Genomic DNA, 114,953 nt, shown 5'->3' on the forward strand with positions numbered 1-114,953 from the left:
TAGAATTACTCTGAATTTAAGGTTTATTCCTAAAAGAGTGATTCTTGTGATTTCCATGAGGAAAAGTCACCCAGAGATGTGTGTGTGACTACAGATGGAGTCTAACCTTTACTTACTGCTGTACCAGAGTCTTTATTGAGCGTCCAAAGTGTTGTAAGATGATGAATCACATAAACAGAACCTGAGCTCACACTTCTAACAACCTGAGGACTACCGCTGACTTTCCTCTTTACAAAGTTAAAACTGTGCTTGTATTCATGTCTAAAGACCAGAGCTGCAGCTGTGGGTGGAAGTAATTCACCTCCTCTGTGTGCGTGTGTGTGTGTGTGTGTATTGTTCAGGATGTTTATGATGAGATGGTGTGGTGCACAAAGTTCCTGAGAAAGAACACGGTAACTAAATGTATCTTTTCATTGCAGTGACCAGAGAAACATCTACGATCAGTGTGGACACAGTGACACTGAGTCTCCAGCTGTGGCCCTGGAAGGTGTAATTAGTCACAGTGTGTGGGTGTAATTGTGTGCATGTCTTTTATGGAGCAGCAGAGTGAAGGATGGAAACCTTTCAAACGACCTTGGTCTGATTATTGAGGAGAGTGACCAATAGTAGAAACGAGTTCAGAATGCAACATGTTTAAGGTGAAAACACACAAACTCAACACAAAAAAGCAGTGACATCAATACCTGGGCGGAGTTTAAGATTCTTGCCAGGGGAAGGGGGGGCAAAAGAAAAAAGATAGAATTAAATATATAGACCGTCTGGAGATTCACACCAACCACTATGTGTGTAACGTGTACAATAATGCAAAAATGATTAGTAACGTTGAATTACCTTTGAAACAATATATCACAGGACTATGTTCCCATAAATTTGGAAATTACCGGAAGTGGGGGGCGGGTCCCCTGGCCTCAAATTGAAAATCGGGCTCAGAGCGTCGATGCGTACACAACCATTGATTATAGCTACCAAATTTACCAGTGACCGAGAGATGTCGGCTGTAGCCTTGAAAGGAAGACTCAAAATAACTTATATTTTATATATATATATATAATGGCACTTAAAGTATTTGTATATTATGTACATTATATCAAGAATTTATTTATTTTTTCGACCAAATCCAGCTCCCTGGTTGGTTATAGTATTTTTTTTAAAGCCTGGAATTCTTTCTCTGCCTTCTTTTTAGCGTATAAGACTTAATAATAATATTAGAGCAATATTTCCATCTATTAGTGTTAATAGTAACACTTTTTACTTCACTACTAAAGTGTATTTGCACACAACTTAGCTGAATTTGAGTCCGAGCTTACGACTACGTTCCTCTCACTGATATCTAACTTGTGTTCCAACAGTTTTCAGTATCTCAGCTCGTTCTCCAGCCAAGGTTCCCAAAGTGGGGTACGGGTACCCGCAGGGGTACGCAAATTATCATAGGGGGTACATTGAATAAAAAATAAAAATTGGAAACTAGAATATAAATGGACCAGCAGTCAGGAGCCTCCATGCACTGCCACAAATTGCACATTAGCCGATGTAAGAGTAACCATGGTTACAGGTTATTTTTTTTTCTTAATTATTATTACAAGGTTGAAAAACCCTGCATTTCATTATTATGTTTTTTTTTTTTAAATTTGCAGGAGCAGAGGCTACATGGCTTAAGATTAAACGTCTGGAGGGGTACGAACTGTGAAAAGTTTGGGAACCCCTGTTCTAGAGGAATATAGGGACTTTTGACCTTTAGGTAGAGTTTGCATGTTCTCCCCGTTCAAAGTAAAAACACGTCTGTTGTGTTCGTAGGATTCTCTATTTTGCCCACGTGTTGTGTGAAGGTGTTTATCTCCTTCTTTTGTCTCAGTGACAGACTTAAACGTCTGTAATTAACCAGCTTATACATCATGATGAAAATCATTGTCTGTTTGTCACACTCACACACTGAGCATAAACTAGGGATTAGTGGGAGCGTACTGGAACATTCCTTCAGCTGTAGATCTCCTCACAATGAGTCTTTTTCTATACAAATCATTTCAATGCAACAGTTTGTTCCCAAAGACACTGATTGCTCTGATTGTCTTGGTCAACATTGCTTGTTGAAGCAATAAATCTATTTAAAAAAATGTGTATTTTTCAGCTAAATACTGACTCCCAGTGGTTAGACCCTCAAATAACAAAAAGAAACTCCAAAAAAGACACATTTCTGTTTTATTGACAATGTTTTCTTATTCTTTGCTGTTGTTTATTCTAAAGATAAGTTTCTATTATTTATCCACTGAACTGCTCGTTTGTCTTTAAAAGACACAAATCTCTTCAAACCTTATTAACCAGATAGATCATTACCCCTCCATTCCTCCCCAGCCTTTGTAACCAAGTTTCTTTTTTTAAATGACCACAAATGGATCAATTCCTGAGCTTCTGCTGCTGCTGACGCAGAGATCAGGATCAATGGAATAAAGTGGATCAGTCAGCATCCTCACACTGAACTCTATGGCTGGATTGAATGGACCAGGATTAATGAGGGGGGGGGGGGGGGGGGGGGGCTTGTTAAAAAGCAATGAATCTGAACAGAATAAAATGTTTCAGATCTTTAGTTTGAGCAAGAAGGTGTTTGATCATCTTCAAAAGTACTGTACATCCACGTGTAGGAGGGATGACAACTCAACCTCTGACACAGTCTTTCTAAACCTTTTCAGCCCACGACCCCCAAAATAAAGGTGCCAGAGAATGTGGACACTGTGTATTATTCACATTAAAATCAAACTATTATTAAAAAAAGCCCACAGAGATGATGGTTGAGATTATTAGGGATGAGTTAATGAACCCGATGATGAACTTGTTTTACTTTTACATTAAGGACTACACAAATGTCAAAAAATTCAATAATTTTCTGATCAACGTAGATCAGAATTATTGACCAGGTAAATTATTGGACAGTGACTCATGTGACTTAGTAAAGAAATAAGTCTTCAAGGTCTTGTTATACACATACAATATTTTAAAAAAGAATTATTCTCACCATTAAATATATTCTCACATAATAATCTTTCTCCCCTTAAAAAGAACAAAAAATATATATATAATCAGGGTACATTAAAATCATGTCACAGCGCCCTCTAGTGCAGCAATAATCAATGTGACAACCATCCCTGATCTTTTATCCAGAAACATTGTTTATTTTTATTTCATTTTCAACCCATCCAAGTTCAGGGCATGTTTATGTGCAGCAAATATACTTCCTTTATTAATCTTTTCAAACCTCAAGACCAGTCACTATAATGCAAATATATATTTTTAAAGTATCTTTTAACAGCTCTGAATAAAACAAATAGTATAAAACACAGTTAACTTTTATTATTGATACACGTTAATCAAACAAGTCTGTGAAGGTTCTGATGATTCTGGTTTATTAGTCCAAGATATTGGACTAGAAGTTCAGTTCAAAGATGTTTTACCTTAAATACAAGATACTCGTCCATTATAAACTCACTAATGGGAGGTTAATAATGTTGAGTTGATTAACTTTGATTAGGATTACAAACAGGTGGGACGTAAAAACGTAAATATTAGGAATATTAAAAAAAAAAAAAAAAAAACCTTTTGTGGGAATTATCTATTGGAAATAACTGGAAATTGTAAGAATTTCAACTAACTCTGGGATCTAAACATAAATATTATCATCCATTCAATATAATACATACAATTTTTAAAAAAAAACAGCAAAATTTCAACTAGGGTTACAAAATTAAAGTTGGGAACATTCCAGAATTAACGGAAAACTTCCAAAGTTGAAGTTTGACCCTTGACGAAAATGTTAAATATAGTTGGAAAATAGATTTCACCATCATCTTAAACATCAAGTTCACATTTTTGAAATATTCCGTGGAACTGTTGTGGAAGTTTTCCACCCTTTTGCAACCCTAGCCTTGATTAACCCAGTGAGTCACAAAGAACTTTAATTTATGTGATTGCACTGCATTATGTTTTTTAAAAAAAACATATTTACCTTTTTCAATAAAGGTTAGGTCAATGTTTTTACCCATTTTGTTGAAAATGTGATGAACTCATTGTGTAGCTCATTAGCATCCAAAGGGTTCCTGGTATCAGATGATGACTCAGGTTGTTGTTAAGTCGTCTGGGGACTGAAGAGATGATGGAATAATAGACATTGGAGACATTGTGTTTTTACGCTCCTGATCTGTTGAAGGATGGCTTCTTTTGTTCTTTTCTAAAACACCTGTCTTCTTTGACACCCCCATGCACTAACTATTAAACGACAACCACACAGTAAGTGACAATAGTTGGATAGTTGTTTTTTTATTGAAATATAATGCAGCCCTGAGGCTAGATGTGAAGGCCACAGTCTGCTTGTGCCTCGTCTAGCTCTGAAACCGCTCGTTCCAACACTAAGCACGTTACACAAAATGACGTGAAAACTCTTCTTCTCTTAGTTTTTTTCTTCTTTCTATTCAAAACATTAAAAAGTTCTTACAGCCCTTCACAGAATGACAAAGTTAGAAATGTCACTGATCCATTACTCCAACCACAAAAGCAGGAAGGAAAGTCGCTGCCTCCGTGAAACTGAAGTGCTCACATTGGCTTTCATATTCCACATTAATGTCAGATTCTGGATGATGGTCGTTTACTCTTTCCTTGAGTTTTGGTCGGTCTGAGTTTTCTCTGAGCTTAGTTTGGACACAAAAAGATGATTTCAGCCGCTCCAGAGGAGCTCAGAATCTTACGGAAGTGGATTAGGGCCAATTTCAAATCACGAATATGAGAATTAAATGTTGGGATTGTAGTCGAAATGTCGAGATTAAATTCGAAATGTAGAGATTAAAAACAAGAATAAAGTCAAAACATCAAAATTTAAGTCAAAATGTCGAGATTGAAGTTGAAACGTCGAGAGTAAAATCGGAATGTTGAGATTAAAGTCGGAATACAGAGATTAAAATCAAGATTGAAGTCGAAATGTCGAGATTAAAGTCGAAATGTCGAGATTAAAGTCAAGAATAAAGTCGAAACATCGAGATTGAAGTTGAAACGTCGAGATTGAATTCGAAATGTAAAGATTGAAGTTGAAACGTTGAGCGTAAAGTAAAAATGTCGAGGTTAAACTTGAATTGTCGAATAAAGTCGAAGTGTTGAGAATAAAATTTAAATATAATGTTGAGATTAAAGTTGAAACTTCAAGAATTAAACTCAAAATACAATATCGTGATAAAAGTCATGTTGTCCTATGGTGAATTGGCCCTAGTCAGCTTCTGTAGATTTGACTTTATTTGAAAACCTTCAACTTTAATCTCGTCTTTTCAACTTTAATCTTGATTTGCCCAAAAATATTTTCTCCATCAAAATTGGCCCTAATCTGCTTCCATAAAAATGGGAAAGCTTTGATTTTCACAAACCCCATGTTCACTTTTCCTTTTCCAGTCAGGATTAAATAAACATTCCATTTTAACATTTGTACAGTAAAAGCAACAAGAACCTGAAAAGGGGAAGTCGAGCCTTTGATTGAGCACTTATTTTTCCTTCCTTTGTTTCCACAAATCTTCATTTTTGAACACATAACGTACAACTTTATCTTGGTCCTTTCAAAATAAAATCTAACGTGTTTTTTGTCCAAGTCTGGGACACGCCGAGGTAACAGGCAGCAATAAATTATTCCATTTTTTTTTTAAACCACACATTTCAAGAATCATCAATAATACAAAATGGTATCAAACATACATGAAGTGACAGTTTTCTTCAACTGTTCAGTCGGTTTAGTCAGTTTTTTTTTTTTCTCACAGAAGAAACGATTAAATAACGAAGATGCCAACGTCGTCCATCTTCTGTATCATTTCATTTTTTCCCGATCTTCTTGACGTAAAATGTACAAAAATGTAGATTTCTTTTCCCCATCGATGAGTCCTAATTGATTCCCGATGTGTCATCACCGTGGCAACAAGCATCCTCTCTTTATCTTTACATTCGCGTTTCCTTCATTTTCCACTTTTCGTCTTTGTTTTTGCAGAAAGTTTAACGAACAAAGAAAAGTCCATCATGCCAATGGAGGGGTGAAAACAAAATAAAAGTCACACTCAAAGTGCAAAAACAGACACTCGTCTTTCAATACTCACCCATTAACAGTACAAGCCATTACATTGGTTATTGTTGCAGAGTCAAACTCCGCCCCCTCCCCTCTGACACGCCTACACTCTGAGTGTGTGGCTTGGTTTACAGGCTTTGAACCACTTGCGTCCTCACAGAGCTGTGGGTCGACCCTGGTCCATGAATTCAGAGGCGGAGCCTGAACTCAAGAGGCGGAGCCTGAATTCCGGACCTGATAATAAAGTGACGACGTTAGTGGACAAAGTGCAAATCAGCCCCTTTTTTTAGCCCGTTTCAGGCCACGTTTCCCCCCAATCCATCTGTTTCAGTCCGAAGTTTTAACACACCTTAGTTTATACATTCTCTTATTTTGAAAAACCAGCAGTGAACGTGATATGTTTGTGTCTTTTGGCTGTTTGTTGATTTTCATCACATTTCAATAAGGGAAAAAAAATAAGCAAAAATAACTCTGGTTCTTAAACTCCAGTGTTAATTTTGATTTAGTTTTAGTCGTAGTCTTGTGACTAAAATGGAACTTAATTGTCATCAATTTTTAGTCATCAGGACCATTTCATTTATAGTCTAATTTTTTAGTCCAAGAAATCTATTATATCTATATAGTTGACAAACATATAAAGCATAAAAGTGTATTTTATTTTGAAAAACCAGCAGTGAATGTGACATTTAGAGGTTTGTTCAGTGATATGTTTATGTCTGTTGGCTGCTTGTTGATTTTTATCACATTTATATAAGAGAAAAGTTAAGAGAAATCAACTCTGGATGCATCAGATGTTCTTAAACTCCAGTTTTTTGACTAAAATGCAACTTAGTCCTGATGATTAGATTTAATTTTAACCAAAACTATTTCATTTATTGTCGACTAGAGCAGTTACAGATATAGTCGACTAAAATTTAAGCTAAATAAAGCTTTAATTACTATTTATCAAACTGATATGGGTTTTATTAAGGTTTGTCCCGCCTTTCACGTAACAAAATAGATTTTATTGGATACTTTTTTCAAAAATAAACTGTGATTGGATATTTGTTTAGTTTTTATTAGTTGACGAAAAAATACATTTTGATTTAGTTTTCGTTCTTTATTTAATTTTTAAAAAATTAATCATAGTTTAGTTATTGTCACTTAAAAATATATACCGTATTCAATGATTGAAAACCATTAATCAACTAAATTAACATTGTTATAAAGCATTGGAAAGTCATGTAATGCTGTGAACGCAGTGTCAGCGCATGTTTTTGTTTTTTAATCCCAAAATTTAAAAATGAATTGTTAAAATTCCCTTAAAAATATATAAGAATGTAAATGTACAATATTATCGGCCATATTAGCCATTAAATGTATTATCTGTTTACAGAGGTATTGGTTTTCCACAGATATTGATAAACTCATATGTGCTGTTGTTTGAGAAAATGTAATAAAAATAAATATGGCACTTTGAATTATCAGTGTTGGTGGATTTAAAAATATTTAGTCAATGATTGAAAACCTTTAGTCGACTAAATGAACACTGTTACAGAGCTTTGGAAAGTCACACAATGCTGTGAATGCAGTGTCAGCGCATGCTTTTGTTATTTTTATCCAAAATTATTAAAAAACAAATAGCTAAAAATAATTTAAAATATATAAGAATGTAATGTACAATAATGTTTGACTTTATTGTGTGGGATTTTTATGTTTCTTAAAATTCAAACGTGTTATTTAACGTTTAATAGACTGTGATTAGGAATGGGCGATATTATTGGTCATATTATCCATAAAATGTAATATCTGTATACAACAGTATTGGTTTTTCCACAGATGTTGATGTATGGCACTTTTTCCATTGCTGAAGTTGAACAACTATCGGTATTGGTGGACGATATCGGATAAAAAGCTAATATCGAACATCCCTATTATGAGATTTTTTCTCTTACCTCAGTACAAGTTCTCGACTTCTCGTAGAATTATTTTATCCTACCAAAGGGAACTTGTAAGAAAACAATAGTGAATTCCCAAAAATCAATGGCTACTAAAAGATTATTTTCTTCTTCTTCTTCGTTCTGAGGCTTCTTGCACAAGGTCCAATGAGTCCAGAAGCTTCCAAACCCACAGCTTGTTTCCTGTTTCGTGCACTCAGAGGAGAGCAGTGGCAGAGTAAGTGTGAACATGTCAGAAAAATACTCTTGAGTAACAGCGTCTGTAAACAAATCAGTGTACGTATGTCATATCAAAGTCCATCGCTTCCTCACCCCGGGTTACACCCTCCCTTCAGATCTCAATCTGACATCTGACATGCACTTGTTTCATGTGTTTTTTCCCTTTTGGGTTTGATTTTCACCTTCAGAAATGACCGCGTAGGGACCTTTAGTCTTTAGTCCAGGTTTCACACACTGACTTCACCCCCGTCATCCCTTCGTGCACCAGTAGTTAAATCACCACCGGTGGGAGTTTCCCTGAAATCCAAAAGGTGTGTCAATGTACGAGCAGGTGGTGTGTGTGCACGTGATCGTCTGCGATGACGAGGAGTGATGTCACAAGATGGAGCAGTGGAACCTGTGGGAACCAGTGGAACGCTCTGCTCTCCACTTCATCTTCTTTTTCTTCTTCTGGTTTCTCTCTGGGACTTGTTGCCTGTAAATGTGGGAGCAGAAACGTCTGTGTTAAAATAAGCATTTAACGACTGATGTCTTTACTGCGATAAGTTGATTTACAAACGTTTGTACATTACTATTATAATGGTTAGTGTGGAGGGAAAATCAGACGAGGTTCGCTGGTAAAAGTGTTGTAGAGGGGTCCAGAAAATTTAGTGGGAGGTTGAAGCTGCTATCTGGAGTTTCTGAGAAACGTCTCGATGTCCCGCCCTAAACAGCTCCACTTCCTCCCACTGCCTCTGCCAATCTACCAGAAGCCACACCTCTACTTTTCTGCATGCGCATCGCGGAACATAACAAGGTCGCATCAGGTCGCATTAACATAGATCTATGGGTCAGGTAAGAGCCAAAATCATATTTACCTGTTTGCTGTCGTGACGCACGGCCTTGTTTCCGTGCACAGTTCTACATTCACTTTGATTGACAGACTCAAAAACAGAAAGTTGAAGCCTGAAGCATGAAGTAGAAAAGTAGTGACAAACACTTTGACACTGAAATGGACCCGCTGGAGGTCCAGGAAGCCAGGAGGTGGGGCATAGGGATGGGCTCTCCAGTGATTGCCTGGTGTGCACGTGTCTGTGGTGGCTCGCGAAATTTGTAAAGTATTTATGAAATATATAACGGTATCAGTGCAGTCCAAACAAATCCGACGTTGTACACCATTGAACCAAGCAGCAGCCATGTTGAAATTCTCAGGTCAGTCTGATCCTGATACGCAAAGAAATTTGAGGAACACACACACACGCACGCACACACACGCACACGCACAGACAGACAGACAGACAGACAAAGATTCCTTGCTTTTATTGAGGGATGACGAGCAGCTTCATGTGTTGCAACATGCTACGTCTGTAGGATGCACGCCGGCAAAATCGGGGCAGCAAAGTGGCTAAGACCTCGGAATCCTCCGGTGAAGACGGGAGCATTCGAGCAAATCGCCTGTATTAAATAGACGGTGCGGCTGATGTTTGTGTTTCTCGGTTACACAGATTAAACAGAGAGTCAAGACAACCCGTGCACACCTGGAAGTCCCTTTATTCTCCAAGTGTGGAATAATTATTACAACGGTACTGATTAAAAAAAGGAGAAAACAACAGAAAAGCCCCTACACTAAACAGCGCTGGTGAGAACCCTGATTACATAGCAAAATATTTATGACACCTGTCCACAGAAGGCTTTTAAAAGTTGAGGATTTAGAATGGATGGATGTGTTCTCTGGGGAAAATAAATCATTTTTAATATTATATTTTTCAAGAATCCTGTTCTGACCACCAGAGGGCACTGTTAGCATAAGAATCATCTTCAAATAGTTCAACATGAACAAAAAGCTTAAGAAAAGCCATGTGTAGAATGTGAGATTTTCAAAGCCTGACATTCATCAGAGGGAATGTTTCAGTTTGAGTCAGAGCTACATAACTTCATGTTGCCTTTTTGATCTCTTCAACGAGACTTGAAAACAGGAAGTGATCACATGGACGCCACCGAATTCTTCTGAAATGACATGCGTGAACTGTCGGGACAGGAAATAGCTCAAGAATTTTTATGGCCTTTTCCACTTGGCTCCACACAGCAGTACTATAGCGTATTACAGTGTACTAGGTAACAGAGGTCAGTGGTGTGAAGGAGCTGTGCTACAATAGAATAGATTTACTATTAAATGCTCCTTTGACTCATCTATTCATTATTTTCCATTTGGTTTTTTTTGTTTTGTTTTTTATTTAATCCATGAGTTTAGCATTATTGTTGTTATTCATCACTTTTGATTATATATTTTAAGAATGAAGTAATTATCATCTTCAGCAGCTTTAACTCTAGTTCTTCATATTTACTATAGGTTTCACTTTGATCTCATAGCTTAGATTGATTTTTAAAACACTTCCCTATGAAACAATTCACCATAACTTGCTGTGGTAAGGATGTAATAAGGGATAAGTATCAGAATTAAGGGTGTACAAAAAAATTGATTCAGCGATACAGTATATTGTGATATTTCACCTCGCGATTATCGTATCGATGCAAAAAAATATCCTGTTTTTTAAAGAAAAAAAAAACATTTAACTGCATAACACGTAAACCTCACTCCTCAATGCATCTTTGTTTTTGTTAGATGATTTCACTTTATTTTCATACAACATACTGGGTTCTTTTATAGATGTATGTGGTTACTTTTTTTCTTTTTTTTTTTTAATTTAAGAACTTAGAATCTGCTTGTTTTTGGAAAAATGTAATTTGACAGTTTGATAAACACCATTTGTTTTTTTTTATATTGGCGCTTGAATAACAGTTAGTTACCAGTTACTTGTTTTCGCAAGTTTAAAAAAAAAAAATTGTATTTCACACCATTGTATACTTGTAAAGATGACATTTTTAATTATTGAAATTGCAATGTATATCGTATTGTGACATGAAAATTGTGAATTGAATGGTATCGTCAGATTCATGGCAATAAATACCCCTAATCAGAATACTTTCCATTTTTACAGAAAATATGCCTTTTTCAACCCAACTGAGCCTCTTTAGTCCTGTTTGTTTACTTTATGTCCTGTGTGTTGTCTGATACATGGAGAAAATGCCTGAACTTACCGTAAATATACAGTAAATGAAACTAGTTTTTTTTACATGTTTACACAGTTGTGATTATCTTACCTGATGACGCGGACCAACTCGTGAAAGGCTTTGTCCACATTCATTGGTGGATCCTTGGCACTGGTTTCTATATAAGTGATCTGTAAAACACAATTAACTAATTCAGTTTATCCATAGTACCCTTAACAGTAGACGTGCACCAATCAGGGTTTTTAGGGTCCACACCATGACCAATCACATGATGGATAATCTATCACGCTTTTAATCAACTACTGCAGACATTATAACCAAATATTAAACCACTACAGCAGGCATGGGACATTGACAGCCCAAGTGTCACATGCAGCCCTTTGTCTAATTTGTGCGGCCCCCAAAAGTAAATGCACAAGATGACAAAAATAACAGGAAATTATACAACACAACGACATCACACTAAATGAGGAAAAAATACAAAATTATATCAAGAAGCACATAACACAAAAATACACATTACTGGAAAAATAACAGGAAAAACAGACAAGATCACTACAAAAATACACTAAATACAGAACAAAAAAATACACAAAATGGAAAATCACAAGAAAAACTCACAAATTGACTGCAAAAATTCACAAAAATAACAGTTATTACCCAGGGACTACATTTGGAAATTACAAGCATTTTTGCTATAACCTGGTACAATGCATCTTTCCTTTTGTTCAGTGTTAAATTGCGCACTGTCCCTGTCCCCACACTACTAAATGATGAAAATATACTAAATGATACCAAGAACACATAAATGCAAAAAAATGACAGGAAAAACACATAAAATTACCACAAAAATTCAGAACACAAAAACAACCCACTAAATGATGAAAATACACTAAATAATACAAAGAAACACAACAAAATGATTGGAAAAACCCACAAAATAACTACAAAAATTCACAAAAAAACCTGAAAATTAAACAACCCGACAACAACACACTGAATGAGGAAAATATACTTAATGATACTAAGAAACACAACACAAAAAAACACAAATTAACAGGAAAAACACACACGATAACTACAAAAAATGCATAAATTGTGACATTTATAGGCTGTGAGTCTGTGGGAGAGCTTGTGAGTGCTGGTGACAAGAGGAAGTTGATGTGTGTGTGTGTGCGCGTGTGTGTGGTGTTTCTGGGTTCACCTGCGGTGGCGTTGGGGGGAGGGCATTGTATGCTCAGTTGGAACTAGTTTAAGTCTGTGGTTTGTGTACCGTGCAAAATATTACGACACCTGGTAAAATAAAAAAATATGCTGCGTCTCTGTCCCTGATCAACAGGAGACACACAAAGAAACTAACGCTTATGAATGCACCGTGTTCATCCCTCCACAATAAATCTAAACATTTAGTGCTGATTATTTTAAAAACAGATCTTAAAACAGATCTTTCCACCCTTTGCGTTACTTACATTATGTTTAGCAGCCATCTCTTGGCCCTGCTCAGATGTGATTTTTCTCAAATGGACCAAATCAACTTTGTTTGCTACCAGCACCATGGGGAAGGCGTCCCTGTAAACACACACACACACATACATGTGTCAAAGCATAGTGTACGTATCAATACATGGCTAATATCCACAATATCATAAACAAACAGAGCTTCATTAAACATATCCTCCACTGTTTTTACAAGTTTGGCCTAAAATCCTTGAAATGAAGAAGATCTAAACCTAACAAAACACATTATTATTATTATTATTATTATTATTATTATTATTATTATTATTATGCTTTCTCTGTTTAGGGAAATCAGTTTCAAACTGGCAGTTTTTTTCCCCCTCACCCCTCCTGTTGTTGATCCCTTTTTCACCTAAATATGTGGGCGCCGCAAATGGCTGCTCCGGTGTGTTGATGTGTCTTCTTTCACTGCAACTACCAAGTCAAATTCCTCGTATTGTTCTAAACTGTACCTGGTCAATAAAGCTCTTCTGATTCTGATGCTGATATTCATATTATTAACTTTTAAAAAGGGGACTGCTTTACAGTTTTAGAGCCTGTGTTCCTCCAACTTGAAATCAAGTGATTGATGATGTCACACGGCCTCACTGCCTGTAAACATCCCCTTATTTTCTATTGGAGTGAAGCATTCAGCCTGATTTTTAGATCATTTAACAGATTTTCAGATCATTTAACAGATTTTTAGATCATTTAGCAGCTTTTTCAGTCAAAATGAGAACTTGTGCTGCCTTTAGTTGCTCTAAATAATCAGGAAAAGTTAAAGATGTCGATGTAAACATCTGTTGTTTATCAAAAAAGAATAATAACAGCTGTGATCCAAAGAAATCTGTGACCGCAGGGGATTCCAACTCTGCTGTTTCGTAGTAGACAATGAAGCAGAGAAGAAGAGCTCTCCCTTAAATAGTGCACTGAAATGCTTTTGTGGCTGAGGATAGAAGTCCTTTTAGGTGGGAGTAACTTCAACAGTCCATGATTTACTCGATAACTTCAGCCACAAAAGCGTGTCAGCACACTGTTTAAGGGAATGTAAAGGTCCCTTTAGAGAGCTTCTCTTCTCTGCTTCACTGTCTACTACAAAACAGCAGAGGTGGAACTGTCGCCCCATGCAGGTGCAGATATTTTTCAAGTCACAACTTTTATTCTCTTTTGGTAAACAAAAAAGTTTTACATCGGCATCTTTAACTTTTCCTGATTATGTGATTAAGTACGTGATGGCACTACAGAGGGCACTTTAGAGAGAGAACGAAAAATTAACAAATAAAAGCATGAAAAATATGGGGTTTATAATGTTTACTTTTAGCGAAAAATTATAATCATAATAATGATGATGGAAATGATTTTGATTAGAACATGAACTGAAAATACAAGGGTCAGTCTTGGTTCCACACCAGGGGGGAGATGACGGGAAAGGATTAAAAACTGGAAATAAATCTATTTAGAAGACACTAAATACTGTTTCATTTCACTAATTTACAAAGTTACATTCTTCAAAATGTCTATTAATACGCTGTAATTCCACCATTATTCTCTATAGTTGAGCTGAGAAAAATAATGTGTTTTGTCAGGCGTAGATCTTCTAATAAATTTCAAAGATTTTAGGCCAAACTTGTGAAAAATAGTGGAAGATCCCTTTAAGAACATGAACCTTGGTCGTTTTAAAGCGGAGCAGCCCACCTGTCTTTGACCCGTAGGATGAGTTGATGGAATCGGTCGACGTGTTCAAAGCTGGCTTTGTCCGTCACTGAGAAGACGATGAGGAATCCGTCTCCCGTCCTCATGTACTGCTCCCTCATAGCGCTGAACTCCTCCTGACCGGCTGTGTCCAGCACTGACAACAACAAACAAACAAAGACGGAGAGACACGGGATCAGGTTACACTAGTGCTAGAGAATAGCATGTTTATCACTTCCCCAGGTGCTCACCATCCAGTATGGCCCACTGTCCGTCTATCTCGGTGTGTTTCAGGTAAGAATCCTCGATAGTGGGGTCATAGTCGGGCACGAAGATCTTCTGGAAAAACTGTATGGTGAGGGCGCTCTTCCCCACGCCGCCGTCCCCCACCACCACCAGCTTGTAGGTTGGCAGGTTGTCGCTGGGCACGGCGCTGGTTGCCATGGCGACCTCAGCAGGGAGGTGAAAGTGTGGTTTGTGGTCGACTGAGGAGAGAAAATGAATGTTTTTTAAAAAGGCTGTGAAGACACAGACGTGTCACTTTCTGATCTGTTTACTGTTCTCAACATTGGGGTCGTGAGACACTGAGAGGGGGTTGCCAGATGCCTTTTAAGAATATTTTTTTTAAACAATTTGAGCCAATTTTTGCTTTTTTTTTTTAAAAAAAAATCTGCAACTACACCATATCTTGCCATATCTTAACCTGTTTTATCACTTCTTCTTGGCATATTTTTGCTCCTTTTAATGCATTTTTGCTACATTACTTCCATTTCTGCCACTTCTCCAACACATTTAAATGCATTTTCTACACATTCTTTCCTTTTTCAAGACATTTTCTGCACTTATAAACCTGTCCACCACTTGTCCCACCTAATGTCACATATGTTGATCCATTATTGTCACTTTTAACCCATAATTCCTGTTTATTTTTGCAAATTTAAACACATTCACAATTTGTCATGCCCATTATTTGCCAGTTTAAACTAATTGTTCCAATACTGACATTTTGAACCCTTTTTACCACTTTTTCTGTGGTTTTTGAAATCCCATTTCACCACCAAAATAAACTTCCTGGATAACAGTGGATATTATTCAGATAAATAAATAAATGTGGTTATCACAGATTCATGTACAGTGGGGGAGGGGACCCTGGTCTCTGGCACCTTTATTTTGGGGGTCATGGGCTGAAAAGGTGGAGAACCCCTGGTTTATACAGTAGCACCTATTGCCTTTGTTTAGGGCTTAACTGTTGCTGCGTTTGAAAAATGAATGTCACAGATGATCGATAATAGTGGATAACAAACAAAAGAAGACTCATTGTTAAAGCCAGAACCATTAAGACTAGCTTATTAATACAGTCTGGGACCAAAGCACAATAACAGGGAGCTGAGATGGTGGTAGTTTATTGGAACAATGAATGATTAGAAAAACAATGCCTCGTCTAATGAGACTCTCCTTCACTCTTTATAATCACATTCCAGGGTGAACATTGAAAGGAACGGCTGAGTGTTAACGATTCCAGCTGCTGCAGGAGCAAACACGTCATTTTCTCTGAATATATCTGAAATGTGTGCGGTTGCAGCTGCTTCGGCCTCTATTACATAGTTATACCGCTGTTATTTTCGGACAGCGACTTTAATTTCAGTCTTAATTGTAGTCTTTGGACAAAAAAAGTCTATATTCATCAGAAATCCCTTTAGTTTCAGTGGAATACATTCAAAATATTTTAGTCAATCTATGTTTGCCTACTTGCTTTAAATCATGGGCGTCAAACTCGTTTTAGTTCAGGGGCCACATATTATAGGCAGGAAAACCAGACGTTTCAACGATATGCCCTACTTTGCACTTTCACCTTTAAATGATATGAAAACCAACAATATCCAAGCAATAAGTGACAGATACCAGTCCCTGCAGGATCACCACCTTAATTTACTTGATTTTGTGATCAATTTGTATTTAATTTACGGAAATGTAGTGGATTAATTTTAGGAAAATTGCAGGATTTAGGGGGAAACAATTTGCTTTTAAAAATGATTGCCATCATGTGATATGAACATGAGAAAACTGTGAGCACTGGCTAATATAATATTTTTAAGGAACTATCTATAACCAAATTAGTCATACTTCACACATTTATTCTTCATGTTTTTTCACTTTCTCCTGCAGGCCAAATTTGATGCTCTAAAGGGCCGGAATTGGATCCCGGGTCTTGAGTTTGACACACGTGGGCATAATAATCGGTTCTCATTTTGACTGAAAAAGCTGCCAAAATATCTAAAAAGCTGTTAAATGATCTAAAAATCAGGCTGAATGTTTCATTCCAATAGAAAACAATGGGATGTTTACAGTCAGCGGGGCCGTGTGACATCATCAATCATGTGATTTCAAGATGGCGGAACGCAGGCTCTAAAACTGCTAAGTAGTCCCATTTCTTTCTAAAAGGCAATTAAATGAATATGGTCCATAATAATGTTTTGTTAGGCATGGGTCTTCTTATTAGAGCTGCAGCTAACAATTATTTTCATAATCGATTACCTGTAATCGGTCAATAAATTAATCGATTAATGAGATTTTTTTTTTAAACAGTTTATCCATAAAGCACATTTAAACCTTGCTTAAACTGATTCAACTGAAAGAAAAGCGTCTCACACACAAACCAACACGCGCGCACGCAAGTCACACACAAACACTGGCGCGTGCACACTCGTGCGCGCACATAAACTAATAGTTGTGCTCGGGATGGCCGATTTTGCCTAAAAAAAATTCTCCGATTTTTTTAAAAGAAAAATTCGAGTTTCGATTTTTTTTAATGCACTTAAAAATGACTGCAGACATCAGATATATTGTCAAAAGTCCAACTTTATTGCTGTGATTGTCCTCAAGGGTTAAAATGCATAGAAAAATCCCAAAATAAAAAGTAAATGAGGCTCTGTCATTCAACTATTTCAAGCTTTAAGCAGGTTTAAGCAAAAGTGCAACAGCAACTTCACAGTAGCTTCAATTTTCTGATTAAAAAATCAGATTACTACATATTTTAAAACATTACAATTAAAATATAACAAACTCTTCCATTAGCATCTCAGCAGTGTGAATAAAAAATTAAACATGCCTGTGGCACACATATAGCTTACTCAAAGGGTAAACAAATGTAAACACAGAGGGGGCGGGCTCACTTTGGAACGCGAAAAACTCCAAAAAAACTGTGGTGGGAAAATTTATTTTTCGAGGTGCACACACGAATAACTCGTGGCGCGCGCGAACACACAAAACTCTGCAGATGAATCGAACGGCTCTGAATCCCACGACGCAACAAATCGATAATGAAATTTGTTGCCAAAGCTTTTAATTGTCGATTTTATCGATTTGTTGTTGCAGCCTTTTCTACTAATAAGCACATTTTAAAGATTTTAAGCCAAACTTGTAAAAACAGTGGCGGATCCCTTTAAATAATGATATTTGGTAACCTTCTTTCTAAAGTATTTCATGTAACGCACCACTGAAATAATGAAAGTTGGAAATGTATGCATTGATTATAATAGTTTAATGAAAGAATGACGATGCATTGATTATTTCTTCTCTATCTTAAAGTTGGAAACACAACTGTGTTATTATGTGTTCATAAATTACCTTTAAAACCAACAAATCCACAATATGTCCCTTCAAAAGGCCAGATACAGGCTCTCAAAGGAATCTGATTTAAAAAAAAATTTATTTTTTTTAAAGGCTTGTAATCGATGGTTTTCTAAGAAATCTCTCCCAGACCCTGATGACTGTAATGTAATTCTAAGCACTAACCATTCCTGGATCAAATAATACAGTTGTTTTCTTGTGCATCGTTTCCTGGAAAGATAAACCAAGACGTGTCACTCCACCAGGGGGCGGGCAACAGTTTGACAGTCTGTGAATTAATAAAAAGGCTTTTCTGTGGCTGGAAAACTAAAAAAAAAAAAAAAAAAAAAACGACTTCTTTTATAAGGCAGCTACAGGAAATGAATCAGCATTTGTCACTGAGGTCGGTCTTATCGTTACAAAGAGTTGGACTTCCCATTGCTAAGTAGCATTTTTGCAGCGTGTCATGTTTCATATGGCAGAGAAAAGAAAAGCAAGATTAGGCAATGATAAATCTGTTAAATAAGTCATATCTGTGGTTTTCATGCATAATGAAATGTTTACTTGCATCACATACAACAACATCACTCACTACGTTAAAAAGAAAAAAACTAGCCCAACCATTTCACTACGAGCCGTCATCACAGGGGAACTGAATGTCCTGTGCTCTCTCCAATATAACTCATTACTTTATAGACGTGGATTACATGAAAACGGTCATGGGTTCGGTGATGAAGGAAAGCAATGCTAATAGCTACTAGCGTGGTACAAACTCCTCTAAGATGCTGCACAGGGACGGACTAACGAAGAAAACCATTGTTTTACTTTTTAAACGAGACCTTCATGCTTGCGTGCAAACATCGAGTGTTTTTGTGATTCCTCTTATGGGATCTAACAATATTTCCCATGCAGTCTCCGTGTGTTTATGGATAATGGTTCACACCACAACTGGCAGAGAACGAAGCTACAACACAAAAAAAGGCACAAGACATGGCAGTGAAGCTAGTGAGAAAAGGAGGAGAAATGAAAAACAGCAGAGGCAGTGAGGCAGGGGCATGTGAGGATAAACCTCAGAAGAGCTACAACACATGATTCAGCTCCTCTACAGCCTGACACGCTTATTTAGGGAATATTTACCAAATGTACTCTTTTACTATTAGCCATGACAGGATTTGTCAATTAAACCGAATAAACCGATTAAGTAGGGGTGGAAGGATACACTCAACAAACGATTCAAAACGATAAAAAAAATAATAATAATTAAAAAAACTCAAATCATAAATTGGGATGTAATGATGCACTTTACTCTACATTTGAATACATAAAAATCATAGGTTGGAGAAAAAAAAACAGATTAGTCAAAATACAGATTCTTATTCTTTTATTTGAATTGTGAAGAATTTTATTTTTGACCTTCTTACAAAACGTTTAAACTCATAAACCAAAAGTGAAAAAAGTTCAGGCTTAAAGACATTGGCTTCATTGGGGTCGAACGCTTTCGGGCGGGGTCTTCTTTTATTGGGACCCCATTTGCGCACGCCACATGCCTTTAAGAAAATAAGTATTTTTTTTGAAGAATTTTAGCCAATTTTTGCTTATTTTTACTCTTTCTGCAATTACACCACATTTTCACTATTTTAACCTATTTTCATCACTTTTTTTGCAATTTTTGCTCCTTTTAATTCATTTTTGCTACATTATTCCCGTTTCTGCCGCTTCTCCATCACATTTAAATGCCTTTTCTGCACGTTTCCACTTTCAAGACATTATCAGCACTTATAAACCCTTTCCACCACTTTTTGACCCAATGTCACATATGTTGAACCATTATTGCCACTTTAAACCTCTTCACCATATTTCCGGCTTATTCTTGCAAATTTAACCACATTCATGATTTGTCATCAGATAAGAATCAGAATCAGAAGTACTTTATTTATCCCAGGGGAAAATTACTTGTGTTACAGCCCCTCAGAAAAACATTTTTTTTTAAAAAAACACTAAACAGAGACAGAAAGAAAGAGAAATAGAAACGTACATAATGAAGTAAAAGACTGTTATTTAAATAAGGATTAAATACAAGTGCACACATTAGAGTAGTAAAAAATTAAATACAATAAAATAAGATTAATAATACAAATATAATACAGATACATACAACAATCCAAGCTGTGAGGTTACAGAGCTGAATTCTACAGTCATTGTCATTATCATGCCCATTATTTGCCCATTTAAACAAATTCTTCCTACTTTTTAAATGGCCTTCCCCCCATTTCTGCCACTTTTAAGCCAATATTAACATTTTCAACCCTTTTTACCACTTTGTTAGTTTTTTCCCACTCTAATTTGAAACTTTTAACCAATTTATATGATTTTTAAAATCCCATTTCACCACCTTTTCCACCATTTTTGGTGACTATTAACACATTTTATTTCTGATTAAAACAAGGATTTACATCTTTAAGGTGACTATATACTATGGCCCAAATAATAATACTAAACTCCTGGATAGCAGTGGATATCATTCAGATCAATAACTAAATGTGGTTGTCATAGTTTCATAGAACAATGGACCTTCTTTATTATATTATCTTAGTTAACAACACACACTACTACTTGTATGGGCTCAACAATGCAGACTAAAGAGCTGCATTTCTCTTTAGCAACACCTAAACAGCCACCACCCACCCACCCATTCCTTCCACCATCCACCACCAACCAGCTGCTGTCAGCTGGCTCCACTCCAGTTATTCCTGCACAACACAATGGGAGGAAGGAAGGAAGATGTTTCTTTTCACTCCAAAGCTATAGCCAGGTTGACGAAAGAATGTTGGAGCCCAATCACTGACAAATGGGGGTGAAAAACATCTCCCCAATAGTAGTAACTCAGTTATCTGGTGTTCTGCACCATCATAGAGACATTTAAGAACCACACCAGACTTTAAGGGTTTAAGATGTTTGGAAATATGCATGAGTCATGTGAGTGAGGGTGACCTACTGTGCACCTGAAGCTGAGTCAGGTCACAACCTTGGAGGGTGTGTCAGGATTTCCCTCTGCACGTCTGTCTGTCTGGTGGGACCAACAAAAGTGACATAAATAATGAGTTATAATGCTTATTTTTATACTACAAAGCTGGATAAATATATCCAGGATATCTCTGTTAGCTTCACTTAACCAGTCATTTTTCGTCACAGAACAGCTGCACTACGAAGCTGGATATCAACATGTTCACTTAACCCAGAGTTGAATCAGTGTGCGCTCACATAAAACGGGCAGAGTTTGGAGCGTCTGACCTATCACAAACATGGACATTGGAGATGGTCGTTCCATATAATTTTTAACAAAATTTAACATGTTACGTGCTTCAGTCTCAAAAAATTCTGAAAATTTTACCAATTGTTCCTTGGTAATCTTATAGTCACAATGTACATTTTTAGTGTTGGGGGTGCCAGCATACCAGCTCCTCAAAAATTAAAAAAAAAGTGAGGGCGTGTTTGGGTCTGGAACATGTTTGGGTCTTCAGTAAACAACTTAGCATATGCCTCAGCTCCCTGTAATGTGATCAGCTTAGAGCTATGAACATATACTGTTTACATCACTAATGATTAGTCACATGTATGCATTGAACCTTGGGTGACACGCTCTGGAGTTCTGAAAAAACACTTTTTTTTTTTTTTTTTTACAATTTTATTTGGCCCATAACTACATGTGGAAATGTAAGAAAAATTTGATCTGTTTTAATTTATAGTATAAAGATTACTCTTTCTTTTGATATAAAACCATTTTTCTTAATGTGATTTTCTCATTTTTATTTTGAATTCCCCCAGAGTTACAAGATTTGTCAATTTCAACTCCTTCTGCACATCATTCCATGTAGACGGGACAGAAAATGTAAAGGTCAGTTCAGTACTGACTCTTGGAACCTGTCTTAAGACTTTATTGAGTAAAAAAATAACAAGATTCATATCGTACATTTCTATTTTGAGGTATTTCAAATATTGAGGTATGAGTTTTGGTCCATATCGCACAGCCCTAGTTGAAACCCTAGTTAACGACCAAGTATAGAAGACTGACATTATCAACCCAGCTCTACTACATATAGTTATTAAAGATGATTTCCCCCCATTGTGTGTTAGTGAATGATCTCATCTGTGATTTTGTACATGAATATTCTCTGTTCTCACTAGGAGTGTGACGATATCTCGATACGGCAATGTATCGCGTTATTTTTCCGCACAAAGTATCGATTTTTTTTCCTGCTTTTTCATTAAAATGTGCAGGTACGTCTTCACAGAAATGTTGTCACTGTTTGTTGAAGGAACCAATATATTGTTTACTGCAATATTGCACTATAATGGTGTCACTGGTGGGAAAGACCCTATTTTTTGTTTACATAAAGCACTATTGGAGATACTTATTCATTTACATTGCTATGCTGACACTTATTTACAGATATGTTGCACTAAATTAGTGTCACTGTTCATAGGACACTTTTTCAATTTATTGTCTTTCAGAGATGTAAAATAAAAATTGTATTTTTTCACTCAATCCTTTTTTTTCTTATGTCAAATTATTGTAGATTGATTTCTGACCAATATATAGATAATCACAGTATCGTCATATCGTGAGATAATCATTATAGTGAGCTTTGTATTGCGTATCGTATCGTGAGGTACCCAGAGGTTCCCACCCCTAGTTCTCACCACAATAGTAAGTAATACATTGCTTATGAAAGTAAACGGTTGGTTCTGTTGTAGATGTGTTGTTACGCACCGAGCCGAGGCCCATAGTAGTAATATTTTGAGAATAAAGTCAAAATATTATGAGAATAAAATTAAAATACAAACAGGATGTTGTCTGTGTTGCGATCATTCCTGCGTTATGGAGCACTGAGTGAGATTATATTTGTCTTTAGGTTTCACACATGGTGAAATACTGAGACTTTTGCAGACGTTTGTGTTTGTTCCAACAACAGAACCAGACTGATTTAGAGCAAATAGAATCTTTTATTGTGGAGGAGGAAGTGGATGGAAGTGGTCGATCGCTTAGTTTTATTAACTTCAATAGGAAATTCTGGGCGCCATAGCTTTATGAACTTTTTACAGATATTAATTTATTCCCATTATGACTGTCTCTATTATCGAAATATAACCACTTTAATCATTAAATATTACGACCATATTATCATAAATTTATGACTTTATTTTGAAAATATAACAACTTTAATCTTGAAATATTACGACTTTATTATAATAAAATTACGACTTTTTTTTTTTTTTTTTAAATATAATGACTTTAATCTCTAATTATTACGACTTTAATAAAATTATGACTTATTTTCAAAATAAAATGAATTTAATCTCTAAATATTACGAATTTAATCTAATAAAAATACAACTTCTTTCCAAAATATAATGACTTTAATCTCTAAATATTACGACTTTAATCTAATGAAATTATGACTTTATTATCATAAAATTTCAACACAATTCTAAAAATAACGACTTTAATCTTGAAAATATTACAACTTTAATCTAATAAAATTATGACTTCATTATCATAAAATTTCAACTTTATTCTCAAAATATAACGACTTTAATACAATTAGGAGTTTATTCGCATAAAATTACGACTCTAATCTCGTAGTGTTCAGATTTATTTTTATTTTAATGTGTCCCTACACCATCGTAATTATCGACCCAGCTCTCCTACATATAGTTATCAAATATGATTTCCTTCCCTCATTGTGTGTGTGTTTGTGTGTCTGAATGATCTCATCTGTGATTTTGTACACGATTAATCTCTGTTCTCACCACAGCAGCAGTAATACACTGCTTATAAAACGTAAACGGTTTTTTTTTAATTTAATTTATTATTATTATTGTATATGTTACACACCGAATCGAATCGAACCGAGGCCCGTGTGTGAGAGAGCGAAAAACAGATCGTTACCGCCCCTTGAACACCACACAGAGCTTCTTTCATCCATCTCTTCAAGTTGGCACCAAAAACAACGGAAACGCTACAAAGCAGATAGCATCGCCCCGATGCTAAAGCAGCACTAGCTTAAACACACAACTGTCCACTTCACTGCCATTAGTTACAAGTCATTTCTCGTCTGTTGGCTGCTGTCGGTCCTTCGGAACACTTCGGCTTTTTACGTAAATAGCAGCTTTTTTTTTTAAAGACAGAATCATAAACCGTTGGTTTTTCTGAGTTGTTTTTTTTTTTTTACTCACTGAAATGAGACGAAAACACGTCCTCAGTCCCTCCGATGTCCCCCGGTCCTCCTCTACAACCACCGCCGCCCTTCCTCCTCCTCAGACCGGACTGTTTCTGCCCACATCTGCCGAACAATACGGAGAACCAGCTAATCTTTGTATTGCAACAGCTGATGCTATTAATAGAAAAACCCAAAAGGGGGGACGAATTCAATTTTTTTCAAATACAAACACAGCCTGAATACTGTTTTTTTCCCACATTTCTATTTATATATTTACAAATACACATAATATATGACAATTTAATTTTCAATCATACGTTATAAGCTGAATATTATATCCAGATTTAGTGAACACATTTATGACTCCCCCTTTTTCGGATTTAATGGACTCTTCCAGTGTGGCTGACTACTTTAAAGAAGTCATCTTGTCAAATTAGCCAATCTCTATTAAGACACAGACAAGTAGATTAATTAGTATTAGAGGGAGGAAGGGAGAGGTTCAGCTGTTTTTAGGACAGAGTCTGCAGATATATATTAATTACTCATATATTACACTCTCGGATGGATGGATAGTAGAGGTGGGACAATGTACGATATACTGGGCTCACAATATTTTATAAAGGAAGGAAAAAATACAAAATGCGGTTTGAAAAATAACTATACTCATATAATGGGTATGACCTTTTTACAGAAGCAGATTAGGGCTAATTTTGATGGATAAAATAATTTTGGGCAAATAAAGATTAAAGTTGGAATGTTGAGATTAAAGTTGGAATTTCAAGCACAAAGTTGAATTATAATGTTGAGATTAAAGTGGAAATTTTGCAAATAAACTCAAAATACAATATCGTGATAAAAGTCGTGGGTTTGTTAATAAAGTCAAATCTATGAAAGCGGAATAGGGCCACTGCATTAATGAGGATGTTGACAAGTGAATATCACATCGGACATCATTTACAGTAAAAAAAAAAAAAAAAAGACAATAAAAAACTTTATATATATCTACATATATAGTAATGTATAATTATACATTACTATTGCATTAATTCATAATTAAGATATATATTTAGAGCACAATATTTCCTGTTAGTTATTGAAGTTTCCATTGTTCACACTTGGGTTTTTGTGCTTAATGGAAGTAGAAGAGTTATGCTTTTCTGGTGTTATAGGATTTACCAAGTTTTAGCATAAAAAAAAAAAAAAAGAAAATTAGTAATTAATTGCATTTATTGAATTTAATGAGTGGTCACTTGACTCACATTTTCAGTAAGTTCCACAGTATTCACACGATTGTCCCTCACGTATTACAGTCATTCAGTGTTATTTGGATCATCAAACGCTTGTGACGTGTGTGTGTGTGTGTGTGTGTGTCAGCTGAGATGCACACATGGATAATGTAATGTAATGCATATCTGTATAGCTTCTTTTTTCAAACACAAATACACACACGTACATTTGAAATGCTTCATCACACACAGACTGAGGTGTGTAGTTTACTCTACAACAGTCTTGTATTTGTGTCCTTTCACATTATATAATTGTAACTACCCTGTTGTGTTAGGAGTATTTATCTAATCAAGTACAAATGCAGTGTGTAAACGCTCAGTAGAATAAATAAAAAAGAGCAGTATTGGACTCTTTCTCATGAAACACTTTGGATACACACTCACAAAGACTCTCACTTGCATTGCCTCTTTTCTGTTTCCATGGAGACGGTAGTAACCTCATCACAACATTTACAGTCACACACACACACACACACACACACACACACACGCACACACACACACATACAGGCCTACACGGCTGCATACAACCTAAATACAAGAAAAAAATGGACCTGTAATTCAACTGTAATTCAAATAAGTTGGAAGAAATATGAAATTCAATAGCAATACATCAAAAAACAACAAGAACACACAAAATAATGGCAAAGAAAAACCAAACAACCACTTTAATACACAAAATTACCAAAAAACAATGCATAAAACAACCATTTAAACACACAAAATGACTACAAAAACACACAAAGCCAGAACACATACACAAAATGACTCCATAGACACAAAATATTGATAAATTTAAAAACTGTCAGAAAAATATGCAAAGCAACCACTTCAAATACACAAAGTGACAAAAAATATACGCAAAACAACAATTTAAACACACAAAATGATTATGAAAAACACACAAAGCCATAACACATACACAAAATGACCCAAAGACACGTAAAATATCAATAAAATTGCACAAACTGACGGCAAAAATACAGACAATGATTCCAATAACGTACAAATTGACAACAAAAATTCATAAAAATGACAAAAAATACACAAAATTACTAAGAACACGGAAAATAATAACAAAAACACCCATGAAAACGGGGAAAACAGTAATAAATAATAATAAAATTAACAAAATACGAAAAATACACAATTTTCTTTGTTTTGAGGTTGGTGAAATAATAATTTCACATCCATAAAACAGATCAGAATGCTGTAGAATAAATTATTCTTTAGATTTTTCCATTATTTCAATTAATTAATCACGAAAAATGCTCTCTTAAGAAGAATCTTTGGAGTGTCGCAAACCTGCCGTAAAACGTTTTCACGTCAGTTGCAGCAGCTTTACGGCTACTGTCTGTCTGTCATGTAACCGGTGCTGGAGGTGTTTGTCCTTGTTAGCATGTGCACAACAGGTAAGTTTACAGCTTTATAGAGTAAAAGATTATAATTATAATTATCAGTGGCTATGTGAGAGCTAATTCTGCATTTCCAGAATGTTTTTTTGTCTCTGTGGCGCACTTTAGTTGCGTTTTACAGTAAGAGGAAACATTGCAGCGGCTTTTTACATTCATGCATCGAGTTTTCATTGTTTTTAACTCAACATTATATTACTGTAATTGTCTGATCTTAGTGTCACATTATTAACATTCATATCAGCATTTAGAATAATAACCAGCTCTGAGCATTAATACAGGAAACAACAAAGGGTTTTTGTGTTTTTAAGAGTCATTTTCCATTTTTCTCTCAATTTGTTTGTATTTGTTTTGTGTTTTTGATTATTTTTTAATCATCGTTTGTTTTGTATATTTAAATTATTTTGTACGTGTTTCATCTTTTGTTGTAGTCAGTTTGTTTTAGTTTACATTTTCTGTTTTTGGAGCCATTTTGTCTATTTTTTGTTGTTGTATTATGTACTGTAGTTTTGTGTATTTTGCGAGCAAGTTTGTGCATTTTTTGTGTTTATGGAATCATTTGTTTCAAATATTTTGTTGTAATATGTATTTTTGAAACCATTTTGTGTATTTTTACTATTGTTTTGTGTATTTTTCTGCCATTTTGGGTATTTTACAAGCAAGTTTGTGCATGTATTGTACTTTTGGAGTCATTTTTTGTATATTTTGTTGTCATAATGTGTGTTTTTGTTGTTATTTTGTGTATTTTTGCTGTCATTTTGTGTACTTTTAGAGCAAGTTTGTGCATTTTTGTTGTCATATTGTGCTTTTGGAATTGTATTTTGTATATTTGTCGTCATAATGTGTGTTTTTGAAGTCGTTTTGTGCATTGGTATTGTCAGTTTGTGTATTTTTCTGTAATTTTGTGTGTTTTTGAAGTGATATTGTACATTTTCGTTGGAGGCCACACAAAATTAGACAGGGCTGTATGGGGTCCCAGGGCCGCCAGTTGTCTATGCTGTTCTATAGTCACTTTAACTGGAATACAGTTATATTGAGTTCAAGTCTTTGGATCCAGGACTTTGATTTAAGGGAAACATTAGACAATGTATTTTTTTGTTGAGCTGTAAACAAATTACTAACAAAGTTTTATTCTTCTCCTGTTGAAGCTTTCTGCTGCTACTCCGGTGCTCATCCCGACCTCTGACCATGGCATCTCGTTTCCTCCGATACGCGGTGCTTCTTCAGAAGTACCGCACTCCCCTGCTGGCCGTGAGCTGCGGGGGGGTCTTTGCAGCCAACATGTTTTATCACGTGTGTCCGGACATGTCGTACCGTCAGCTCTATCAGGCCTGGCATAAAGGAGCTCCTGTTGGTCTGTCTGAGAAGCTGGAGAGTGTTTTTCAACAGGTAAGGAATGAGCACAGAATCCTGATAGGAATTTGTTTTCAAATTATTCATCAAACTGATATTGTTTTTTAACTAGATTTAGTCGTAACTTTGTAGGACATCTTTAGATCAATATTTGCATCCATGCGAAGTGAATGATGTCAAAATTACAACGTACTTTTGTGCATGTGTCCATATTTTAAGCTTCCTAAAGTATTTCTACGAGCGAGTATGAAGTTAAATAAATTGTATTTAGTTTACATTTGTGACCAGTTTTATTCCTTGAAATCCAACCAATGCTGTGTTTAGCATTAGCTCCCACTTTCTTTCCTTTATTTTTGTCTTTATTTAGGTTTCTCTTTCTTTTCTTCACATTTTCTTTGATATTATTTTTAGTTATTACTAGGGTTGCAAAGGAGCAGAACACTTCTGGTAAATTAATTTCCACAGCAACCTACGCCTGGGAATTTTAGGGAATATTCAAAAATATTAATTTTTGATCTGAACTATTTAATGATATTAACCAGAAAATGGGAGTAACTTTTAATTAACTGATGTTGATATTTTAGATGATGCTAAAATATATTTTCTCAACTATCTTTAACAGCAATCATTTTTCAAGTTTTTAATTAATTCCCATGGAAAGTTTCCAACTTAAAAAAAAAAAATTCACGGAATTTTGCAACACTGGTTGAAATGTTCTGTTTTTTAATATTATTATTTTAAATGAATGCTAATTAGGGGTTTGCATTGCCCTGAATCTGATGATATGATTCACGATTTGCATGTCACAATATAATATATCGTGATACTAAATAATATGATATACACCACAATATCAATAATTACAAATGCTAACTTTACAAGTACAGAATGGTATGAAATACAATTTATTACATTTTTTTTTTAAACTTGCGAGAATGAGTAAATAGTAACTAACTGTAATTCAAGTATAAATATAAAAAAACAAGTGGTATTTTATATCAAACTGTCAAATTACGATTTTCACGAACGTTCAACTTTTGCTTCTGTAACAGATTCTGATTCCGTTAAGTTCTTAAATTCTTTTCACAAAGTAAGTAATCACATACATCTATAAAAGTGCCCCGTTTGATTTATGAAAATAAAGTGTAATCAACTTCCAGCTAAAATGCATAGAGGAGTGAGTTAGTTTAACAAGGTGCGTTCACTGACACCTAGTGACCGGGCATTTACGTGCTATGCATATGTTGGCGCAATTAAATGGTTTTTACATTAATAAACATCATTTTAAAAAATCGATTTTGACATTTTTTTGGGATTTATACGATGATAGCGTTTTAAAATATTGAGATATATCGTCGAATGAATTTTTTCTTGCATTCTTAATTACTGTACCAAATTTCAGTTTCCTATGTGATGTAGTTCCTGAGATCTTGGAAGCTGAAAATGGAAGAAAAACTAGGACAAGCGAAAATCGACTCATACCCCCCTCACTAAATTGGTCATATCTCCAAAAGTGTTAATCTGGTCAAACTAAACATGTACAGTGTGACTATTGATTAATCAGAGAACTAAACATTTTGAGACCGACGTGTGTGGGCCATTTGTTGAAATTTCATGGAATGACCTGAAGAGAAAAGTAAATCTGTGAAGTCTATAGACATTGCTTGGGACTTGGTTTCAGATCAGCAAAGAGAACAAAAAGTCCGACCATACTTTGAATAAAATCTAACGATTGTTGTGTTGTTGTTATTTTTAGGTGTTGGAGGACTTTGGCGTCTCCTCCACCAACAGTTTTTCAGCCTTCGCCTCCTTCGGTTTCCATCCCGTGGCGGCCGGCGTCCCGTGGCTCCCTGCTGGGGCCCAAATCGGCATCCCCGCCAACTTCAACAGCACCACGGACGACCCGAGTGGAATCACCAACCGCACCATCTTCATCAACGGTAAAACGGTGGACTGGAGCAGCGAGACCGGTGCTGCCCTGAAGGAGGCGCTGGTGTTTTCCCGCGAGGCTCAGAAGTTTGCCATAGCGCGGGAGGTGGCCCGCCTACAGTCTGGAGGACCCGTGCTGACCGCCGCCGTGGCCCCGCTCTGCCTGGGTGGGGTCTGGGTCTACAGCGTGGTTCTAAAGCAGGTGTTCGGGCTCCACACGGGGCCCGTGCTGCTCCGCGCCGCCGCCAACGCCCTCGCGTTAGGTTTAGGAGCCGTTTCCTACGTCTTGACCTCAGACTCCGTCAGCCAGTGGGTGGAGTACAGATCAGACCAGCATGCTGCTAAGGTGTCACATGATTACGCCAAAGGAGGGGTAGAGTTCTACGATAAAATTCTGTCCAGAAATAGAACCCTGCGTGCTCTGATGGGACAGAAAGGAGAGCAGATGTACGCTCCCAGTGGGAACCTGTTCCCCGCTAACATCCTCCAGTTAAAGCACACGCCGTACACGTTGAGGAGGGACGGGATCATGACGCTCATCAAAGACCAGAAGGCTTGAAAAGAAATGAAATCATGTTACCTCGTCTCTTATTTTAGCTTTAGACGAAGAAATAATCTCAAGGTTTTTTTTTTCGCACTCAAAATCAAAGCCTGTGTACTGTCCCTTTAATTAAAGAGTATTTTTATCAACTCATCTTAAGTCATTTGAAGTTTTGCTGTATTTAAATTAGCATGTCTTTGTCAGTTGGAAGACCAAATATGCTGTAGATCAGGGTTTTTCAACCACTACAATCGTCAGGTGTGCCGTGTGAAATCATTCAATATTATTCAAAACATTTTTGAAAACAATTAATTATTGCAATATGCCATTGTGCTGCCGTTAGCCCCTCCCCATCTCAAATTGCAGAGACATAATAATAACTAGGCAAGACCTGTATTTGCAAGGCAAAAAAATGACAAACTGTCTGGTTTTGTTGACAAGTTTGTTCTTTTTACTAATTAAATTGAAAGTAATAATGCAGGAAAAACAGAAAACTGACCTTGACCTTAAATAAGGTCAAGGTCACACATTGAAAGGAAATGTTCAATGGTACCAGCCTGAGCACTGTATTTCAATTTGTAGCCAAGTTATAGAGAAAAAAGTATTTTTTTGTGACGTCAAGAACTTTGACCTTTACCAATCTTTTTACCGGTAGGCCCGCATCCAGTTCAATAAGGATCGGTGAAAAAAGGGGGTGTGGGCCCCTCATCGAAATGTGTGAGGAATAATCGCTCTACGGTGAATTATCTTTGAAACGATATATTGCATGACTATGTTTCCATAAATTTGGAAATTACCGGAAATGGGAGGTGGGCTCCCGGCCCCATTCTGAAAAAAGGGCTCCGAGCGTCTCATCATATTCATTCATAGAGTATTCATACCAAACTGCTTTATGATCTAACGAGATCTAACAGAGGAGTAGTCATTTGAAAAATGGGGCCCCTGTGACACGTCCGGGTTAATGGACCCCATTTATATATTGGTATGTGTCAATGATTTGGTACCACCAACTGTCACTATATTTGACTTGCAGATAAATGAGAAACCAACTTTTGTTTTTTGGAGCCCAAAATCAAAAATCGTGCTCAGTGTCGATGCGTAAACATTCATAGATTATAACTGCCAAATTTCAGCTCGATCTGTTCTCGAATAACAGAGGAGCAGCGATTTTAACTAGTGTACACAACAACAACAAGAACAAAGTCAGTGAGTCTGGTAGCCCAGCCTAAAAACATTGCTTTACTTCTAAAACGTCCTTGAAAGAAATCAACAAAGTGCTGTGGTCATAATCAGATATGGGAAACAAAAGATGTGCAGAATAAGCGTTGAGTTCATTATGTCCCTGAAACAAAGTGGCGCTTTGGAAAGAGTCCATCACTAACACTGGCTTTATTGTAAGGATGTAACCAGCCAACATCATTGAATGCACCACAGAGACATGTTCACAGTCACCCATTGTTTGTTACACAGTGGCTGTTCCTCTATCAGCCACTAGAGGTCACTACAGTCCATATTACAAACATCAAATGCAGCTTTTCGAACGTTTTTATTGACAGTTATTAAATAATGCAAAAGAAAACGCTGTAGTTTGTTGCATTGTATATTTATTAAGTATATTTTTACCATATTTGATTATTTTTCAGTATTTATACTGAAAAAATAATACATGCAGTTTATCTGATAGTTGAATCCAAGCTTTTCTAAGATACTCCAATATTTTTTGTCTACTTTGTCATTCATTAACTCTTAATTTAGTTTTTTTTTTGTCAAAAAAAAAAACACAATATTTATATACACACGCAAATGCCTGGCATGTTACCGAGAGTGGGATAGGGATATTTCTATTTTTCAATTTATATCTCCTTGTGGAGCGAGGGTTGTCAGTATCACTCCTCTCTGGGAATCAGTGCAAACCCTGACCACTGCTATTTGAATTAAAGTTTTCCCACATCACGAGTGTGATTTATCTAAGCACTTTAAAACCTCACAGTGTCAACAGCATCTCTGAGGTTTTATCAGGTTTTTTTGTACCTTGTTTTAGTTCAGGTGCCACATACAGACTAGTTTGATCTGGAGTGCATGAGACACAAATTTTAGTAGGAAAAAGAGCAATTCCAACATAAATGTGCCCTTGTTTTTACTTCCAGGTATACATCACATATAAAGGACAATATCCAAGTATTAGATGATCTTAAATATACTTACATTTTCTTGATATTATGAACAATTGTCATTTCATTTAGTAGAATAATTTCAGGAAATTTGCAGGATTTTGAGAAAAAAAAAAAAGTTTTTTTCATCAATTTCAGATTTTAAAAATGACTGCCATCATGTGTTATAATCATGGGAAATTTGTATCCGTGTGTATTTGGAGGGGCTGAGATATCTACAACTGAATTATTTTGTAATTTACACAATGCTGCATGTTTTTCTGTCATTTTTACTTTCTCCTGCAGGCTGAATTAGATGCTCTAAAGGGCCAGATTTGATCCCCGGGCCTTGAGTTTGACACGTGTAACTTAGAGTGAGATAGGGATATTTCTATTTTTTTATTTTAATGGTATCTTCTATGACGTGATTTATGGTAAATATTTTGTCAAAATCCGAACATATTAATGTAATGAATAAACAGTGAACTTCCCTCTGCGAAACCCCGCCCCCTCTGCGTCCGGATGGCGTCATGACGTCAGCAGGCATCGCTGCTGCTGCTGCAGACAGAGTCAGTCACAGAGCGGAGCAGCTGCTGATTGACCAGGGACACTGACAGGGACTAGCTCATTCATATTAGGACTGTCTAATGACGCTACACTCGGACCAGACTGAAAATAGGGTTTTACTTCCATTATTTATCCGTTTCGGCTCTTTTTAATGCATGCGCAGGACTATTTTTCGCCTTCTGTCGACCTGAAATGAGTGGCCGTCGTCGCCTGGTCGTGTAGCCGATGCTGACTGCAGGGGGCTCCCGTCCTGTCTGCTGGATTATCTGGTGTCCCACCGTGGATGGAGTCCGGCGGAGGCCCTTCTCCTCTGGATGGACGTGCGTGAACCTGGCACCCAGCTCCGAGTACTGATGAAGACCGTGATGATGATGCTGCTCGGCGCTCCGCGACAGTGGCTGAAGTGATCTCGGATGTTTGGGCTTCATCGCCCCCACACAAACCATTTTTTCCTCACACACCTTAAACAGAGATATTTGTTAAAAACTGGACACCCCCGGAGCTGTTTATGACGGTAAGAGCTTGTCCACCAGTGTTTTTTTTTTTTTTTTTTTAGCTCGCTGACGTTAGCTTAGCTAGCTTAGCCCTGTCACTTGTATCCAAGTTGCTGCCTGCGGAGCTAAAACGGTAATATTGTGCAAAAAAACAGTAAAGCAAATCGTTATTTGCTTTTTGTTTTGTGGATGATGAATAATATTTTTGGCGTGGGCTGTTTTACAAGCTATAAACCATCACATACGTTTTAAACCCGGTGTGCAACGCATCCTGCGCGTTAGCTGGCGTTCCACTTTAAATGGTTGCCTTAATAACTGATGATCAACTTCCGGCTGCGTCACCGAGCAGCGGGCCACGATTATCAGCGATGTTTTACACTTTGGCTATATGTTGGTATTTGAAAGTTGTCTTGTTTTCCACACAGTACATGCTCGTATGATAAAATACGTTTTTATGCATGTTTTTTAACCAGCTTCTTCATTACGACAACGCAACCGGAAGTCGATCCACAGTTTAACCGGTCCCCGGCTGAATTGGTACACTCTTCTTTCTCGCAGCTCATTCAGTATGTATAGACATATTTTATGCAGCCGCCAAGGTAATGGGGGACTATTAAAGTGGGCTGTTAAATGAAATAATGAATGAAGCGGAGGTTTGTGGGTTTGAAGAAGTGTGGTGAAGCCTTGTGCACGCGTGCAGCTGACAGTGAGGGTGGAATATGGTGTGTAACGTTAGCTCTGTATCGACGTTTAACAAAATAAACTAAGAATTAAACATGACACACGTTTATCGGTTGTCGGCCTGTGTTCAATGCTTGTCTGATCCGATCTGCGTGTGTGAACGCGTTATACGTGCACGTTTTTTTCATTCATTGGGACATATTGAAGCTTGCTGCTGTGGTGTACATGTCACATACGCACGCACATGCACACACATACAGAGGGCCGCTTAACCCTGTATCCTGCTTTTATTCTAGTTCAGTTGTTTGGTAAATATCCTCCTGGATCATATTAATGCTCATCGCATGGTGTTTAACAGAGGATGTGATGATGCATTGGTTGTGATGATGATGATGCGTCCTTCTATTTTTCCGATGACGTAATCCTTCCTTCAGCGTCCGTGCGTTGCCACATCTTTTGGGTCCTTTTTCATCATATGGATGCTGCTCTTCTCCATCCATCCCTCCACATCTCTCTCTTTTTGCTCTTTTATTTTCTCAACTTGTCCCATAATGTCAGCTGCAAAATGGCATGAGACTCAGGGAAGCATTGGATGGTGAATGGGAGCTTTTAAAGCCCACAGACTTGTGAATGAAATCCAGTATCTGGGCCTTGTTTTTTTCTAATACGCTGCCTTTCATAGAATATGCTGTAGGGCAGTGATCATATGTATTGTGTACCTCTAGAGTACTTAATTATATCCATTTACCACATAAAGATTCAGTAAAAATGATAGAGAAAGCATTGATTATGAGAGAAAGTGCTTTATTATAGAGGCTGATGGAAAAATTGGCGGGTCAACTATTGTAACTCCGATATCGATTGCACCCCCCCCCCAAAAAAAAAAAAAAAGAAAAAAAAAATCCTAAACTGAACTTGAAATGTTTTGTTGCACTTTTTAATTTTATGTTTTTGTGGTTATTTTCTTATCATTTTATATATATATATATATATATATATATCAATTGAGGATTTTAAAGTTAAAATGTTTGTAAATCATTGGTTAATAAGAAATGGGCCAGTTTTTTTTTTTTTCATACTTACTGTGGCTTACTGTGGTTTGTGTGCTATCACCGGATGAAGCCTTTTCTACCATTCCATTAACTCAAACTCTCGAATTGTCTTTATAAAAATAAAAGAAATTCTGTTTACGACTACCCGGTACATATTTTTTGAAGTATTTTAATCTTTCTGCTGTTTCATTGATTGACTGCTTCCAACGACATTTTATTATATTGTCTTATCAGTGCAATGTAAATACAGCTTCTATATAGCTATATCAGCATCAGCCAATATTCAAGGGGTGCAATATCTGTATCGTATCTGAAGAGAAAATGTTGGACTGAGACAAAATAACATGACATTCAGTGCTCCATGACAATAACCTCGCAGAATCACATTTTTAGGGCAGTGTATCGGAGCATTTAAATGCTCTTTTAAAAAAGATTTCCACATTGACAAACTTTAAGACCTAATTCATGTTTCTGATGCGTAGTTTGGATTTTTTGGTTGCGTGTTAAGCTGTGGCATTGGCGTCGAAGCTTCGTGTTTACCTCTGCGTCGACACAGTGAAGGTTTCATTGTTTTCATTTCGTGGTCCATCTCAACCTCTGCTTATAAGACGCTTTAGTGCTCAGATATTTTGAAATTTAGCCAAGGGTGTGCTGGCTGCGCTGTTAACTCACCTCATCAAAGCATCCTGTTTCTGAAAAGGCACTTTTTGGCCATTTTAGGTGGCCAAAGGTTTGGTGCATCACTAATTAATTAATTAATTAATTAATTAATTAATTAATTAATGTAAAGGCCAATATATCGCCTTTTAAAGCCACAAGAATTGGTGTGGGCATCAGCCCCAAAAATCCCACATCTGGCTTTACTTTATTATTGAGTTCTGGATATTTGTTACTAAATGTTTGGGACCTAAATCAACTTGAGCGTTTCTTTTTACTTGTCAATTATTTCCTAGATAAAACTGACATAGCAGTCATTTATGCGTGTTTTTTTTTTTTTTTTGAAAAAATAGATTTTTATTTTTCCAGCTCAAGTAATTTCAAACTCAAATATCAGAAAATCTTGACTAAATGACTGTGAATTGAGTACAGGAGAGGGTTCAGGCATCCTGGTGACACATACCAGCAACACGTAACAAAACCAAAGGCATATTCATATGACAACAAGGCTCAAAGAGCTCATGAGATTAAAAGGTTGGGAATCACTGGTGTAGACGATCCCTGAAGAGAGCATCAAAGACCTCAAACTGCACAACGACTCATTCCCAATTACATCTCACGTCAGGAGAAGGTGGATTGTTTTGATATCAGGCTGACTGCACTGTTACCCCAGCACTTCTTAAAATTCAGAGCTTAACAGATGGTTGTGCAGAAATGTATGTGATTGTTCTTGACCTGATTACACGTGGGAATACCAGGATCCAGCTGAACATCTCATCATCCTGTTAACTAGGCCTGATATTTTCTTTTAGGACATCACTGCCAGCATTTGGGGCCTTTGGAGCTTTTGGGTGGTAACAAGCAAAGAGTCAGTGTGTAGATCAGCCATTGGGGAACTGGTGGCCTAGCAGCCACATGCAGACCCATCCCCCAACAGTAACTGTACAATATGACAACGTTAAAACTTAAAAGTACAGAAAACGGCTCCAAAAATACACAAAATTACTACAAAAAAACACACAGGAGAGCAAATATACACAAAGACTCCAAAACACACACAAAAGTACACATACAAGTGAAAATAAAAATAAAAGAATAAAAACACACAGGACAACAACAAAAATACTCAATAATACCAAAATATGAAAAGCAAAAAAAGAAGATATCAAAAACTACAAATATGCACAAAATGACTCCAAAATGGCGCAAAAGGAGAGCAAGAATATACAAATTGACAAAAAAAAATACAGGAAAATACACAAAGTGAAAAAAAATGAAGGGACAAAAAGAAACATGACGACAAACATACAAAAATATTCAATTATACCAAACAATGAAAAACAAAAAAATGATTTTAAAAAACAACAAAAATACACATACTGACTCCAAAAACCCCCTGAAAAATACACGATGAAAATAAAAATAAAGGGACAGCAAAAACACACAAGACAACTACAGAAATACTCAATTATACCAAAATATAAATAACAAAAATACCCCAAATGACTCAAAAAATTACAGAAAAATACACAAGACTAAAAAGAATACCAAGTTATTAACAAAACAAACAAAATGACACCAAAAACAACAAAAATGACAGGAAAATATAAAAAACAACCAAAATCACTTATTCTTTCCTGTAATATTGCTAATTATTCTAAGTGCTGACATAAATGTTGTTAGTATCAAATTTTTGTGACCTATCTTAGGTGTGGATGTACTGACCACTTTCAACCAATAAATAGTATATCGGATTGTTGTTGTCCAGGTAAACCTCCCAACATTTGTAGTATAGAATGAGCTCTGTGCATGTTTCTGACTTTAAAAAGAACATTTTCAGTAACGTTAGGTATCAGTATCTGGTTGATTCCAGTGTCCCAGGGCCCGGAACAGGATATCTAGCTTGTGATTGCTAAACTATCCGTTGCGTGTGGGAGCAAGGACTATTTTGTCTTTGACTCATCTGAGATATATTTGGCATAAACAAGTGGGAATACAGAGTGTAATACTAAACCTTTATAGCTATGGATTCAATACAAACAATCACACAGACGGTCAAGGCTACTGTCGTACCATGTCACAGACAAACAACTCGGGGATAGTTTAAACTTTTTGGCAAGTCTTGAAAAATGATTTTAAGTACAGTCTCATTGTGAATTAATTTGACAAGGCTGAACTAAAAAAAGACGCACGGGTCAACATGGATTCATAGGTACCAAAGAATATTAATTACCTCTTTAGAAGTGTGGCCTCTGATTTTCTGTTTACGGAAATCACAGAAATAGCTATATGACAATTGACACAGAACATAATATACCCTCACCTACAGAATATTATACAAACTGTACTTTTCCCTGGTAATTGTTTGGCGAGTGTTTGGAAGAGATAACAAACACAAAATCTCACGTTACGAAATCTCGCTTTGACGGCACATTGGCGCTTGATCTCGCAAGATTCGGTGAGATATTTGCGTACCCTTTTGAATTCTGAACCAGAGAAAAATATGCTTATTTACTAGATTTAACTTAATTAATCCACCTTAATCTTTTTGCCATGGTTTTGGGACGTTAAATATGTCAGTTTTTAACATCAAATAAGGGAAAGCCGGTGAAATTTAAATGGGTGCACCTTAAAACTGAATTTTTGAACATTTTGATTGAAAAATTAAAAGACTAAAATGTGTATCCACACTTTTAAAATTGTATTAATATAAAATGATATTTCAAAATAATATTTAAGTTGTGTGAATAAACGTGAGGCTTAGTCCGTGTCATATCACCTTATATTACATCAGTTTGCGCAAGTATTGAGGTTTTAGTCTCTTTTCCCAGCTGTTTACGTGGAGAAACCTGCATGTAATGGTATATATTTTTTAGTTTTTTATATTTGCAATGATGACCTTTTCATATGTAACAAAAATTAAAACACATCAAATGATAGAATACATTGACAAAGGGCAAATACATACAATAAAAGTAAAGAGACAAATATATTCCCTGTCATATTAAAATTTACGCTTGATTTCAATTTATTTAAAGAAACAACAATATTTCTATTTCCGTTTCAGGACATGAGTTTATTTAGTATTTTCTGTCCGCAATCACAGAAAATCGGAGGCCCTACTTGAGTATGTGAAAATATTTAATTAATGAATTAAACTAAACTAGTTGTTTCAATTTATTATTGCCAAATAATTAGTGATCGACCGACACATCGGCCGGCCGATATTATCGGCTGATTTTTGCGTTTTTTACGTGCCGATGCAGTCTGCTGCGTTCGCGATCCGCATTATTTACAGAGAGCAGAAATATTTTTTACTTGTTTTACTACATCACCTCTTTTGTTAAATATTTTTTACTTGTCGTTCTACCTCACCTTTGTTCATTTCAATAAATGTTCCTTTTTCAAAAATTGAGACTCGTACCATTCATTATCATCATTGTGTAGTTTTTATTATGTAAATTGAGGGAGCAAAAGTTGTATCGGCTCAAGAAAATCGGCAGTATCCGTATCGGTCATCGGCTAAGGGTGATGGGAAAAAAAAATTGTTATTGGTATCGGCCCTAAAAAATCCATATCGGTCGATCCCTACAATTAATGATTCTTCCCCCCCCACCCTCGTCCTAACTCTCTGTGTGTATGTGATTCATGCATAGCTAATCATATGAAACAGCATATTATGGTAATGGTGCTCTCAGTTAGTGGGCAGTCATAATGATTTCATTAGCTCAACCAGCATGCTTCTGAGCCACGGGGGACCACCATACTGATTCCTCTACTTTATACGCATGCACACACACAAACAAACTCATTATTTATCCAAGAAGATCAATTGAAAGCTATTTTTATAAATGATTAATCATTGAGGCCAATACAATAATATCAGATACATAATAGATTCTGGGTTCGTTTAAAGTTTTGTAACACCAAGTAAAGCTTTTTTAGAGGATTCTAGACTAGATCAAGTGATTAAATGTATTTAGAACAGGATTGATGGTCTTAAGTATTTGATACCTTGGGCTTCAGATTTTCAGTGATTATGGAAAACAGACGGAAGAGAAAACATCACATTTTAACCTGATTTTTCCTATTATTATTTAACAGAATCCAATTTGCCATTTTTTACATGATTTTGGGTCATTTAGTATGTAGGAAATCAAATAAAATGAAGGAACCTCATTAAAACATTTACGGCTATACCCTGTAAATGGAATTTTGGAAGATTTTTAATGGAAAATCAGACCCAAAATATATTATCAGTTTTTTGTTTGCTACCGAGGTTTTCTAATCATAATGGTAGATTATTGTTATACATCAATAGCTGCTGAGTGTAGGTTTCAAAAAATGAAATATAGCTGGCAAAAAAAAGATCTTTATAAAATGTTTATATTTTATAGAACAGATTAAGCATTTGTCATTTGTATATTGGCAAATATATATATACAGATATGATAAAATTCCCATTTCATACATTATTTAAAAACTTGGTTTGTCACTTACATTATAATTAAACAAATTTGGACTTTATTACTGTCTGCCTTTCAGCCACTTTAAAGAGCAAGGAGAGAACTTTACAGTCAAAACACTTTCTTTTTAATTATCAATTAAAATGGCTCAATACAAAGGCCATAACCTGCCAATATTGGTTCCTAGAAATTATAGAAAGGAGTCGAAACTGAGGCAGCACTTTTCATTCACTAGTTCTTTATTATTTTTATTTCCCGCCATAAAGTGGTAGGGGGATATAGGTTTGGGCTCCGTGCGTCCGTCAGTTTCTCAGAAATTGTTTAAGATACAATAACCAAATTCAGTGTGTGGCTTCAGGGTATCAATACCTTGATGGAGTTCGAAAATGAGAAGCGCACAATTATTTTTTTCAGAGTTATTGCCCTTGTTCTGTTTTTATTGGGCGGGGAATGTTGATAACTGTCTTATAGTTTTTTGTTTTTTTCTTACTAGGATAAACGTGGCACCATTCAAACTTCCCCAGTGCCAGTATTTATTTTAGTTCAAACTTAACCTGCTGAACTTAGGCACACCCTAAACGTCAGTAACAATAAATGTTTCTCTGAGTAGCAACAAGGAGTAGAAAATAATCAAATGAACTTATTTAACTTTAAGAATAATAGTCTTTTGTTAACTAAATATATTAACTGATATGGTTTGATTTGTAGAAAAAGTGCCTGTAATTAAACTCAGATTTCGTATAGCTGTTTGCTCGTATCATTAGATAACAAAGCACAAGACAATACAAGGACAAAGACGTCGTTCTAAAGGAAGCCCATATTGTATATAAAACTCCTCCTTCCTTGTGTTTCATACCGATTCATGTTGTTGATTTATATAAAGTGAATTTTAAAGGCAGACAATCTGTCTTGCATATTTTTTCACACGTGGAAAATGGATATTAAATTGTCCAATTTTCCTAAACCACGTTAAAAAATCTTTCTCAATTATTTTAATAGCTCAGTTTGCTTTAGAATTTGGCCAGATAAAGAAATAATTGTTAGCTCGATACTTTAATGTTTTATCCGTAATGTATGAGTCATTTGTTTGTTGTAACCTAGTTTCTGAACAATGAGATTATTTCAGCAGAGCTGGGAGAGATAAAACCTACCTTTTTATTCCGTCTTTGCACGATATGGACAAAGCTGCAGTGCTATTGGACAGATTGAGAAGCAAAAATATATTCAGTTTTACAGAATCCTCGCTGACTACTGATTATAGAGATGCATTAAAGTCAGGAACAGAGCCATAACAGAACAGGACAACTTGTTATAATATGGGTTAGGAATCTGTATGAAGACTATTTCGATGTTTGGTTGCATTCAGGAGTTGTTGATCTGCACTGCTGCCCCACCCCCTGTTTCTGTACTCCACAGGTATGCAAGTACAGCTTGATTCTTAGCTTTAACTCTACAGTGCATGTTTTGGCCTGTTCTTTCTTTCACACTCAGACATTCTGCTCTCCCTCTAAAAATGTGATCATAAGGTATTCCTTCAAGGTTTCCCGCTGCATGCTGAGCTACAAGTAGGAGAGATATTGACTTCTCCCTATTTTTACACTAGCTCAAGCTTGGTATATGCGTTTCTTTGGCTCTGACGGACATAAGAGCGGTTAAAACGCTTTAAGATCAGTTTTCTCGAATAGTCGCCTTGTTTGAGCGGTGTGAACACACAACCAAAGTCTAGAGCGAATCAAACTGGTGAATTCTAGAGCAATTGTATTTTGTTGGTCTCCGTGCCCTTCCAAGAAGCCAATAGCTCTTCATCTGCACCATAAACTCAAATGGACTTGGCACAGACTAAAAAAAGGAAGTGTAGGAGATTATGTATAACGCACAGCATTGTGGGTGAGAAAGTGACCAAGTAGAATATCAACATGTGCTCATTTGAACCATAAAACTTGCTGAAACGTATTTTATTCTCACATTTTGAAGATTTTCGGAGTCCCTCCCATGTGCTACTGACAACACTTCCTGGTCACTTCAAAACAACGATTTACAAAAGTGTTAAACTAATGGAAGTCAAGAAGAGATGCTTTTGTTTAGAAAGGGATATTTGATTTTTAGCTTGAAGCCCGTCCCAGGATGATTTTACATTCCGCTCGCAATGCATCATGGGACGGTTGAGTATGACTAGTGTGCCCAACGTCCCCAAAAATGTCCCCATACAGTTTAATTCAATTCAACTCAACTTTATGTATATAGCGCAAAATACAACAAAGTCATCTCAAAGCGCTGAACAAAATATAAAGTTCATAGTAAGAAGGAAAGAACCCAATAACTTCTGGGTTATTCTTACCTACTCAATCTTTGCATACTATCTAATGTGATCATACTACATACTCATTTTGACTTGTCTTACTAGTATGAGTAGTATCTTACTATGACATTTACAACACAGCCCAAGACTTGCCCGAGACCAGAATGCACCGAGACAAAGACAAGACTAAGACCTTTGGGAGTCGAAGCCGAGTCAAGACCAAGAAAAACTGAGACAAGACCATAAAAATCAATAAAAAAAAAACATGACAAGGTTGAACAGTTAAAGGACATTTTCTTTCTCTTTGTTTTTGGTTCCTTTTAAATAGATTTGACTGACTAAAGAAAGATGTCTCCAACTCTTTCAAAGCAGAACATGGACAAATGTCAACTCTTAACAAATTGGTTTAACTAAATTCTTAGGAAAAAATAAACTCTTGTATGTATTAAAAAGTCCAGAATTATTTTAGCCCCAAGCATCTACTCAAAGAAAGTAATAAAAAAATATCTAAGAAATTATCTCTCATTATTGTGGCATTTAGCAAAATGAAATAATGTTGGAAATCCTAACTGACCTGAAACAGGAGAGGTTTAGTCTAATTTAACTTCAGACTAGGGGTGGGAACCTCTGATGTACCTCACGATACAATACACGATACAGAGCTCACGATAACGATTATCTCACGATATGACGATACTGCGATTATCGCTATATAGGTCAGAAATCAATCTACAATAATCTGACATAAGAAAAAAAGATCAAGTGAAAAAATTAAATTTTTATTTTACATCTCTGAAAGACAATGAATTGAAAAAGTGACACTATTTTAGTGCAACATTTCTGTAAATAAGTGTCAACATACCAATGTAAACAAATAAGTATCTCCAATAGTGCTTTACGTAAACAAAAAATAGGGTATTTCTTACCAGTGACACCATTATAGTGCAATATTGCACTAAACAATATATTGGTTCCTTCAACAGTGACAACATTTCTGTGAAGACGTACCTGCACATTTTAGTGAAATAGCAGAAAAGGTTTTGAAAATAATAAAATAAATCTTATATCAAAAAATAAATAAATTAGTTTTTTCTTTGTTTTTTTTTTTTTAAAAATCGATACTTGGCGCCAGCATATCGATAATGGATTGTGTGAAAAATATCGCGATATATAGCCTACTTCAGACAGTGAGAAAAAAAGTCTTTTTGCACAGTGTATGTAAACTTCTGCTTTCAACTGTATCTCATGTAACTGTATCAGAGGCTTTTTGGAGCAGATAAAAATGTGTGCTCTATAAGCAAACCGGCCAAATCAGGGTGATAAAATGATCCGCCAAGCCTGGGACTGTACTGGTTTGAAAGCAGCCATAATGTTTCACAAGCTAAAGTTAAATAAGGGCAGAAACGGCAGTCCTCAAACATCTGGATACAGGTCAGAGCTGCTGTTTCCATCTCATGCTGTTTTGATATTTTCACTGCCAGTTGCCTCTCCCTCTCTCCACTCGTTTCCTTGATAATAATCTTGAATCCTAGTCCACAAAACTGGCTTTTTAAAAACAAATCTGCCCAATCAAAAATGCCCCGCTTGTTTAGCCCTCAGACGCAGACGACGTAGACTTAAAGTAGAAGCGAGCAGTGGAAATGCAGCACAGCGCTAGGGGAAGGGCTGACAACACGCAAAAGTGTGGTGCTCTTTTTGTTGACATCTGGGTCCGCCCCAGCCTTTCTCGACTTGAACTCACAGCCTGAGGATACAGATGAGCCTTTCCTCCACTGAAGTAAATAAAGGCCTCAGTGTAAGACAGTTGCCAGAGGGACATTGCAGCTCAAATGTTTGACTTCTGAGTAGATGGCTGCCTGCTTTGAAAAGGATCCTGTGATCACATACGGAATGACACACAAACCTCAAAGACATACTGTTTATATAATAATCTATATATAAGTGTAGCCACATTGTTAGCTACACTTTTAATAAGATATCTTCCAATCATTAATTACAAGCATGTCAAACCTTTCTCAGGCAACACCACCTGTGTGGTACTTCTGTCCCATTGGCTCACCAATTGTAGAGCTTCCAATTTTCCTTTCAAAATTTTGTAAATTTTCCCATTTCTTTCAATTTCGGCATCCGTTTTTCTATTTAATTTTTGTTTTATCAGTTTTCCTAATCAGATGTAATTACAGAAATTGTGCCACACATGCTTATTACATTTGAGTTAACTTTTGAAATTAATTTTATATATCTATGCTTAAGCAGTGCACCGGAAGGCACGCACTGGAATAAATCAAGATTCTTTACGAGATTTGACATCCGTCCATTTTAACCTTGCTAGATATTAGGGCACTAATTTTATGGTGAATATTAGCATTAAAATGCACGACATTGTCCCAAAATTTGAAGTTGAGAGTTTAGTCTTTGTCGTATAACTGTTTTCAATTCATGGGTTGAATTCCATTGTATTATATTAATCAGATTTGGTATTTTTGTTTCTTTGCCCACAGTGAAAAATTGCTGTGTAATTGCATGATATTGTCCCAAAACATGCATGGAATGGTATATTCCGTGTCATGTTGCAGTTTCTGCTTGATTTTGTTTAAAATAGTATTTTAAAAAAACAAATTGCCATTTTTGTTTAAAAAAGGCAATACCAAAATTTTTGTCTGTTTTTTGCGAAAATTTCAGATAATCTTAACCCTAAAATAGTGCACACAGGATGACTAAAGAAGCATAAAGAAAGTATAAAACAACATCTTTTTTTGTACCTTAGGCTTGAAGTTACGCAAGATTTTTTTTATTCTGTATCAGCTGTTGCAGTTTTACTTCTTGGAATCACTAGATTATCCTCTCTGTATCCTCCGCATGGGACATCTAATCTCTCTCCTGCTCGCTCCAGTCACTCAAAGCAATATACAGCGAGTTGCGAGAGAAAACATCACTCTGGTACGCATTAGAAGTTGCAATAATAATGTCTTCAGACACGTCAAACGTGCCTCCAATGCCTTCTCGTGTTGTCTGTAGGATCACATGACAAGGATATTCGAGAAGGCACATCTGTCTGATATTGGCTGCTATATCGGTTGCATTTCAAGGAAGAAATATGTTAAGAAAAGTACTTTAAAGGTATGTTTTGCAATAACTGTGCATGCATTTGTTAATTGACAATACAACATGACTGATGTTGTAACCATAACTAGCACAAGGAGATGGATATGATTTCATACGATCCATTTAAAAGCTTTTTGATTAGGTTGCTGTGGTCAGCCTGGAAGAGTTTCCCAACAAACACAATATCTAAACTGGCTTGTGTTTTTGGTGAGAAACTTAGCTTTTTCATTGTCAAAATGCTCAAATCGGAAAGAAAAATATCTTCATTATGTCGCAAGACACAGACACGTACAGACTGTAGTCTGTCTGTGGCTTCTGCATTGTGGCTATAGTTATTACCAGTGCTGTCTGCTTCAGAGGCTGTAAAACAAGGCCACAGGGCAGTCGTCACAAAAAAAAGTTTTCAGAGGAGCTGCTGAGTCAGCCCTTTGTGACACATAAAGGCAAATGTTACACATGCAACTCAGGCGTCTCGTTCCAACCAATGAGGCTCTTTTGTCTGTGATGTTTTGAATGAACTTGGTTATAAAGTTGACGACTAGAGGAACAATGTTACACTGTTGGCTGTTGTTACTGCGCTAAACATTTGGCTGCTTGTTTTCATCGGTTTTTCCTCAGGTTCAGTGTGTGTGTGTGTGCGCGTGTGTGTGTGAGACTTTGAAATGTGTGAGTGATATTGACAGCCACGGTCGTTGGGAAATCCTCAAGCATGTGTGTCAGAGCTGAGAACACGAGGAGAAGTAGAACCTGTGAGAGACGGAGACGAGCAAGGCAGACTCGGTACTATTTTCCGGGCCATGCCATGAGGCTGCGAGGCTGCAGGGAGGGATAATAACAGAAGCTGTTACATTCTTGTGGTTTCTCGATTTCAGCATGAGGCAGGGGGGCCAGCACTGGTTGAGTCACAGCTGATTCGCCTGCTTTCTCTCTACCCACAAGTCTCCTCGCAGCCATGGAAGCTGTTCTCTATACAGGACAATACATGACATTAATTACAGGACCCCAAGTCTGCATGTGCATTTTATCACCTTTTTGCCTGAGCAGAATCCTAATTACTGTTGAATGCTGAGTCTTTTGAATGAATCACTGACCGAATGTGTCTGTGTTTGACTTCTGCTGTATGCAAAAACAGTTTGATAAGTAATAGTGTTTTTTAAATCAGTTCTGGCATGGAACGTATTTCCCTTGCCTTACAGTCACTTTTTCATTATGCAACTGTTGTTCATGGTTTAAACAATCATTCTTTATCACATAAAGACATAGTGGAGGCCTCATAGTTCAATAAATTTAAGATAATTTGCTCGAAAAAGAATGTACAAGGTTGAAATTGCCACATGAAGTTTGTTTTGATCTCCACTGTAAACACTGTCTCATTGACACTGTCAGAAAAGTTTGGTGCATTTGTATTGTGGGATGTGGATTCCTGTAGAGCAGGGGTTATTAAATGGGGGTATGCAATGGCACTACAGGGGGTACTTGAGAGAGAGAAATTGGAAAATGAACAAATGAAAGCATTAAAAATTGAGTTTTATAATGTTTATTTTGAAGTTAGAAATGATGATCATAATTTTGGTGTTAAAGCTGATCTTTTAAGTCTTGGCCAGGAGGGAAATGACTACAAACGATAAAAACTATAAAATGAATCCATTTAGGATTCACTATTTCTGTTACTGTTTCATTCCACTCTTTTATAATGACATTCTTTAAAATGTGTTTTTTCATAAACGTCTGAGCAAAATGTTGTCGCACAAAGGGGCTACTTGGATTCTGAAATAAGAGAAAGGGGGTACTTGCTGGTAATGCAGAATTAACTGATTAATCACATCAATATTGAGGTTTTCACTACTGCGATAATTAGGGCTGAAGGATTATGGAAAATAATCTATTTGCGATTTTTTTGTTTCCTCAATATTGTGATTTAATATTTCAATTAACACAAGCAATAAATCAATCTGTTTCATACTAAACAATTTCAGATTTATTTAAACTTTAAATAAATATGAAATGTAAATTTGAAAGCACAGATTACAACAATAAAGCAAACAAATCTGTGGCTTTACCTCTTCAACATTAGGGATGCGTATTATACTACTACACTTATTCAATCCGGTACTTTATCGATACCTTACTTTTTTAAATCAATGAAAAAACACAAAATAACAAAAAACAAATAATGAACATCAGTCTGTTTATTTTTGAATATTTTTAACAATATGGCACACATAATAAATGAAAAAATACAAAATATTCTAAATAAAACACTATAAATGTATAAATAAAACAGTAAAAAAAACGTATAAATAATCTTTTTATATTAACAAAGCACTACACCAACTATTTAAACAATACAAATATTCAAACCAAGCCTATCAAACAACTCAACAATGAAAAATTGTACAAAAGTAGAATTAGTGAGCTGTACCTCTGATGGCTGCTGCTGCACTGGCTCGTGACAACGAGGTTGATTTATCCCTGTTTTGCCATATTAACTCAACGTTTTAGCTGTAAAATACTATATGATCGCAAGTCACCACTCGAACTAAATGGTGCCGGCAGCCGAGGCACTGTAGCGGCCAATGTGCCGGGAAACCTACTAAAAGAAAAGAAAAGGACTGCTACGCCGAGATGACCCAGCGGCCCACGAAGCAGCGGGTTTGTCTACCTGCACTCGCCGCCACTGGAGCAGACCGAGGCAACGCGACAGACGGCAGAAGCGTGGCTGCCACGGAGGACTATCCGCTAGGCTAAAGGCTAGGTTGCGGAGAACCCTGCACGGCGCACACACTTTACTCATCTGCTTCTGCTGCTCTGGTTTTGCAGCGGCACACACTTTTCTGACTCAAAATCACAATAGCCGCTTAAATAGCCATGTGTTTTACTGTAGTGTGCAGTTTTTTGGCTGAAAACAATTATAAATGTGTAGATGGCGTCTACAGACATGCCTACTCATGAGGCGAGGCACTGTCTACTAGGGATATAATGATTCACTCAACTCCTGATACGTTTCGATTCACGATACTGGGTTCACGATAGGATTCTCTCACGATTTATTTTACAAAATGGGAATGTAGACAAATATTCCGTTATTTTTTAAAATACTGTATTATTTTCCTTTTATATTTAATTGCCAAAAGTATCCCTTGATAAACTATTCAAAACAATGCAATTTAACTAAAAATAAATCTTGAATGAAATAAATAAAGGAATAATACAAATGAAGAAGAAGCCTATTAATTTAAATTCTGGTTCTATAGTAAACAATGCAAAACTGCATAATAGTTCTTTTTCTTTTAAAAGTGCAACTGAAAATGTATTTTGTGCCTTAACAATTGGACTTTAAAAAAAAAAAAAAAACAGTCTGCACTGCATTTACGTCAGATATTTGTTTGAACCAGCAGAGGGCGCTGGTAACCCAGTGGTCGGTTGGCATGCAGATATCCTTGCAGTGAAGAAGAGATGCTACGCTAGCAGACAGAGCTAATAGAAAAACGTGACTTTTACAGATATTCACGTAATATTACAGATGTTCTTTCGGTGCTAAAGGGGTAAGGAATCATTCATGAACATGTTTAAGAGTTGATGGCGGCCAGAAAGAAACTAGTAGCAGATTACGCCCGCCGCCTACACTTTTTTAGACGAGAAGGATATATAGTGCCCTCTGCTGTTTAAAAAAAAACGTACCGCGATTAAATTTTCAGCGCATCGATTTGAACTGTGATACCTATGAATCGATTTTTTAACTGCCTTACGATAAATCGTTACATCCCTACTGTCTACAGTAGCCCCTCCCATCAGTCAGCTCTCCATGCGGGTTCTTAAGGAGGATTGACAGGCAGCACGGCAGTATCATTGTTTGTCTGAGGCTTGAGGATTAACGCGACCTTAAAAATACCGGTAACAGCCTTAGCGATAACCTAACCTCAGATCCTGAGGTTTTTTCTTCAGTCTCTATCATTTCAGTGATATTGCAATCTCAATATCTGTCAGAAAAATTGCTATTAAGTTTTTTGTCAAAATTGTGCAGCCCTACTTGCTGGGCCAAAAATGTTTTAGAACCATTGCCTTAGATTAATGCATATAAGTGTTTTTACTTCATTCTTACTGTAATTTCTTGAGTTTGCCTCTAAAAATAAACTCTGCTACAGTGACTTCCCAACACATTTCTGGAGTTTACTCTGAAAGTTGTGGCAAAACAATGGTGGATGTTTTTTGAGGGGTTTACAAAGAAAGATCCGACATGTAAGAGTTTCGTTAGTAAAACCATTTTGCAACAATGTAGAGGACGACAGGTGTTCAAACCCGGCTCTTGAGGGCCGCCAATGCAGCAGCTTTTAGTTGTTCTCCTGCTCCAACACAATCCTCATGGGTAGAGAAGAGTTTTTCTGATGCCAACTCATGCTGGTACAGTGACTTCTATCTCCTCTTCATTTCTGGTGTTGTTGATCTGGTGTTAAGACCGGTGCAGATTCCACCATTTTAGAAGTAGATCAGAAGCTGAAAAAATGGTGTGCATGTGCACCCTTGATTTAAGCCTCGAATAGCTCCGACGTTACACTAATCTTCTTTTGTAAAGTCTTATTATAGCAAAAAGGGCTGACTCGATAAAGTTCATGAACCTTGGTCCGGAGGATTTTGTTTTCTAGCATTGCTTACAATCGGATTCCAGACAACCAGGTGAGAATCATGGTATCTAAAGGTGCTCCAGTGTCACACAGTGTTGACTATGGTGCTTTCCGTAGAGTTTCCCTATTGTAACGGTATTGAGAACAAACCAAATCACAGTGACCCCTGCCAAAACTGGATTTAATAAAGAAAAAGCTTGCTGTTTGGGGGATTAGCATTAGCTTTTTCAGTTTCCCATGTGAGTTAGAACCACGTTGTTGTACATGATTCAACCTAGGGCTTAATCTCGAGGCCAACTGTCTGTGTCATCTAGTATGTACAAAGTCAAAACAAGTGTCTCTTTCGCCGTTTTTCAAACGATATTCTCTATTTTCTCAACACAGAGGTGACTCTTTGGTACGCCCACGTCTTCCTGTTTTGGCCGGGTTTACCCACCACAATATGTTCCACCTGCCTTTATACCTTCATCCTCTACCTCTTCATGTAAGCACTGCTTCAGAGCCATTTACTCGCACCTCTCCCACACACATGCATGGTGTTACACATTCAATGGCTGTAGTATTTATTTAATAATATCTGTGTAGTTTGGTCGCTTGAATTTTATTGTGATCTATTGGATGAATGAGTTGGTTTGTAAAGTACAATGTACACCAGGGGTGTCAAACTCATTTTAGTTCAAGGGCCAAATACAGACCAGTTGGATCACAAGTGAGCTGCAGGTTTTAGATGGGAAAACGAACAATTTCAACATTATGTGCCCAAGTTTGCACTTCTAGTTATAAATTAGAAATAAAGCATGGAAGGCATCAACAATATTTAAGCAATAAGTGACAGATACTTAAATGTCCTTTGATTCATTTATTTTGTGGCCAAATTGTTTTTAATTTGGGCAGAGTTTGTGGAATTATTTGAGAAAAATTGCAGGATTTTGGAAAGACTAAGAGAGGTCTTTAAAGAACAATTTACAACTGAATTAGTTTCACTAATTTTCCCGTTCTTCTGCGGGCCGAATCGGATGCTCAGAAGGTCCGGATTTGGCCCCCAGGCCTAGAGTTTGACACACGTGGTTTTCGGGAACTTATCATTCATACCTACCTGTTCTTTTATAAATGAAAACAAAGGAATATGACGCTGATCAGACTAATGCCCAGGGTACACCTCTACTTGGGCAAGGCAAGGAAGGGTAAATGTTTAAATGGTGCAACAGAAAACATACTTGATCCATTATTTATTATTTGTAAGTCATAAGGAGACTGTTTATTATTCTGGGAGTTAACGTTGATTACAAAGGGAAAGCCTCTGATTTTCCCAAGAATTAACTTCCTGAAATCAATTTTTTTTACGTTTTTACCGTAATTTCGCCATTAAACCTTTTGTTATTCCCTGTTATGCGTTTTTGGCATGATTTGGAGCATTTAGTTTGTCAGTTATTAACATAGAATTTAGGAAAGCCGATAAAATGGAAATATAAGAAAAATGCGAATATCTCAAAAAAGCATTTGGGGAAATTTGGAAAGGAAAAATGGAAGTCCTACAAGACGCACACAAATTAAAGCTGGGAAGCATTACAGAGCCTCAATGATGACGGTTTTGCTAAAATGAAGAAAAGATTTTTAAATGTTGAAGACTTTTTTTCCTTTGTGTAGATAATTGCAGTGAAGACATGAATAAGAGAGAAAATGTGCAACAAGATGCAAACGTTATTTTATGGCTTTTAGACCTTTTTCTTTCCTTTTTTACTTCATCAAATGAATGTAAAATAGAGTTATGAAGAAGAGGTGTAAGGTTCTGTCAAACGCAAAGGTTAAATCTGTATTATTTAAACCACTGACATTTAAGCAGCCTCTATTCCCTTTGCTGTTTGTTTTTCCTTGTGCTGTCAGAGACCAAGATCTAAAGAGCTCTCAAAAAGCTTTCAGAAGTCACCTAATGGATGCAGTGAGCCACGTTAATAATTTAAGAAAAGAAATAAAAGCTAGCAAATTCGTTTGTCTAAACATTTGTTTTTAAGTGACACACCTGGAGAATTTGTATTTATTGGTTGTGTGCCCTAACAAATTAATTAATTTAGCTATACCCCCTTTTGGATAGATATTATTTTTATTATAACATTGTCTTAAACATAGAAGGTTGATATTATTTCTTGTGATGGGCGACAATTTTTAAACAATGGTTTCCTGTGATTACAGCAAATATTTTACCACAAATTCAGTATGAACACATCAAATGTAATGTGTTTAAAATAATGACAAATCTGAGTATTAGGGTTTATATGTTGTTTTGTACTTTTATGTTTCTTTTGTTATTTTGTATGTTTTATAAATACATTTTGTGTATATGTTGTCTTTTTGTGGCTTTATGCTGTTTTGGTTGGGCAGATCTCCACTGACTTTGTATTAATTTTTATTTTAACATAATCCTTTATGCTGTTGGATCCAAAAAACCTAAATTATCGAATAGATATCTTGCTTTGGTTTGCCACAGTAATAAAAATTAGAAGGTAAGAAGTTAAGTTACGTTACAGTTTAGCTTAAACTTGATGTGCGTCTTATAGAAAAACTAAAGCCTCTTCATCGTTTTCAGTTCACCAACAACCTGCTGGCTCTTTTCCAACCAACAGCAAGTACAGATTCAAAAAGTCGGTCTAAAGGTGGACTGGTAATGAAGAAATTAGCTGGAATTTGATGAGATGAGTTGAATGCTCAAGTGTTACGACCTGAACAGCTTCAGTGTCTAAGAATAGCATTGCAGGGTCATGGTGAGAGTGCTGGAGACTGAACGTTGTTACTGACATCAGTCCCTCAACTTAGCATCATGTTGACCAACTTTATTTCATTATGGTGCTAATTGGAAGCTGGAGAAAAACCTTGTTCCACTGCTTATATTAGCAAACAACTTAAAGAGCTTAAAAGAAGAAGACAAAAGTCCTTTTCACAACAAACTCTCTTCTGTTGTGGGCTCACTTGATATCTCAACACGAGAGCTGCACATTGGTGTTTATTAAAGCTACAGTCACTCTCAGAGCAAGTGGGTATGTGGATGAAAACCTTATTTCCTATTTAACTTTAAAATCAATCTCTGCTGAACAGAATAAATTAATAATCTGTAAAGTCATTGGATGGATTGAGTTGTATCAAGTTACGGACTGTAAGGGCTCACTGAACAACATTGAGAGTTCTTTTAATAGTTTAAGATGAAAAATGATTGCTATCATGTAATATAAGCATGGGGAAAATGTGAGCCCTTTAATATTGTGGAGTTTCATTGAATGTATGTTTTCATTTGGAGATATCTACAACTGAATTAGTTGGTAAATGACACAATGATTCATGGCTTTTCTGATTTTTTTTTTTTTTTTGCGTGCTTGAATTGGATTCTCTCAATGGCCAGATTTGGCCCCCAGGCCCTGACTTTGCCACATAATGTTATTATTGCTTTACTATAGTTATCATAAATTGACCCCTACCTGTCGCATATTCCAGTTAAATTTGCCGTTTTAACACTAAGCACCAACATTTTACTATTAAAACACCCAATAAAAATGTCCTGAAGACATGTAATCAATTCTGGAGATAAATATTGTTAAGTTTAGAACAGGGACTGAAGAGTTTAGTGTAACCTCGACCCACACGCACGCACGCACGCACGCGCACACACACGTGGCCTCCGTGCTGGTGGTAGCGGAGCCGCTCTGCTGCTAACCTCACAGTGGGAGGGCGTGGGCTCAGAACAGAACACCTGGCCTCCCCGCTGGTGGGGCAGGAATGCACAGGGCTGGGCTTGGATGCGGGTGGAAATCTGCAACGTGTTCAGAACTCGACCCCTGGTAGCATTTAAAGGTGCCAGCGTCAGCAGAAAAAGGAAAGAGGAAAAAAAGAGAAATCATAGGAATGTGCTGCTTTAATCAGAGCTGCGTTTCTGCTGCTGCACTTTCAGGTTTTTACGTGAACGCTCATGGTGATGTTTGTCAACATGCTGTTGGTTAATGACTGAACAATACGCCAGCTTTACATCCAATCAGGGAGTATTTTGTAGCTGTTGAGCATTCATTTTGGTTTATATTTTAAAAATGAGCAAATTATGATTTATTTAAGAAAGACTAATCGAGAGTAATGCTTTGTTGGAAACTGAATATCTGTATGTTTATCTTTTTGGAATTTTTAGTGCATTAGATAAATGATTGTTTTCGATACCATTTCAAGTTTAAGCATTGTTTTGTGTCTTTTTAGCCACTGTTTCAAGACATATCTTGTGTGTTTGGTGAGGCTTTCCTCAAGAGTTTAGATTTAAACTGTAGAACAAGCTGCTTGAGATTATTTTTTTAAGTCAAATACAGACTGTGTCGGCTTCATAGATCAATAAATCTAAGAAAAAACTATGTAAAAATTTGCCTTGATCTTTGATAAACTCTCTTATTGACGTTGTTGGAAAAGTTTGGTGCATTGTGTTGTGGGATGTGGAGTCCTGTAGACAGATGCAAAGAAGTGTTTTTACTTCATTCTTACTGCGATTTCTTGTTTCTTCACCAAACAAGTGGACAGTGATTGGTTTTACTCCATTTTTGCTCTGGTTTCTTTGCAGTATTCCCAGTGATATCACTTCAGTTTCTGTGTAAACCCCAAAATAAACATGCATTATTATTTTGCCACCACTTCCAGTGAAAACTTTTCCTACAATATCAATTAGTTAGTGTTTCCTGTTTTACATTTAGCCATTTTGAAGATAGCTTTAATAAAAGACTGGATGATTGTTTGATAGGTAGACAGAATATAAAACTAAGGAGCTCGAATCAATACAATAACCAAAAGTAATTGTAAACTAGTAAGTAAAAGTAAAGTAAAGTAGAGATTATATGAGATTGGTTAAACCATTTAGACCAGGAGTCCTTGTGAGGCTCCATTATCTGTATCTGATTCAGTAGGAATCTCCATGACAGGTGCTGGCTTTTATGAATGGCTGTGTGTGTGCGTGTGTGCGTGTGTGTGTGCGTGCGTGCGTGTGCGCGGTGTGGTAATCGGAAGCTCCCTGGCACTGATTACTTTAATTAGCATAGTGGACTCACAGACCATACTGACAGTTTAAGACCAGAGAAGAGAATAGTTATTAAAGGTGAGGAAGAGAAAAGTCAATGGAACGTAGCAGTTAAGCTAGTTTGACTCTGGACTTCTTAGTGATTGAATACAAACTATTTGAACTGTTAAATTACGGCACATCCTCAGGCTGTGATGACCTCACTCAGTGAGGTAGTGGTGGTATTGAGCTTTTACACAGCAAACGTGTTTGGAGTCAGATTTCACCCTTTCATGTCGTATCCCTTGTAGCCTTGTTGATCTGACAGCAGGTGTGGTTTAGTGTAAGACAATCCAGAGAACCCTCAAGCACAGCTTTCGTTTCTACAATCAGTGTCTCCATTGTTGTGAAGCCCTTTCTGGATATTTCTGTGGCCAATAGAAGTTTATCATGATCTACTGCTAGTGCTTGTAACTTTCAGTAATTTTAGGGGGAAATGTGTGTGGAAATTAAATGTTAATGTTCCTAGGTGTACAAAATCCAGATGTGGTATTTTATTTTATATTATAATGGTCCCGGTAAAAAGGAGCAGAGGTGTCGTACAAGTCGGGGTAGCCGCATACAGCCACGATCACTCTATCCTCCATGTTTCTCCAGTGATGTAATGACTGGGGAAGTGAAGTAGGGAGAAACTCATTGTCGACTGGATCTCGCAATACAAATTCACTTGAAATGTTCAAAATGTTCAGCTTTAAGCAACTTCCAGGGACTCAGATCGTGCAATTTTAATTTTATTTCACTAAAATTCACAAATTTTTGTTCACTTTTGATTGTAATCTAGTCGCCAGAGTCGCTGAAGTTGCTTTCAGTGTGAATGCAAACAATGCAATGCCGGTCTGTTTGCTTTATGAACAAAACTTCTACTCTGTCTTGGTGTGTAGAGCCACAGATTTTTTTGTTTCATATTTTCCCCAATTTTTGTTTCAGATTGTTCCATTTCTGTTTATTTTCCGTTTCATTGGATATTCTTGATTATTCATCATTAATGGCTGTTAAACTTCTTCAAATCATGCCAAACGTGCTTGATAAGGTTAGTTACTATGGTTATTTTGTAATTCTCTGCTGTCGAAGTGACGAAAACGCGCCGCAGTCACGCAAGATTACGTTATGCAAAATTTGACATGTTTGTTTGTTTTTCTACACTTGCCAGACATTTGGCCATGCGTTTTTACAACCCAAAATATTGTGAAAATGTGGGATTCTGTTCTAAAACATGTAGGTGAGGGTGTAGTTCATGTGGTATAGCTAATTCCACTTCAGGACTAATCCGTCATATAAGATTTCGTAGCAACATTTTGTTTACAGGAAAAAATTGAGTGTAAATGTGTCAAATTGCCCGAAAACTTAATACTCCATGTCATATTGCATATTCTGCTTAATTTTCTTTGTCATTTTCATTTGTCAAATGTATTGTTTTTATATCTAATTTTAATGCTTTATTCACACATAAGAATTATGATTATTTAGAACAAATTGTGGTCATGATGTAAAGAATGGCACTGGTTGCACACATTGGATATTTTAGCCAAACTGCACAGCTGTAGTAGCACATGTCTATCAGCTGTGTGAAAGTGACCCAGTGCAGATAGAGGCTGAGAGCTAGAAAAGACTGCACCACTGTTTCCCTCCCTTTTCCAACGCAGCGTGGACAGCCGAGTCAGGTATTTCATTCATGCACACACGCAGCCAGGCTTATTCCATACGGGTTCAGTGAAGTTCACGTAGTGGTTTGCAGACGTTTGCAACTTAGCCATGCTGAATTGGGATGAAATTCACACCACAGGGATGAGAACTGAACCGGACAGGCTTCTCAAATGATGTCAGGAATAGTGTAATTAGTGCTCCTCACATTTAAATGGTCGACGTACAGATTTATCTAAAGTCTCCTCTACAACATACAGCTACAGCTGCTTTAGAGTTAAGACGCATGTTGTCCTCTTCCATTAACTGACCTCTCCTATGATCTGTTGATGCTCAGATTTTCAGTTTTAAAATATCCCCAATTCCGTTTGAGTCCTTTACCCATTTCTGCAACAGTTTACTCTTTTCAATTCATCGGCTTTCCCTAATCAGACGTCATTACCATCGATTACATTTCCTGAAATCATGCCAAACATGCTTAACCCGAGAACACTATCGCTTAAATTAGTAACACATCACTATTGCTGCGTGATTTTTACCCGATATGTTATACCCAATAAAAAGTCATTATCATCAAAACATATCAAAATATGACAATAAATGACATAATTATCATTAAAATACATCAAAATATGACCCTACATGACAAATTAAAGTTGTTTTATTTTCAACTATGCCATGCTTAACAAAATAAAAAAAAAACTCTAAATATAGCAACCAAAATTACTGAAAAAGTAAGAATGTAACAACAAAAAATGTATTAAAAAAAATGAAACTGGAAACTTGGTCTTTGGTGTAACCATTTCTGGTTGAGGCTTCCCTGGTGAAGACATCGTCTCCTCGACTCATGAACATCTGCAGGAGAGAGGAACAAAACATTTACGACAGATTTTGAGAGATTTGAGGTCTGTCCATTTGATAATGTTGCTATACATTAGACCGCCTGTTTTACAGTGGAAAATTGCGTGTAAATGCGCGATATTGTCCCAATACATGTCATTTGTTGTTTAATCCTTGTCCTATAGCGGTTTTCATTTCTGGAGGTGAACTCCATCGTATTGCATCATTTTTGGCCATATTTGCGCACGATACATGCACGTAAGGGGATATTCCCTGTTGTTCAAGCTTGATTTTGTTAAAAAATGTATACAAATTATAACAATATTTCCATTTCCGTTTCAATATTTTTATTTAACTTGTATTTTGTCTTTTCTGTGATTGCAGCAGCGTGTTTTAAAAAGACAAATTTATTTTGTACAGAAAATCTGTTAGAAACAACAGGAGAAAGAAACAATGTGGACTAAATCCCAGTCTTCTTAGGCGTGAGGTTAGCCAAAGGAGAGATGCTGCTAGACACTTCTCTAGTTTTGTCCTGGTCACGCCTTTAACACATTTCCTCGGTTTGTAATGGACTCTGAGGAGCATTCATGGTGTATTCTGAAGGCCACAGCAGTGTGTACGCTCCTCCTCTGTCACTGCAGGAGTTTACCATCATACTTTGGCCATATGGCCGACCCTAACATGTGATCGTAGGTCGTTCCCTGCCTACATTCCTCTCCATCCTCCTCCGAACTAACGCGCTTTAAATGTTTTGTTGCCTCACTAATGCGCGGAGACGGATGCAGACATGAAACAGCACTCTGCCTAGTACTCTGGTGGCTGCCCTACATAAGTGGAATCAAAGGGGATCATGGTGGCATTTGGATGGGGGGAGGGGACACAAGAACAGATACAGCACTGTATGCTAATTGGGATCAGCAGGAAAAGAAAAATGCAAATGTTTTGATTTTTTAAGCTATAACAAAAAAAATCCACTGTCTGCAAACCCGCGCTTGTGCACACACTCCTATTCCTCTCTGTAATTGGCCACCTGTGTGTCTGCAGCCGTTGATTTTTTAAAACTGTGTTCTCCTGGCAAGGTTTCACCTCTCCTGGGATTTCTAATGATGAGTCTCTCATTGCGTTTGTTTCAGAGCAACAAAAGGACAGAAAAAAGCCATATATAGCTCATCTTCTAGTAGCTTCTTTGAAGACATTTTGGGCTATAGATAGAAACATATACTGGGCAAATGAAGTTCAATACCTGACCCACGTGTGAACTGGGAACAACTGTGGTGTGTTTCCTTTGAAGGTTCTGTTTTTTTTTTCTTTATTGATAGAGAAAAACTTTCTGGAGAATCATTATTCATTAGGCTGGTAATGACTTTTTTGTGTTGCGGTGCAACCGAACTGTGCGCTACGAAGGATGGTGTCAATTTTTATGTGTGTGTGTGTGTGTGTGCGCGCCTGTGTGTGTGTGAGAGAGACTGGTAAAGATCAAAGAAATGTGTTTATAAGAAAAGGTGTATATTTTTTATTATAGACAGGAAGGTTGTACGTTCAATAAAGCTGAGAGGGGGAAACTGTCGGGTCAAGGGCCCTCATGTAAACACACACACACACACACACACACACACACACTTGCACAAACACGCAGTCCTGCCTGTTTGTGAGCTCTGCTGACTGCAGGAAGCAATAATAGTAGCATGCTTCCGGAGATCCGGAGGCTTCTCTCAGGGGAGGGTGGCCGTCCTGTCCAGCTCAGCAGAGCAACGCTGGAGAGAATACAGCAGAAACATGGAAAACAAAGAGAACAAAACGGAAAACTATACAATGGAGCTGGAAGGGAGAAATTCACATAAAAACAGGCCTTTGCCCTTTAATTTCCCACAATGTAAATTTAAAAACATACTCGATAAAGTTACAACCTAATGAAAGACATTACGATTGGATTAGATTTTTTATTTATTTCGAACATGAAAATCATAGGAAGCAAAAAAAAAGAAAAAGATTCTCAACACATTTTTTGCAAGGAGTCGGAAAAAGTACATACTAATTTAATCCCACCCCCATCTGTAAATCCTTTTTTTTTTATTAATTACCTAGCTTCCCATTATAATAACTAACATAAACGATTAGTTTCACCTTAAAACATATTAAAATATTTTCAAAAACACAAACTCGCAATCAACTATTTTACAAATAGCAATATTTACCCTATATAAATATATAGGGTTAACAAAATATAATGTACTGCTAAGAATTGTCCCCACTATATCTTTTGAAAATAATGTTTTTATATCTTTTTTTAGGTTGCTTCATGAATGTACAATTCCTGAGTTCACTGTCCAGACTGTTCCATATCTAAACTCCCCAAACAGAAATACAAAAACCTTTCCTGGTCATATGAAAACGTGGTATTTTTAAGTTAAATAGTCCCTCTTAAGTTATGAAGTTAGATTTAGATTAGAATGAAGTCAATGACTGTAGGTTCTGTAACAAAACAAGGAGCTTTGGCATGGAACGCTCTAAAAACAAGTGTTTTAAACTGATATCTGGAATGCAGAGCAAGCCAGTGCAAAGATGTAAGAATCAGTGTTATGTGACACCTACTGTATGAGGTGACTTGGCATTTTGAAGCTCAATTCAAATGAGTGTCACAGAACGGTGGATTATGGATGAAACAGAAGCATGAATAATCATTTCTAGCTCTCGCTCAAGTCCCTGTTTTAATGTGTGTGTGTGTGTGTGTGTAATTACACCCTATAGTTTGGGATAGGCCCCAGATACGTTTCTGCATCCTGTAATCAGAGGGAATTCTTAAATTATTACTGTTTGTTTTCTTCCTTTTGTTTGGTAGCTGGCGGGCTTGTAAATGGTACTTGGCTTTAAGTTAATCTCGCATGCTTTTCCTAAGGCTTCTTTCAGAAATCAATGATCACAGTAGTCATGGAATTTATTTTTAAAAAGCGTTCAAACCGGGACATTTGTTACATAAGGCCTCTGATTTTCTGTGATCGTGGAAACCTGTCAGAAAAAAATGAATTTACGTTCAGACACGACAAGGCAATGTCTTCTGTTTTGGTGATATAGAAATGTACAATATTGTCTATCGAAAATACTCGTTTTTGGAGTCACTGCTTTTGCTACTTCTCAAAACAGCATGAAAAGCACAGTTAGATGGATTTCTAACCCAGACCTTCCCCTAAACAAGCCACACTACAGAACTCACTCACACATGCTGTCCCTTACATGAGAAAAAGCCAAAAGTGACACACATTGTGCAGCTGTTTGTTAATAAACGTGCGTGTGTGGCAATTTTCATCAGCAAATTTAACCTGGAATTGTCTTTCTGGTAAGATTTCATTGAGTTAAAATCATCAAGATTTATATCATCTATTGCCATTTTGCAAAAAAAAAAATCGAGATATGAATTTTGGTCCATATCGCTCCGCCCTAATTTACGCTATTTTTCACCAGAAAACAGATGATTGAATGATTTGAAAGTGTGTCAAATGGACAAATATGTCCAGTTCCACATATAATCCTGTTCAAAATCTTGCACTACTCATTATGGGACCATATATTACACATTTCAATTGTATTTTATCCATATTCATTAAACTAGTGGCTAAGGGTCTAGCAGTGTGGCGAATGTTGCTCTCGGGACGTAATCTAACGAGACATAGGAATGGATAAACCCTGAAACGGAATTTGGGAAATACAGAAACAGTTAGTTGGAGGCCTGTTTGTAGTAGGTCATAAACAAAAGCCTGCAGCCTTTTATTAACCTTCAAAATATTGGAAAAACAATGATGGCACTGAATCATTCGACACTGAATTCATGGTCTGTTCATTCCCTGCTTCTCTTCCCTTCTTCACTCTTGCATGGCTTCGTCTCCGCTTCAGTTGCTGCTCATTGTCAGGCTTGGTTTCTGCAGCTGTGGCAGGCATCAGCGTGCACAGCCGCCTGTGTGTGCGTTGGTTGTTCTTTTGCCATGGGGGCAACATATCGATCTCACCTGGAAGTCAGTGCAGCACAACGAGCGTCACATCTCACACACGTTACACGTTTCTCGTCACATGAAGTTCTCGGTGAAGGTGATATTTTGGCACCTTCTGATCTGACTGAGGATGAATCCAGTGGATTTTATTTGATAGAACACATTCATGTAAACATATCAGATGTATAAAGGTTAATAATAATTATCAATGTTTACAATATTTATGAGCAATGATCATAGATTACAATCAAATATAACATGAATAACATGGCATATTTTTTAATCACATGTTGTTGAAGAAGAAGAGAAAATAGTTCACTTACTATCGTGTCGAAAAGGTGCCAAAAATTGACTTTTTCCACCACATGAGCTACAAAAATATCCAAATTGTTCAGCCAAATGTACTCCATAATATGGGCACTACCTGGAGAACACCAACAAGAATAAAGCATACAGACGGCGCACATAATCACGAAAGATATAAATAAGGTACTTATCGAATGATTTGTTGCCAGTTGTATATCGCTGGGGTTTCACTCTTTTTTTTTTTTTTTTTTTTTTTTTTTTTTTATGTACCTACGTAGAGCTGAACGATTTTGGAAAATAATCTAATTGTGATTTTTTTTTTCCCTCAATATTGCGATTGTGATTTAATATACGATTATTTTTTCAAGGGCCTCTTGTCATGTATTTTTCAATGAACACAAGTATAATAAACCATTTCATATTTATTTAAACTTTAAATAATTATATAATTTCTAAAGCACAGATTACAACAATAAACCAAACAAATGTGTGGCTTTACCTCTATAACATATCTAACTAATTTAACATTTCATGAAACATGTAAACATGTGGACTGCAGTTCGTAAACACTCTCTGAACTTAACAAAACAATACAAGACAGGACAAGGAAAAATAAAATAAAATTCCATCCTTTGTGATTACAAAATCGCGTTTTATGATATTGTGATAATATCGCAAATGCAATGAATCATTCAGCCTTATACGGACGTTAACATCACAATTCTTCATGGATTTTTATTGGCCCGCTTTTGTGTTGTGTTGTGGGATGAACTTTTCAGGCAACCGTAGAAAGAGTTGCGTCGCTTGGAGGTAGGTAGGTTGACATTGCGTCATTTACATTGATTTTGAATGTAATCTAGTTGCCAGTGTCGCTTAAGTCGCGTTCGGTGTGAACGCACCTTTACATGGTCAACATTCCTCCTGGGTATTGAACCCCCACTGCCCATGTGGATAATGTACGGTATATAGCAGTTGGAGGACTGGGGGGAAGGGGGTGCATCTTGAGGGGAGGGGCGTATGGTTAAGGTGATAACTCACATTAAATGCATCACTTTTGAGCGAAGACCAGGAAGCGCGACAACATTTTGTGACCCAGAAATAAACAGAAATATTCGTAAATATAGCGTAAATCATGTTGCCAGGCACGCACAATTAATCAAAGTCCATTTTGTGTCATTATCACAAACTCTGTGAGTCTAGGCCGCAAACTGTTGGTCTTTGTTCTCATCGTTAAAGATTTATCTGCTGACCTTTAGCTCAACATTAAAGAGATGTTCTCCCTTCTTCCTCAAACATCCACGCTAGAACTGTGAGCTTTATTCACCTCTCATTGAGCTCTGAGGCAATGACCTACTCTCTTTGAACAATCTCCTACACACACACACACACACACACACACACACACACACACACACACACACACACTGCTGTTACCTTACGACGGAGGTGAGAGGTGGTTGATGTGTGTTCAGTGAAGATGAAGGGGGACCCCTGGAGAGCTTTGTAGGTCAGTAGAAGGACTTGGAAAGGTTCTCACTGTGGGGCAGGTCGCTCCTGGGGATTCTGGTGGACGAGGGTGTTGCAGTCTTTTGGCTGCACAGGTAAAAATAAAAACGGGCAGCTGACTTCTGGATGTATTCATGGCATTGAACATTCGACTTCTGACACATTTACTGTATACATGTTCAGGCTCTGCTGGTCACTATAGTCAGCTCTCAACTGGTGCCAGGCGGGGCTAGTAATATTCTCACTGGTGTTTATTTGTTTGTCTGTTAGCAAGATAACCTCAAAGTACTTAACGAATTTTTAACTAAGAATAGACCATTGGCCAGTGGTTCCCAAACTGTTACTGTTGTGCCCACCTTTGAAGAACAAAAAATTGCAACAACATTTTTAACAAAATTGGTAAAAAAAATGTTTTACTTTTATTAAAAAAAGGGGAAATTCGTGATTCTTCTTCCTCAAAAAAACACAGATTTTAAAATATTAATAATAAAGTTCTTTGAGTGCAAAGATGCTTTTCAAGCTATTTTTCATGCTGAATAACCCCTGCCCCCCTCTTGTGCCCCTCTGACTTCCATTGATCCTGATCAATATACTGAATCTGGATCAGTTTTAAAAAAATCAGAGTCACTTTCTTGCTCTCATCATTGTTGAAATTTCAGAAATCCATGTCTTGGTTTGTGTTTGTTTGTCTGATAACAGAATAAGGTCAAAAGTACTTAAACTTTGACAAAATTCTGACTAAAAAAAATAAACCATGGGCCAGTGGTTCTAAACTGTTTCTGTTGCACCTTCCTTTGAAGAACAAAAAAATTCAACAAAATGGGTAAAAAATGTGTAATTTTATTTAAATATCTTCTTCAATCTTCTTCAACACTCATAAAAATAACAAAATAAAAATGTGCAATCAAACTTAACGGTAATAATAAAGTTCTTTGGATGCAAATGTTTTTTTTATTATTTATTTTTCATGCTCAATGACCCCATGATGTCACGGGGGGCATGCCCCTAAGATTAGGAACCACTGCTTTAGGACATGGAAGATTGAGATTCCATTGATCTGGATCAATATACTGAATCTGGATCAGTTTGAAAAATCATCAGTGAAATTTTAGAAATTTTTATCTCAATTTGTAATTGACCAATCTGTATGAAATTTGACTCATTTGTCAGGTTAGCCGAGTTTAATCCGGATTGTATTCGGATTGTGCATTTCATCTTGTTTTTTTTTTTTTTGTTTTGTTTTTTTAAAAAGGTGTGTCTGTAAGAACATTTGTATATCAATGTTCCTCTTTCATATATCGCCAGATTTATGTTATGAGACGATTTTTTGGTTATGAGGATTTATCAGCATCTGTCGATTTGTCGACTTTAAAGTCTCCAAATATTGGTATTGGCATCAGTCATCAAAATCCTGAATGTTTCGGGCTCTAGTGAATGATGATGGTACCATGATCAGGATCATTGATCCAGATAACTGACAATATCTGCTTGTTGGAGGTTGCACGCTTGTTATTTAAAAACGTTTTTCTCGTGGTTGTCTAAGCCAAGTTCACGTCTCAAATCAGTGGCTAAAAAATCCAAAACTGGTGAATAAATATCTGAAGTGTAGAGAAGAGTGTCCAAAGTGTCTGTCGTTGTGTAATAGTGCTGTTTTAACCTGATTATTATGAATGGGTGAATCATGGATGTTTTGTTTCTTTCCTTTTATTGTAATAAGTTTGCAGTGCGTTGGCATGTCTGTTTCTCCAATAAGAGACCTGTATCCTTCCTTCCTTCCTTCTCATTGACATTCTTTCTTCATGAAGCATTTACCCTCTGCTGGTGCTTGTACAGGCTTGCTGCAGCTTTTTTGTAAGGTGCTGGAGAGAAAAAAAACATCCACATTTCATAATAAACAGTATGGATTTGTTGTTTTTCACTTAGCTTTTATAGTCTATATGCTTCCAACTGTAGATTTTACTGTAATAGCTGTATATTTAACAGATTAGATGTAGCGTCTTGTATTTCCCTGTTGTCTTCCTTCACTCACTAACTTTTCTGTCTCTTTGTTGGTTGCAGACCCAGGTAGGAGCGTGATGAGCGCGCGCTTCCGCTTGCCTGCTGGCAGATCCTACAATGTCCGGGCGACGGAGCTGGAGCGAGACAGGCAGCACACACAGGTTGTGTGCAACGTTCTGCTACTGGACAACACGGTCCAGGCGTTCAAAGTCTGCGTAAGTACTTCACAAGCTTTAAACCACCCGTTCATCAACAAAGCCTTCATCGTGCACTAGTGCTGCACCATTTGGGGACATTCTTAGATTGCGATAAACAATATTGAGATTTGATAAATGGTGTAATGACACTTCTTGTTGAGTTAACAAACATGACATGAGTATGGATCAAGTAATCCAAAAAAATACACAAAACAATAAAAAAGATGCATCAAAAAGCAACAATAATATGATAGAAAAATACACAAAATCACTCCAGGTATAAAAATTATTCTAAAAATATCCAAAACAATGACAAAACACACAAATTGAATCCCAGCAAATACATAAATAACTCCTGACATAGAAATTCTCGACAAAAACACACAAAACAACAACCAAAATATACAAAATGACTCTAGACGTACAAAACGACAAACACACGATGTTCATGCAAATATGCAAAATGACTCCAAAAATACCCAAAACAACGACAAAAAATATGCTAATTTAATCAAACAAAATACGCAAAACGATAAAAAAAAAACACACACAAAAAAGCCACAATAATGCACTAAATGACAAAAATACACAAAATGACTCAAAAATATCCAAAACAATGACAAATACACAGTGAACACAAAATCACTCAAAAATTCAAGCATAGAAATTAGCAACAAAATTGGCAACAAAAACACACAAAACAACAACCAAAATTTACAAAATAACTCCAGACGTACAAAACGACAAACGCACACAATGTTCATGCAAATACACAAAACGATAACAAAAGCACAAAATACACAAATTTAATTGAAAAAGTTGCACAAAAAAATTACATGAACATGCAAAAATAATGCACTTATTGACAGAATAATACACAAAATCATCCCAGGCATAGAAATGAACAACAAACACACACCAAAAATAATTTATTAGAATTAACTGGAAGTTGGGTTAATTTCGACCCATTTTCCAATTAATTCTGATAAATAATTAACATGAAAAAAATTTCATTTTTGATTATTATCAAAATTCCTTAGCTATATTTCCTGTGGAAACTTTCCGCACCTCGTTATTAGTAACGTTTATGGTATTATTTGTGTTCTATAGCTATGTCTGTCTCAGGAATGTCTGTCTGTTTCATCCGTTTTCCATAAACAGGAAAAATCGAAGGCCCTGCTTATGTAAAATTAACAGAAAAATGTCCTCTTGTCTCTATAAGCATAGATAATGGATTATAGTAGAAAGTCTGTCTCCATATCTTCTTCTTATACGTTCTCCTCGTCTGTCTGTGTGCTGTTTGTCGCCCTGAACACGATTCCCTTCCTCGCGCTTTGGGTTCAATGAATGATGAGTTCTTTCTGTCAGTGGTTGATCACATCGCAGCAGCAGCAGCAATGACTTCTGGGAAAGACGAGTCCTCCCGACAGCAACAGTACTCCTATTGATCCCCTCTCTGGTTGAGTACGCCGCTAGATAGTGAAAGTCCAGCAGCAGCAGTCACTGTCATGGGAACCCAGCACCTCGTTGTGTGCGCGCATGCGTGTGTGTGTGGGAGGTTTTGTCTCAAACTTCATGTCGATAGAAAATGTTTGGCTAAAACGATACAATGAAAGCAGATTTTTGTAGTTGCATGAAAGCAAGATGCATGACGGAGTCCAACAAAAAGAGGCTGATCACGACTGACCAAGGTCACAAGCTATATATTCAGTGCTGCAGTAACCATGGAAACCAAAACACAGCGGGTAGACATTTAGCCGTGAGTTAAAATAACTCGGAAATCAGACAACTCCAAATAAAAAAAGAGGAAATGAGCAGTTTTGTAATTCGGGGATGGAACTGAAACAAACTTTTTCAGGAAGAAAAAAAATGAAATGATTTGTATTTTATTGAGCCATGTAATAATCTGGCAATTTGTATGACTTTTATATAGAAAAGCCACAACACACAGCAAGACAGAAAAATGACTGCAAACATACAAAAGGAAAACAAAAACACGATATTTATGAAAATACACAAAGTTTCTCCATAAATATACAAAACAATGACAAAAACAAAATACACAAATTAAATAACAAGAACGTGCCAAAAAAAAAAAAAAAAAAAGCAACAATAATAAACTGTTTTTAATGTAAAGATTTCTTGGCTGGCCTGAAAGGCGCCTTTTAAATAAAAGGAATTATTATTATTATTATTATTATTATTATTATTATTATTATTATTATTATTATTAATAAATTAAAACCACAAAATTACTCCAGGCATATAAAGAAACAAAAACGCATAAAAACAATTACACAATAAGACAGAAAAATGCACAAATGACTCCAGACGTACAAATACGTCTTCCAAAATACCCAAAACGATGACAAAATACACAAATTTAATCCAAAAAATACACGCAAAAACCAAAGCAATATACACTAAATGACAGAAAAATACACAATCACTCCAGGCATGGAAATGAAAAACAAAAACTCAAATATACAAAATGATTACAAAAATACACATAATAACAAGTACAAAAATGTACTCTAAAATTACACCAAAAAATGAAACTACAAAAATGAACACATTGATCATATAAAAAGTAACATGAAAGTTGATAAATTCACCCCTTTGGGTGACATCATTTGCCTGTTTCTGTTTTAGTTTATCGTTAACAAACATCCCAAATAGCAGCTGCTATCCGTTAGCACATGTAACGTGTAGCACTTTGGCTTTAGACGTAGACTTCTTGGTGTTGCTAGTGGTCGGTTCTCTGTAAAATATCCACGGGGACAAACAAGATGGTACTAGATGTTCTTTTTTGATCAAATCGGTTAATTTTTTGGAATTATGGCTTGTTACTGCTGTGTGTGCGTGTGTGCATGCGATTGCGGATGCTTGAGATGAACACCTTCATCTCTGTGACGGAGCCGTGCCGTCACTAACCGAGCAGCAGCGCACGCGCTCACACACACACACACACGTCACACACATTCTCTTTCTCCCCTCCGTATTTCTCCTCACATCATGCATTTAACTAATCTCCTTCTTCCCCAACTGTTGCTAGAGTCAGCCAGGGGTGAACACTTGACTGTTCTAGGCTTCACCTGCTGCACAAACATTCACACATTCTCACACACACGGAAACTCTTACCGGTGACATGACGTCTCCGAGCATCTGACGGACAAAACGGGGCGGAGTTAACTAAGGGATTATGTAAGGCAGTAGCGCAGGGTGGGAGATCATGTGATCAGGGGTTATTTTGTCTTAATTGTTTTTGCATTTATATGGGAATTAATTTAGGATGTGATTTGAAAAATGCATTTGTTTATTAGAAAATCAGTTATTTGAAAAGGATGTGAATATTGTTTTTGTTTGTATTCCTTAATAATTGTTTTTGGTTTAATTTAAACCACACCCATGGGAGGGGCTAACCTGTTAAAAGCAGTGTAGGAAGCTGCATAGAGGGCAGTCTTTCTCTGGAGGTGCATGTGGGAGCAATGTACCTGGACATTTCTGAAAGCCTCTCAGCTGGAAGTAGAGCTGGGACCAGGTTGTGTTTTTTTTTTCTCTTGATGTAAATATTTGTGTTCCACTGTAAATATTGAGCACCGGCACCATTTTTGGAAAAATAAATGAAAGTCGACTTGCCATATGGATGGTCGTGGTTCTTCTTTTTGAACGAAAATCGAACCTCGACACAATCTCATGCAGCTTTTTTCCTGTCCAAACAAGCTGCTTCACGCATTCCTGACTTTCCCTCATTCTTTCTCACACACACGCATGCACGCATGTACGCACACACCTCTTTGCTCTGACTGTCGGTGTGTGTTCACCCCACTGTGAACAAAGTATTCAATTCAACTATATTCATATATCTCAAATTACAACAAAGTCATCTCAAAACACAAAAAATAGAGTCTATAGTAAGAAAGAAAGAACTCAACAAGATCCACATGAACAAGCATTTAGTGACAGTGGGAAGAAAAAAACTCTTTTTTTATAGGCAGAAATCTCCAGCGGAACCAGGTTCAGAGGTGGAGAACATCTGCTTTGACTGGTTGGGGTTAGTGAACAGAAGGGCAAACAGGAGAGGATAGAAGGATAGTCCATCAGAGTGTCCCAGACTAGTTGAGCCGCAAAGTTCGTGATCCATTGATCAGTCCATTCGAGTTTACAAAACTGTTGGATTTAGACGCTGGGGTTTTCCGTCTTTCAGTGATCTCATTACTGCATCGAGGTCTCATGCAAAAGATAAAAAAAGTAGTTATCAGAGCATCTCTCTCTCCTTTGGCCTCTCTTTTTCTCTCTGCCAATGGCGTGTGCTCTGATTGGGCGCTCACTCATGTGTTTTTCCTCTCTCTCTCTCACACACACACATATACACACACACACACACACACATATACACACACACACACACACACACACACACACACACACACACACACACACACACACACACACACACACACACACACACACACACACACACACACACACACACACACACACACACACACACACACGGGCACTGTTTCAGTTCGGGGTACAAGTGGATTGGACCGCACAAAGAGCGCTTGTCTCCCCCCATCAGTCCCCTCTTTTTATTCTTCTTCTGTGCCCACTCTACTCATCCCTCTCTTTCACTGTTATCTTCTTACGACTAAGCTTTTTGGGGTCCATCCATAAAGTCAGCAAAATGATGGTCCATTGTTCTATGAATCTGTGATTACCACAGTTATTTATTCATTTATTCCTCTGAATAATCCAGGAAGTTAATCATTATTTACGCCATAGTATATAGTCATCTAAAAGATGTAAATCCTTGTTTTAATCTGTAATAAAATGTGTTACAAGTGACCAAAAATTGTGGAAAAGGTGGTAAAATGGGATTTTAAAAACCACAGAAACTGGTAAAAAGCTGCAAATTAGAGTTGCAAAAAACGGACAGAAAAAGTGGTATAGTGTCAATAATGGCTTAAAATTTACAGAAAATGGAGAAGGGAAGGACAAGTAGGAAAATAATGGGCATGACAAATCGGAAATGTGGTTAAATTGGTCGAAATATGCATGAAATATGGTGAAAATAGTTTAAAAGTGACTAAAAATGGTGGTGAAATGGGATTTTAAAAACTACAGAAATGGAAACGGACAGAAAAAGTGGTGAAAAGTATCAATATTAGAACAATTAGTAAGAACATTTAGTTTAAACTGGCAAATAATGGGCATGATAAATCATGAATGTAGTCAAATTGGCAAAAATAAGCATGAAATATGGTTAAAAGAGGTTAAAAGTGACAATCATGGGTCAACATATACAATATTAGGTGGAAAATGCATTGAAATTTGATGAAATGTCAGAAATGGGAGTATTGTAGCAAAAATGCATTAAAAAGAGCAAAAAATATAGCATCTGGAAACGCCCCTCCCAGAATCTCATGAGCCCAAATTTTACCCTCCTCTTAAAGTCTTTCTTGGCAAAATCTTAAAATTTTAGACTCATTTTTGATGTTGTTGCTATTTTTGTGTCTTCTAACCTCTAGGGACATTAGAGAGGAAGAAAAGGTCTCAGGTCAAAGCATGTAGGGCATCAGACTCTCATTTAAACATGCTCTGATAACTGTAGAACACACACACACACACATGCACACACACACACACACACAACGTATATGCACAAAACATCGACTCAAAAAATAGGGTCATACAAAATACACAAGTTCTATCTAAAACATACACAAAACTAACAGAAACACGCAAAAAAGGCTACAATAGAACACTAAATCACTGAAAAATAAAAAAAAATCATAGAAATTAACAACAAAAACACACAACAACCAAAATAAATTGGATCCAAAAAATACACAATTACAAAATCTCACAAAAAAATTAACAGTAATGCACCAACGGGCTGTAAAATACAAAAAATCATTCCAGACATTGAAATGACCAACAAAGACACTCAAAACAACTAAAATATACAAAATGACTCCAAGAACACATTATTAGACAAAAAAATACATAAAATGACACCAGACATACAAAACAACAATAAAAACATGAATGATGTTCATGCAAAAATGCAAAATGACTGCAAAAATACCCAAGACAACGACAAATACACAAAATACACACATTTTATCTAAAAATTACACAAAACAATTACAAAACTGACAAAAAGGCAACTAAATGACAGAAAAATACACATTGAGATGGTCAAAATGAATACACAAAATAAAAAGTACAAAAATGTTTTCTAAAAACAACAAAAAGCATCTAAGCAACATCAACTGTTAATAACTGTGTCACCAGTGACTGGGTTCCATTTTTCATCTATATTTTCTGTCTATGTCAGTTGTGGTGACAGTCGTGTGAGAATGTGTGCTTCAACAGTTTTTTTTTTTTTCTTTTCCCACCCTTCCTACACTGAGGAAACCTTGTGATATGAACGCTGTATACAGTCAACACGTCTGCTGCTTTTTACAGCTTCTCGTTCTGTTTAATGTGGCTTAGGAGTGACGTAAGCAGATTGGAAACCACTTCTTTATGCGCTTTGTGTACGCCGCCTTATAACACGTTGTAATGTTTAGTATCTACAAGAAGAAGTCATACAATCTGTAGGTTTGAACTATTTCTTTTGTAATTTATTTGAATATATAAACCTTAGCATGGCTGTAGGGCAGTAACAGAAAAACTTGACAAATATTGTAATTAACACAAGGGTTCTCCTGCTGATAAACCCCCATTTCTGTTGTTTAAGCTCATTTGTTTTCATTGATTCAGTCATATACAAAAATCCATTTAAATTAGAAAAATTTGCTTCTTGTCCAATATTGTTATGAATGGCATATGAAATCATGATTACTTAATTATTAGGTTTGTAATTAGATTAAAAAAAAATTACTGACGTGCCACGACTACAAAAAAGATCCACTGTAAACACATTATTGGAAAGGTTTGGCACATTGCATTATGGGATATGTAGTCATGTAGACTAGTGTTTCTCATTAATAAGGGGTCTGTGAAAATAAAAAAAAAGATCCTCTTGATCTGATTTATAAGAAAAAATATCTCTAGCATCTTATCAAGTTTTATTTACAAATATTGACAAACTAAACTTTGTAAAATCATGCAGAATATACATAGTAGGGATTAATTAGGTTACATCTCAATAATAATTGTATTTATTTCATCCAACAGAAGTACAGAGATCGAGCACAATCAACATTTCAATTTCTAAGTGTGACATTTTGCGTGATATCTAATAAGTATGTGTGTTTATCTCTTCCAAACACTTGCTAAACATTTAACACCCGATCAATAGAGAACATTTGGTAAAAGTGCGCAATGTTCCCCCGTAACATGTAGGTGAGGGTCTGTTCTGTGTCATATCGCTATTTTCATTTCAGGAACTTATTGTTTGATTGCTGAGCCAACTGTTATCTGTTAGGGATATCAAACATTCTAGTGATTCTGAGGAGGAAAATACCCTTCTGTGTGGTGAGATTAAAACATGAAGCTCTCGTCCATAGTTTCCCCGTAAATATCCAGATATCACACAAGCAGAACAAGATTTAATTTTAAAACAGAAAAACGCTGCTTATCTGGTCAAAACAAAATAACCACACTGTTTATTTGTTATTTTGATTTGGTTTTAAAACAGAATAACCAAAGAACAAAGGATACATGGATTGAGATGCTAGGATTATTTAATATTTTTTACCAGCATTTATTTATTTGTTTGTTTGATTGTCTCTTTGTAAGATTTTGTCATAAGTACTTTACGGTTAATGGAACTCACGCCATTAAAGATCCAATTACATTTTGGAGGGGATCGGTCTCATTATACTGATTCTGGATCAGTTTCACTCTCATTATTGGCAAAATTTTGAAAATGCATATCAAGGTAGGTAATTGACAGATCTTTATGAAATTTGAGTTTCATCCTGATCGGATCTGGATGGCGGATTTCATTGCAATTTCTCAAAAGAAAAAATGAGGTTGTCCATACATTTGGACATATTGTATAGTTATTAATGGGAATAGAATTTTCTTCCTAACCTTTAAAATGTTACTAATGATGGGACTATGTTTAGGATCACTGATCCACATCACCAATATCTGGAAAAGAGAAGATTTCTAGCTTAGTGCAGGTTTGTGCTCTCTTGTTTTAATAATAGAAATGTAAGCTTTTAGATATCCAGATGAGAAATAATATATGTCCAGTTTATGTGTTTCTGAGAGGAAATCTTAAATTTTTTTGAGGGAATGTTTTTTCGAATAGTGGAAAGAATTTGATGAGATGAAATTCGCTGGCAATGTGTGTACGATGAGTTTCTGCTGTGTCACGTGATTATTAATAATGATGACTTTTCCTCTATTTACCTTTGGTTTTCTGTGGTTCTTTCTCTCTCTGCAGAAGTCGGATCATGGTCAGGTGCTGCTGGACGCCGTCTTTAAGCACCTGGAGCTGACGGAGAGAGACTACTTTGGTCTGCATCTGGCTGATGACTCCTCAGACACACCAGTCAGTATTAAACATCTCTATTCTAGCATTGCAACACAACATTCTTTTATAGTAGTTTCATACCAGGGCACTGTTTTAATGCACTTTGATCTGTATATTGAATTGTACAAGCTTCTCTTTTTGTGTGTGTGTGTTTGCTTTATACTTCTGTGTTTAAGTGTTTCTGACGTGTGTGTGTGTGTGTGTGTGTGGTAGTAAATAATTGAAGTGGTGTTGTTGAGATTCATAGTGTCTTTAAGTGTCTCCCAATCAATATTTTACAGCGCTGGCTGGATCCCAATAAGCCCATCAGGAAACAGTTAAAAAGTAGGTGAAATCCACCACACACACCTCCTGTTGGTTTTCAGCAAAACAATGAATGACTTTGCAGGTTTTTTGTTGGGTTTTTTTTTCAGTCTGGTTTAAGACAAAACAGCAGTAATTAAACAAAAGTCATTGGCTTTTATAACTTGTAGTAGAATGAATAAACGAATGACTGAAGGGAGATTGAGTGTCACTGATTAGCAATAACATTCTGATCTTTGCCAAGTTTTTACAACTCACAGCTTTCTATAGGTTTCTGTGATGAAAAAACATAAAAAAACAAAGCCAAACATACAGTAGGTCTACATGTATGGATGAAACTGATGAAACTTAGTTCAAAAATTAAGGAACCAACCTGACATAACTGAGTCAAGTTTCATAAAGATCAGTTCATTACAAACCAAGATTTGATTTAAATTTCCAAGAATCAGATTTCTCAATTTTTGAAACTCATCCAGAATCTGTGTATTGATCCAGATCACTTTTAAAATTTAATGTAATCTTCCATCGCATAAGATCTAGCTTTGTTTAAAGTTTTGTCAAAATCCGTGAAGTGCGTTTGATGTAATCCTGTTAACAGACAAACAAACAAATAAAACAAAACTTAAAAATGACTTCCTTGGCATAGGTAAAAATACTTTTGGGAAGTTTAATAACCAGTTATGACTTCTAATTAGGCAGAGCCAAAGAAACAAAAATGTAATTAAATAAACAAAATTTAAATTAAATTCAACAAAAATCAATTAAATGAAATGTAACAAAAAATAAGTTTCAAATTATTATTTTTTAATTAATTAAACCAAAATCCAGATGTCTAAATAACATTGGGCAGGTGGTCATAATGTTATGGCTAATCAGTTTCTTTGTAGTTTATTCATATTTTACTCTACTTATTAAGTGATTCTTACATGTTGTTAAATTACTGATAGCATATCGTCTTTTTATACAATAAACAGTTTATGAAACGCACACACACATCCATTCACACGTGTGTGTTTCTCTCTCCAGGAGGGTCTCCTCACAGCTTGAGCTTCAGAGTCAAATTTTTTGTGACGGATCCAAGTAAACTTCAGGAAGAATACACACGGTAAGGTTTTACTTTATTTATTTAAACTTTAGCAATATTTTCATGGGGTTTCCAATCCGTGTTAGTTTCTTTAAATGATGTTGGCATTAGAGAAGACGTCTTCGTGTTGTTCCACAGGTTCTAAATATTTGACTTCTTGGTTCTGGCAGGAACCAGGCCAAAGAGAACTGGAGAAGTTCAAGCTGTCCGCTGACTAAAATTGTGAGGGCCAGTTAGCGTTAATAGCTGTTTCTGACTTAATCAATGAGATTTACGTCTTCAAACTGTTTTAATTCGCTCAGGTATTCTTTGTCTGGTGACCAATTATGTTTAATACAGGCCTACAGGTCAAAGCAGATACAGAAAATGACTCTGTAAACACACAAAAAAACCATGACTGATGCACAATGATAACAAAAACACACAATACAACAATGCTAATGCACAAAATGACATGCAGAATGAGTCTAAAAGAAGACAGAAAGGCAGAAAAATACACAACACGACAACAAAAGCACACAAATTGGCAAGTGAAAAACACTGAACGACAGTAATCATACACAAAATTTAAAAAAAACACAGTGACAGAAAAATACACAAAATGACAACTGAAAAACACAAAATTACAGAAAAACACACAAAATGAGAATAAAAAACAGTCAAGATGACTGAAAAATAGATAGGACAACAAAAAACATGAAATGACAAATAAAGAACATTAAACGACAAAGAGCACAAAATGACAACTAAAGAACACAAAATGAGAACAAAACCACTAAAAATGACTGCAAAATACATAGAATGACAGCATAAGAACATTAAACAACTGGAAAACACAAAACAGCTAAAACATCAAAAACCTTCTTCCCCTTATTAATGCTCAGATTTGTCATTTTTCCAAATGCTGACGTATATGTTGATAATGTGATCATATAATCATAATCTTGTCTGGTCTGAGGCATGAAAATAGGATTATCAACACTAAAACAGAGGAAACATTTAAATTGTGTTCTATGAGCGTATAATTAATCGATGATGGTTTTTGTCTCCTTTCAGTTATCAATATTTCCTTCAGATCAAGCAGGACATACTGACTGGAAGGTGAGTGTGTGTGTGTGTGTGTGTGTATATAGAGTTATGATCACATGACTCGATTTTTAAATGTGCGTATTGTTTAGCTAATGAGTAACTAACTACTGTAATAATTTATATGTAGTCCACAAAGACTTTAAGGGAAGGAATGAATGAAAATTAGTTTGTAAGAATGATCATTTTTAATGAAGTTTTGATGCAACGCTGACATATTTGTACATCTTTGATTCTATGGTAGTTACTGTGTGTGTTTTCTTGCAGATTACCCTGCCCTCACAACACAGCTGCACTGCTGACGTCCTATGCTGTACAATGTAAGTGCAGCCATCCTCTATAACGCTGAAACAGGCAATTCATTACTACACACACACACACACACACACACATCCACTGTGGTCCACAGACAACAATAATCGTTCTCAAGCCATTTCGATCCACCAACCAAGGCTTTGTGGTGATATATGACGAGACTGAGGCTCTTTTTTTTTTATATGAAACGAGCTCCAAAAGTCTCTGAATATGATGGTGAGGCGAGCGTTAACTGATGCTAGCTAACAGATGTTAGCTAACAGATGTGCTTCTAGTGTGACGTTCAGCACTAGCAGCGCTAATCTCGTCCTCGATTGTTGTTCAGCATCTGGGTCCCCCCCCCCCCAACACAGAGACCTCTGTTTGTCTCATGTCGTTTCTTCTTTTATGGTTTCCCATTTTTCCACAAAGCGTGTTTCCCTTTTTTTATCATCTTGCGGTTGTCTTCCTCATCCCTCTTTTTCCTCCTCCTCCTCCTCCATCTCTCTCTCATAAACCCCCTTATCCACTTCCTCCCGTCTCTGATCCCCCTCCCTCCCTCCTCCTTTCTTCCTCTGTGGCTTTTTTTTTTTTTTTTTTTGAAGGGAATAAGCGCAGTATATAGGTCAGTGAAGAGATTTGGCCTAGACTAGCAACATCATGACACCGCTACGCTCTCTCTCTCACACACACACACACACACACACACACACACACACACACACACACACACACACACACACACACACACACACACACACACACACATACAGGGTGTTGCTTCGTCCGTGTTGTTACGCCACTCATTGCCAGCCTAGATTATAAAGATAAATGTTTGCTTTGAGGGGGGGGAGGCGCGACGCAGCTGCTACGCTGCTAATTCCAGTGGATCCTTCCAAGTGTTTGCATTCACAAAATACAGCAGAGCCCTCCCACCAGACTGAGTGCCTGCTCAAAAATGACCATCAACATCCTGGAAGCGACGTAAACAACTTGTTAGGAATACATACTGCAGTGCATTCACTACAATATACACAGTTAAAAGGGTGAGAAAAGTGGATATTTGCTTTAATTTACACTAAAACGATGATATTTATGAGAATTTCATGCTACAGTTTACATGTAGTTAAGGTTTTCTTTTATCACTCAGGTATTCTTTATCTGGTGATCAATCATGTTTATTACAGGCCACTTGCTGTCTTTAGTCAAAACAGATGCACAAAATGACATAAAACTGTGCAGAACTACTGTAAAAGAAAAACATACAGTGTCAGAAAAATACACGAAACGACAACAAAAGCACACAAAAAGACAACAAAATCATATGGAATGACAAATGAAAAACACAAAATGGGAACAAAAATGCACAAGAATACTGAAAAATACATAGGACAACAAAAGAACACAAATTAACAACTAAACAACACAAAACAATAACTAAAGAACACAAAAGGATAACTAAGGTAAGTTGCATCAGGACAACCCTACCTTACACCATTAAAGATTCCATTAAATTTTAGAGGGTACTTTGATTGATACCAATTCTAGAACTTTCATCAATGGCAAAATTTAAAAAATTTGTATCTTGGTTTGTAATTGACCAATCTTATAGAAATTTGACTCAGTTTTGTCAAGTTGGTTCCTCAATTCTCCCACCGAGTTTCATCCAGATCAGATCTGGATTGTACGTTTCATTGCGATTTTTCAACCCAAAAAATGGGGGTACCCAATGTCCATACAAAGAGTAAGTTTGTCACTTGGCGAGGTTAGCACTCTGATTCTCTTGTTTTGGATGTAAAGATATTATAAACAAAGACACACAGAGCAAATTAACTGCAATGCATTTTATATTCTTCATTTCAAAGGGAAAGTTAGATGATTTGGATTGAATTGGTCAGTAACATGAACTTGTCCCACTCTGAGTGAACCTCCAACATGGTACACATTTCAGATCAATGGACACAAAGACAGACACTTCATCAGCTCTGACTCTGACTCTCGTTAAAGCAATAGCCACAGCATAAAGTACTGCTGGTGTTAGCATGCTGCGCTGAAATGTGAGCTATTGACCCCACACGTGTACGCTCCGACTGGAGCGTGCACGTCAATAAGAGGCTGAGCTGGAATTGATTCATTGGTCAATACGTGCAGAAGGCTCCCAGTTAGTGGCTCAGTCTAGGGACTGCTTGAGTAAATTGGTGCTTTTGAGCAGATCAGCGACGTGTTGGGATTCACTTCTAGCACCCAAAGGTCTCAGTGCTTTAGTCTGCATGTGTGTGTGCGTGTGTGTGTGTAACTTCTGAACAGGAGGCGGAGCGTCTGACTGATGCTTTGATTTGTTCTCTCTCTGTCCTCAAACCAGAGGGGTGTTGTTTGGCTGTGGCTCAGGCTTTGTTAACTTTTATTTTATTGCATGCTTGCTTTCACCACACTGTTTCATACCCACAAACAAACATTACAGCAGTGGGGACAAATATATGTAGCAAACACTATCATTATAAGGTGGTCGTCCTCCTCCTCCTCCTTCTTCTTCTTCTTCTTCTTCTACTTCTTTGGACTTTGAATTGAATGATGGTTCTGGCTTTTCTCTCTGGAGGATTTTGTTAGCGTAGTTGAGCTGCTGCTGGTGTACTCGTACAAACATGCTCCTATACCACAGACGACCAATTAGAGTAGATTTTTTAGTGGTGCAGTTTGGCTGTGAAAGAATGCCGACTGTGTGGAAATACTTTAAGTTATTGAGAGAAATGATTCTAACGCAGATTGTAGAGCTTGTGTTCCGCAAAATTGGTTCATTTAATACTCGTATCAGTACACAGATCTACTGAAATTACGGTACTTGAAGGAAAAAAAAGTGGTTTAGGATGTTCTTAGTGAATGTGGAATTTCCAAATTTCCCATAATTCCATTTTAGTTTACGCATTTCTGCATCAGCTTTACCCTTTCTGTCTTGTTCCAGTTCCTAGGCTTTCCCTAATCAATGTCATTAGTGGGTTTAAAAGTTCCCAAAATTGTGTCAGACATGGTTATTAAGGTTAATTGAGTATATTGTTGTTGTTATAATTTCCGTTTCAGGAAGTGAATTCTGTTTTTTTTCCACCTCTGTATTCTGCAATCGCAGAAAATCAGATCCCCTGTATTTTATTGTTTCTAGTGTGTTAAGTGTATTTTTGAGAAAATGCTATTTTTCTACTGTTACGCCAATATCAAAACATTGTACAGTAAACTATGAAAGGAAAGTGGTCTGTGTTGTTGATGTCAGTCGTATTTTTATTTTTTTAAATGTTTTACAGTTCTCTACTAATTGACATAAATACTAACTTGTTTGGTGCCATCGTTTTCACCATCACCTCTGCATGTAAAGAAGTCTAATGTAGCTGTTTATAGCAGCCAAACACATAGCTGTGGTCTTCTTCTTTGGAATAAAAGAAAAACATATATAAATGCCTTTCTCTACCACCTCATTAGTTGTTCAACAATCAACGGTTGACTGAACCTCGTCTCTCCCTGCAGCTGAACTCGGAGACTACAGTGAAACGGAGCATAGTCCGGGATATCTGTCAGAATACTGCTTCATCCCCAACCCCCCTCAAGACTTCCACAAGGAAGTTGCCAAACATCACCAGCAGCACAGGTACGCTGAGAGGGAACTCTAACAGACGTGTAGCTAAACTGTAGGAAACCACATATGCATAAATTGTAAAAACCTAAAAGCTGAAAACCTTTTCTGTACCTTTTTTGTTTTGTTTGATGTGATTTATTTTTTTACCCACACACCTTCTGGCCACTCTTCATCACTTTTTATCATGTCCTCCTCCTCCTCTCAGCGGTCTGTCTCCAGCCCAGTCAGAGTTTAATTATCTCAACACAGCACGCACGTTGGAGCTCTACGGGGTCGAGCTGCACTATGCAAGGGTAAGTAAGGCTTTTTTTAAACACACTATTGCTTCCTCCTTTGGTTGCACGTGTGTGTTGATAGCATGCTGCTATTGGTGCCACCAGGAACCACTTAACTTTCTTCTTTATCAAAAGAATCTTTACAAATGTGCTAGTTTGCATCATCATTTACAGGCACCGGAGGCTTCTTTGTTGGATTTTAAGTTTAACTGGTAACCATGGTGACTAAATTCTGACTGTGAAGCTCAGGGATAGGTAATCCACATCCTCAAAGGCTGCATGTTTAAGTTTCTCTTCTCCTCCTTGTGCCTTTTGCAGAGCTGATTGTTCAAACAAGCATAGGAGAAGTCTAAAACATGCAGGATTGGATCCAAGAGTCTTAACTTGTCCTCAGAAATGTAGTTCCTTTTTGTTGTCATTTACTGTATGTATATCTGCTGAACATTTCGTCACTTCACAATATTTTTTCGTTATTTGTGAGGAACATGTTGAATGTAATACACATGATACAGGTAAAATAAAATAAAAAAAACAACATCCATAATGACGACTTAAAAAACATGCTGTCATACTTAATCTCTTTTAGTTATTTGTAAATTATACTGTTGCCCAAAAAAGTCCATCAATGGTGCCCACAACACCCCAAATTCCTGTGCTTTACCCTAATAACATAGCTTTTACTTGAAAAAAAGATATAAAAGTTTGAAATTGCAGCTCTGAAGTTTGTTTTTAGCTCCACTGTAAACAATCTATTATTGACATTATTGGAAAAGTTTAGCGCATTGCATTATGGGACGTGGAGTCCTGTAGATATATTCATTGACATGTTTTTACTTTTTTCTTATTGTGATTTCTTGTGTTTGCCCCCAAAACTCTGCCAAAGTGACTTCCCATTATATGGATCAAAACTCATATCTCAATATTTTTTCTGAAAATGACGATATGCGATAAAAAATCTCTATTTTCTACTCAAGACAATTCTAGGTTCAGTTTGTTGATGCAAAAATGCCACACAGGCACATTTATTAACAATCAGCTGCTCAATATGTTCCACTTTTGGCTTTTTCTCCTCTAAGGGACAGCACGTGTGAGTGAGTTCTGTAGTGTAACTTGTTTAGAGGAAGGTCTGGGTTAGGACGCACTCAGAAATCCATCTTGCTGAGCTTTACATGTTTTTCTACAAAGTAGCAAAAGCAGTGACTCCTAAAATGAGAATTCTAATAAAAAAAGAAGCTACAAAATGAAAATATATTGTTATAGGTGATATTGTAGTTTTTTATATTGCCAAATAGATGTTTAGATATATCTTGAATCTCAATGTATTGTCCAGGCTTTTTTCCCAACACATTTTTAGCATTTTCACTTAAAGTTGGACGATGGTAAATGTTTATTTTGGGGTTTACATGGAAAGATCCGAATCTGTCCTAAATTGAATGTCCTGGCACAATATAGTACAAAAATGGGGTCAAACCAATCACTGTCTTTCTTATCTGTTGAAGAAACACAATAAATGACATTAAGAATGAAGTCAAAACACTTGGACTCAACATCCCACAATGCAATGGGCGAAACTTTTCCAAAAATGTCAATAAGAGAGTTTTTACAGTGGAGATCAACACAAACTTTCAAGCAGAAATTTCAATCCTTTAGTCTGTCTTAATCTGGTAAAAATAAACTACTGTCCCTCGCCTTGTGAGCTGCATATTCCCTCGTTAGTGCCCAGGGCTCCCATTAAGCTTTGACCAAAACTGTATTAATAAAGTAAAAATAGGTTCCTTGTATTTTTTACGAATAAATGAACCTGTTGTTTTCTGCTGTTTCAGCTGACAGTCACATTGAGTTTGACTAATCAAACTATCAATTGATATCAATCCTTGTTTGACAAGTGGAAAATGGAACTAGCCTAAAACGGCAGGCTAACATCTCTCAGCTTTGTCTTTTGCTCTACAAACTTTAAATGGAAACTCAGCAGCTCTACTGAATGACTATTTTAAGCAAAATCAGCTTCATTATCAGAGCCCCGTATGATGTGCTTTCAACTCCAAATAACGTCCATCAGTGGTATGGCGAGGACCAAACCTGTCCTCTCTGCCCAGCTCCAGCATCTCTCAAACACATCTTGACCAGATGTAAGGTGAGCCTCACACAAGGCCGTTACTCCTGGAGGCACAACTAGGCTCTTAAGAGTCTGGAAGCAGCACTTGAGAACAAGAGGATTACTAATAACTCCTCGCCCCTGAAACCAAGTCCTTCACAGCAACATCATTCATCCGAGAAGGACAGAAAAAGCCCAGCCATCCGCTTACAGAACCAGGAGCTGGACAGCTAGCCATGGCCCGGAATTGGAAGAGAGATTAGAATAGAATCATTTTATTGTCATTATAGTAAAAGTCTGTCAGAATAAAAAGTTGATCAGTATAAAATTTAATCAGTATAAAAGTGAATCCGAATAAAAGTGCATGAGATATAAAAAGTTCTGCTGGTCCATATTGGCCAGCAACTGATCTTTACAGAGATTAAAGACTAGACACTTTCTAGGAAGATGAAGATCAAAGGGCACAGACTGAGTGTGAAGTGGCCCAAAGCTGCAGATAGGAGAGAGCGGGAAAAGGTTATTGGACGCAAGCTTAGGCTTGATCACCCTGTAGCTGTCCACCTTTGATGAGGTTGTCTAGTGTTAAAAAGGCCCAAACAAACCCTGATTCAAAGGAACACTACTGTTTTTGCGTACTTCCTATATCTGAGACACAGCTCCCATGTCACGCTGAAATGGTAAATCTCATGTTACTACCATCTTTTGGCACATGTTAAATGATTCTGTAACCTTAACTAGTGTGGAGGAGAGGCGATTTAGCAACATTAAAGTCACTCTTGTGGAGGTCGACATGTTTGACAAACTTTGACGTAGTGATTACTCAAGGAAGTGCTCCATTCACGTAAATCACACTGGTTTGATCAGGTTAAAGGAATCCGAAGGTTGCCGTGATAGTGTCAAGTTCCTTTTTTATTATTCAGCATTAGTGCGTTCATGTGACGGGTTGCGTATCGTATCGCTTTAACATCTTCTATCTTTGTGTTTTTAGGACCAGAGCAACACTGAGATTCTCCTTGGCGTTATGTCGTCAGGCATTGTGGTTTACAAGAACAGGGTACGGATCAACTACTTCCCATGGTAAGTGATGCACACACACAGACAGATGGACAGGTCCTGTGTTCCTGGCTGTGTGTCAATAATACCACTAAATTACACTGCTTTGAACTAAAAAGTAATAATGAATGTACAAGTTAAGGTTACAGAGATAATATGCCTTGTTTCTAAAAAAAAAAATCAAATCTTAGAAAATGAAAAAAAAAAAGTTATTTTCCTATAGTGTGATTCGACCAGAAAGTGTAATTTTTCAAAATAAGAGCATATACTGTATGGAGATGGTGCGGTGTTGCTCCAAAATCTGACTTGTAGCTGTGGTTTGTGAAAGACATCTTCATTGGTAATTTTCACCTCCCAGGTTTTGCCAATGAATCAAATCTACGATTCAAAACTGTGGAGTCCATACAGAACCATTCATCTATCCTGCGTGGTGATGCTACTTCATGGTCTTGAGAAGGGTGGGATACAAATTTAAACGTCGACTTCATTCATAATATCTAACCAGATTCCCACTGAACAAGGGATTAAAGTGTACATGTGCTCGTCTCTAATCAGCCTCTGAACCATACAATAACCTCTCTGGACAGAAACGAGCTGCAGGATATTTTGGAAACCTCTTCTCTTATTGAAGGGAGATATTAACGTTTTAAGCCTCCATTGATGTTTAGTGGAATTCTGCAGATGATTCCATCGTGTTCGATGAGCACAGATTTGTGCTGCACTCAGTTTCCAGGAAATATTACGTGTGTCTAATCTCCACCAGCTTCATCCGTCCAGCTTTAGCCGGTACAGTCACGACCGACCTCAGTGCTCCATGAGTCTCCCTGTGTTTCTGAAGCATCCATTCAGCCACCCTCAGCAGCACAATAACTAAATATGAATCTGCGTTAGGGATGAGGGAGATCCTCTAAGGCAGGGGTTCTCAACTTTTGGGTCGCAGATGCTTTCAAGAAACTAAGGATATTTTTTGAACAGCTTTAGCCCATTTTTAAGAACAATTTTTCCACTTTTTCCGCAACTACACTAAACTTGCCATATTTTAACCTATTTTCTTCACTTTTTCTTGCCATATCTTTGCTCCTTTTATTGCATTTTTGCTACATTATTCCCATTTATGACACTTCTCCATCAAATTTCAATGCCTTTTCTGCACCTTTTTTCACTCTCAAGACATAATTGGCACTTCTAAACCCTTTCCACCACTTTTCTCACCTATTGTTGCATATGTTGACCCATTATTATCACTTTTAACCTCTTTTCACCATAATTCAGGCTTATTTTTGCCAACTTGAAACACATTCAGTTTAAACGAATTGTTCCTTCATTTTAAGTTGCATTACTCTTTCCCCCATCGTCCCATTCCCCCAAGCCAATATTGACACTTTGAACCCTTTTTAACACTTTTTCTGTCAGGTTTTGGCAATTTTTTTATCCTATTTTACCACCTTTTCCACCATTTTTGGTCACTTTTAACCCATTTTATTTTTAAAACATCAGGACTAGAGACTTGAGGACTAGAGTTGCGGACCCCTGGTATATACTATGGCCCAAATAATAAACAACATTAATAAACTTTCTGGATGATAGTGGATATTATTCAGATAAATAAATAAATGTGGTTATCACAGATTCATACAACAATGGACCATCATTTTGCTGACTTTATGGATGGACCCCAAAAATCTCTCCCCTTTATTCCCTGTGGGTCCCCGCTCTCTGGAACCTTTATTTTGGGGATCGTGGCCTGAAAAGGTTGAGAACCACTGGTCTAAGGTAGTAGAGAGATGTTAGGCATCCAGTGAGTGTATCTAACTTTAGCGACTAACAGTGGTGTCCCCTACAGACAGCTGAGAACCAGAGAGAGAGACGCACAATAGTGCTCAGTGTCGTGTGTCGACCCCCCCCATACACACACACACACACACGTGCTGTCATTTTTTTCTTTTAATTTTGTCTGTAGCCGTTCTCCGACAAAGCCTCAGTGTTTCTACATCTGCTTTTTTTTCACGTCAATGACATATTGTCCCCTTCCTATTTATCAGAAATAGTCCTGGTCAGAAAAAGCTTTTTTTTCCATTATCGTCCTGACAAATGAGCCGTGCTCAGCCCAGCCGGGGCTGACTCATATTCAGCGTGCGCCTGTGCATGAGTTTGTAAAGTATATTTAGCAGTGAGCGATGAGTCAGAGCCGACACAGGGATTATGTTACTCTGCTCCTGCTGGGGCGTCCGCACACTTCTTACACAGACCACGAGTGTTGTCACCTGATTGCACTTTTATTTATACTGGCTTCTTCTTTTCTGTGTGACACATGCTAACGCACGCTAATAATAATGTGCAGGGGGGCAAAATGAGGAATGAAAGCAAAGACTGAATGTTGCACGAGGATAAGAGGATCCATTATTAACTACATTTAGGGTTGCAAAGGCGCGGAGCATTTCTAGTGAATTTCCACAAGAATTTAAGCTCAGGAATTTGTGAAATATTAAAAAAATTCTCAGGGAAATTATTTATTGGAATTAACCAGAAATTGTGAGTTTTTTAAAATGATAAATAATATTAAAATTTTTGTATCAACTGGGGTCGCTCGTAATGTTAAAAGTTGGAAAATCTCCATGGGAATTAACATGAATTAACAGATTTTAACAAGAAATTTTCAAAATTGAAGATTGGCTCTTAACAGGAATGTTACACATATTTGGGAAAATATATTTTAACATCATCAAAAATATCAGCATCAGTTCCAATAAATAATTTCCGTGAAAAGTTTAATATTTTCAAACGTCCCAACCTTAAAGCGTAACATCGGAATTAAGTTGTGTTGTTGATTGATTCTTATCCAATTACTGACATTTTAGTCAAAGTCACATGTGTCAAACTCAAGGCCCGGGGGCCAAATCTGGCCCTTGAGTTTATCCAATTCGATCCACATGAAGAAGTGAAACATGAATCATTGTAGAAATGACCAAATATTTAAGTTGTAAAAACAATTTACACATTATTTGTTAGGGCTTTTGTACCTATATCACATTACTGCAGTCTTATTTCATTGCAAATTGTGGAAATGACAAAACGTTTCTGAATTCCAGGCATTTTCCCACAAAACTCTTCTAAACAGGGTCCCCACGGTCATGAAATTCCTGGAAAAGTTATGAAATTTGAAAAACCGATTTTTCATTCTTGAAAAGTCATGGAATAATCAAACTGTTTTGGAAATATAGCCTTTTTTATTTTACTGTTTGGGACATTAAGCCGCAGTCCCTTAACCCTGACATCTTGTGTTGTACATCGCTTTGGATAAAAGTGTCTGCAAATTGAAATTGTAATCTTATAATCTTACATTGACGCACTAAGTTAGTTGTTTAATGTTACATTCAATAGCTGATGCATCATTATTTAAAAAAATATTGCAAAATGGCTGTTAAAAGGCAATTGCTTCATTGTATGATGCTATAATGTAGATAAAGTGATGGACACAACTTGCATTTTCTGTGCCACGTTTTTGCTTCTAACCGTAGCACATTAGCAGACCTCTGTTACACTAGTACACTGTAGAGGCCCACTCCTTTATGTGCTCTGATGGTCTTGAATAGATCTTAACGATTCAGAACTAAGTCATGGAAAGTTGGTGAAATATTTTGGAAAAAAGTGTGGGAACCCTGTCTAAATCACATAACGTTGGTCACAAAAATCAAGGATTTTTGAAGTGTTGATTTTGAAGGGACTGATATCCGTCACTTATTGCTTGGATATTACTGGCGCCTTTCAAACTATATATACCAGTTATACATGAATGTGAAAACTAGGCCACATCAGTGTTAAAATTGTACTTTATTATTGTCTTAACTGATCCAGGAGACACACCCATAATCAAGGTTGGGTTTTTTTCTTTCATTTCCTGCCTGAAATGTTCTTCTCCTAAATGTTTTAAATGTACCTTTATTTTATTCCAACATAAAAGAATGCAAGGGCAGTAAACTGTTCATTTCTCAGAATTAAGTTTCCATCTCTAGCTTCTGTGCCACTGTTATTTGGTTGCTCAAATTTCTGCTCTCAGTAACATAGGAGATGCTACACATGTCACAGGTTTTTTTTGCTGCTGTCAGCAAAAAAACACTGATGGATCATGAGTTTAATTCCAGTCGGGTCCCAGGTCCTTAAATAGTCTTTTAAATTTATAAAGTGTTGCCTGTGAAGGTTTAGAATACGATAAATCAAACTCATTAAAACACATCCTGTCTTTTTTTTTGTTCCCAGGTTGAAAATAGTGAAAATCTCATTCAAATGCAAACAGTTTTTTATCCAGCTGAGAAAAGAGGCGGTAGGTACCACACACACACACACACACACACACACACACACACACACACACACACACACACACACACACACACACACACACACACACACACACACACACACACACACACACGTCTATAAACACGTCCACCCACACATGCATCCAAACATACCCTCCTCTTAACTCCCTCCCTCACACTGTTGTCTATTTTGTGAACATAAGTGTGTGTGTGTGTGTGTGTGTACTGTAGTGACTATATAAATCCATACAGAGCTGTGGGTGTTAACTCTGCTACGTCTGCGTACCCGGTGTCAGATTAACCCCATGTAGTCTGCTTTAATCCTTAAATGTTGGTCACGTCCTTTGTTTGTTCTCATGCTTTGAATTTGAACACAACAAACAAACACTTCTGTTGTCTTTGTGCAAATTATTTATTTTTTCACACTTTTTTTTCTACGTGACTTGGCCTTTCGGGCAGACAATATTTCTTGGATCTATTCTGTGTTTTTTTTCCTTTCCCATTTTATTTATAATTCCAGCTCTGTTTTATGTGATATTTACAATTTCACAATTAGGCCTTTGTTCAACTAGAAATGTCCACCTTATTTTATTTAAACTTTTTTTATTTATTTTCATTTTATTTTTTTTATTTTTTTATTTTATTATTTAAAACCTCTTTATTTATTTTGCAGCTCGGGTTTTTGTGACATTTTAAATGCTGTTACAAGCAACAAAATAACAGATCATTTAGATATGGTGTGTTTAAGAAAATGTTTTAGCATTTTTTGTTGTAAACATTCTTTGTAATTTTTAGTTTTGAAAGTAATATTTTATATTTAGCTCTTGGTTGAACTAGATGAGGAAATGCCTTATTCTATTTTATCTAATTCTATTTTATTTAATTTTTTAGTTTAATAATTTTTTTTATCATTTTATTTTATTAATTTATTATTTCTTAGTTTTATCACAGCTCTTATTATGTAGTATTTTAATAAAAAAATTAAAAGTGTGTGTGTGTATGTATATATATATATATATATATATATATAATGAATAATAATTTAATGGACACTAGCTGATGAAAATAGTTTTTTTTATTTATTTGGTTTTGTCAGTAAACATTGTGTGTGTTTTTTTTTTTTTTTTTTTTTTTTTGATGGTAGACCAGTCATATCTGTATGTGTGTATTGGATAAAGCTGAGTTTGTGTGTGTGTGTGCAGACGGAGACTCGGGACACCCTCCTTGGTTTCAACATGGTGAACTACCGGGCCTGTAAGAACCTGTGGAAAGCCTGCGTGGAGCATCACACCTTCTTCAGACTGGACCGACCCATCCCGCCCCAGAAGAACTTCTTTACTCACTACTTCACACTGGGCTCAAAGTTCAGATACTGGTAAGAAACACAGAAACGTCCCACTAGGACCTACCTGCGTGTGTGTGCACTCTTGAACCTGCGTTGTTTAAACTTTGATTTGCGAGGGTTATGGAATTCCTGCAGCCGCCTTTCTCACTAAGTTGCCCCAGAAAAACGCTGCTTAATTATTTATGACTTCCTTCAAAAAAAAAAGAAAGAAAGAAAGAAAGGTAGCTGGTTTGTCCTTGGCCTTGCCACCAATCTTTGATGTTTAACCCTCCGATTATCATTGGGGTCAATTTGACCCCACTGAATGTTTAGCACTCAAAAAATAATAGCTGACTTTGATGAAATATGAAGCAAACAAAAACAAAGACTGGCAGTTAACAGTCGAAACATGTCAAAAGATAGTAAAATATTCCTGAAAAACCTTGAATCGCGCTGGAACTATTACATGGAAGTCAGGTGAAACTTCAAAGGAAACATCAAAGGCGATCAGCAGAACCTAATAAATTTCCTGAAAAACGAATAAACGAAACCTCAACTTAACATAATTCATGACTTTTCTTCTTTTCCTAATTCAATGAGTACAATTGATTGAGCAATAAAATGATCTTAATGTTATGTTTTAATGTGCTGAACACATATTGCATGCATTGGTGTTCCTCTGGGGTCAATTTGACCCCAAGCTGTTTTCTTTCTGTAAAACAAGTCTGTCTGTCAGCAATTTCACAGTGAAAGTGACATAGAGGAGAATGTGTCTGAGACAGAGAACTTTATAATAAATAACACCAAATATGTTACAAAAAAACAAGTAAATAAGGAGCAAATGGATCACATTTATAAGAGCACCCCACACCCTTCAGCAGACTCTCCTTGTTCCTTTGTACATAGTTAATGTTACTGGGATTAGAGAAGAATTCAAATTTTTTGGTGGTAAATAAGCAGAAAAAAGATGCTTAAATTATCTAAGGAATTTTGTAAATTTTAATTTTGATGTGTTGTATGTGGGTATGTATATTGATATATCTTTTTAAACCGACATCGCAAAGAGGGTGATTTGAACATCAAAGGAATTTCCAGGTTTATTTTATTTTATTTATTTATTGCATTTCTCTCTGAGTTTTGTTTTAAGAAAGAGGACTCGTAAAGACAAACGGGCATCTTTTTACTTTATTATTTTATCTGTAAATTGTGTTGTATGCCATCCTTTGTAAACTGTGTGATTGTTCAAGCAAAAATACAGAAAAATAAAGAATTTAAAAGTAATAATAAGTAAATAAATGTGTTTATGACAGAAAGGGGGAGTCACCAACATTAATCAATATGGCTCATTCTATAAGAGCTATGAATGTGCACCCCAAATTAAAAATGATTTGGATGATATTTTAATGCTAAAAGTTTGTCCTGATGGTGGCGCTAGAGAACAGGTCAGTGTTTCATTTTCAAGGGCTTATTTATGGATTCAACGAATAAACAAAGTGCATGACACAAAAATTTGGTCAACAATTTTCTGACAATCATTTTCTTGAGCCAAATATCCCTGGGGTCAGATTGACCCCGAGGGTAGAACGTGTTAGTAATATTTGAGGATAAAAGGAAAGTTAAAGATAAAGTAGGCAATTTTCAAAAGCTATAGCATGATTTTGAATGTAGCCACCCCGAAGGCTCTGCCTTAACCGCCCTCACCCCTCCCCTCTGTGCTCTCCTTCTCACTCCTGTGCACACGCAGCGCTGCTGGAGAAGTAGAGCTCAGCTCATCGCTTGTATTGTGTAAAAACTACGTTGTCTCATGTTTCATTCAGCTGTAAGTAAACAATAAACTTTATCCTTATATATGTTAAACAACGTGACCAAAAACTCTGTTTTAATTCTGTCACTGGTGACGCGTTTTCAGTGTGAGCTCGTGCATGCGAGGGATCGAGAACGAGCAGGGAGACGTGATTGGTTAAAAAAAAAAGCAATTTGTTTTTTTTCCAATGGTTGAAGTTATTACAGATTTACGGCTGCGACAGATGATGGAATTTCTTCGTTCCTTTTTCAGAACACATAAGATCTTACTTTCTATCAGGACATGAAGACAATTTCAACCAAAAACTTAAAGTGTATCTGGAGGAAATCGCCTCCCCTAGCTTTATGCACACTGTGCACATCTGTATGCTTTGTTTTTTTCTGCTGAGTTTTAAGTTAATAATTCAGGAAACGGGTTCACCTGATGGTAAAATAAGAGCTCGTATTCCTTTTTCACAGATTTTTATTTCTCAGTTTATTGCACTTTTATGTTTCTCACTTCCTCCTTCTGCTGATATTAGACTGAGAGATGAAGTCTGAGCTGAAGGTCCTCTGATGCATTATTGAGCAGCGGTGATGCAAACCAGGGTGCTTTGTCTGATGTGCGTCTCTCTCTCTCGGTCTGTGTGTGTGTGTGTGTTTACCCTTGAGTTGACTGACTTCTATAAAAGAATGATTTTATTTTACTGTCAACACATTTAATGGAGATCCAAAGGTAATGTTTGGGGACATTATTTCAGAGAGAGTTCAGACATTTCCAAGGATTACGTTGTCTAAAGACATGTCTATCGTTCTCTGATATTGTTCTTTGAACGTCTAATGTTTTTTCTTTGTGCAGTGGGCGGACAGAGGTACAGTCTGTGCAGTATGGAAAGGAGAAAGGCATCAAAGACCGAGTGTTTGCCAGGTAATAGACGAGTCTATTGGTGAATTACAATTCATTTACAACTCTGATTACATTTCTAATCGGGGTGTGTACGGCACGAGTCACAATAGTTTAGTCACGATACTAAACGACATGATAGACATCGCAATATCAGAATCAAAAGTTTTACTGGCCAAGTAGAGTTTAAAGCAATGCAGGGAATGTGACTTGGTGGATGGTGCAAACAAACAAACCAGAAATTGTAATAATAACTAAGCAAGACCTGTATTTGCTTTGCGTTGTATGTATTTTGTTGTTGAGTAATGTCCCTTTATGTTGTTCTTTTTACTAATTAAATTGAAAGTAATAATGCAGGAAAAACAGAAGACTGACCTTGACCTTAAATATGACCTTGAGCGAAGGTCAAGGTGACACACTGAAAGGAAATGTTGTTCAATGGCACCAGTCTGAGCACTGGATCTCAATTTGTGGCCAAATTATAGGGAATTGTTTTTTTTGTTTTGTTTTTTTGACATCATGAACTTTGACCCCTACCGATCTTTTTACTGTTTGGTCGTACAGCTTCAGTCTAATTAAATAAAATACTCCACTTTTCATAATTGTAAGAAAATGTTGATTTTTGACACTTGACGCGACCATGGCCTTGACTTTTTGACTCCAAAAAAGGTCGACTGCACATCGTTGACATTGTTCCTATGAGATGACATATGAGTCATTGGTGCTGCATTAATAGTCTAGGAGGAGTTCCACGACAAAGGAGATGAAAAAAACAATAACTCCAACGAGAATAATGTATTTGTCAATTTTCAATTGCCATATACAATAAATTTAAAGGATGGATATGAACTTACTGTATATACAAGTAGTGCAGGTAATATTGTCTTTATAATGTCATTTCAAATTTAACCTTTACAAGAATAAAATGGCATGAAATACAATTTATTATTATTTTTTTAAACTTGTGAGAACAATTATATGGTAAATAACTGTAATTCAAGAACCAATATCAAAAACAAGTTGTATGTTTAAAAAAAAGTTCAATTGTTGCTTCTGAAACAGATTCTGATTCTGTTAAGTTTTCCATTCTTAAAAAAAAGTAAGCACATACGTCTATAAAAGTGCCCAGTATGTTTTATGAAAATAAAGTGCAATCAACCGTCAGCTAAAATGCACTGAGGAGTGACGTACAGTAGTTTAACAAGGTCTAATGTTTTGTTAAAAAAAAAAAAAAAAAGATTTCAAATTTTTTGGATCGATGCAATAATCATGCGGTGAAAAATGTCAATATATCACCAAATCTGTTTTTTCTAACACCCTTAATTTGTAAAGCCTGTTCCATTAACTCTGATGATGCAAACTGTTGGATCTCCAATGCAAACCGTGATGCCTTCCTGACATGTTTCTTTCTATGTCTCCGTCTGCCTAAGCAGGTCTCCCAGCAAGCCACTGGCTCGCAAGTTGGTGGGCGGAACCGACTGGGAGTCCGTCAGTCGGAACAGCCTATCGGATGAGAGACTGGAGACGCAAAGCCTGCCTACTCGCTCACCACCCGGCACCCCCAATCAGTGAGTTCTTCCTCTTTATTTGTTCACAAAGCAAGAAAAACTGCCTCAGAAATCAACCTTGATTGATCAGTCGCTAACCTTTTGCTCGGATTTTTCACCTGCAAATAACGAAAAGTGCAACAGTGGAGGAGGTCGGCTTTTTTAAACGAAGGTTCAGGCTCACAAGTTCTCATGTAGGAGAGCAGAAGTGAGCAGGAACGATTTGACTCTCCGTACAGATTCAGTTCCTTTATTTGTTACTGCTACATCATCTTTCCTTATTAAAATGACTTTACTGGCTAGTAACGTTCCTGAAATCATATGAAATGTACAAAATATGATCAATAGTCCACTATTGTATGCTTAAATGACTTATAGACGACGGGAGGGTTACAATGAAATCACGTGAGATCACATGACCTTTAGCCTGCTTTACAGGAAAAATAACACAAACGTGTGGTATGATCCCCAAACATGTAAGTGAGGGTTTAGTCTGTGTCACAGAGCCATTTTTTTGTTTTTTTAAGAACTTATTTTTTAATTTATTTAGATTGTGAATGAGATTGCTAGCAAAATTTGACACATTTGATCATTTAGTGGAATTACTAGACATTCAGCCGCTCGGATTCCAGGGAAAAAATAGCGTGTGAATGTGTGACGTCGTCTCAAGACATGCATGTGAGGCTTTTCTGTGCCATATTTGGGCCTGATTTCAAACAAAAAGGACAAAAAAAAAGAAAAAGGTTTAGATTTCTTCTCCGTTTCAGAATGTGAATTTCATGTTTTCCGACCTCTGTAGCCTTTTGTTTTTTTCTGGTAATTAACTTTAGCTGCTTTTCTTTCAGACAATAATCCACTGCAACAACAATTGATCCAAGTGTTTAAAGGCAAAAGCCTGTAAATTCACTTCCACAAAGTGCTTTTATTACTCTTCAAACACAAGTGTCAGAATGACATTTGTTCCCACTCTACCACAAGTCTCACTGAAAGACGACGACTGTTCAGACTCCCAAAATCATTTTTGTTAAATATGTAATATTTTTCTGCTATACATTTTTTTATTCTAGCTGTTTGTGGAGCCCCAATGATTCAGACTTCTGCTAAATCTGAGGAAAGAAACATCTCATCATTTGTTAACATGTATTCCTTTTTCAAAGACCAATGTGGGAATCAAAAGATCAAAGCTTTAAGTAATATCTACTCACAGGAATGACTTTAATTCAGTGTGTTGATCAAACAGTGGGTCACACAGGAGCAAAGGTCTGAACTCTGAACATTAGACATTGTTGACATGATTTTTTCCTACTTGTGTATCAGGAATTCACTGTTTGTTCAAGAGGGCACCCGACTGCGTCCGTCCTCTGTTGGTCACCTGGTTGATCACGTGATCCACGCGTCCCCCAGTCTCCCCGTCTTCTCCTCCAATCACAAGTCGGCCTCGTCCACGCAGGCCAACAGCATCAGCCTGGACTCCACGCCGTAAGTCTGGGTGTTTGTTTTCCTGCTCAGCTTGTTTTTAGTTCTAATCATCAGTGTGAGATCCGGTGTGTGAATCAGCGTTTTTAGTCCGTCTGTGACTTTTCCAACCAGTTCACAGCCTTTAGGTTCCCAGTGTTATCAAGCTCTGCCCATTGGAAAGATGCTTTAGGCTTTATTTAAAATCTACTACACTTCACTTTTAGTGATGTTTACACATTGATTGATTTAATTAAGAAACATTTTTCTCAACGTGGATTTTTGTTTGTTTTTTTCTTTTGAATACGTTATATTTATCTCTTGGTTCAACTAGAAATGCAGAAATACCCACTGATTTGCCTTATTTTGTTATATTATTATTTCATTTTTTTTTTATTTCATGTTATTTTATTTTATTAAGTTGTATTTGATTTTGTTTTACTTTATTAAATTAAATTATATTGGATTTGATTTGATGTTATCTTATTTTATTAAATTATATTTTATTTTATTTATTTATTTATTCATTCTAATTTAATTTTTTCTTATTTGAATTTATCTTATTCATTTATTTGTTATTTGTTTGTAAAAAAAATTTGCAGCTCTTATTTATGTATTGTTACAAACAAAAAATCCAATAACTTAGGTCATGTGTGTTTTTTTTAATAAAAAAAAAAAAAAAACCATGTCTCTCTCTCTCTCTCTCTATATATATATATATATATATATATATATATATATATATATATAGAGAGAGAGAGAGAGAGAGAGATGGATACATTTGTTCATACCCTTCTATTAATAAATAACCAAAAAACAAACAAACCCACAGTGTTCACAGATATAATTTAATACTGACAAAGGTGATCAATGAATAATAATTTATTAGATTGTGTCTAACAAAATAACAAGAGATTAAAAGTTTGGTTCAAACATAAAATATCAGGCGTATCATTCATTTATTTTCTGTTTCCTGTCTGAAACATGAGCTCATCAAAGGTGAAGCTGTGAGTAGAGTCAGTCCTCCTATAACAGACTGAAGGAACTCATTGCTTTTTACTGCCTGGCTGATATGAGGAAGAGGAGGAATGGGGATGGGGTGGGGGATGTTTGTCTTCCTCTTCAGCTCTTTTTATTGAGGTTAATGCGTTGTGACTAACACAGAGCTATTAAGCCTCCGTCTTCTTCTCAGCTCCCTTTGATCTGTTTATCTGTTTTCCTCCTTTCAGTCCATTTTTCTAACTAATAGCTCTGTTATGAAGAGAAATGTCTCTTTTTTATGCAATCAAACAAAAAATGGATTTGAAATAAAGAAAAAAAAAAGAGAGATTTGCAAACAAAAATAATGTATTTGAAAAGAAAAAAAAGATTTGCAAACAAAAATAATGATTTGTAATAATAATAAAAAAAAAAGTTGATTTGCAAACAAAACTATCATAATTAATTGGAAAAAAAAAAAATGCTGGTTCACAACCAAAACTTCTGGAAATGTAAAGTTTCATGACAACTAGTTTTTGATTTGTAAACAAAACCAGCATTTTAAAGAAACGGTTAATGATAATGTTTTTTTTAAATGATAATTCCATTATTTTTGTTTGCAAATCTATTTTTGTTTGCTAATCTATTTTTGTTTTCAAATCTATTTTTTTAAATTTTAAATCCTTTAGTTTTGTTTGCAATTTTTTTTTATTTTCAAATACATTATTTTTGTTTGAAATCTATTTTTTGTTTCCAAATCTTTTTTTAAATTTTAAATTCATTGCTTTTGTTTGCAAATCTTTTTTTTTCAAATACATTATTTTTGTTTGCAAATCTTTTTTATTTTTTCAAATATATTATTTTTGTTTGCAAATCTTTTTTTTTTAATTTTAAATACATTATTCTTGTTTGCAAATCTTTTTTATTTTATTTTCAAATACATTATTTTTGTTTGCAAACCTATTTTTTGTTTGCAAATCTTTTTTTTATTTTATTTTCAAATACATTATTTTTGTTTGCAAATCTATTTTTTGTTTGTAAATCTATTTTTATTTTAAATCCATAATTTCTGTTTGCAAATCTTTCTTTTAAATTTTCAAATACATTATTTTTGTTTGCAAATCTATTTTTTGTTTGCAAATCTATTTTTTGTTTGCAAACCTTTTTTATTTTTTTTTTAAATGCATAATTTTTGTTTGCATTTTTTTTTAGATTACAAATTCATTTTTCGTTTGATTGCATAAAAAAGACACATTTCTCTACATACTCTGTTGGCTCATCCATCAGTGTATCTATGAAGACTCTCCAGGGTCATCAACACAACACCTCAGGGAGCTGTTCTAAACCAGTATATATGAGACCTTCTCTTTTCTTCTTCAGGTCACCTGATGGGATAGATGGTCAGCCTCCAGCTCTGCCCCCCAAACAGCTGAGCAGGAAAACCCTGAATCAGATCATCCAGGCTCACTCTCAGCAGAGCCTCCTGGACAACCACCTCAACGAGATGTACGACGTGCCCGCCAACGCTGACAAAACCACGGTCAGAGACGCTTCAGTCGAGCATTTATCAACGAAAACTCAACTGTTTAATAAATAATAATTAAGATCAGTTTATAAACCCCAGATTTACTTTGTTTTGCTACGCTGACCCACATAATGCTGGTAGATTAGATCAGAGATGGGTCAGAAAAATGTGATGATCACATTCATGTCAGAAAAATGACCAATTATTTTGTTTTGTAAATTTATTTATTTTTAATTTTCTTTCATTTTATATATTTTCTTTGCCATTGTATGCATTTTCTTTGTCATTTTATCTTCTTTTCTCTCATTTTATGTATTTTCTTTGTTATTTTATATAATTTTCTCTCCTTTTATGTAGTTTCTTTGTCATTTTATAAAATTTTCTCTCTTTATGTATTTTCTTTGTGATTTTGTATAATTTTCTCCCATTTTATGTATTTTTGTTGCCATTTTGTATAATTTTGTAATTTTTTGTCATCGTTTTGTGTTTTGCTTTCCCATTTTATGTGTTTTTGGAATTATTTTGTGTATTTTTCTTGTCCTTTTGTTACTTTTCTATCATCTGGTATGTTTTTGGAGTCATTTTATGCATTTACTTTAGTTGGGGGGGACGCATGTGGCCCTCACCAGTTGCCCATGGCTGCATTAGACTCATCATTAAATGTGAAAAGTGTATAATTTTTTAGTTTTGAACATTTAAAACCTCCAGACAAACTCATTGAAGGCATGGGTGTCATTTAGGTAACCTGTCATTGGAATAAAATGAGAGTAAATGTGGAAAGTATTTATTTTATTTTATTTTTTTTGTCTTTTTAATGCACTGGGTTTAGTCTCAAAAGTGTTTAAATCCTGGACATGAACATGTAGAGCAGTTAAATATTAGATGTGTTTTTTTCTCACTTTCCTGTTTACAGTTGAATGGAGTCGTTCCTCATGATAATCTGGTCCTGATCAAGATGAGACCCGACGAACACGGACGATTCGGCTTCAACGTTAAGGTGAGGAAGAACTTGGTGGAACTTCTTCTCCCATGATGCTTTGGTGCATTCTTCCATGTTTTGAAGCGCTGACGTGTACTTGTTTGTCTACAGGGAGGAGTCGACCAGAAAATGCCTATTATCGTGTCTCGAGTGGCTCCAGGGACTTCAGTAAGTCAACATCCAGCTTCATTCTGCCATCGCTGTGTCACTCACACGTTTTATCTGGCACATAGTTCTTCTCAAATAATCCTTTAAAAGGATCCTCCACTGTTTTTACAAATGTGGCCTAAAATCTTAGAAATAGATCTACTAATAACAACATTTCAAACAAAACACATTATTATGCACCATATTTGTTTTACAACCTGTGTTCCACCATCTTGAAATCACATGATTGTCCTAAGGGACTTTTACTCTCCCTTAAACAGTGCGCTGACATGCTCTGGTGGCTGAAGTTAGCGAGTAAATCACGGACTGTTGAAGACACAAACTCAGAGGATAGAACTCCTTTTGGGTGGGAGTCCTTTAACAGTCTGTGATTACTCGCCAACTTCAGCCACCAGAGCGTGTCAGCCCACTGTTTAAGGGAGAGTAAAGGTCCCTCAGGAGAGCTCTTCTTCTCTGCTTCATTGTCTACTACCAAACTACAGAGTGGGAACTGTCTGACCCTGTGGTCATAGATTATTTTTTGTGTCACAATTGTTTTTATCTTCTTACGGTTTACATCAACATCTTTAACTTTTATTGATTATTTTGAGCAACTAACAGCAGCAGAAGTTGTCAGTTTGACTGAAAAAGCTACTAAATGATCTAAAAAGCTACTAAATGATCTAAAAAGCTGCGAAATGATCTAAAAAGATTTTAGGCCACATTTGAAAAAACAGTGCAAGGATTCCTTTAACGCTAAAATATTAGAACATTCTGAAACATCTGTGCTCCTCCTCTTCCTCCTCAGGCCGACCTGTGCGTCCCACGTCTCAACGAGGGCGATCAGGTGGTCCTCATAAATGGGCGGGACATCTCTGACCACACCCACGACCAGGTGGTGATGTTCATCAAGGCGAGCTGTGAGAGCCACTCAGGAGAGCTCATCCTATTGGTCAGGCCCAACGGTGAGTCATCCTCAGTGTGTCTGTGGGAAATATTAACTTATAGTTCAACTGGAAACAATACTTGGCACTATTTGAGTGCATATAATGGTTTCTAAAGTGTGGGCTGTGGCCGCTAAAGATGCTACATGTGGGCCTTGTGCTTGAAAATGTCAGAGTTTGGGTTTGAAAGTATGTTCTAGGTCACATGTGGATGTTGTTTTAGATGCAGTACAGAACATGTTCACTACATCAGTGGTTCTCAAACTGGGGTCCTCGAGCTGTAGCTTTGGGGTCCGTGAAATAATAATTGAAATAAATAAAACTATTATTAATGTTGCATCATTACAAACTACATATGGGTACTGACTAAAATATTGAGAGTTCAACCTGAATCATCAACAAAACCTCTTATTAATACCACATACATTTGTTTTTTGTGTTTAGTTACTCTTTATGTTAATTCCTACTAATAAGATCTTTAATATTTAGTCTGAAACGTTGAAAGAATAGATCATTCCTGTCATATTTAGGGCTACAAATGTTAATTGACGTGAGAATTCTGAGTCTCCGGTGTAAGGAGTCCCTGGATCCTAAAGTGTGAGGACACCAACACAACATCATAGAAACAATACTTCCTGATTGTAAACACATGAGTAGGATGTAATATACAAAGTGCCAATCCTAAAAATCCACAGTTACACATCAGTTTATAGCAGATGTAGTCAAATGGGTCTGATTGTAAGTGGCCCCCAAAGTAAACACACACAATTATATCAAAATACCCAAAAGAACATCAAAAATACACTTAAATCTACTTAAACAAATACAACATTACAATAAAAATACAGGAATAGACAAGAAAAACACAGAAAATACTCCAGAAACACACAAAACTACTACAAAAATTAACAAAACGACAATAATACAAAAAATGACTCAAAACATACTAAATTACAGAAAATGATAACAAGAGTGCACAAAAAGACAAAATTAAACACCAGAAAAAATATTCAGCTAACCCACAGTACTACAAACAGTCAAAACAAGAACAGAAATACACAAAACAGACTCCAAAAGAGAGAGCGTTTACAGGAAAAATACACAAAAGCACAATAGAAAAGCACATAATAAATGCACTGAATGACAGAAAAACACACAAAATCACTCTAAAAGCACTCAGATTGGTCATTATTCTAAATGAATCAACATTCATGTCAACATAATGTGGCCCTTTGATTAAAAAACACATTTTTGGGGCCCCCACTCTAATAAAAGTGGCCCACCTCTGGTTTATAGCTTGTGTTTTTGTGTTGCTGCTGCGTTTTAAACATTGTGGAGTTTTTTGGTTGAGGTCCATCTGAGCTGTGTGAGCTTCTGCTTTGCATTTCCTTTAATCAGCAGGAGGGAAACACGGAGGGGAGGGTGTGTGTGTACGTGTGTGTGAAAGATGATGAAAACCTAGAAATTCTTGGTATTTTAAGTGGGTCAAAGAGGGATTTGTGCATCCTATCCCTCTGTGAGCATTTATAAGATTCAATCAATGCATCAAACGTCCAGAATGTGTGTAAATATAAATCTATATGGCTCCGTGCAGTATTGGCAGCAGTTTTCTCACTATCCCCCCCGTCATGCAGCCATCTACGACGTGGTGGAGGAGAAGGCCGACTCAGAGCCAGACTTCCAGTACATCCCAGAGAAATGTCCCCAGGACCCGACTCAGCTGGACCAGCACGCTCTGAGGGACTCCATGGTCACTCTGAAGGAAGGCCTGAGCAGTGGAGCCATATTGGCACAGTTTGATGTGAGAGGACACACAATATTCATACACACACACACACACACACAGACTCAAATATAGCAGTTTTTTCTTTTTACTAACAAAGTAAATAAAGATACACATCGACGAGTCCAAATTCACATGCGTTAAAGTTTCCAAGAAATTCTCTCAAATGTTTTTTGCCACGACGACAAATTTTAAGTCTGATTTCAGATGAACGTCAAAAATATGAAGGTAAAGGTTAATACATTTTTTTTTTAATAAATGTTTAAGTATGAACCTCGGTACAAAAGTCAGTTAATTCTTTATCGGTACAGTAATTAAAAAAATACAATTATTAAATATCTTTTGCTTTATTGTTAACTTTATTCAAACGTAACACCACAGCAGTTTGCTCTTTTTTCCCCACATTGTTTGAATGAAAAAATAATTAAATATTTAGTAATATGTGAAATTTAGAAAATTAAACCCTGCTCTTGTTTTTTTTTTTTTTTTTTTTTTTTTTTTTACATTTTTGAATGAAAAATGAAAGTATAAACGCTGCTTTTAAACAGTTTTTAATCTAATAAAATTAAGTGTGGTTAACACAACATGCATATTCATTTAAAAGGAGACAATCTGAGTCTTAAGAGCAGTATTTAACAGAACAGTTTTTAAAATAATATGTATAAAAACATACAAAAATGAAAAGAACAATTAAATAAATGGTCCGGCTCACAAAAACTGGTAAAAAAAACTAAAAAATAGTATAAAATCAGATCTTGTGCTCAAAAATAAAGTCGCGTCTTGAATGGTTTGGCACAAATATGCATACCGTCACAGCCTTGTTTTTTCTAATTTTTTAGAAATTAAATCTAGTTTTAATATTGACGACTGGAGAAAAACAATTTTCCAGAATAAAATGAATAAAAAAATATTTAGGAGGCCCTGGGGAGAAAAATTAAATTGGAAAAATTGTGTAAAAAAAGGGCTCCTGGATTTGGGATGGACTATAGATTTATAAGCATTATTAGGTCTCACGGTTAGTGTGTTGTACTAATTTATAATCTCTTTGCTAAATGTTTCTGTTATTTAAAATATTCAATTTCTTGTTTATTTTGTTACAGCAACTGTACAGGAAGAGGCCGGGGATGACCATGCTGTGTGCCAAGTTACCTCAGAACGTCTCCAAGAACCGCTATAGAGACATCTCCCCGTGTACGTATGAGACCACAGCTGCTCTCTGCACACCTCACAGATACCCACTCACACATCACTCTCATCTTCTTCTTCCATCCCCACAGACGACGCCACACGGGTCATCCTGAAAAGCACAGATGACTACATCAATGCAAATTACATCAATGTGAGTTCATCCTTCAGCTTTCTTCTTTTTTTTCTTCCTCCATTTACGTCCGTCCTCTCTCTAACCTCTGTCTGTGTTCTCTCTCTGACCTCTGTCTGTGTTCTCTCTCTGACCTCTGTCTGTGTTCTCTCTCTAACCTCTTGTCTGTGTTCTCTCTCTGACCTCTTGTCTGTGTTCTCTCTGACCTCTGTCTGTGTTCTCTCTAACGTCTGTCTGTGTTCTCTCTCTAACCTCTGTCTGTGTTCTCTCTCTGACCTCTGTCTGTGTTCTCTCTCTAACCTCTGTCTGTGTTCTCTCTCTAACCTCTGTCTGTGTTCTCTCTCTGACCTCTGTCTGTGTTCTCTCTCTGACCTCTGCCTGTGTTCTCTCTCTAACCTCTGCCTGTGTTCTCTCTCTAACCTCTGTCTGTGTTCTCTCTCTGACCTCTGTCTGTGTTCTCTCTCTAACCTCTGTCTGTGTTCTCTCTAACGTCTGTCTGTGTTCTCTCTCTGACCTCTGTCTGTGTTCTCTCTCTGACCTCTTGTCTGTGTTCTCTCTCTGACCTCTGTCTGTGTTCTCTCTCTGACCTCTGTCTGTGTTCTCTCTCTAACCTCTTGTCTGTGTTCTCTCTCTGACCTCTGTCTGTGTTCTCTCTCTAACCTCTGTCTGTGTTCTCTCTCTAACCTCTGTCTGTGTTCTCTCTCTAACCTCTGTCTGTGTTCTCTCTCTAACCTCTGTCTGTGTTCTCTCTCTGACCTCTGTCTGTGTTCTCTCTCTAACCTCTGCCTGTGTTCTCTCTCTAACCTCTTGTCTGTGTTCTCTCTCTGACCTCTGTCTGTGTTCTCTCTCTGACCTCTGTCTGTGTTCTCTCTCTGACCTCTGTCTGTGTTCTCTCTCTAACCTCTGTCCTTGTTCTCTCTGTCCATAGATGGAGATTCCTGCCTCCAGTCTGATAAACCGCTACATTGCGTGCCAGGGACCGCTGCCCAACACCTGCCAGGACTTCTGGCAGATGACGTGGGAGCAGGGCTCGTCCATGGTGGTGATGTTGACCACGCAGGTGGAGAGAGGGCGGGTACGTAGTGGTGACGCTCTGCACGCCACAGCAGAGGAGCTTGTTTTTGTTATCAGTTTGTGTGTTTTTCTCTCATTGTGTGCGTTTTTGGAGTCATTTTATTTATTTATTTCTTATTGTGTATTTTTTTGTTCTATATTTTTGTTTGTATTTCATTTTGTTTTATTGTCATTTTGTGTTTTTGGAGCCATTTTTATGTGTTTTGGTGGTCATTTTGTATATTTGCTCTTTTTATGTGTTTTGTCATTTTGTATAGTTTACTTTCATTTTGTGTATTTTTAGTGTAATTTTGTTATAATTTCTTTGTGATTTTTGTTTGTGATTATGTATATTTTTTTTTCTTTTTGTCATTTAGTTTTATTTATTTTTTGTCTGTTTTATGTTGTGATTTTGCATGTTTACTTTAGACGCTGCACAAAATTATGCTTTTTTTTCTTTTTCTTTTTTTTTTTACAGCTAATAGAATATTTTTTATACTTTGTGGCTGAATAGTGTAATCACACCTTCTGCTGTGTGTGTGCAGGTGAAGTGTCACCAGTACTGGCCCAACCCCGACAGCAGCGCCACCTATGGAGACTTCACTGTCACATGTCACAACGAGGAGGGCAACACGGCCTTCCTGGTCCGAGAGATGACTCTGGAACACTCACAGGTAGTAACACACACACACACACGCTGTCAGCTGCCACGTGCACACACAAACACACACACATCATCACAACATGAAACTGAAAGTGAAAAGGAGAGGGTGACGTTGAGGGTCTGGAGGGAGGACGAGCTGGCTGACGACCCCCCCGAGGAAGCCTGTATGTTGCCATAGTGACCAGTGTGGGCTGTTCTTTTTCTGGCTCGTGTTGCTGAATGCCCGTCCACATATTAGAACAGCGTGGTTACCGTGGCAACCCAACCACCCCAGTCAGTCATTGTGAGAGGAGGAGGAGGAGGAGGGGACCAGGGGAGCTGAGAGTGGGATGAAGATTATAGAAAATAAGTTTAGCTTCACTGCTCCTGGTCTCACATGCTCAGACTTAACGCTAGCATCAAATATAATAATAATAATAATAATAATAATATTACATAATTCTCCTGCTGATGGTTTATGGTTTCCTGCTGTCTGCGTTTACCTCGTTACTCAATCCGCACTTATTCCCTTTGCTGTTGACCTTTTAAAGTAAACAGATATAAAGACAAGCCAATTAGCATCTTCTCTGCCTGTGATGGTTGCCATGGAGACAGATGTGTTACCATGGTAACGCAGCCAGCCAGGCAGCGTTAGAGGGGAACGATGGTCAGTGCTGTTATTTAACAGCACCAGCATTGGCTGGTGCATTTAAATGCAGCAGGGGTTTGTTTTTGTTTATCTTATTATTTAACGTTAAGAAACGTTAGGATGGATTATCAGTGGAGCGGAGATGATGAAAGCTCTCCTGGTTGCTGCTTATTGTTCATCATAAAGTTATTTAAATTCTATGTTTGCTGCATTCCAAAAGTAAAAGTAAAAGAATCTGACTGGATTTTGCCCCAAGTGACAAAATTAGATTTAATTTTTATTAATTGACAGATTTCAATATATTTTGATGTAGTTTTGAGGCTATTAGCAACAGATTAAAACGCAGCATTGCCTTTTCTCTCTCCCGCTGCCTGCTCCGATCGCTCGCAAGTCACATGACCTGTCAAACTGCAGCCTTTGTAGCCTCCTTTTATAATATCTTGATAATTTCGCAAAAGCAAAATGAATCATCCCGGCAAGTTCGTTTTGTCTTATTTGTCTATTTATTCAGACAACTTTTTTTATTTCAGGAAATGTACTTTGATCAGGAGATCAAAGTACATTTCCTGAAGAAAATGAAACCTCAACATATTATTGCAAAATTAATCGTTCAGCCCTAATAGGGATAGAAATGTCTTCCAAGCCTTTAAATCAGTGATTCTCAACTGGTGGATCGGGACCCAAAAGTAGGTCACGGACAGCTGGTCAAAAATAAATAAATACTTAATCTCTCTCATGTTGGACTTTTATTTTGTAAGAAACTTGCATGCTGTGAAATGCATGTTGAAGAGGAAAATATATAGATGTTTAAAAAATATATATGTGTGTTTTCAACAGCTGTTTTTTAAAAACTAAACTTGGTTGGTTGACTTCTAAAAAGAAAAATAAGTGAAGAAATACACACGCATGTTCACACATGTTCACACGTAGCATCTGTTCCTCTGATGCTACGTGTGAACATGTGTGAACATGCGTGTGTGTTTCTTCTCCTGTGGTCAGAGCGAGCAGCAGAGGGAGCTGACTCAGATCCAGTACCTGGCGTGGCCCGACCACGGCGTCCCTGACGACTCCACTGATTTCCTGGACTTTGTGGCGCTGGTTCGGACCAAACGAGCCGGACAGGACCATCCGATGGTGGTACACTGCAGGTTTGGAACCCGCGGGAATCTTTAACCACGTGACATAAATAAACACACGCATGTTCACTTATTGGTTCTCTGTTTCTGTTCTAGTGCTGGGATTGGCCGAACAGGGGTCCTAATCACCATGGAGACGGCACTGTGTCTGATGGAGTGCGGTCAGCCGGTGTATCCTCTGGACATTGTGAGAACCATGAGGGATCAACGGGCCATGATGATCCAAACACCAGTACGTAGACCAGGGGGGTCAAACTGGGGCCAATTACGGACCAGTTTGGACTGAAGTGGGCCACAGATTTTAGATTGAACAATTATTGTGTTCTAGTTTTCAATATTGGTCCATGCTGGATCTTCACTTCAAAAATGATTGATTATGTAACAGATTTTTGTGGAATTTAGTGGAATTATTTGTGAGAAACTGCAAGATTTTTTTTGAATTTAGATTTATTTTCATAATTTTTAATAAAAAAAATACTGCATTCATGTGATATAAGTGTGGGAAAACTTAGAGCCACAAAAATATTGTTGCGTTTCATGAAATTTGTGAATTTGATATATCTACGATAGAATTATTTGTGCATTTTCACAATAATTCATGTTTTCATCTTCTTTGAGCCAAATTAAATGCTCTAAACCAGTGGTTCTCAACCTTTTCAGCCCCCGACCCCCAAAATAAAGCTTCCAGAGAGCGGGGACCCCCACTGTAGCTGAAGGTGGTTGAACACAGACATGAACATTGAAGAACAGTCATGTAGAGACAGGACCATCTATAAGGGGAATAAAGGGGAGAGATTTTTGGGGTCCATCCATAAAGTCAGTAAAATGATGGTCTATTGTTCTATGAATCTGTGATAACCACATTTATTTATTCATCTGAATAATATCCACTGTTATCCAGGAAGTTTAGTATTATTTGTGCCATAGTATATAGTAGCAGAAATGTAACAAAAATTCATTAAGAGGTGCAAAAATATGGCAAGCAAAAGTGAGGAATAGGTTAAAATATGCCAGTGTAGTTGCATTCTTAGTTTCTTGAAGGCATTCTGAGATTTCACTCGAACATTCTCATGGAAAAATTCTATCTTTTACATTTAATTTTAAAAACCACAGAAATTGGTTAAAATCAGCAAATTAGAGTGGCCAAAAATGGACAGAAAAAGTGGTAAAAAGGGTTCAAAGTGTCAAATATTGGAACAATTAGTTTAAACTGGCAAATAATGGACATGACAAATTGTGAATGTAATTAAATTGGCAAAAATAAGCATGAAATATGGTGAAAAGAGGTTAAAAGTCACAATAAAGGGTCAACATATGTAACATTAGATGGAAAAGTGGTGGAAAGAGTTTATAAGTGCTGAACATGTGCAGAAAAGCCATTGAAGTGGCAGAAATGGGAGTAATTTAGCAAAAATACATTAAAAAGAGCAAAATAATGGCAAGAAAAAGTGATGAAAATAGGTTAAAATATGGGAAGTTTGGTTTAGTTCATGAAAAGGGGTTAAAAATAAGCAAAATTGGGCTGAAATTAATAAAATAATCTTAGTTTCTGAGGATGAGAATCCCTGCTTTAGTTTGACGCATGATGTAGACGTCTCTGATCCACGTCTCCGTCTCTTACTTTAGAGCCAGTACCGCTTCGTGTGCGAGGCCATCCTCAGAGTCTACGAGGAGGGGCTCGTCAAACCTCTACAGACGTTCATCTACAAGGCCAGGAAAACGCTGAACGACGAGGAAGAGGAGGATGAAGAGGAGGAAGAGTGCAGGAGCGAGTCGCTGAAAGCTGGAGACGAGGGCGAGGAAACGTCACCGATGGACGAAGGCGACGGAGTGGCGGCGGTGGTGGGGGCGGGGCTACTGGACGAAGAGGACGATGACGAGGAAGTGGAAGTGTTGGACGTGGGGGAAGTGATAGAGGAAGATGAGGAGGAGGAAGAGGAGGAAGTAGAGGAGCCGAGCGTCGCCAGCGGAACGAGCGAGACCAGCGTCAACCCAGAACCTGAGCCTGACCCCGCCCACCCGTGACCATTGACCTCTGGCCAGGGTTGCCCCGGGTTACCGGGAGAGGACAGAAGCACTGTTGCACTTTATGCTGACGTGAAAAACGTATAAAAGAGACAAATGGAGGAAGAGGAGGAGGAGGCGGAGCCAGCAGTGTGTGGAATAGGTACCGACAGGACGAAAATATTTAAAGAACGAGAGAGAGTGGTGGATCGGATTCGCTGTAGTGCCATACGTACGAAGGGGGAGGGGCTAAGCTCGTCTGCCCCGCCTGTTTTTTTAACCCTTCGTCTGTCAGACGGACCTGCCTTTTTTTACTGTCCTTTCAGCCGATACAGAGACCACGCCCCCCAGCCATTCGCTCCTCACTGAGTATTTATTGTGTTTAAACCCTTTCCACTGAACAAAAGAAAAACAAAATGTGTTACGTGTACGTTTTATTATTTTCTAGCAACGCTCCACGCATCCCTGATCTGACCTGGAAACAGTCAAACAATGTGATTCCTTCTTCTTTAAGACACAAACGCTGATTTAAGTTATTGTTCGTTGGTTGTGTGTGTGTGTGTGTGCGCGTGTGCGTGCGTGGCCTCTTATTTTGAAGTGCTACTGGTTATCTTGCTTTGTGCTGCGTTTTTGGAGCTAACGGACGCCCTCACTGCCTCAGATGCTCATTGATCGACGGATTGATCAATTTAAATGACAACTTGGATCAAACATATCTTGAAACTTCTTTTTTTTAATTGGGTGTGGGGGGGTTTGTTAGTTTGCTAATGCACTGGTTCTCAAACACTTGATTTCTACACGTTTATTGTTTAATTCTTCCACTTTGATCACTATCTTCACATTTAACGTTGGTTTGTTTTAATGTTTAATCCACTTTGTTCTTTGGCATATGGGCTCAGTTGTTCAAAAGTTGTAATATGGATCATAACTATCCAGATTTTTTTATTTTTAAAATAAATCATTTTTTTATTCTGTATGGTCAGTACAATTATTTTCCACAAGAAAAACAGGAGTATTATGAAATAAAAGGAGATAATTAAACTCAAGGAAAAATAAATGAGATTTCTTAGAGAGTATGTACAGTATACAAAATAATAATGTTCTTGTTTTTTTTTTTTCTTAATCTTTATTGTTTTTATATGCCAACCATTTCCCCCAATCATCTTAATTTTAAGATTACAAAATCCAGATAATTAGTGTTTTAAATTAAACGGCATGTCACACTGAAGGCTACTTTAGGTGTGCGTAAAAATGGTGTGTGGTAGACAGCCAGCATGAGGGCTCTAAATGGTAATTATTTACAGAAAAAAAAAAAATAGAAATACCTTGAATTTAAAAAAAAAAAAAAAAAGGAAAAAAGCAGATTTACATTCCATATGCTTCAAATTCAAAGTTTAAAATTTTCAACCTTGAAACACAAGCTAATTATAAACAATGATTTTTGGCTGTTTTTATAAATATCAAGTTTTAAATTAGAATTGAATATTGTTTGATTTTAACAGCTTTTTAAGAGGAATATTTTAATTTAATTCTACTTTATTGGTCTTGTAGTGTGAACTATTCTATAAATTCAACTTTATGGTTTGAAAATCAGTTGGAAAAAAATCAATAAATAAATGTATATCTACTGCATGATACGTGTAAATTATTTAACCTGTTAGAATTTAATTTAAATCACATTTTGTTCCTGAAATACAACACATAGTGGAATCAGAATAATGCCTGTTTTTTTTTTTTTGTTTTTTTTATCCAAATCCTACTAAAAAGTTTTGAACACAAACTGAGGGTTTGCTCCAGATTAAAACCAATATTAGATTACGTGATCTAATCTGATCTCAAAATCTGATTTATTTTTGTTTTGAACAACCAATTTTCAATATTTGATCCAAAATGCGATCAGATCAACTTTTGAACAACTGGGCCCTCCAGAATAAAGCTCCACAGGCTCCAATTCCTTAGTTTTTATTATCAAAGCATTAGATGGCTCACATTTCTTAGGCTTTTTTTTCACAACATAAAACTAATATTGCATTAACTTCCTGCTTTAGTCTAACCGATGATCTCACTTGTATCTAATGTCACATTAAAAGCCACATTTTATGAGTTCTATTATCAATATTATGATGTTTGAGGACCACTGCAGAAGGTTTAACTATTTCACTTCCTGATGTTTAATATTAAAAAGCTATTTTTGCTTAAAGTAGCAGCACAGATGCGTCAGTTTCTCACTCACACACTATTGTTTTAAAAAAATTCACCAAACCCAAAACCGAGCTAGTTATCGAGTGGTTGCTGTTTCATAGCGTCATGCTAGCATCGCTAATGGAGCTTTTTTTACATTTGGATGATAGTTTCTCATCGGCTGCTCCGATATCTGCTGTTGTTGAGCTGGAAAAATCTACTGCTGTGTGTGTGTGAACATGTGTGTGTGTGTGTGTGTCCTCCTCCAGCGCTCCTAGCATGTGGTTCGTTAGCTGTCTGGTCTACGCCTGCTTGTCTGTTTTAACTGGAAACAAAACGTTGTGCCGTAAAGTCACAAACTTATCGCTCCCATCTCATGTTTTATGTTTATTTTTTTTAAAGATGGAGAAGCAAAGTGGTCTTTTTTTAAAAAAAATTCTCCTTCTGAATCAATTCACTTTCTGTATCGCATCCCACACCTAGCCTAGCTTAGCCTAGCCTAACATCCCTTTGAGCCTGCACCATCAACAGTGCGTTCTTATTGGTTCTCCCACAGATCTCACACCTTTAAAGGCAGCGACACATATGAGGAGCTATCGATGGCTTTCGAAGTAACGCTAAGCTAACGGTTAGCTAAAAGTTTCACAAAATTGCGCCCATCTCTGTTTCTATTATTTATTTTTTTCTTAAAGATGGAGAAGCAAAGTGGTCATTTATTATTCTCCTTTTGCTTTTGAATCATGAATTCCCCTTTCTTTAAATTTCTGTATCGCATCATGCCTAGCTTAGCTTAGCCTAGCATCCTTCTGAGCTTGCACCATCCACAGTGCGTTCCCATTGGTTTTCCAACAGATCTCACACCTCTTAAGGCAGCAAGACATATGAGGAGCGGTTGATGGCTAAAGTAGCGCTAAGCTAACGATTAGCTTCACAGTTTCACAAACTCCCTTCCATCTCGTGCTTTGTTTTTGTAAAGATGGAGAAGCAAAGCAGTTGTTTTTTGTTCTTCTGCTTCTGAATCAATTAATTTGCCATTCTTTAACTTTCTGTATCACATCTCACACCTAGCTTAGCCTAGCCTAGCCTAGCATCCCTTTGAGCCTGCACCATCCACGGTGCATTCTCATTGGTTCCACCACAGATCTCACACCTTTAATGGCAGCGACACATCTGAGGAGCGATTGATGGCTAAAGTAGCGTTAAGCTAACAGTTTAAGCTAACGGTTAGCGAACAGTTTCGCAAACTCTCACTCCCTTCTCGTTTTTTTTTTGTTGTTTGTAAAGATGGAGAAGCAAAGCGGTTGTTTTTTGTTCTTCTGCGTATGAATCAATTAATTCCCATTTCTTTAAATTTCTGTATCACATCTCACAACTAGCCTAGCCTAGCTTAGCCTAGCCTATAGCATCCCTTTGAGCCTGCACCATCCACAGTGCATTCTCATTGGTTTTCCCACAGATCTAACAGCTTGTCACATGATCAATGGATCCAAATGCCACCAAATTTAGATGAACTAAAGAAAAAACCTTTTGATGCAACATTGTTTATAAGACTATGAAAAATTAATGAGCAGAAATCCATCAGAGAAGTGTTTTGTTTTTTGTTTTTTTCACTCTCGTTGCTCCTTCTCCGCAAACTTCCCACAGCGAACAGTGTCACGTTCGCTGTTAGCTTCTAACTGGTACCGTTAGCTTCTAAAACCGGTACCGTGTTAGCTTCTAAAACTGGTACTGTGCGCATTGAAGGGTATTGATCAATGCCAGTTTGGTTCTTTGGAGTCGGGTCGGGGGGCGGGGCAGCACTTTGCAGGAGGCGGAGACTGCGAGTGCTACTGAGAAAGAGTTGGATTTGTAAAAGTCGTTTTCTCCTGTTTTCATTTTTGTTTTTAATTTATCGGTTTGATTTTTAAAACTCGCGACACCAGTAGGAATAAAAAAAAAAAATCAAGAGCTCCTAACTACACAGTGCCACTTGTTGATTTTTGTGTAAATATGACTAGAACATGTACATACAATGTTGTATATGAAAAAAATCTTTAAAATAAAAGGGAAAATCCTTTGTGAGCAGAACGATTTTTTTGTTTTTTCCCCCTTTTCTGGATGATTCAATGTGACACAAACGGTGTGTTATTATTATTCAAAGTTGCTTCTTTGAAACATTGTGTTAGATTTGGATTATTATCTATATATATACATCTATATATATATACATAATGACCAATGTGTTGTGGTATATTACACCTTTGGTTCACTTCTACCTGTGTCATAAAAAAAGAACCAGTTTTGTCCTCGGTTGCTTGTTTTCTCTGGTTTCTCGGTGCTTTGGACGTGTCTATAAAAGCTTGGATATGAACAATTAAAGCTTGTCTTGTCAAAAGCATGAAGACGTGGCTTGGGATCGACGTGCTTTTCCACGCTGTGAGTGTGAACGTGAGGTCAGGCAACGCAAAGACACAAAGATGGAACGGGACAAAGAAGTTTGGCATCGGTAGAAAAAGTTTTCCATGTAATAAACACTAAACGCCGTAAATAGAGAATTTAAAGAGAGCAACACAATCACAGCTACTTATTAGGGCTGTACAAATACAACTTTTCACTTTCAATACAATTACGATATGGCATTCTTTATATGGGCCAATATCGATTCGATAACAGCATGGATCATTATTTTGTAGTGTGGAATGTAAGAGAATATTTGATAAAGCAATAATAATGAGATAATAATCTGCAACAGAAAAACTGACTCATTTATTATTAACCAATTTGTTACATACACTTCAAACATGAGAATATTCTACAATTTAATACAATAAATGAGAAAATAATTAGAAAACTCAGGAAAACAACCAAAATAAATACATAAAGTGCAAAATAACCGTGAGTTTAACTCAAATGTAAGTAAAATGGACAACTGAATAGAATAAATGAATTAATAAATTAGTAAACTCAGTCACCAACTAAATAAATCCAATAAAAATGATGAAATATGTATTTTAAAAGTGCAAAATAACCAGTAGTTTAACTTAAATATAAGAATATTCTACATTTGAACAGAATAAGTGAAAATTAATAAATAAGGAGACCCTAAAACATAAAACTATTTATGCATCTAAATCAGTGGTTCCCAACCTGTATTGGGTCGTGACCCCATTTTTATATCACACATTTTTGATGACCCCAGAAACATTTTTTCTTCCTCTATAATTAGCTTTTAATAATGTTTGTTAATGTTATACTGTGTTAAAAATAAAGAGTAGGCCAGGATTAGCACATGTAACAAGATGCACCAGCACAGATTATTTTATACAGTATTTTATTATAACTGGATTTATATTTGAAAAAGTGAAAGTATAGAATGCAGTTTTTTAAGATTGTCTAAATAAATGATTAAAATATTTTAAAAATGTGTTTTTAATCTTTTAATTTAATTACTATTACTAGACATTTCAGGCTCCCCCATTTGAATTCCAGGCGACCCCATATAGGCTCACGACCCCAAGCTTGAAAAACC

At 36.7% G+C, this 114,953-nt stretch overlaps 3 protein-coding genes across 6 annotated transcripts; 2 read left to right on the forward strand and 1 right to left on the reverse strand.

Moving 5' to 3' along the window:
• Positions 1–4,288: 4,288 nt before the first annotated feature.
• Positions 4,289–24,465, reverse strand: LOC114455046 (ras-related protein M-Ras). 2 transcript variants are annotated; one of them, XM_028436051.1, is made up of 7 exons: positions 24,322–24,465; positions 21,080–21,151; positions 14,727–14,960; positions 14,479–14,632; positions 12,756–12,855; positions 11,377–11,456; positions 4,289–8,710 (listed from the first exon to the last, which is right to left on the reverse strand). In XM_028436051.1, exons 3-7 carry the CDS (start codon positions 14,917–14,919, stop codon positions 8,611–8,613), a joined length of 627 nt encoding a protein of 208 aa, XP_028291852.1. In that variant the 5' UTR covers positions 14,920–14,960; positions 21,080–21,151; positions 24,322–24,465; the 3' UTR covers positions 4,289–8,610. The 2 variants fall into 2 exon arrangements, with proteins under 2 accessions (XP_028291852.1, XP_028291853.1); XM_028436052.1 differs by lacking the exon at positions 21,080–21,151 and having other exon boundaries at positions 24,322–24,456.
• A 2,461-nt stretch (positions 24,466–26,926) lies between these two features.
• Positions 26,927–30,979, forward strand: tmem177 (transmembrane protein 177). Its single transcript, XM_028436500.1, has 3 exons — positions 26,927–27,003; positions 28,152–28,392; positions 30,113–30,979. The coding sequence occupies exons 2-3, from the start codon at positions 28,192–28,194 to the stop codon at positions 30,842–30,844; spliced, it is 933 nt and encodes a 310-aa protein (XP_028292301.1). The 5' UTR covers positions 26,927–27,003; positions 28,152–28,191; the 3' UTR covers positions 30,845–30,979.
• Positions 30,980–33,544: 2,565 nt separating this feature from the next.
• ptpn4a (protein tyrosine phosphatase non-receptor type 4a) lies at positions 33,545–113,515 on the forward strand. Of its 3 annotated transcripts, XM_028435973.1 has the most exons (28): positions 33,545–34,057; positions 51,304–51,403; positions 66,325–66,479; positions 74,873–74,980; positions 75,244–75,286; positions 76,292–76,370; positions 77,406–77,450; positions 77,703–77,755; positions 81,243–81,363; positions 81,557–81,644; positions 84,710–84,798; positions 89,032–89,095; positions 90,296–90,468; positions 93,059–93,127; positions 94,534–94,671; positions 95,968–96,129; positions 98,464–98,623; positions 99,522–99,605; positions 99,699–99,755; positions 100,543–100,699; positions 102,313–102,479; positions 103,562–103,652; positions 103,739–103,800; positions 104,708–104,854; positions 105,378–105,506; positions 107,124–107,272; positions 107,357–107,492; positions 108,887–113,515. In XM_028435973.1, exons 3-28 carry the CDS (start codon positions 66,342–66,344, stop codon positions 109,283–109,285), a joined length of 3,108 nt encoding a protein of 1,035 aa, XP_028291774.1. In that variant the 5' UTR covers positions 33,545–34,057; positions 51,304–51,403; positions 66,325–66,341; the 3' UTR covers positions 109,286–113,515. The 3 variants fall into 3 exon arrangements, with proteins under 3 accessions (XP_028291774.1, XP_028291773.1, XP_028291775.1); XM_028435972.1 differs by lacking the exon at positions 51,304–51,403; XM_028435974.1 differs by lacking the exon at positions 51,304–51,403 and having other exon boundaries at positions 94,537–94,671.
• Positions 113,516–114,953: the final 1,438 nt, after the last annotated feature.

This window comes from Gouania willdenowi, chromosome 21 (assembly GCF_900634775.1).
Source record: "Gouania willdenowi chromosome 21, fGouWil2.1, whole genome shotgun sequence".
Lineage (NCBI taxonomy): Eukaryota > Metazoa > Chordata > Actinopteri > Blenniiformes > Gobiesocidae > Gouania > Gouania willdenowi.

Bases quoted from the DNA above. Each gene is read 5' to 3' on its own strand.
- LOC114455046 (XM_028436051.1), bottom strand. From the start codon at position 14,919: ATGGCAACCAGCGCCGTGCCCAGCGACAACCTGCCAACCTACAAGCTG. The intron at 14,633-14,726 runs GTGAGCACCTGG...TGTTGTTGTCAG, and splicing joins ACAGTGGGCCATACTGGATG to TGCTGGACACAGCCGGTCAG. The intron at 11,457-12,755 runs GTAAGTAACGCA...TGTGTTTTACAG, and splicing joins AGATGGCTGCTAAACATAAT to ATCACTTATATAGAAACCAG.
- tmem177 (XM_028436500.1), top strand. From the start codon at position 28,192: ATGGCATCTCGTTTCCTCCGATACGCGGTGCTTCTTCAGAAGTACCGC. The intron at 28,393-30,112 runs GTAAGGAATGAG...TGTTATTTTTAG, and splicing joins TGGAGAGTGTTTTTCAACAG to GTGTTGGAGGACTTTGGCGT.
- ptpn4a (XM_028435973.1), top strand. From the start codon at position 66,342: ATGAGCGCGCGCTTCCGCTTGCCTGCTGGCAGATCCTACAATGTCCGG. The intron at 77,451-77,702 runs GTGAGTGTGTGT...GTTTTCTTGCAG, and splicing joins CAGGACATACTGACTGGAAG to ATTACCCTGCCCTCACAACA. The intron at 81,364-81,556 runs GTACGCTGAGAG...TCCTCCTCTCAG, and splicing joins AAACATCACCAGCAGCACAG to CGGTCTGTCTCCAGCCCAGT.